The following is a 137,103-nucleotide window of genomic DNA, read 5'->3' as shown; positions in this document are numbered from 1 at the left end:
AACGAGGGAATTTGTTTTCCTTGATTATACGCATTTATTAGAAGGATTTTGATTATCTTTCTTTTCATAGTCAAGGGGAGGTGGGAGAAAGAGAAAGCAGATTTTCACTCATCACTCATCAAAAAGAATAAAATTTTATTTTGAAAAACTCATAGTTTATGCCATTTTGTAACAATTTGCAGCTACCGTGGAGATGTAAGGCCAATAACCCCAGCTTATGGGAGGGCTGCTAACACAGATTCTTTGATCTGCTTTTCTAAAGGAAAGCAACTTTAAGGGGTTAACAATCTTACTTTAATTAAGCATACATATATCATTCACTTAGTTCAGGGGGAAAAGTCAGCATCCTGAACTTTGGAACAAATACAAAAAGAAATTACAGAGAAAATAACACAAAGCAACAGACAGGCTTCTAACTGCCTGATCATAACAATACCTACATAATTACCTGAGAGAAAAGCACCAACATCTGGGCTTTCAAAGCTGAAGGGGCTCCTTAACAGCTACCCAGAATCTTGTTTGGCCAAATCACACAAACACTCTTCCAATGAGTGAGATCCAAAGCAAAATGCTAACCTTAGGGGGCAGCGAGGTGACACAGTGAGTAGAGCACTGGCCCTGGAGTCAGGAGGATCTGAGTTCAAATCCAGCTTCAGACACTTGACACACTTACTAGCTGTGTGAACTTGGGCAAGTCACTTAGTCCCAATTGCCTTGCCTTCCCCCTTCCAAAAAAAAAAAATGCTGACCTCAGAGTATACATACTGTTTCCAATGAATGACTCTTGATTCAATAAAAGACTCTTGATTCAAAGAAAGGCAAGACTCAGTCAAAGGCATTTGATTGCCTTAGTGCTGAGAAGCACTCCAAAAGAAAAAAACAGCTGCTGATGGTAAAGTGAGAGAGAAATTCTATTAAGCTCTTGAGAAGACTCCCCACATAAAGTCAATGTTCACTCTAATAGTGACCAATGTATGGGAAATTATGGTTTATAAAAAAACTGGAGAGGCCAAATCATAGATTATATAGAAGCTTTGTGCCTTTTCCTATCATCAACTCTTTTATCAAAAACCAAAATCCAAAAACCAAAACCAATTGGTTGGTGCTGGGCCTGGCAAATTCCCCCAGAAAGATGAGTAAGAGAAGATCATGCACTGTCAGACTTTATGCCTAGTTTCCTACCTCTACTATATCTTTAAGGGTCATCTATGTATAAATGGAGAGCATCTTTGAAGAGGGCATTATTAGTAGGGAACAAGCAGGTTTTCCATATGTGATATTCATCAGTTGATCACATCATTACCAGGACTTAGTACAGTATATGGCACATAGGCTCGTGCTTAATGTATGCTAGTTGGCTGATAGATTGACTTCTTACAATTAATTGAAAATATGGAGAATAAATGATTCCAATTTATATATGAACCAACTACTCTCTGTCTCCCGTTATTGTCAAGACTCCTTGGAAGAGGACACCAGATAAGTAAACCTGTTCAATGACTCTCTGATAATAGATAATAATAATAAATAATAAATAAATAATAATAAATAAATAATAAATAATAATAGGTGAATAAAAAGCAAGCTAAAATAAAAACATTCACTGCTCTCATAGGGGAGTTCCAGATCAGAGTCCAAGTGCTAGAGAGATTCCTTGGAAATGGTGAGGTCTTCCATAAAGCTCCTATTTGTGGATGACATTGTGGTGATGGCATCAGGCCCCAAGACATTGTTGGCTCTCCAGGAAGACATCTGTAATTCTCAAAGGCATTTGGTCTGTTCCTTTATACAGGGAAGACCCAGTGGATGATGAATATTTATTGCCCAGATTTCAAAATGCATGTGGATGGACAAGCTCTGTTTGGTATCTAGGACACAGAGTACAGATAAGCAATGGATTGGACCCAGAAAAAGAAAGTTTTTTTACTGACCCCAAGCATACAACAAAATCAAAGACTTGTCTTTTCATTACTCACTTTGCCAATGTTGCCAGATGCAGTTAGACATGGAATATCCTTAACTCTGAAGAACCAAAGATGAGCATCATTTTGTCTTCTAAGACAAAGCCAGCTACAGCTGTGCAGCCAATGGAAAGACAACAATGGGAAGAGCATGGTAGGGGCAGGACTGCAACATGTATGTACCCAATACTGAATACCTCTTAAGGAGAACAGGTATCAGTTAACATCTGATTTCTTAAAGTCTTTGATCTGATGAACCACAATTGAATTAACTCTGCCATCATGCCTGGTAGGGCTTGTCAATTTACTCATCTAAAGCTTTATCAAGAATTCAATCCAGTAACTTTTTGGACCAAAGTGTCCCTTCCTGGCCACCACTCCCCTGTGTTTCTAGTCTCTACCCATTAGAATATAAGCTTTCTGGGGGCAGGGAGTGTTAAGGCTTAACCCAGTGCTTAAATTCTTTTCACATACTGTCAACAGGGATTACATTAGAGGACCAGAAGGCTTATCACAGATCAAGAGTCTTTCTTTACCACCTTGGTCTTTTTGGGGGAGAAGAGAAATTAAATCTACACCTTAGCTTTGTTCCTACCAAGTACAGTTTGAGTCCTACCAAGTACAGTTATCCCTTTCACATAGACTTCCCCATATATATATATCTCAGGATCAGATTGGCATAAAAAATCAAATGGGAACTTTTGGGGAGTTTTGTGGAAGCTATAGATGACATGCGAAGGCCAGAAGACAACACAGAAAAAATCTACAAACTCAGAAATGCATAGAATATATGTATAGTATTGTATAATACCTATATATTTTCCCTTTTAATGCCATAAATGTACATGATTTCTTTTTTAAAGTTAAAATAAACAAAAAGTTAAAAAGAACACAAAAGCCAGCAGAGGACACAATTTTACATGGATTTTCCAGATCATAGGGGCACCACACCTCTAACCCCACCCCCGTATGAAAAAGATAACTGTACCATAATCAAGAACGTGGGACAGGCTTATGTTCTAGAACTGTGGCTTCTTGGCGTTTCTCTGCCAGGCTTGTGGAAGTTTCCAACCTGGAATCCTGGACTCCATGGTCTCCATGGCTCAGATTCCAGAGTCTGAGGCTCCTTTCTATGTACCTAGAAGCAGCAAGGCCATTTTGTTGAGGTGATGGGGCCTAAGGTGGTCCTTCCCCTCCCAGTTTACTGCATGATTCCCCTGCTGTGAATGAGAGAGTCTTTCACCCTGGGAAGCCACTGCTGGAGAGATTGGCCTCGCCTCAGTCAGATAGATTTAAAGACAAAGCCAGGTCCAGATACACAATCAATGGAAAGAGGCTGCACCCACTCACGCGGTAGATCAGTGTAGGATATCTTGTTCCAGAAACAGGTGGCCGGAATCTCCCACATGGCTACCTCCATCTTAGGTGATCCGGGTATGCTTCAAAACCCTCTTATATTGTGCTTATAGATCCAGAGCTGGAAGGGGCCTTTCAGGCCATCTGCTCCAACCTTTTCATTTATAACAGAAGAAATTTAAAATGAAAGAGGAAGAATTTGAACCCATGCTTCATGACTCCCAAGCTAGCACCAATCATACCACGCTGCCATCAACATCTTCCTAGAATTTCTCTACCTAGCCAGCCATCTTTTGAAACACTTGCTAGTGCATGAGAATCAATGATCTCCTAGGGAGTAAAGTTACTCTTAACAACAACATTGATAAGGACAAGTCAAGTCTAGGGCAGGCCACTTCAGGGGCTGGATATTATGGAACCACTCACCTGACTCAATGCAAACAACAACAAACACAACCACCACCACCACCACCACTACAACAACAACATCCACCACCTATATCCACCCAAATAAAAAACAACATAGTATGTAGTGTTTTTAAGAATCACCAAGGGCTTTACATCTTTTATTTCATCTGAGCTTCACAACAACCAGGGATGTGGGTGCCATGATTACACTCATTTTACAGCCGAGGAAACTAAGGCTGTAAAACCAAAGTGAGTGTCCAAAGTAGGATTTGAACTCAGACAGGAGGTCCCAGGTGCTAGCCACTGTGACAACCAGCAGTCTCATCAGTACTGCAGGATGAGAGGACTGAGTATTTCGTTGAAAAGGACATTTCGGAGAGGATTCTGGGAAGATGGTGGAGTAGGTAAGAAAATTCCAAGCTCTCAAGATTCTCCCCCACAAAAGAGTTAAAATAGCACCTTAAGGCAAACAAAGTGTGGGTGGAGACAAAGAAAAATAGCGGCACTACTGGGATCTTCCTCCGACAGTTTGAGAAGATCTGAAGAAAAGCCCCAGGACCAGGTTTGGTCCTTGGGAGGAGTAAACACCTCCAGGCTAGGTTCTGTTTCTACAACAAGTGACAAGCCGCTTAAATAACTATCGGCAAGCCCCAGGGGTAGTTGGTTTGAGAGGCTGCCTTGGCCCTAGTCACTGGAACTTTTCACACCGGGATAGTGAGGGGAATGGTGCGGTTTGAGCCCAGGAAGATTGTGGGAACCTCTGGCTGACCAGGAACTCTAGACCCAGCTGTGCTCCGAAGAGTAGTGGGGGCGAGAAGGAACCAGCACACACCCGGTGAGTGCAATAAGCAGTGGGGCAGAAAGCCCCTGGCTGTAGGCACTTACAGGAAGTTGGAGGTTTGGCTTTGGTTCCAGGCTAGAGGAGAGAACTGAAGATTTGGGGCAAGAAGCACCCAGGGCTAGAGGTATTACAAAAAATCAAGTCATTACCACACACACAAAAAAATGCAAGGAGAAAGAATCCAACCATAGAGACCTGTTACGGGAATAGAGATGACTGGGGTTCATCTTCAGAGGAAGATTTGGAAGTAAAGAAACCTCCAAAGAGCAATGTCAAATGGTCACTTGCTCAAAAGGAATTTATAGAAGATCTTAAAAAAGACTTTAAAAATCAAATGACAGAGATGGAGGAAAAACTAAAAAAATGAAAATAATAATCCAAGAAAAACAAGAAAGTTATGAAAGGAAGGTCAACCAATTAGAAAAGGAGATCCAGAATCTCAAGGAGGAAAATGACACCTTGAAAATTAGAATTGGGCAAAGTGAAGTCAGTGAAATTATAGAGATCAAGAAATAATTAAATAAAATATGAATAATGAAAAAATAGAAGTGAAAGTGAAACATCTTATAAGAAAAACAACAGATTTGGAGAGTAGATCAAGAAGAGAAAATATTAAAATAATCAGAATAACTGAAAGTTATGATCAAAAAAAGAATCTTGATACAATAATACAAGAAATAATTAAAGAAAATTGTCCTGAAGCATTAGAACGAGGCAGGGAAGTAGAAATAGAGAAAATCCATCGAATAACACTTAAAAGAAATCCTATGAAGAAAACTCATAGGAATATCATAGTCGAATTCTGAAACTGCCAGCTCAAGGATAAAATATTAAAAGCATAAAGATTAAGACAATTTAAACATGATGATGCCACAATTAGAATTATACAGGACCTAACAGCAGAGACATTAAAGGACCACAGGTCTTGGAACACAATATATCAAAGAGCAAAAGACCTGGGGCTCCAGCCGAAAATCTAATATCCTTCAAATTTCAGTATTATTTTGAGTGAAAAAAAAATGGACATTTGACAAACCCTCAGACTTTCAGGACTTTGTTGAAAAGAATCTCCAGCTTAATGGAAGATTCGACATACAAGAACCAAGAGAAACATAAGGTACGTACTAAAGACTGACTATAAGGAATTCATAAGAACAGACTGCTTACCTTTTATATAACATAAAATGTAAAATGTATGTTTAACATTCTTATTAATAATTATTGAGCTCATAAGAAAGAGGGGGATAAACCTGACTATGATATGAATTCAGAAAGTAAAACCATTTAGAAACACCTAAAAAGAGTAACTATTTTATGCAAAAGAGGTGCAAGAAGAAGAAAGGATACAGAGGATTTAGATGGGGGAGGAGGGCTGGTACTTCTGGTAACCTACTTTCATTGGGAATGGGTTTTAGAGGGAACAATACATATATATTTAGAAGAGTATAAAAGTATTCTAAATTTAAAAGAAATAAAATGGTAGGGATTTAGTGAGGGGAGAGAGGACAAGGGAGGGATTAGCACAAGGGAGAGATTTTTAGAGGGGTGAATGAGGGAATAGGTAAAGGGAGTTCAGATCAATGGGAATGGGAGGATAGGGATGGGATCCTTGGAGGGGGCAAGGCAAGTATTAGGAGGGCAGGGTAGTTGGTGGAGGATGGGAATGAAAGGATAGGGGAGGGATCCTTAGAGGGGGGAAGGCAAGTAATAAGAGGGCAGGGTGGTTGGTCAAGGATGGGGGGTTTGGCAAGTAATAGGAAGGGGATGTAGCAGGTAGAAATGGAGGAGGCAGGGGGGATAGGAAACAAAAGATATGTACAAATATAAAAAAAAAAACCCCAAAGAGCAGGAGTAGAGTATGTTTGGGAAAGTATATGTCTATATACATATGTATATATGTATAAGTGTATGTATATATCTGAATGTGGATGTATATATCAAGAAATATATCTAAATTATATTGTAGCCTTCTGGGGAGGGAAGGGGAAGGGGAGGGGAAAAAAGAACAAAGTTAAAAAGTGCACAACAGAACAAAAGGAAACACAAGGAAGCAAAGAAAAGATGGACAATTCTCAACACAAGGTATATCATTTATCATACAGGCTTTCTTGAAATGAAAATTTATTGTTACATATTTTGAATCCTCTTCTATGTTCTGCTATGCACATGACATGCTTTTTTTTTCTTTCTTACTTTATATTTAAGTTTCAATATTTAAGTTTATGATATGTTTTGTCTCTTTTTTCTATTTTGTATTTGTGTTCTGGTAAATAAAATAAAAAACTGTCAAAAAAAAAAAGACATTTCATGGTTCTGGAGTATCCTCACTGTGTCGATGTGATCCTGAACTTCTGATGTCAATCAAAGATGCTTGTATAAACAATTATCTAATGAGTATTCACACATGAAGAACAGAAGCAGGAATATTTGATGAGTTTTAGATGGTTCACAATGGAGTTACTTCATTTATTAGAGTGTGCAGTGGATAGAGTCCTGAGTTCAAATCCAGACACTGTGCAAGTCTTTTAACCCCTATCTGCCTTGATGTCCTGATTGGTAAAATCTGGATAATAGTAGCACGTATCTCCCAGAACTGTTGTGAAGATGAAATAAGGTATTACCTGTCAAGCCCTAGCACATAGTAAGCACTATATAAATGTTACCTATTCTCTGCCTTGCATAAATAGTAGGTGCTTAATAAATACTTATAGTTTGATTGACCTTGGGTGAGTCATTAAGGTTTGAAGTCTAAGGTTTGAAGGAGGTTGTATTAGATGACCTCTGAAGTTTCAACTAATCCTAAATCTGGGATCCTAGGTATGCCTAGGGTAAACCGATGAATTGGGGTTGACTTTGTCCTTATAGGCTACAGGAAGAGCATTAATTTTGCAGCTAGCTTTCTTTTGCCATTTTTGGTGTTTGGTTTTGGTTTTTGTTGTTGTTCTTTATTTGGGTGGATGGGTTGTTGTTGTGGTGGTGGTGGTGGTGGTGGTGGTGGTTGTTTGCATTGAGCCAGGTAGGTGGTTCCATAATATGCAGCCCCTGAAGTGGCCTGCCCTTGACTTGAGCCTGGATGCTGGTTTGGTCGGTACCATGAGAACAGAACTCCACCCTGATGTCATGAGCACCATGGTGGCACCTCCAATTTTGTTGGCCCAGTTTTCTCTGTAAAATGAGGGGAATGACCTTTAAGGTCCTTCCAGCTCTGGGTCCCATGGTCTTCTAACCATTAACTTCCCATTAACTTTACTCTAGATGTGAGTGCTACACCATGGGGGGTGGGGTGGGCATTCTTGAGATAAAGGATATTGGAAGATAAGAGACCAATCCTCAGAGCTGCTGTGATCACTAGCTGCTCCTGAGTCAGACTCTTTCATCTCTGGACATTTTCACTGACCAGCCCCCCAACCCCCCCTCCCCCTCAATGCTCCTCTTCCTCATCTCCCCTTCCTGGCTTCCCTAACTTCCCTCGAGGCCCAGCTAAAATCTCACTTTCTACAGGAATCTCACCCTCCTCTTCTTGACTCCATTGTCCATCTTCATGGTGGTGGGTACAGCCACTTTTCTGATCCCTCCTAATGCTAGCACCTTCTCTCTGTTCATTATTTCCTATTTGTCCTCTAGATAGCTTGTCTGTATCAAATTCGCCTCAAAAGAGATAATGTTTGTAAAGCACCTGGCATTGTCTAGTCCTTATAGGCATTGTATGAATGCTAGTTATTATTATTATGGTGATGAGCATGTTGTTTCTTGTTATTAACATTTTGTCTTCGCCCATAAGGCTGTGAGCTCCACAAGTTTACCTTTCTTTATTGAGACAGAGGTTAAGTGACTTGCTCAGGGTCACACAGCTAGCAAGTGTCTGAAGCCAGTTTGGACTCAGGTCTTCCTGATTATCCACTGGGCTGCCTAGCTGCCCTTAAGTATAGTAATAAGTAGTGGAGACATGAATGATCCTTCAACTCACAGAAAACTTTTTTTTATCTTCTAGTTCTATTTATATCAAGAATGCAAGATTTTTGGTGTGCTCCACCCTAGCATGATGGATCAGTCACATTTTAAGGTATCTATGCTGGGAGGTTTATGCTTGGAGGAGCAAGGCTTCCAGAGCTGGGAGGACCTGAGGAGTCATCTGGTCCAATCCCTGCTTCCCCCTTTACAGAGAAGTAAACTGGGGAAAGGACTTGATCCCAGGCACTCTGGTTCCAAGCCCAGGTCTATGTACTGGTCCATACAGGGGGATATTAGCACCCTGAGCCACTTTCTGAGCAGTCCTGAGGTGACTATTGTCACACTGGTGACTCTTGTTAACTGACTCTCATGAGTTAGCCATGAAGTCAAAGAAATCATCCAGGCCTTATTCTGTTGAGAGGTAGGCAGTATGGTATATGTATCAGCTCTCCATCACAGGCACCATCCTGGTGCAGACTCTGGTCACCCCACCTGGGCAATAGCCTGGTTAGGGGGGGTGTGTGGGGGGGTGTTCTGTGCCCTGCCCAGTGGTTCTAGTGGGACCAGAGATCATTGGTCTTCATGCTCATGAAGCAAATATAAATGATCCCTTGTTAAGTTAATATTAGGCGAATAAATAAAATTTGGATTCCTTTCTAAAATGATGCAAATTTGGTAGTAACAAGCCATGTACCAGATAAATAAGAAATAATCAACAGAGAGAAGGTATGGATATTTGAAGGGATCAGGAAAGGCTTCCTGTAGAAGGTCAGATTTTAGCTGGGACTTGGAGGAAGCCAGGAGGCAGAGTGGAAGAGGGAGAGTGTTCCAGGCAGGGGGCGACCTCCAAGGAAAATGCCAGGAGCCAAGAGAGAGAATTGTATGATTTGAGGAGCAGCAGAGATTAGAATTCAGGGTCTGGAGTCAGGAAGACTCATCTTTCTGAGTTCAAATCCAGCCTCAGACACTTACTAGCTGTGTGACCCTGGGCAAGTCACTTATCCCTGTTTGTCTCAGTTTCCTCATCTGTAAAAAATGAGCTGGAGAAGGAAATGGCAAACCATTTCAGTATCGTTGCCAAGAAAACCCCAAATGGGGTCACACCATGAGTCAGACATGACTAAAACAACTGAACAACAGAAAGGTAGAGCAAGCAGACAGGGTCTGCCTATCATAAACCCTCTTCCCACTCCAGTCCAGCCTCTATTCAGTTGTCAAAGTGATTTTCCTAGAGCACAGTTCTAACCATGTCAACCCCGCCCCTCCCCCCAACTCAGTAAAGTCCAGTGGCTATAACCTTCAGGATCAAATGAAGACTGCTCTATTTCATAACCTATCCTACCTTTTACCTTTTTAATCTTCTGATAACTTTTTTTGAAGTTCTTTTTTTAATTTTTAAAATATTTGTTTAATATTTTCCCAGTTACAGGTAAAAGCAACTTTTACTATTTGTTTTTTAAATTTTGAGTTCCAAATGCTCTCTCTCTTCCCCTCCCCCCTCATTGAGAAGGAAAGTGATTCAATATAGGTTATACATGTGCAGTCGTGAAAAACATATTTCCATATTAGTCGTGATGTGGAAGAAAACACAGATTAAAACCAACCAAATGAGAAAAATAAAGCAAGTTTTTAAAAAGTATGCTTTGATCTGCATTCAGACTCCATTAATTCTCTCTCTGGGGATGGATAGCATTTTTCATCATGAGTCTTTTGGAATTGTCTTGGATCGTTGTATTAATGAGAATAGCTAAGCCATTCACAGTTGATCATTGTACAATATTGCTGTTACTGTGTATAATGTTCTCCTGGTTCTGCTCACTTCACTTTGCATCAGTTCATGTAAGTCTTTCCAGGTTTTTCTGAAAGGGTCTTGCTCATTCATCATTTCTTATAGCACAATAGTATTTCAGCACAATCATATACCCCAACATGTTTAGCCATTGCCCAACTGATGGGCATGCCCTCGATTTCCAATTCTTAACCACCACTAAGAGAGCTACTATAAATATTTTTGTACATGTAGGTTCTTTTCCCTTTTTATGATCTCTTCGGGATACAGACCTAGTAATGATATTGTTTGGTCAAAAGGTATGCATGACTGTATAGCCTTTTGCGCATAGTTCCCAATTCCATAGCTCCAGAATGGTTGAATCAATTCACAGTTCCACCAACAGTATATTAGTGTCTCAATTTTCCCACATCCCTTCCAACATTGTCATTTTCTTTTCTGTTATATTAGGCAGTTTGGCTAGGTGTGCGGTGGTATCTCAGGGTTATTTTAATTTGTATTCCTCTATAGATAGTGTCAGTCATTTACCAAAGGTTTGGTCCAAAGAAACAAACATAATCAGTTTCCCCCTTAAATGAAGGTTTGTCCAAAGAACAAACAGAATGGGGTTCACCTTACCAAAGGTTTGACCAAGGAACAAATAGAATCAGGCTGTACATGTGCTATAGCCTGTTTATTTGTTCTCATTAAGCCAGAGAATCATGCCTTGCATGGGAGCCAGAAAATAATTCTGAACTCAGAGGTAAGCAAGCTGAAGGAGACCTTTTACACACTTAGAGCAATCCCAACTCAGGATGCCTGTGTCAACCCCAAATTATAGTCTCCATATGTGTTAACTATGATATGAGACAGGGATTTTCTTAATAGGATAGATGAGTAAATACAATAAGATAGGAGATATGTCAAAGTGTCAACTGAAATTGTAGTTCCAGGATGTCTGTGTTTCTTCTATCATTAACATAACATAATATAACATAACATAGCATAACACAAGAAAAGTCTCATTATTCAAGATAGCATCCAGTTCAAGGTGCCTTGTTCTTGGCAGTCACAAACAGAAGAATGCTCTTGGTCAGCTTCATCCAGCCTTGTTGTTACGGACACAGGAAGGGCATATTGGGTTCACTCAGAGAACAAAGCAAAGCATGCCTGTTATGCCAGAGCATCAAAGCATTATGGTAGGTTAAGCTCAGAATCTTTCTCCTGGTTGGCCAATTCAGGTTTTAGGCTTTTCTCGGGTGTTGGGGGGCTCAAAATGGTTCACAATAGGTAATAATGAGAAAATCTTTTTCATATGACTTTGATTACTTTGAAAACTGCCTGTTCCTATCCTTTGACCATTTATCAATTGAGGAATGGCTCTTATTCTTATAAATTTCACTCAATATATTTGAGAAATGAAGCCTATATCAAAGAAACTTGCTGTAAAAATTTTTTCACAGTTACAAATACTGTGTATTTCCCTCCATCCTACATCACCCTCCAGTTTAACCTACTCCCTCTCCTTTCACTCTGTCCATCCTCTACCTTACATACCCCTTCTCTCCACTTACTTTGCAATTCCTCAAACAAAACATCCCATCTCTCTGAAATTCTCCTGTTCCTTCCTCATTTCCACTTCCTGGCTTTCCTAGAGTCCTTTTACTCTCTCAGCTAAAGTCCCATTTTCTTCAAGAGTCATTTCCTAGTACTCCTCTGGCTCAGCTCCTTTCTTCAGTTGATTACCTCCCATTTACATCTTGTTTATACAGATGTTTGGGTTATCTTCCTCTCTGGATTGAGGGCTCCTTTAGGGCAGGTAATTGGTTTTTTTTTCATTTCTTTGTAATTCAAAGCACAGCACTTGACACTGAATGGGTACTTACTAAATTCTTGTTGACTTGACTTGACTAGCTCCAGGCTACCCTTTAAGACCTGAAAAGTTTGATGGAGGAAGTTTCTTCACCCAAGATTCCGCATCGCATTAAATCACAGGTCTAGTCTCTATCCTTTACATTCCACTACTGCTGTTTAATGGCATCCTTACTATTCTTGACTCCATCTTCCATCTTCGTGGTGGTGGGTATGGCCAAACTGGTCTTCTTTTATTTCCCATCTTCCTGCCTTTGCACTGACTGTCCCCCATTCCTGTACTGCACTTTATCTACACCTCAGGCTCTTAAAATTCAGACTAGCCCAAGGAAGACCTACTTGAAAGCTTTTTTGATTCCCCCTCATCCCCTTCAAGCTACTGGTGCATCTCCCACAAATAGCTTTGTGTTGGTTTTCTATATAGAACTGTTTCCTCTTTTTTTTTTTTTTGTCTTGGATCTCCTCCTTCTAGCACTGTACCTTGTAAAAAGTAGGCACTTAATTAATGCCTGTAGATTACTTGATTGATCATCTCAGGATATTCAGCCTAGCTGTGTTAAGGTTGTCAGTATCTTTATAAAATGGTTCTTAGACAGCAGAATAGAATGGAGCCTTGGTGGGTGAACCCAGGTTATGATCTCCATCCTAGCTTCATCTGATTCAGATTTAAGTTGTTAAGAATAATAATAGTTAAGCACTTTCTATGCATTATCTTAGTTATTATTAATATGCATTTGCTTGTTGTTGCCTTCATTAAGCTGTGAATTCCTTAGAGGGAGGAATTATGGGGTTTTTTGTGTCTCCACTTTTGTTGTTGTTATCACTGGTGAGTTAAGGCTATGTGTACTCCAACCATGTGAAGACTTCTCCGGGCAGAATGGGCAGATGAGAACAACTTGTTCCTATGACCATGAAGCAGGTGCTGTGGAATGCTTAGAGCTTGGTCAGACATCAAAGATGACAAGGCCATCCACTTTGTCCAAGACAATGCCAGTCATCTTGACCTTTGTCCTGCCACTGGACTTTGATGACTCTGGAAGAGAGAGTGAGGCCAACAACTTTGTGCAGCTTTGCCTAAAAAATCCAATTCACTTGAAAGTCAAGACAGCATCTTATAATGTTATTGCATGTTTTCAAAAACAAAGGATGAACAACAATATCTCCACTGGCTGGCACATAGTGGGTGTTTAATAAATGCTCAAAGACTTGACTATCTCCTTTGATTTTATACTCAGTATGTTACTTGTGTTGTCTCTTTGCTTGGTCTCTAGTTGATGTTTCATCTCTCAATTCCCCACTCCAGTTTACTCCCCTCACAAACCCATCCTAGCTCCCATGGTTTCAGGCCCTTAGCCTCCCTTTCTCCCAACTCCAGGTTGTGCCAGTCTCAGTCCTTATCTGCTTCAATATTATTTAATCCCTTCTGGGTTGGGGGAGGGAGTGGAATGCTAATTGACTCCCATTCCTTTGTACCAGTTCCTTTTTGTCATAAAAGTCTCTAAAATCAGGAAATTATCACCAGCCTAACTCCTGATCAGTTAATCAAACAAGTATTTTTTTCTTCTGTCTTTCTTTATATTTGTAGCCCTTTATATACTCAGTGTCTGGCTCCAGCAGCCTCTAGACCCTTAATAAATGTAATAAATGGTGTTGACTAACTGAAATACTTAAGTTCCAAGTACCGTTATACCTTCCACATTGCAGGGGTTAGGGGCATGGTGTCCCCCTGGTCTAGAAAATCTGTGTAAAATTTTTTGACTCTCCCTTTGTATCAGAGAAGAAGTCTGAATTATTATGGCATCAAAAGAGAAAATGCTGATATTATACAATACTACACATATATTTCATGGACTTCTGAGTTTCTAAGCTTTTTCTGTGTTGTCCACTGGCCTTCACATGGTGTGTTGGCTGTGGCTTCTGCAAAACTCCTCCCAAATTCCCATTTAGCGTCTTATGCCAACCTGCAATAATATCGAAACTGTGATGGGGAAAGTCGAGATGTGGAAGGGATAACTGTATATACCAAGCATACAAAGGTAAAAAAGCCAAAAGAAAAACAGAATCAGTCTCTGGCTTCAAGTTTTACCTGCCTCTAAAGGCACCATCCATGATGTTCTGTCCACTAGAGTGCAGAGAATGAAGCCAGGAAGACTTGAGTTCAAATTCAGCCCTGATACATCCTAGCTGTGTGATCTTGGGTAAGTCATTTTACCTTTGTTTGCCTTGGTTTCCTCAACTAAAATGAGAATAATAGCATCTACCTCTAGGGTTGTGAGGATGAAATGAGATATTATTTTTTAAGTACTTGGCACATAGTTTATTTATTTCCTTTCCCTCATTTTTTTTAGATTTATATTTAACAAGGTGCTACTGTAGAGTAGGAAAAAACATGCCCCACACAAAATTTGTGCTATGCTTTCCCACCAGAACACCTGATTAGAGAATGAGCTGCAAAAAGAGTGACTCATAGCAGCTACTAGTGGTTGGAAGTCTTTATAAGGTCTTTGAGACCATCCCTTTAGGCACTGAAGGAGCTTCTTCCCTTGGGGTGATAACCTGCCCTTATATGAGTCTGTGTTATCTATCCATATATAGCTATCTGTGTATACATATATATGTGTACATATTACTAAGCAGTTTCACTCATTTCACATACCAGAAAGTTTATGCTTAAGATTCTGCAAGCTAGGCATCAGCAATATGTGAGCCAAGAATTACCAGAAGAGCAGGCTGGTTTTCGAAGAGGCAGAGGAACTAGAGACCAAATTGGCAACATTCACTGGATTAGGGAGAAAGCAAAAGAGTTCCAGAAAAACATCCACTCCTGCTTCATTGACTACACTAAAGCCTTTGACTGATTGGATCACAACAAAATGTGGCAAGTCCTCAAAGAGATGGGAGTAGTAGATCATCTTACTTATCTCCTAAGGAACCTGTATGCAGGTTGAGATGGAACAGGTTGAATTAGAACCACACATGGAACATCTGATTGATTTAAGATTGGGAAGGAAGTATGACAAGGCTGTATATTGTTACCTTACTTATTTAACTTACATGCAGAGTACACCATGTGAAATGTCAGGCTGGACAAATCCAAAACTGGAATTAAGGTTGTCTGACTTATCTGCAATCTCGGTTATGCAGATGATACCTCTTTAATGGCAGAAAGTGAAGAATTAAGAAGCCTCTGGATGAAGGTGAAAGGGGAGAGTGTAATAGCTGGCTTGAAGCTTAACATAAAAAGAAAAAAAAACTAAGATCTTAACAACTGGTCCCATCACTCCCTGGCAATTAGAGGGAGAAGAAATGGAAGCAGTGTCAGATTGTATATTCTTGGGCTCAAAGATCAATGAAGATGGTGACTGCAGCCATGAAATTCAAAGATAGATGCTTGCTCCATGAAAGGAAAAACTATGGCAAATCTGGAGAGCACACTAAAAGCAGAGCTATTACCTTGTTGACAAACATCTGTATAGTCAGAACTATGATTTTTCCAGTAGCAATGTATGGCTGTGAGAGTTGGACCATAAGGAAAGCTGAGGTGCTGTAGAATGGATGCTTTTCCATTGTGGTACTGGAGAAGACTTTTTTTTAAAGTTTAAATTATGTATTTAGTATTTAATTTTCCCCCCAAATACATGTAAAAGCAATTTTGACATTTGTTTTTTTTTTTAAATTTTAAGTTCCAAATTCTCTCCCTCCCTTCCCTTTCCCCTTGCTGAGAAGGCAAGCAATCTGATATATGCTATACATGTGCAGACATGCAAAACATATTTGGAGAAGACTTATGAGAGTCCTTTGGACAGCAAGGAGATCAAATCAGTCAATACTTAAAGAAATTCATTCAGACTATTCATTGGAAGGTGAAATACTAAAACTGAAGCTGAAATACTTTAGTCACGTAATGAGAAGACAGGACTCATTGGAAAAGACCCTGATGCTGGGGAAGACTGAAGGCAAAAGGAGAAGGGGAGGGCAGAGAATCAGATGGATGGACAGTGTCGTGGAAACAATGAACATGAACTTGGACACACTTTGAGAGATAGTGGAGGATAAAAGGGCCTTCAGTGCTATGGTCTATGAGTTCAATAAAAGGAGGACATGACTGAACAACTGAACAACACATGCGTATGTTTATATGTGTGTGTATATACACGTGTGTGTATATACATATGTGTGTATATACACATGGACATATACATTTATGTATGTATATACATGTGTGAGCATGTGTTTATGTGTCTGCACAATATATTGTATATATGGATTTAAAGATAGAACACTTATGGATTTATGTTATAAACACAATTGGCTTGTATTTATTGCAAATGTTTGTATATAGTATATGTATATGTGGGTATGGATGTATCTATCTGAGGCTGCATGGTACATACATACATAAATATACCTATGCTTAGCTAAACACCAATTTATACAGAAGTTAATTTATAGGAGAGAAATACTAGCAACCAGGGAATCAGGAAAAGCTTCATGTGGAAAGAAGGTGGGGCACCTGAAGCTGGATCTTCAAGAAAGTTAGGGTCTCCAAAAGGAGCAAGGGAGGATCTCTAAGCACTTTAGAAACAAGTCTCTGGAGGATCTGGGGAATGAAGGAAGGGACTGACTACTCCCCTTGAACGGTAAGGACTAGAAGAGGTGAAAAGGGTTGGAAAGGTAAAAAGGGAAATGGAACTATGTGTGTCCCCTTCCTCAATGACTCAACATATGTAAACCCCAGAATTCTGGAAGGTTCTGTCTCTGATTTAGAGCTGGAAAGGACCTGAGAGGGAGTCTAGTTCAAGGCCTTCATTATACAAGTGAGGAAACTATGATCTACAGAGATGAGGCAAAGGCAAGTCAAATCAGCAAACATTTATTAATATTCAAAATTGGCAAAGCTGACCAAAAAAGAGGGGAAATGACAAATGCTAGTGGGGCTGTGTGTGTGGAGGCACAAATCCAACTCAAATTGGCTCACAAGAGCTGATGGTTAAATTTTCAGTGTGAGCATGTATACCTCAGAAATTGGCAAATGCCACAAATTAGGTCTTGGTTTTTTTTTTATTTTGCTGATTGTGTAGACTAAGAAAGTGATGGAGAAAATGCAGACTCAGCTGTCATGTTGAAATTGAACCATTAACAACTACTCTTGAAGTCCATTCATCCAATCAGCTCTCCATCCACATTGTAAGGTTACTGTCTAATTGACACCTTCCCATCCTTTCTCCAATAATACCATGAAATACATTGTTGAAAGCTCTTGTAAAGCTTTAAACTCTACCATAGCATCCCCTCTCATCTGGTTCAGTAATTCTGTCAAAAAAGAAACCAAGGTTGACCTGTTCTTGAGGAAGCTGTGCTGACTCTTTTTTGCCATGGCCTCCATGACATGGTTAGCTATTTGCTAACCAAACCTTTAAGAATGTATTTTGGAATTTTTTCAGGAATCAGAGTCAAGCTCCTTGGCCTTATTTAACTTACATGCAGACTCTGTTTTCTTCCTATTTCTGGGAAATGGTGGCAAAGTTTGCCCTTCTCCAACCTTGTAGGACCTGTCCCATCTTCCAGGATTTGTAAGTTATACTTGAAAGTGGTCTAGCAATCAATTCCAGTTGCCTGTTGTTTGTTTTCCCCAGCAAGGTATGATATAGTTATCTGGCCCAGGTGGCTTCATTTCATCAAGGACAGCTATCACCTTATTTATCTGGGCTGTCAACTCTGTTCCATCCTTTACAAAGCAAAGGTCATTCTCCTTTACAGAGAAACCAGAGACAAAATGAAAATTTAGTCCTGTTTCTTCTTGGATCATCCTTTCCCTCCCAATATCCTTCCCCCACCCCCACCCCATCCTTTTCTTGTGCCTAACTTTTCTGAACAGCCTCATTCCCACCTTCTGAGCTCCTGGCCTTAATTTTGCCTGGACAGTTCCACTGCTGAAACTAGTCCTTCACTACAACTGGGCAGTGCTTTTATTCATTCCAATTTTTTTCCCTCCAGAAACTATTCCAAACCTTTCCTTCTTGTGTCAAGCCTCCCACACTTCCCTATCCTCCCCACTTTCTCAGCTTAGCACCTGGGCTCTTGAGTGAGAAAATTGAGGTCATTTTACCCATCTTCCTCAGAACTCATTGACCATTCCCCACTGTCTCCTCCTCTTCCCTGGTCTTTGACAATCTGGTGACCCTTCTCCTTGCTGAGGCCAACCCCTATAAACCTCTCCTATCTCCTCCAGCAGATTGTTTTCCAGCTTGTCCACCCCCATCTTCAACCCTCTTCCCATGTACTGGTTCCATCCTTACTGGCTTCAAATCCTATCTTTAAAAACTTTCTTTAGACTCTGCTCTCTCAAGTTAACATTCTATAGTCCTTTCTTTAGCCAAACTCCAAGGGAAAAAAAAAACATCTATTCCTGATGTTTCCACTTCTCTTTTTAATTACTCTTCAGTTGATGCAATCTAGCTTTCCAACCTCCTCTCTGGACCTCAGTCTCTGTCTTTGTACAATGAGCGGGTTGCACTGCGTGATGATCTCAAAAGTCCCTTTCCAGCTCTCATACATATAATATAAATCCCCCTTCTTTTGTCTTGCCCCAGGTTGCCCTTTCAGAGCTGGGAGGGAAGCATGGTACAAAGGACTATATGTCAAGCTTTCCCTTAGAAAAGGCTAATAAGAGTGGGCCAATCTTGAAGCCAAAACACCGGATTTAATCACATGCCCCCTTTCACTACCCCCACCCCTACCCTAGAGGCATACAAGTGCAGAGAAAAGATTTGTTCTTAGAAGTTGTGAGCTTGAAGACCTCATAGGCAAGATGTGCAACCCCAGGCAAGTCACTTAACCCCACTTGCCTCAATTTTCTCATCTTGTAAAATGAGCAGGAGAAGGAAATGAGAAACCACTCCAGTCTCTCTGCCAAGAAAACCCCAAATAGGGTACCGGAGAATCAGTCACGACTGAACATGAACAACCGACTTCTTCCACTTTAAAATAAGGCAAGAGGTGTGGAGTGGGAGGGATTAAATTACCTTGAATCTGTCATGACTGAACATGAACAACTGATTTCTTCTACTTTTTTTTTTGCTGTTTTTCTGATTTATTAAGACATTTTTCACAAGATTTCTTCAATTAGAAGTTCTTTGAAACAATACCATCATTTTTCGCCAGTCGGAGAATAGTCATCAGATTCCCCCATTCTACGAATTGCTCCACAAATTGCATAGGTTTTAAACTGGCCATTGAATCTGCCGGTAACCTTGTCAGCCTCGGCCACGTTCATCTGGATGGACGCGTGGTCCTTGGCCCCGATGATCCTGTTGCTCACAGAGCATTTCCGCGGCACGTACAGATCCACGAACTCTCCGGCGTCGTTCTGCATGTCGGAGGCTGTGGTACCGAGTGCAAACGCAAAAGCGGCGGAAGAGAAAAAGCTGATTTCTTCTACTTTAAAATAAGGCAAGAAGTGTGGGGTGGGAGGGATTAAATTACCTTGAATGCAATTAAACACTGTAATTGCAATTCTAGGCAGTGCTTGGAGTTGGAACCAGAAAGTCCTTGCCCTCTGGGGGCTTCCATTCATTGTATCTGGAAGTCCAAGTTGACACAAATACGAAAATACAGTGTGCACACAGAACACAAACCAAGGAATTTCCTGGGACTACTGGAAAAATAAGGGGTGGGAAACTGGGGAGCCCGGCAGGAGGGGAGGAGAGCAAACATATCATCAGAAGATTCTTCCTGCAGAAGATGAGTGCTAAATTTTGAAGGAAGCACTGGATTCTAGGAGCCAGAGATTGATCTTTTCAGTCTTCTTACACCTTACTCCCCAACACCTACTCTTTGGTCCAGTGACACTTGGCTGTTCCAAGAGCAAGCTCCTTCATCTCTTGGCTCCTGGCATTCTCTCTGGCTGTCCTCCATGCCTGGAAGGCTCTTCTTCCTCCATTCCACCTACCCACATCCCTGGCATCCTTAAAGTTTCCACTAAAATCCCACCTTCTACAGGAAGTCTTCTGCAACCCCTCTGCATTTCCATGCCTCCTCTCTATTATTTCCTATTTATCCTGTATATAGCTTGTTTGTATATATTTGTTTGCATGCTATCTCCATTAGATCATAAGCTCCTTGAGGGCAGGCACTGGTTTTTTGCCAAGACTTGAAATGTAAATTGGAACCAGACTGTGAAGGACTCTAAGGACTTTCCCAATTCTAGACAAATTATTTGATGTTCTTCCTCATACCTTCAACACTCTCACCCCATCCTCCAGTCTCAAGTACCAATCGTTCAACATTTATTAAATACCTACTATGTGCCAGGCACTGGACTGACTGCTGGAGATACCAAAAAATAAAAACTAAAAACAAAAGACAGCCCTCCAGGTGATCCCGAAGGACTTAGTGGGGGGGGGGGGGGCTGGAGGTGGTGTTCCAAACTACATCATTACCACAACACCCCCTAAGGGCCTCTGAATGATAATGGTGGGGGGGGGGGGTTCCCTACTTCTTCCTACCTCCTATTTCTATCCCAGGCCCTAATCTCTCTTCTATTCCAAGAAAGGATTTTCCAATTAAGAAGCAACCCTTCCCTCTTCGGCTGGGCATGCTCTGTCCTAACGTATTCCCCTCCTCCCCCCAGTCTCCAGCTAATGAGGTCCCGGTTTCCCCCAGAGCTTGTGCTGTCTGCCCCTAATCCCCAGATGCACAGCCTATGTCTAGGCTAGGCTGGTGAAGTGGGAGGGAGACTGGAGAGACCCCAAAGTCTTGGCTGGTGTTTTAGAAAAGGAGTTGATAGTGACTGGTGTTTAGAGGACCCGTCTCAACCCTCAACTCTTACTTAGCAAAGCCTGGTAGGACTTCGGTCAAATGACTGCTCTGAGTATTTACATCAGTCAAATCCAGAGACTGGGTTAGATACGATCTTTAAAGATCCTTTCCTCACTCCTAAGATAAATCAATTAAGTCTCTGATATGGACGTGCCACGTGCTGGAGATGACAAAAGTGACAATCCCCATCCCCAAGGCCCTTAAGTGGTAGGGGCAGAGAGGCATGAGTACGTGACATAGAAAAAAATAAAGACCAAGGAATGGGGAGGAGTCACTAAAAAGGGGGCGGGGACTTGAAGGACGTCTTAAAAGAGGTGGCGGGTCAAGTGAAGCTACAAAAGGAGTCCCAAGAGGTGTAGGTAAGGATTGGGAAAAGAACTTGGGGGAAGGGAGCAATGGTAACATGTAAGAAGGTTAGAAAATGTGGAGTAATCGAACAGTCATTACATCACAGGTAGTAGGGAGGGTGAATGATCCTATTTGGGCAACTAGACGGCACAGCGTATGGTGACTGGATCTAAAGTCAGGATCACCTGAGTTTGAATCCTGCCCCAGCCACTGACTGAGGGGCCATGTGATCATGGTCAACTAACTTATTCTCAGCTTCCGTTTTCTCATCTGTAAAATGCCGATAATCAGAATGCCAGTCTCTCCAAGTTGTATTGAAGATCAAACGAGATTATGTGAAGCGCTTTGCAAACGTTTAACGGACTCTGTAATTGCTAGTTATTAATCAGCCTGGAGCTTCTAGGGAAGAGGAGGGCAGACCTTCAATTTAAGGTGTACCAATTTGGCAGCTGTGTTGATGCTGGACTAGAGGGGGTGTGGCTGGATGCAGAGAAGGGCAGAGGCCTCGATCAAGTCTCTAGAACCGAGAGCCTGAGACCTAAGCACAAATACCCAAAAAGAGACGTACAGTGACAAAGAGACAGAGGCGAGTTGACATGCATTTATTAAGCACCTGTTGTACTGGGTTCCATACAGGCTTTTTTCCCCAGAAGAATGAGACACCAAGGAGACCAGAGGTATGGTAGACAAGTGGGCTGGGTAGGGTTGGGGGGTGGAGGGGAAGGAGTGGAAGACCCAACAGAGAAAGTTAGCTTGAGACAAGGGGGTTTCCGGTCTGAACCTAGGCTGCCCTTCCAGGTGGAGACAGTGGGCTGCATACAATGGCCCCATCCCCCAGTCCTCTCCCTTCCCCCTTCAGCCCTGATTGCCAGGTCAATGTGGGGGGAAGGGAAGGGATTAGGGACCGGCTGGTTTCTCCACCCCCTCCCCCCTTCCCAATGTCACCTCCTGGTGCCAGGGAGAGGGAGAGGCAGCCTTCCCCAGGATTAGGGCCCAGGATCCAGGCCAGGCTGGGGTGACATCACTCAGAGACCAGGCTTAAAATCCCCAGGGCCTGGGTGGCCACAGCTTTCAGCAGTCCAAACGACTGACTGTCGGAGCTGGTCGCTTGCCCCTGCCTTAGGGGCCCTGGAACCTAGTCTGGCCAGTGAACAGGTGAGCAACCAGCTAATGGGTGAGAATAGAGACTGAGACAGGGAGACCCTGGAGAAGTTAAATAGAAGGAGAAAGAGAACAGTAGTGGTGGGCTGGGGATGGGGAGATATTGGGAGAGAAACAGTGAGACTTAAGAGACAGATCCAGGGAGAGGATGGGGAACAGACACGTAAAGGGAGCCATCAGAGATGGATGGACAGACTGAAAGGGAGAGACAAAGCAGAGATGGGTAGTCAGAAGAGTCCCAGAGACAGGAAAAAAACAGGGGAGAGACACAGACCCGTGAGACAGCAGAGTCAGAGATAAAAAGGTCACCCACCGACCAATGGGTCTTCAGAGATCGGCAGAGACAAAGGGAGACAATAGAAAGACAGAAGGGAGACAGAAGAGAAATGGGCACTGAGAAAGAGTCACAGATGACCTGAGAGAGCTAGAGTATGGGAAAGACCAAGAGGTAGAGAAATAATCCAATAGAAAGAGAGGAACACGGATGTATAAACACTAGTACAGAAGAAACAGTTGTTACGGGAGAGGCAAAGATGGAGAATTTAAGGTCAGCAGAATAAACTTTTTGAGGGCAGGTAGTATTTAATTGTGTTCATTCTATCCTTTGCCACCAATGTTATTTGTCTGCTAGATGGGTTTGGATGGAGACTGGACAGAATAGAAGAGAGACTGTCCGGGAAAGCAGAGAAAGAGAAGGGAGTAGATGTAGTTTGGGTTTCCCTCCTTGCCCTCAGGCCAAAACTGGGTGGAGGGGTTGGGAGGTCAGGCCCCTGGGGTCCTCAGTCCTCGGTCCTGCCCCAGCCCTCAGTGATTGTATTTAAATTTTCCATCACTCTGCAAACAAGTACTCTAGCCTTAGCGCCTAGAGAGGTCTTTTCTTTGAGGGAGTCTCTCCCCCCATGTCTCTGAATTTCTCTCCTTGGGTTCTTATCTCTTCCAGAGGCTTTTTCACTCTGACTCTGGCTCATCCCTTCCCAATTCCTCCTCATGTCTCTGACTCACCCTAGGACTCTGAATCTCTCTTCCTTTGTATGTAGCTTCCCAGGTGCCTCTCCTTCCTCTTCCTCCCTGGGTCTCTGGGTCTGTGTGAGTACTAGGTTCTTTACCACTCCCAGACCTTTTTCCTGAGGGAGGGACTCTACTGTCTTACCTCTCCTCTCCTGCTTTCTTCTCTGTCCTGATTGCTTGGAGTTGGGTGGTTGACAGCCGCCCTGACTGACCACTCCCACCATCCCTTCAGCCTGGACCCCTGGGTCCCTGGTCCTGGGAGCATGATGTCCTCTTACCTCAAGTCACCCCCACCCCATTACTCAGTCAATGCACTGGCCTTGGCGGCACCTGCCTTGGAGATTCTACATGGCGGCACCACTGCTGGTTATTCAGGTGAGTATCTGCATCGAGTATACCCTGGGAGAGGAGGAAATTGGTAACAGATGGGTTAAATTACAGTCCTTCCAAACTCTGAATGGGATGGGGGCTTCCACAGGCTCCCTCTGCCTTCCCAATGGGTAAGTTTTGCTGCCTCATTACACAGGGCTTAGCCTTAGGTCAGAGACACAAAAGCCTGGGCTGTGCCCAATTCTGAGGGAAGCAGAAGGAGAGAGGAGGCGTAGAGAAAGGGAGATTGTAGAAGGGGTCTGAGGGAGAAGAAAGGAAGAAGAGAATGAGGCAGAGAAAGAACAGAAGAAACAAGGGGGCATAGAGAGACGAGAGAGTGGGGAAGAGACAGAGGAGCAATTCCGGGATAGGTCCCATTGAGGGAGAGAAGGGACCGAAAACTACGTACAGAGAGAGGACATGGTGAAAAAGGAATCCCCGCTAATATGTACAGCCTAGCTATCTCCTTGAATCCTCATTATCACTCTGTGAAACAGGAGTTATTTGTATTTTTCAGATGGGAAACTAAACCTGCTGGTTAACTGATTTACCTATGGTCACACAGGGCTTAGGCCCCCATTATTATTCTCTTTTTATAGGTAGAGAAATGGGAAGCTGCCTCTGGATTTGAATTTGGGGCAGTCCTTTATCCATTATGGCATTTAAAGGGACCTCAAAAGACAAAAGGGAAAATGGAAGGGGGCAAAGAGGCACCATCTTTTCGTCGATTCCGATTTCTATTGTGAGGCAGATAGCCCAATCTTTTAACCTGGGCACACAGGAGAATGCCATAGATAGGGTTTGCCTGTATTTGAGCAAAACATTTGACAGATTCTATTGTTTGGGGGGATTTTTGTTGTGGGAAAAAATGGAGACATACAATAGAACTGGGTGAACAGACCTAAAGTGTAACCATTGACGAATTGATGTCATCATGGAAGGAAGTCTTTAGTGGAGTGTTAAAGTGATCTGCGCTGGGCCTTGCCCAGTGTTAATCAGCAAGCATTTATTAAGCACCTACTGTGTGCTAAACAAGCCTGGGATTGCAAAGAAAGTCAAAAGACAATTTGTTCTCATAGTGCTCCAAGTCTAATTGGGAGGGAAAATATGCAAACGACTATGTACAAAGAAGATTTAGACAGGGTAAATTCAAAATAATCCACAGAGGAAAGCACTAACACTAAGGGAAGTTGGGAAATTCTCATTGTAGAAGGTGGAATCTTAGCTAGCGCTTGAAGGGAGAACATTCTAGACAGGAGGGACAGCCAGTGAAAATTCCCAATGCCTAAAGATGGAATGCCTCTTTTGACCATCAGCAGAGTGTTACAGAATCAGAGTACTTGGGGGTGGGGAGTGTAAGGTGTAAGAAGGCTGGAAAGGGAGGGGGGAGACCAGGTTATGAAAGGCCTTGAACAGCAAACATAGGATTTTATATTTGATCCTGGGGAGGTAGGGAGCACAGCAGGCACAGTGGTCAGACTCAGCCTGTCAACGGACCTCGATGTACTTAAAATAAAGTCCTTTTAATTCTCTGTCCTGTGTTTTTGCCTTGTTGATCAGGTAGAAAAGCCCAAATGAAGAATATTCCTTTCAACAGAACAGAGTGGGGAGGAATTTGAAAGCACAAGTTGTTGTAATAGTCCAGGTGGGAGATGATGAGGGTCTACAACCAGAGCGGAAGCATCAGAAGGGGGATGTACACAAGGGATGTTGTTACAAAGACATCTAGACTTGGCAACAGATTGGATATGGGGTATGAGTGAATGAGGAGTGAAAGATTACTCCTAGGTTTTGAAGTTGCTAGCCTAAGTGACTGGGAAGATGATGGTACCTCAGATCTGAATTGGGAAGGTAGGAAGACTCTCACCACCAAAGAAAGACTGCTATAGATCAGGAGGACTGAGTAAAGGCAATCAGATTTGGCAAATGAGAGACCGTTAGTACCGTCGGGGGAGTGTGTGTTTGTTGAATGATTAGGTCCGGAAGCCCTGACTTTAACCATTAAGAGTTAAGGAGAACAATTGTTATGGAAGACTTTGGGTCTGCTTATCAGATTTGTAAGTGATTCTGATTTGCCTCAGAATGGTAGGTTAAGATGAGCAAATCTGGAATCCAAAATATCTCACCCTAGAAAATCTTCGGTGATTGTACAAGGCTTTGGAAAAATCATCTTCCTAAGTCCAAAGTGTGGGAGGCTTGGCCGGACCAAAGTTTGTTGAGCTGTTTTTCAGTCCTGTCTGACTCTGTGTGACTGACCCCTTTCGGGGTTTTCTTGGCAAAGATACTGGAGTGGTTTGCCATTTCCTTCTCCAGCTCGTTTGACAGATGAGGAAACTGAGGCAAACAGGATGAAGTGACTTGCCCAGGGTCACACAGATAATATCGGTCTGAGTTGGATTTGAACTCAGGAAGATGAGTCTTCCTGACTCCATCCAGGTCTGGCGCTCTGTGCACTGTGGCGCCACCTAGCTTCAGGGACTATGGGTTCTCTGAGTCCCCCGTGCTCTGGCTCTCCAGAAAGCCAACTTCGGTTAGTATTAGCTCCAGTAGGACGGTAGGGAAAGGTTTGGCTTCATGTCCACAACACCTGTCTCTTTTGAAGTATTGAATAGGCTACATTAAGAGAGATTTAGTGACTGATCACACTTTTAAGGAATAGAATGTGGAGTCAGGAAGACCCAAGTTCAAATATGGTCTTAGGCACTAGTTGTGTGACCCTGGGCAAGTCACTTAAACTCTGTATGCCTCAGTTTCCTCAACTGTAAAATGGAAATAACGGCACCTCCCTCACCACAGGGTTACTGTGAATTTCAAAGTCAGTATTTGTGAAGTGTTCAGCACTATCCCTGGCATATAATAGGCCTTATAGAACCCCAGCACCCTTCAAAGCATCCTGATTTCCCCCACCTGCTATTGATTCCTCCCTAAACCACTCTGTATTCATTTTGTATCTGTATGTATTTACTTAGCAGTGAGAAAGTTCTGTCTACTCTGAGGAATGTTAGCTCCTGGAATGCAGGGACTGTCAGCTTTGGGGTTTGCGTCCCCAGCACCTAGCATGGTGACTGGGACTAGCAGATGCTTAGGTGCATGTTGATTGTGCTGGGAGTTTGGATTAGGGATTGGGGAGATGTTCTTCCTGATATGTGGCCACATTTGGAACATTTTATACGGTTATTCACATTCTGAGAAGTGCTTTGATGAATTGGAGAACTTCCAGACCAATATGGTGAATGGAGGTCTAGATTATGCCATATAAGCAAAGCTGGGTGTTGAGCCTGGAGGCAGGGAAGGCTTAATTAGGACCGTCCTGGGGTGACCAGTTACACTAGCTCCGGGAAGACAGAAGGGGAGAGCATTAGGGAATGTTGGAGTTAAACATCTAAAACCTGGTGATAAGAGCTCTTCAAAAGTGGAGGTAATGGGTTTTCCATCACTGAGGATTCAGCTATGTTAAAGAGTGTATTCTGTTTGAGTTAAGAGTTGGACTAATTTGCTGCTTGCCTCCCTTCCAACTCCCAAGATTCTGCGGGTACCCATTTTGCGAAGAAAAGAAATTGAGGCCCAGAAAGGAGACTAAGACTTCCTGAAGGTTGTAGGAACTTTCTAACAGAGAAGGGTCTTCTGGCTCCTAAGACTAGACTTACCTCAGAGCACCTTCCTACATGCCCCTTCACTGTCTTCTTGGAGCCTTCTTTCAGAGTCTGGTGCTGTCCCCATTTTACAAATAAGGGAACTGAGACCCATTGCAGGAAACCTTCCCAAGGTTATGTCAAGTCAAGGGGACCAGAAACCAGGTCTTCAGATTCTCAGGACCAAACCTCTTTTCCCCCCATACCCCATGGCTTGTATGGGGAGGGAAAAAAGGTGGAGGAGAGATTGAGGAGAAAAAGATAAAAGTAGAAAAGGACAGGAGAAATAAGAAAGAAAGAAGACAGCTAGTAGTGTGAAGAACATTGAATTTGAAGTCAGAGATTGTGCGTTCAAATGCTGACTCTTCTGTTTAATACCTGTGTGACCTTAGACACTTGTGCCTCAGCTTCTTCATCTGTAAAATGATATGTTAACCTTTAGGAACTGGGTATAATTAGTCTGGAGAAGAGAAGAACTCTTCTCCATGATCCCCAGCTTTCAAGGATTGGAAGGGCCATTGTTTGGAAAAGAGATTAGCTTGGTTTGCTTGGCTCCCAGAGGGCAAACCCAGAAGCTACCAAGGGTGCCATCTAGGCTTGATGCCAGGGAAACCTCACAAGTCTAGCTGTCAAAATGTGGATGGGCTGCCTTGAGGTAGGTGGGTTTCTCCTCCTCAAGAAGTGCATAAGCTAAAGCAGGGCAACAGCTCTGAGCTATCAGCTCCATCAGGAGAGATTCCTTTCTTGTATGGGTTGGACCAGGAAGGCTATTGAGATGCCCCTTCCAGCTCCCAGGTCCTGTAGCTGGAGAGAGGGGAGCAAGGAAAAAAGGCAAAGAAGAGAGGAAAAGGGAAAAATGAGAAGAAGGAGAGATGGTAGGTGAGGGGGGCTGGGAGAAAAGAAGGGATGGGGAAAGGAGAAAGGTGAAAAGGAAAGGAGATGAAGAAAAAGAGGGGGGAAAGAGGAGAAATATTAGATAAGAGAGAGAGGGAGGAGAGGTCACAGAAGGGAAAAACAGAAAGATGGCACTGGAGAAGAGGGGGAGGGGCAGAAAAAGGATGAGGGAAGGTCAGAGCAAGGGTAACACAGAACTGGCCTGGCCCCCCAACCCTGGTTTCCCCAGCTGGCTTCTGACTGGGCCCATCTTCTCCTGAGCAGGCACACCGAGGAAACAGCGCAGAGAGCGGACCACATTCACTCGGGCCCAACTCGACATCCTGGAAGGCCTTTTTGCCAAGACCCGATACCCTGATATCTTCATGCGAGAGGACGTCGCCGGCAAAATCAACCTCCCAGAATCCCGAGTCCAGGTCTAGCTTTATGCCCCCCACCCTTTTTCCCCTCAGCGGCCCTGGCCCTTGAGCCTAAAGTCTGCCTTTCACACTAGTGTACCCACAGTCCCGTTGGAAATAGTCTTATAGCTGCTGTGAGTTACCTAACCACAGCTGGCATTATCCCTGTTAAATGGAGGCCCCAGAGGTGGGGATTTGAACCTAGGGCCATCCTTGACCCCTGGTCTACCACACCCAGTTGCCTTGGTCTTCCCATTCTGAATCCTATGCTTCATGTTCCCCTACCCCAGGTGTGGTTCAAGAACCGCCGTGCAAAGTGTCGACAACAGCAACAGCAGCAGCAGCAGCAGCCAGCAGGTGGGGGAACATCCAAGGCCCGACCAGCCAAGAAGAAGGGCATCTCCCCACCCCGAGGTGGAGCAGAGCCTGGGCCAGAACCACCAGGCCCTTACAGCCCAGCACCCGCTCCCTCGGCCACTCCTCCTCCAGCATCAGTATCCATCTGGAGCCCTGCCCTCTCTCCACTGCCCGACCCCCTGGCAGCAATGGGGGCTGCGGGGGGCTCATCCGTCTGCACCCAGCGTGGGCCTGGGGCTTCTGTTGCTGCTTCCTCTTCTTATGCGCTGACCTACGCTCCAGCCCCAGCAGCCTTCAGTGCCTCTTCCTCACCCTATGGGAGTTCCAGCTCCTTTTTTGGGGGTCTAGACTGCAGCCCCTACCTCTCACCCATGGGGTCCCAGCTGGGCGGACCTGGTTCTTCCCTCAGCCCCCTTCCTGCTCCTGGCATGGGGCCCCACTTGGGCCAGTCTCCAGCCTCCCTCTCAGGTCAGAGTTTTGGGGCTGGGGGCCTAGGATTCAGCCCTGTGGACTGTCTGGATTACAAAGACCCCAGCAACACCTGGAAACTCAATTTTAGCACGACAGCTGATTGCCTGGATTACAAAGATCAGGGCTCATGGAAATTCCAGGTGTTATAGATGAGGGAAGGGAGAACTAAGGTCCTTCCTTTCTCCCTGCTGAACCTTCTAAGATTCCTTCTCTCTGAGCCAGGAGATAGGTGGTTTGTGGAGAAAGAAAGCCTCTCAATTTGGATCCAGGACCCTGGTTGCCCATTTATCACCTTTGTAACCTTAAACAATTCTCTTCTCCTTTCTGGGTCTCAGATTCCTCCATAATTTTGGGGGTGCAGTTAGATGATCCCCTAAGGTTATTACTAGCAATTTATAATGGAAGGAAAAGGTCTGTCTGGTTTTGGCTGGAGACAAGGATCTGTTTTGAATCTTGGCTCATTGTGATCTTGGACATCCTACCATGCCATGATTTAGAAGAATGAAAATTAAAAAATAATGGGGTCTACCCCCAAAAGGACTTAGATGACCAACCAAACCCTCCCCCTGACCAAGTAGGAAAGGACTTGATTTTCATAGAATGTTGGGCAATTTGCCTCTCTCCTTGGTGCTGCAGTGGAAGGAATATTGGTTTTTGGAGCCAGGATATTGGAGCATGTGTTACCTTGGGCAGTCAGTCTCTGCTTTCTCAAAGACTCTGGTTTCCTCATGTGTAAAGCTAGAGGATTGGACTCGATGGTGTCCATGGCCCCCCTTCCACTTCTAAAATAGCAAAATTACATGAAATGATGCTCAGGAAAAAAAACAACCCAATCTGTAATGTCTGTAGGTAACATGGAATCCTTCAAAGAAATCCTCCCAACCTGCAAAAAAGCCCACAGAATCTATACTGCAAACTTCAAAGGAACGGCTCAGCTGTAGGCAGCCCCATCAAGACAATCACCTACCTTGACCCTCTAATGGGAACTGTAAGTAGTCCTAGAACTGTGAGGTATTTAAGGACAGTTCAGTCCAACAGGATCTCCACAGACCCTGGAGACAGACAGTCAGGAAACATTAAGGACGTCCAGCATTCATTGCTTTGCTATTTTTTTTTCGGAGGCAATCATATTTATTAAGCATCTACTATGTGCCAGTTAGGTAGCCTAGTGGATAGAGTGCCAGGCCTGTAGTCACAAAGACTCATCTTTCTGAGTTCAAATCCAGCCTCAGAGACATACTGGCTGTGTGACCCTGAGCAAGTCACTTAACCCTATTTGCCTCAGTTTCCTCATCTGTCAAATGAGCTGGAGAAGGAAATGGTAAACAGCTCCAGTATCTCTATCTGGAAAACCCAAATGGGGTCATGAAGAGTTGGACACAACTGAGAAATGACTTAACGTGTGCCAGGCCCTATGCTCTTAACAGCTAAAAATACAAAGAAAGGGAAAAAAAAAAGACCTGCCCTCACAGTCTAATGAGACAATGAGGAAACCACTAGGTACAAACATTAGAGAAGATAAAGTAGGGAAGATACTAGAAACAAGGACTAAGAAAGGGCTTCTTGTAGAAAGCAAGGTCTTGGCTAGGTCTTGAAGGAAGCCACAAAGTGGGGGCCAAGGGAGAGCTGGAAGTATGGAGGATCTTCAAGGACAAACTGAATAAGACTGGAAGGGGGTGGGAGGTTAGGTCATTGACCAGATGCGGGGGACCTTTGAGTCACTGTACCTCTGAAGCCTCAGTTTACTCATCTGCAGAATGGATTGCAACAGACCTCAAAAGGTCCCTTCCGGTTTATGCCCCCAGGAGGGTTTATGGTTCCCTTGTCTTTATGTTCGGGGTGGTGGTATGTTTCCAGTTACTTGTGAAAATCAACAGGGTCCCCCTCTTTCCAAGTTGACCCTTCTCATGGACCCTTTCTTCTCAGGGCATTTTTCATCGTTCAAGGATCTTGGGGAGTCCTGACCTGAGAGCATGCCCTATTCCTTCCCAGAGCCTCATTGTTCCCCACCCATACCCCAATCTCACCACCTAGATAATTTTTTGAGTCAACATAGAGTGAGAGAACCTTTCTTCCCCTGGATTTTATCCATTTTAATAAAAACCAAAAAAAACCCAAAAACCTGACCCTTGAGATTCTGGTTTCTTTGGAAGATGGGAAGGTAATGGGATTGGGTGTGGGGAGGCCAGGGACCTTCTCATCAGCTCTCTACATATCTCTGTCACAAATTTGCTCATCTGCCCAATTTCTCTGCCTTTTTGGCTTCTGTGGTCTCCTGTCATCCATTCCTATTTATCTCAATTTCTCCTTCCAGCTGTTTTACTCCCCACCACTCATCCCCTCTTTTTCTTTGGCACCCTGTTTCTGTTTCTATCTCAGACCGCTTTCTTGGTGGTGCTGTCTCCTTAATATGTGCAGCTAGGTCGTCCTGGGCCACAAACCAGCCCAGACTCCCTCCCTCCCCACCATGATCTAATTTTGCAAACACCAGCTCCAATCCTCTTAGCCTGGCCTGTCCCTGGGGCCTTCTCAGCAGGTTAGAGGGGATTTGGGGGAGGGAAGAGTGGCTGCGCCTGATGGGAAATGGGGACACCAAGTCCCCATCTTGTTGAAACAAGAACATTTGTAGCTGCCCCAGTGACAACTGGGAATGTGGCAGAAAAACCACACCAGCAAGGCTGTCTTAGAGAAATCCCCTCCATGGCCAGTGAGGTACCTGGGGCTCCAGGTCTAACCAGCTGACCGGGCTTTCCAAAGAAGCCTGGTCAGGGACTTGGCACATGTCAAAGGAACAGAGGCTAGTCTCTGGAAGCTTCTTAGCTGCATGACTTTGGGCATTTCTGTACCTGTGAAATGAGAGGTCTGGAGCAGAGGACATTCCCAGGGGGAGTGCTCAGATGCCTGGAGCCCCCTGCTCTCCATGGTATCTGGGCCATCGCTCCTGCTGCTGCTCTCCTGCTGGGTCCACTCCTCTTGGCATCCCTTTGGGAGGTCTCCACTGCAAGTGTGTGTCTGCTCCCCACTAAGCCTAGGAGCCTGGGGACTGAAGAGGTCCCTGGATCTCCCAGGTTAAGCCTCTGCTTTCTCTCTCATTCCACCAATAGATTTATCATTCTAGGACTTAAGCTGCCTTGTCTTTCTCCCTATCACTACTTCTACTGTGCCCTATAATGTACAAATGAAAGCCTGGTTGATTTGAGAATTAACCTCGGCCGCCCGTGGTGAAGACTTGGGGTTGAATTCTGGCCCACATATTTAAGAAGTGATTAAGTCACCTGGCCTTTCGGTAGGGTCCACCTAACTGGATCTGGGAGGGACACTAGAAGGAGCCTCAGAAGCCACCCAGGCCAACTTCATCATTTTACAGACGGGGGAACTGAAGTGAGAAGAGTTAAGATACTTGACCAAGGTCACAAAAGTATAGTAAGTGGCATGACTGATGCCCAAGACTAGCATTATTTCCGCTAAACTATGAAAACCTATTTTGTGCAGTGTTGTGGGCACGGGTTGAGTCCCAGAGACCAGTCTTGGGTCATAGAGGACGCTCCTCCCCCTCCCTTTATGAGAGGGAGGGGGTAGATTAATTGAGGCCTTAATCCACCTAATCCCTGGGACAGATGGAGGAGGGAGAGCAGGGAGGGAGTGCTGGCCAAGCTGAGGGCCTTCCCCCTCCCCTTGCTGGACCAGGCTCCCTCTGAAAACACTGGGCTCCCCAGGAGGTTTCTGGGTTATCGGGAAGATTTGGGAGTGTCCTCAATTCTGAGCCGTGCTCCTTCCCTTACGCCTTTCCCAAAGACTCCTAGCTCTTTTTTCTTGAACCAGAGATAGATAATCTTTACCTGGGAAGTCTTGGTTTCCCCCAGAACACATGACCATGGCCCAAGCCTGGGGAGGCTGAGAGACAGAGAGGCAGAGGCTGGGGCAGGGGCAGGGGCAAGCTGAGGGACAAATAGATTTGGAAACAGAAGGGAGAGACTAAGGGACATCTAGAGAGGAAGCTGGAGGACAGAAATAGGAGACAGACAAAGGAGGCTGAAGGCTAGAAAGGCATTCAGGCCCTCATCTCTCTTCCCCTGGATTATTTCAGTAGCCTTTAAATTTGTCTCCAAGCTTCGTATCTCCGTCACCCTGCTGCCACAGGTCAGTTCTGCCCATGTCACACACCCCACTCAAACTCTGGTAGTGCCCCATTGCCTGTAGGATCCCATATAAGGGTCTTCACAACAGCTTTCCATCCTCAATCCTCCTCCCCTCACTCTATGGTCCAGCCATGCTGATGCCTGCCTTCATTTCTCCTGCCAGGACTGCCCTCCCTCCTCCCCATGAATCTCAGGACCTCGCTTGGAATCTTGGCTCTGTCACTATCTGTTTATTGAACAGATCATGTGATCTTTCTGAGACTCAGTTTCTTCTTTCATGAAATGGGGAGGAGGATAGCTTCTAAAATTTTTTCTGGCTCTAAATCTATGACTCTATGGTCGTAGTACTGAGAGCCTGGGTGGTGGGGTGGGGCTTGTCAGAGACTAAGAGATAGCAGCAGAGAAAGGAGCCCGCATTTGGGGAGTAACCCGAGAAAGGGATGCTGAGTCTGTAGATGTTGAGGCAGGCACCTCCCGGGCTTTAAGGCATCTCTGCTGAGCTTGGGCTGTTTCTAAAGACGCTTGTCCAAGCCAGGGGCTGGTCAGAAGCCAACAGGGGGGACATTATAAGGCATTCCCAGGGGGAGTGCTCAGATGCCTGGAGACCCCTGCTCTCCATGGTATCTGGGCCATGGCTCCTGCTGCTGCTCTCCTGCTGGGTCCACTCCTCTTGGCATCCCTTTGGGGGGTCTCCACTGCAAGTGTGTGTCTCCTCCCCACTAAGCCTAGGAGCCCGGGGACTGAAGAGGTCCCTGGATCTCCCAGGTTAAGCCTCTGCTTTCTCTCTCATTCTTTTCCAGGGTCCCTCTTGAGCCAGCTTGGGGACCATGTCCAGGAGGTGCAGGCTAGGTTGGGCCAGAGGCTGGGGGAGCCGAGTCTGGCGACGGAGGGCTGGCTTCGGCAGCCCCTGGATCCTTTCAACAGCTCTGACCAGCGCTCCTTCCTCCAGGTCAGCCTCAGCCCTCTCTCCCAGGTCACCTCAGGGACCTTCCCTCAACTCTACCAGGACCCAATGTCTCAGAAAATCCCCCCCTAGAATCCAACTTCTCTCCCCAACAAGGCCCCTTAACCTCAGTCCAGGCCTGTAACCAAATACTCTTCTGGGGTACAAATCTTTTTCCCAGCAAAACAGCTCAGCCTCCCAGTTCTCTCCATACATATCCTGGTCCCTAAATCCTGATATATCTCCCTTCCAACTTTTCTTCCTGGACCCCATCTTTTTGACCTAAATAAACCTCCAAAGCCCAGAGTTTTCTCCCCCACAAATCTTGGACTTAGAGTTCCCCATCCCCTCTCCAAAGTTTTTCCCAACCTCACTCAGCCAGAGTCTGATTCTCTTCCCCTACCCCAGCCCCACTCAGGGCCTGTCCCCAATATTTTCCCCAATAAAATGTGTTAAGGGTCAAATTGTCTTAGCTGCTTGCCCTGCCCTAGGATGGATTTGTCTTCTGCTGACAATCCAAACACAATACCTGCTGTCTAGTCCCCTGGGCTTGCTAACCCCGTGGTGACAGACAGGAATCTGGGAGAGAAACCTGCTGGGGAATTCCCTGGCCCTCTAATCCTACCATCACCCTGGGGGAATAGAAGCATTGAAGGCCAGAACCAATTGGGAAGCAAGATGGTTGGGGTTAGGGTTAATGCTCAGAAAAGCCATGTAGTTTTACTAGGAGTGATGGACGTGTAGTCATCAGAAAGTTGGTGGGAGGGTGGTTGAGTTACTTCACCTCTCTCTATCCCAGTTCCTTGATCCATAAAAGAGATTTAAGACTGGGAACTTTCTTTCTCACTGGATGGTTGTGAAGAAAGTCATTTGTAAACCTTCAGGGGCCAGAGAAATGAGGGTGGTTGTTGTCTGTCCTTGGGTGCTGAACATGACTGCTTCTTCTTACCCTGCTCAGCGATACTGGGTGAATACCAGACACTGGAGGTCCCCAGATGGCCCTGTTTTCCTGCACATTGGGGGTGAAAGCAGCCTGGGGCCAAGCTCTGTGCTTAAAGGTATAAAAGGTTGCAGATAGGGACCCTTGGGCCCTAAGAGGAAGGGATCAGGCTTGGAGAGGGATGCTCTGAGGCTTTGGGAGGTAGTAAGCTCTCCATCACAGGACTTACTTAGGCCAAGGCTGGATGGTATGGAAGGGATGCCCATATTGTTTGGATGAGATGCCTGTGAATGGGTATTGGGCATGGGGGAGGGAGTGGTCAATGGGCCACTTCCATCATCTCCTTTCCTCAGGTCACCCCGGGACCCTGGCCCCACACTGGAGGGCTCTGGTGGTATCCCTGGAGCACCGATTTTATGGACACAGTATCCCCCCAGGAGGACTAGACATTGCTCAACTCCGCTTCTTGTCTAGCCGCCATGCGTGAGTAGGTGTTAGGGAGGGAGAACAAGGGAGACTGAGGTGTATCTCCACCCATTTCACCCAGCTCTGAAAGGACCAGTTGGGGTTCCCTCTAACACCCTGAAGGCCTTCAGGTCTAATCTGGCCCTCTTCCCACCAGAGTGAGATTCTCCACTTTCTTAGGATGTGAGCCCCTCATCCACCTGGGATTTTCTTCTGGCTGGGGACATGGGGATCTCTCCATGTGGAGGCCTGAGCTGCCTCTGCTGAGTTCTCAGGGTCTGTCTGGGCTTAGCTATCTCTCTGTTTTCCTCCTGATGTCTCTACATCACCACCTTCCTCTTCAACCTTCTCCTCTCTTTCTGTGTTTGTCCACTGCATCATGCTCTCTCTGTTTCTAGATCTCGTCCATCTCTCTTCTCATTCTGTCTTCCATTCTTAGCCTGGCGGACGTGGCCTCTGCCTGCATCCAGCTCTCTGAGATCTACAATATCTCAGCCTCCAGTCCCTGGATTGGCTTCGGAGGTTCCTACGCTGGCTCCCTGGCTGCCTGGGCCCGGCTGAAGGTTCAGGGTCCCTTCTCTCCAGTCCATGGTGGGGATGGGAGTGGGGGGTGGTTGAGGCCAAGCCAGAGAAATCAGCCAGGATTCAAGCAATGGCCTCCTCAGGAGGCCCAAGTCTGGGCTCCACGACCTAGACCTAGGTGGGTGGGGAGGGGACAGGGGCATTCCTAGGACTCATGAGCCATTCTTCACCCCCATCCCCCAGTTCCCCCACCTCATCTGGGCAGCTGTGGCCTCCTCAGCTCCTGTGCAAGCCCAGCTGGACTTCTCTAGTTACAATCAGGTAGCTAGAACAATCAATCTATAGAGCAGGGCTGGACTGGGAAGGGTGTATGGAGAGGGTTGAGGCTGGAATTGGGGAGGGGTTGCAGAGGGGACTGGGGAGAATGTGTGCTGGGGGCTGAGGCTGGGATTGTGAAGGAAGTCTAGAGGGAGCTGGGATTGGGAAAGGGCAGTGAAGGCCAGATCTGTGATCCACAGCTCTGCTTTCCATCCCCAGGTAGTATCCAGAAGCCTAGCAGACCCGGCAGTGGGTGGTTCCCCTAAGGTACTCTCCAGGGGCCATGGGGACCTGGGTAGGGACTAAGTCCAGAGACCTTTAGAATATAAATTCCTGGGGAGTAGGAATGGTTATCACTGTTATCACAGAACTGGCATTTGGCAGATATTTAGTATATGCTTGCTGGGTGGTCTGGGGAAGGAAAGGAATGAATTGAAAACATCTGCCTGTGATGCCTTGGGGACCCAAAGACAAAAGTGAGAGTCTCTGCCTGAAGGGAAACCATTTACATTCTAATAGGGTAAACTACATACTTGGCCAGAGAAGGGTGGTTTGTCTACAGAGTGCCTGGCATAGAAAGTGGACCATCTAGGTCCATGAGAACTGGAGAAGTGCAGGTCCTAGTCTATTCCTGTATGACCTTGAGAATTTCCCTTCTCTGGACCTGTCTCTGTGGAATTGGGGGGTGGTGAGACCAGGGAGTAGCTGCAGGCCCTTTCCAGTTCTAGACCCATGGTCCTGTGATGACTCTGGTGTCTGGTTCCTGGTAATGGAGGACAGGGAGGAGGACAGAGACAACCCGGGTATCCATAGCTACAGGCAGCTGGGGGGAAAGGGAGATAGACCCTGGTGTCTGGGGACAGGGAGGAGGGAGGAAGCAATTCTGACTGCGTTCCATCCTGGTAGTGCCAGAGGGCTGTGGCCCAGGCCTTCTCTGAGCTAGACCATGGCCTGTCTGAGGGCAAAGAGACTCAGGCTGCGTTGCAATCAGAGGTAAAGGCATGTGGGCCCCTGGAGACCCCTGAGGACCAGGCTGAGCTCCTAGAGCAGTTGGAAGGGCTGGTGGGGGCAGCCGTGCAGTATGACCAGCAGGCTGGAGCTCCCCTGGATGTGAGAGGTCTCTGCCACCTCATCTTGGCCAACCAGAGCAGAGGGCCCCTTTCAGGACTCCAGGATGCCATCCAGGTAAGGGTCCAGCCTTGTCACCAGGGACCCTGGATATCTGAGGACCTAGCTTCTTTCTTGATGTTCAGGTATCCTTCCCACAGCTTGTGCTGCAGACTCTGGGCCTCCCATGCCTGGCCAGCTCAAAGGCAGCCGCCGTGGCTGAACTGAAGGACACCAATCCACAGGCAGTGGGCCTGGGCTCCAGGCAGTGGTTCTATCAAACGTGTACAGAGTTTGGATACTGTGAGTGACCCTCTCTCCACCAGCCCAAAGAGCCCAGACGAGATATGGCATCTCATTCTTCCATCTTGTCTTGGGCCTGATATCCTGCCTATACATGTGTATCCAGGACCCTCCTTCATGAATCCAGGGAACTCATGCCACCCATATCTATGCTTGGAGTCCACAGACAATGCCCATCTGCATATGCCACTCATAGAGTTTCCCAGTTGGACAGGATCTCAGCCACCATGCAGTGCAATGCATATAAGAAAGGCTTCCCTCCTCTGCTTGGAGCCCTCCAGGGAAAGGGAAGTCCCCCCTGCCCCTCCCAAGGCAGCTCTAATCACTGGGAAGTCTTTCCTGACATTCAGTCTAAATCTTCCTTTTTGTAACGTCCATTCAGTCAGTGCACTTGGTTGTGCAAGTAGAACACACGTAACCCCTGATACTACTCCACACGTGTCCCAGCCCTCTACCAAAACCCCCGTACATCACATAACTAGGAACTTCCCACCTAACACATCCAAGTGCCTGAGTGTACCTCTAACTCTGACCTACCACCCACAGACATTTACTAGGTGGTCCTGGAGTTGTCTCCCCATAGCGTCCTTCCTCTGCCCCACCAGACATCACCTGCACGGACCCCAGCTGCCCCTTCTCCAAGCGCAAGACGCTGTCAGCCCAGCTTCAGCTGTGTGCGCAGGTGTTTGGGCTCTCACTGGCTTCTGTGGCCAAAGCTGTGACCCGGACCAACACCTATTATGGTGGTCAGAGCCCAGGGGCTACCCGGGTGTTCTTTGTCAATGGTAAGGGGTCAATTGGGGTATCCAGAGACTCTCTCTCTTAAAATCACCCTTACTTGTTCCCTCTCTCAGTATCTCCCTTCCTCTTCCTGCTCCCAGGTGATATCGATCCTTGGCATGTGCTGAGTGTGCTCCAGGCCCTTGGACCCTTGGAGCCAGCCATGCTCCTGAGGGGCACATCCCACTGCTCAGACATGACCCCACCCCAGCCCTCAGACCCACCCAGCTTACACCTAGGGCGCCAGGTTAGCAAGGGACTGATTTGGGGGTGGGCAAACTTATTTTCAAGACCATGCCTCTCACCCTTTCCTATCTCTAAGTCAGAAGGAAAATAGCAGTGGCAGCAGTGGTGAGGTGTCTGGGGACTCAATTCTAACTCTATTTTCCTCTTCCATAGAAGATTGCCCAGCAGCTCGAGATCTGGCTCCAGGAGGCAAAGGTAGATCTTGGCAGTCCCTGAGCCTTGGCAGGAATGCCCAAACCACCTGATGATCAGCTCACTATACCCTGATACTTTCCCTTCCCCAAGCCTGAACTGCCTCCTCTTTCCCTGAGCAGGGGGGGAGGGGGGGACACCACAAGCGAGCCTTAATCAATTCATCTTCTCACTCACATCTCACACCCAAACACACAGATCTGCAAAGTTCAACATCTTTTTGGCAAACCCTAGGATCTCAGCCACAAAGAGTTCAGAGTTTCTGTCAACATCTGCCCCCTTGAAATGAATAAGGCATCTCATCAAGACAAGGTCAGCGCCTTCTCTGCTGTTTCACCTGAAACACCTGCTTTACAATCCAGAGACTCTCACAGCTCGTGAGCACACATTTATCACTCATTTCTGGAGGGTCTCTAGGCTGGACAACAGGGTAGCCCAATGGGTACAGTACTGGATCCAGAGTCAAGTTTTCCCTAATAATCCCTGTTCTGCCCCCAGCTCTCAGGGTGCCCTTGACCAAGTTACTTTTCTTCTCAAGACTCAGTTTCTTTGTCTGTAAACTGAAGGGGTCAGGGTAAATCATATATAAAGTCTCTTTAAGCACCACAGCCTACGATCTGAATCTTTGAACATCCGGATCTCATTTATTAATATCTGCATATAATCAGCAAGCATCTGCCTCACCTGCAAACATCTAAACCAACAAAAAGCTGTTTTTCCCCAGAAAATTTCCATTCCATCATTATTATTAATTATAACATTCTCTCATCTGCAAACTCATTCATTCAAAAACAATGGTATCTCTGTCCCCTACAGGGCAAAGGCTTCCATGAGGATAAATATTTGCTTTCATGTGAAAATGTTTGCTCCTTCTTCTTGGATCTCATGAGGGTTTTGGCCACTCTGAGTAGGGCACAGGGAGGTCCTTTCCACTGGCTCCCCAGGTTCTCAGATGGTGATTTCAAAGTCTGGGACCAGCCAAGCTGGTGGAGAGGCCCCCAGTCCCTCTCCTTCCTCGTCCAGGTTGACCTCTGTCTCTTCCCGAAGTGCCTGGATCTCTAGGCCCAGGTTACACAGCTGGTTAAACAGCTCTATGTCCATCCTCCGGAGGCTCCACTGTTGGGGAGGGAGAACATTTGTGAGGGGAATGGGCAGTCGCAGACCTCGGATGGGAGCCAGTCCCTCTTCCCTGGCCCCCCTCCTCTTCACCCTGCCAGCTGTTTGCTCTGGCAGGTATAGCATGCCCCACCCCTGCTCCCTACTCTGGGAACCGGCTCCCTCCCCCACTCCCCACTGCTTGGCATGACTGTTACTGGCTCAGTCTCTGTCTCCCTCTCCCCCATCTCTGTGTGTCTCTCTCCTCCCTCTCTGTTCCTAGCATTGTTTTACTAGTCTGTGGATCTCTTAAAGACAATGTAAGGCAGAAAGATTATGGGGGAGGGGTAGTGTTAAGAGGCAATCCCCAAGCCAGGGGCGAGGCACCCCCTTTCCTTCTACCTCCATCTCACCACCCCCATCTGTTTCTGTCTTTTCCTTCCTCCATCTCCCTTCTGGCTGGCTCTGCTTCTGTCTCCTCCACTCTGTATCCAGATCCCCAGAGCTGTGTCCCCATGGGAGATGCATCAGGGGGTTTGCTCTGCTTCCTCCTCTGTTCTCCAAGAGTCTCCCTCTGCTGGTCTAACCCCCTTTCCTGCGATCACCAATCCATACCTCTTTCTCCATCTCTTTTTCTGCGTCAGTCTCTATCTCTGGGTCTCTTTGTCTGTCTCTGTGATTCTCTAGCTCTGCGCCTGTGTGCCTGCATCAGTCTGTGTAGTGATGCCCAGGATTCTCTAGCTGTCTCTCTACCTCAGCATCGCTGGGATCTGGGGTCTCTCTATGCTTCTGTTTCAGCATCTGTCTCTCTTTGTTTCAGTGTTTCTTTGTGCACCTCTGTCTCTCTCTATCTCTCCGTTTTAATGTCTCTCTGTGTTTGTCTCCATATCTCTCTCTGCCTCCCTTTCTCTCTCTCCCCATCTCTCTCTTCCCCTCTCACTGTCTCTGTCTCCCTATGTCTCACTCCGTCTCTTTCTCTCCCCATCTGTCTCTGCCTCCCTCCCCATCTATCTCTGCATTCCCGTCTCCCTGTCTGTTTCTCTCCCCCATCTCTGTCTCCTTGTTTCTCTCTCCCCATCTCTCTCTCCCCCATCTTCGTCTCTCTCTCCCCATCTGTCTCTCCCCCATCTCGGTCTCTCTCCCCTATCTTTGTCTCTCTCTCTGCGTGTCTCTCTCTCTGCATGTCTCTCTCTCCCTGTCTGTCTCTCCCCCATCTCTGTCTCTCTCTTCCTTTCTCTCTCCCCCGTCTTTGTTTCTCTCTTCTTGTCTGTCTCTCTCCCAATCTCTGTCTTCTTGTCTCTCTGCCCCATCTTTGTATCTCTCTCCCTGTCTGTCTCTCTCCCCATCTCTCACTCCCTGTCTTTCCCCATCTCTGCCTCCGTCCATCTCTCACCAGCTGCTCCCACACCCAGACCATGCCATCCTCAGCCCGGGGGGCCCCAGGGGCAGCCCCTGGATAGGTCCAGGCCCCGCTGGGGTCTCTCAGGGCGCGAGGAAGGGGGCCCACCTCTGGCGGGGCCAGCCCGGCCCTGGTCAGCCGTGCCCAGGCCTCCATCCTGCGCTATCCGGGCCACGCGGACACCCGGGACCAAAGTCCGCACTGCCCGGGTTCCTGCTGCCTACCCACAATCCCTCCTGCTGCTGAGGGCACTCGAGGGGCCGTGGCTGCCGCTGCCCCCCAGCAGCAGGAGGGATGAAGGGCAGACTCTTAGGAAGGCCTTAGGAAGGGTGTGGTGGTAAGAGAGCACCGGACTCCAGGAAGATGCTGAATTAGGAGGCACTGCGCCTTTAAGAAGGGGCCGGGCCTAAGAGGGGAAGGAACCAATGAATGACCTAAAGGTGGAGCTTTAAGAAGGGATTGCTAGTCTATTACCTAGAGGCGGGGCCTCAAGAGGGTAGCTAAGTGTAAGGTCGCAAGGGTTGACATTGGGGAGGGAGGATCCAATAAATGTCATCGGAGGGCGGGACCTCAGGAAGGAAGAGCCAATGATTGAGCAGTTGCGAAGGCGACCCCGGCAGACTCTGGTCAGAGGAGAGAAGCAAGATGGCGGCGCCCAGGGCGGTAGGTTACCAGACTGATCCAGAATTTCTGCTGAAGGGCGGCGACTCCTGGGACCGGGTTCTTCTTAGGCTCTCCTCGCAAATACCGAGGGCGAGGCACTGGATCTCAGAAAGACAATAAGTCTCCGAATGGGGGGGCGGGTGTTCCGAGCCCCGGGCAAATGGGGGACATGGGAAGGTCGGACTTTGGGGCCGGCCAGAGGCACCAGAAGGGATAGCCAATAAGAATAGGAAACAGCAAGCTGAATGACCAATGGGAGTATAAGGGGAGCAGGCCGAGCAGCCAATGGAGAATGAAATGTGCAGACGTGTAGAGGGAAACAGGGGCGGGCGAGTTGACAAGCCAATGGGAGGGGGGGACAGCGAGAGATGGCGACCCAATGAGAGCACGTGGGATAGAGTTTCTCCACCCGAGAGGTGGGGTTTAGGGGAAGGCGGGGAAGGGCAAAGCCAGGGACTGGGCCTTGGGGGAGGGGGAGGAGCAATCAGGGGGCGGAGCCTGTGTGGAGAGGGATGCCCTGGGGGCGGAGCTTGCTGGGGGAAGAGCAGCAAGCGGCCACAAGAGGATGCACTTAAGAGGATGTACCTAGGATGCGGAGCGGGACACACCCAGGGGCGGAGCCTCATTGAGAAAGTGGGGGCGGGGGGGCGACCCGGGGAGTTGGGCCATCTGATGGAAGTGGGTCGAAGGATTTGGGGATTCATTTCTGGTTTAGGGGGAGATTCAGGGGGAAATTGGGGTGTCAAAAATGGGTGTGGGAATCATTTTGAAATTTGAGAAAGAATCTGGGAATTCAAGTGGTTCAAGAAACATTGGAGAAAGAATCTGGGGGTCCTTTAGGGAATTCAGGGGGTGTGATCTCGGGGTCCCCAGATCCAGCCTGTCCATCACCAGACCTCTCTTTCTCTCCTTTTTCTCTCTCTGCCTCTCCCCTTCTCCCTTCCTCTCTTTCTCTGTTTCTCTCCTCTCCTTCCTCTCTCCTTTTTCTCTCTCCCCTTCTCCCTTCCTCTCTTTCTTTGTCTCTGTTTCTCTCTTCTCTTCTCTCTTTCTCTCCTCTTCTTCCTCTCTCTCCCTCTCTCTCCTTTTTCTCTCTGCCTCTCTCCTCCCCTTCTCCCTTCCTCTTTTTCTTTCTCTTTTTCTCTCTCTCCTCCCTCTCTCTCTCTCTCCTTTTTTCTCTCTCTGCCTCTCTCTCCTCCCTTCCTCTCTCTGTTTCTTTCTGTCTCTTTCTAGCTTCTCCAAGCCAGATACCCAGCGTGGTGGGGAGGAGGAACCCCCAGGACCCTGAGCAGCTGGAGTAACATTGGCCAAGGCCCTAACCCCAACTATGACCTGAATCCGAATCGTGGCCATGCCCCGCAGCAGGGGCTGATGGCCAGCATGGCTTCCCGATTCTATGATGTGGAACAATTTCGAGAGTGGATTTTCCGTTTCTGGAGCTGGAATCTATATAGGAAAAACAGGTGAGCACTCGGTGAAGGTCTTTGAGGGACAACTTGGGCAGTGAGTCACTTGATTCTAGAATGTCACAGCTAGAAAGGCCTTTAGGGGTCCTGAAGTACAACTCCATTATTGTTCAGAGACGGGTAGGAGCCCACCCAGGATCACATTGAATCACAGACCCTGGAGCCACAGGCTGTCATCTGGGGGAAGCTGAGCCCATTTCCCCTTTTTTGGTAATTGTCCTCCTACCTCCAAGGGTGGCCCATACTATCATGGAGCCCAGCTGCCCCTGGGGCCACCACCTCAAGGGTCTCATCCTTACGTGTTCCCCTTCCTAGGGCCCGCCTTTTCCCCAACACTTCTGCAATCAAGGGCTAGACTAGAAGTTGGCATGATACCCAGGCAGTCTTCTTACCAAATCTTACCCAAGTACAAAAGTTTATTTAGAGGGGGGAAACTGAGACCAGAGTTTTGGAGCCTGTTGTAGAACCAGGTTCTAACTAACTGTGGGAGGGACTCCCTTCTCCCCATTTCCTGGCCGCCCCTTCCCCACTCTGAATGAGCACCCCTCCCCTTCAACTCAGGGTCTTCAGCTACACATTGAGACACTATGGCCCTGATGTGGCGGCTGCTCACTTTGTCCTGACCCAGGGGGGAGCTGTCAGGTAAGGAAGCCCAAGGCTTTTGAAGGGAAGGATCTCAAGGGGACTGTGAAATGGAGATTTGGGATATCTAGGGAACCTGATATGGTTCCTTTGGAGAACTGGGGGGGATTTGGATTTGGAGACCCCAAGAGGGGTGCAGGGAGACTTGGGTTTGAAGAGAGGGAGGGAATAAGCATTTATGTGTAGCATGCTGTGTGCCAGGTGCTTTACAAATATTCTCTCAATGCAGGAAGCAGGACATCAGTGATTTGGGATCTAGGAAGCTGGATCTGGAGAGACTTAGGGGGTGGTCATAGTGCTGAAAGCAGGGATGGAACATGCCTGGGGGTTAGTCACCTGCTAACTCCGCTGCCTTGGCCCCTCAGGTTCCAGGACCACGAGTGGATCCTCCCCAGAGACAAGAACCGATTCCTTCGGAACAGTCTTCACTTCCAGAAGCTGGCCCTGGAGGAGGTGGACGCCAGTGGCTGTGTCATTAACTACTATGGGCTGGAGAACTTGGGTGAGGGGCTGGCTAGGCTGACTCGGGGCGGGGCCTCCTCTTTGGGGAAGCTGGAGGCTGGGAGTCACCCTGGCTGTCCCCTCTGACCAGTGTTCCTTGGAGGGCTGAGGTCCCTGAAGCTGTGTGGCTGTCCCAATGTGGATGACTGGTGCCTGAGCCGCCTGTACTCTCTGGGCAGCAGCCTGCAGGAGCTCTCTCTGGCTGGCTGTCCCCGGGTCACCGAGCGAGGCCTGGCCTGCCTCCACCACCTCTGGTGAGATCCCTCCCAGGGCCCTGCCCTTCTCCCCTCCCAACACCTCCCTTCCCCGGGGTGCCCCAGGCCTCCTCAGAGGTGTCCTTTGGTGGGCTGAGATGTGGCCCTCAGGTTAGGCTTCCCTAGCCCTGCCAGGTCTGCCCTTCTACCACCCAAAACTGTTGTTGCTCCAGGAACCTCCGGCGTCTGGACATCTCCAACCTTCCAGGCCTGTCCAATAAGGGCCTAACCCAGATTCTGGTGGAGGAGATGCTGCCCAATTGTGAGGTGGTCGGGGCAGACTATGCTGATGGGCTGGAGCCCCTCCCTGAAGAAGGGGGGTGTGTGGAAGAGAAGGTGGCAGCGGGGGTGGCAGCAGCCATCCCTGGTGCCCCGGCAGGTCCCATGCCTATGTAGATGCTCTGGGAGTCCCTCCGTGCCCCCCAGGCACCCCAAAAGACACTGCGGCCCCAGGCTTTGGAGGGTCCCCCTTCTACCTCCAGAGAGAGAAAACACTGTGGAACAGAGGGGCACCATCAGGCATGTTGCCCAGAAGCCCCTTGTCCTCCCCGCTCTGTACCCTGGGCTTAGAGATGTATCAGAAGTAAAGGATTACCCCAAGGATGCTGGGAGGGGAGACAGGACAGGGGAAGTTTGGCCTGCTTCCCCCACCCCCTCTCTTAGCTTCTCTGCACCCCCGACTAAATGGGGGGCCCCTACTAGCCCCCCTCATGTAGTTGTCCCCAGAATCTCCCCTCATTTCCTTCATGTCCTGGGATGGGGCAGGGCTGATAATTGGAGTGATGGACAGGAGGAACAAGAGGTGAGCCAGGGAATTCTGTACCAAGGGGATGATCAAAAGGGGGGCCTGGCAAATCCAGGCAGCACCCCCTTGGATGGTTGTCTCAGAAACCAGGGTGATAGATACCCCAGGAGATGCTGATGGCTCATCCCTCCTTCCTCCCAACCTCCACTGGGATGTGGTGTCTGAGTGCAGAGCCGAGTCCATTAATTCCAGGCTGCATTTCTCCCCCTTCCCCACGGGCTTCATTAGTCTGAGGAAGGGAGGGGGGCTGGGACTCAGTCACTCACCACAGGCCCCCCCCACCCCCTTCACACAGATAATAAACATCTTTGGAAACCAGTCTAGAGTCGGGAGGCTCGGGGGAGGGGGCGGGGGGGGGGGGGGTGGCTGGGAAGGGTGTTAGGGAATGATGACGCCGTGATGGTGATGGTGGAGCTTTGTAAAACACTTTACACATATTCATTTAGCCTCACGAGGGGGTGGGGGGTGGAGGAAACCAAAGGCCAGAGGTGAAGTGACTTCTAGTTTCTGCTTGTGGATGGTAGAGGATAGCACTGGGATCAGGGAATCCCAGAGCCAGCAGAGGCCATTGCTCACCCTTCCCGCTTGCGAAAGAAGACAGCTGATAGGGGATCCCTTGCCTTCTCCATGGGAGTGGGAAGAGCTGGAGGGAGGCAGACAATTGGAAGCTCAAAATTTAAAGAGGTGAATGTAAAATAAAGAAAATATAACCAATGAGAAGACCCCTGGTGGGGGTGGGGCCTCCCCACGGTCACACGGAGGGGGGAGGAGGGGATCACGGACAGCGGGGACAAGACTCCAGCACATCCCCACATCTGCCTGGAGGCAGCTAGAATTGGGCTGGGACTGGGACCCCTCGATTACCCCTAGACCTCTAGGAGAAATTTCTCCCTCAGCACCCACCAGGCAGTAGGGAAGTGTTTGTTGACGGTTAAGAGACCAGCCAGGGTACATACACCACAGAGGCCCCTATGGACATACTCTGATGCAAACACACAGTTACCCAAGGGGCCGGAAATTCGTTAGTCACCGAGGGGAGGTGAGCGGTGGGGTGTAGAATGATGGGTGGAGACCGGCCCAGGCCTGTCTAGTCTTCAGGGAGCTGATGAGGCTACCTGGGGGTGGGGGTGGGGGGGCAGGCAGACTGGGGAATCTGATGGGGGGGTGGGCAGGAAGCCCCAGTCCATTTCCAAATTGGGAGATTTTAGAAGATAGACCCAAGAATCAGGCTGCCTGTGCCTCCCACCCCCAGGGGGAAGAACTGGGAGGGGTAGAGCCTCTCTTGTCTGCCCCCTCTTCTGCCTTTATCACCTCCTCTGCTCTCTTTTCCCATTGACCAGATCTCCCTCCCTCCCTTGACTCTCCCCATCTGGCCCCTGTTCCCTGGAGCCCCATCTCCTTTCCCTGAGACTCCCCAACCAGACTTCCAGTGTCTATCTGTCTTGCTGTGACTCTTCCTTTCGACTCTTTCCAGTTCCCCAGTCCCAAGGCCTCTCCTGGGTTTTCCCATTTCTCTCTGTCTCTTTCTCTCTGTCTCTCTTCCCTTCTCTCCGGCCAGAGAACCAGCCCGTACACGCCCTCTCTCCTCCCGCCTCTCAGTCGGTATCTCTCTAGGTCTCCTCCCCAGCCCCGCCCCTGCCGCTCCCTGGCCCCTGGGGGCTCCCCCGCTCCCCTCCCCTCCAGACTGACTCAGTCTGGGAGGGAGGCAGCTGCCAGAGGAGCTTGACCTGACCAAAGCTGGCGGGCCTGGGCCACGGCCCTGGCCCTGAAGTGAGTGCCAGGGGACCTGCATGCCTGGGTTCCCAAGCCCAGTGTCTGGGAGGGAGGGGAGGAGGCACCAGCCACCAGGGCTCCAGGGTTCTGATGGAGGGGCTGGGAATTGGGGGCCTTTGGGTCCTGGAGGTGAGGGATAGAGCAGAGGGATTGCCCCTGAGGGACTTGACTAAGGACCTGGGGGTCTGGGCCCCCTGCCTACCGGGATGGACCTGGAATTCAATTCAGAGATTCCTGGGCCGGGGGGCGGGGGGTGGGGGGAGCGTCCTAGCCCCACCCTTCCTTGATTGTAGATTCCCCTAGCTAAGTGGTCCTCCATTTCCCTTGCAGCTCCCGGGGACCCCCCCTAACCCTGGGGGTCCCCTGCCATGCGCTGCTCCAAGTGTATGCTCTGTCTCTTGGCCCTCCTCACCCTGCTGGCTCTTAAGGTTTACATCGAGTGGAGCTCAGACCCTCTGCGGCCCAAGAGATACCAGGAGGGGCACGAGTCAGGGACCCTAACCAACCCCAGCGCCTTCACATTCGAGCCGTCCCTTCCTGCCAACCTTTCAGGGCGCCTGGGCCAGACAGGAGCCCTGGCTACAGCTTACTGGAACAAGCAACAGCAGCTGTTCCAGGCCCTGCCCGGGGTGGGTGGCTCTGCGGCAGGGGATTGCCAGGCTTGGGGGAAGGCAGCAGCAGCCACGATCCCAGACTTCACCTTCTATCCGGAGCCTCACCAGCGCTTCCTCCTCTCGGCTGCTTGCCGTGATTACCCCTGGTGGGTGTCGGGGTCCGTGGTTCCCAGCTGCCTAGGCTCGGATGCCCCCTACCTGCTGCTGGCCGTGAAGTCATCTGCAGGCAGATTTGGGGAGCGCCAGGCCATTCGAGAGACGTGGGGCGGGTCTGAGCATGGGGTCCGCCTTCTTTTCCTCCTGGGCTCCCCTCGGGGAGAGCCAGGCCCTGACCTGGGTCCCCTGGTGGAATGGGAGAGTCGTCGCTACAGGGACCTCCTGCTCTGGGACTTCTTGGATGTCCCCTTCAATCGAAGCCTCAAGGATGTGCTGTTCCTCCGGTGGCTGGCCCATCACTGCCCCCAGGTGACCTTTGTCCTCAGGGCAGAGGACAATAGCTTTGTCAACATCAAGGCCCTGCTGAAGCTGCTCCGGGGGCTGCCCCCGGCCACGGCCCGAGGCCTCTACCTGGGCCATGTCTTTGACCAGGCCTTACCCATCCGGACCCCCAAAGGGCCCTACTATGTGCCCGAGTCCTTCTATGCTGGCCCCTACCCAGCCTATGCCAGTGGGGGCGGCTATGTATTTGCCGGGGAGCTTGCCCCGTGGTTGCTCCGGGCTGCTGACAGGGTGGTTCCCTTCCCCATTGACGATGTCTATTCTGGCCTCTGCTTCCAAGCACTGGGCCTGGCCCCCCAGAATCATCCTGGATTCCTTACCAACTGGCCAACCAGAGGCAAGCAAGATAACCCCTGCATCCACCAGCGCCTGGTGCTAGTTCAGCCCCGGGACCCCCAGGAGACCATTCAGCTTTGGAAGCTTATGCAAAACCTCCAAGTCCATTGCTGAGGCCTTGGCAGCAGATGGGGGTGGGGTGGACCTTCTCTGCTGTGGGCCCCTCCCACAATCTACAGCTCTGCTCTGGAACCTCTCCCTCTGGGGTCCCAGCTTGTGAGGGAGGCTGGGGGCCTTTGTGCTGACAGCTGGCTGCAGGACCCAGACCGACTCTATCCCTGCAGTGATGCTCTCCTGCTCTGGACGCTGGAAGGACAAGGCTGTATGCGGCTTATATTTATTTAAAACACTCCCTTTCCTGAATATAGGCCTCCAGAGTAATTTGTTTCTCCCTGGGGTGGGGTGTGGAGTACAAAGCCAAGGGGTCAGAATCTTCCTCCACTCCACCCTTCGGAGCACAAAGCCATGGCTAGCATTATCCACTGTACCCCCTTCGGAAAGCTGTGCCCTTGGCACTTGGGCAAGACCCAGTCAGGGGATGACAGGTGAACAAAACACCCTTCGTCATTAAAGGGGGCCCGGCCCAGTCCACCTAGCATGAGGTAAGGCTTTACTAGGGAAGGCCCACTTGAACTGGGAGTGCAGAGTGGGGCTATTGCCCTCTACCCCTTGAAAGCTTCCTGGAAAGGACCCTGGAGCATGTTAGGCAATGGGGATTCCAGTCCCTGCCCTGCCTCTCTCCGGGGGGCTTGGCTTGGGCCTGTGCCCTATGGGCCGGAGTGTTCGGGTGCCCTTTAAGGGACCTCCCAGCTTCAACAGTCTAGGCAGCTATGAGCTGTAGTGTCCAAGTCCAGCTTGAAGCCCTGAGAGACAATTTTTCAACTGAAAGGTCTTCCTCCCCACTTTCCCCTTCCCTTCCACTCATCACCAGCAAACAAAAGTTGGGCCTGGCCTGGGTCAAATGCAAAGAAATCTTTATTTGACTCCCAGCCACCAAGTGCACCATTTCTGTCCTCCCAGCCCCATATACTTTAGTCCAACTCCATCTGTGTTCTGGCTCTCCCTGAGGAGCCCTGAATGCCCCTTGGCTGGGCCTTGAAGGACCAGCAGCCTGAGCTTTCCCAAAAGGCCTGGAGAGAAGGCACTGCCACAGACTGGAAGTGCTGGAGATCAACCGCCTGTCCCCCTCCTGCCCTGCCCTTCCCAGGCGCAGTGACCACCCAGGAAGAGGGAAGGTTTCTAAGTTGGGCTAATGGGTGGGGGAGGGGGGGTGGCATAGCTGTGTGTCTGGAGAGTTCAGACAAGAGATGGCTTCTACTCCACCCCCACACCTCCTCCCTCACCCAAGTCTCCGGGAGGGTTGGCCTCTCCAAACTTTACTTCTAGCAGGAGAGAGGAAAGGGGGGCCCAACCAGGGGCAGGTCCTGGTTGCATGGCTGGGTCTGGCCCCTGGCCCTCTCTCTGCTCACTCCCTCACTGCTCAAAATGGTCCAGTGGGTAGTGCTCCCCATACATCTGCAGGTGGCGGGTCAAGGCTTCCTGCTGCTTCTGGAGCTGGGCTGGCATCTCTTGGTACACATCTGAGAAGATGAGGCCGAGTGGGGGTTTCAACTTTCGTTCAGCCTCTTCGAAGGCCTCCATCACCTACTCAGTATGGTGGGGGAGGGAGAAGAGACAATTTATTAAACACCACCCTAGGGGTAAAGTATGCTCCATGCCCTGAGGGAGGCTGGCATTCCCAGCAGAGGGGCTCAAGCTAGGAGGGGGATCAAGGAAGAGGAGGTAGAGGTGAAGGGGCCGTTTCAGGAAGCTACCAGAGCCAAGGCATAGAACATGCAGAGGCCATGACCAATTGGCCCAAGCAGAGTGTGCAGAGGACAGTCATGTGAGGTAAGGGAGTATCTGGCAGGAAGGCCAGGATGCCAGGATCGGCAGTGAGGCCTTCAATTGTTAGGCACACGTGGGAGGATTGGCTTCCCTACAGAAAGGGCCATAGTATGTGCTCCATGGGCAGTGGTACAGGACACCCCTCAAAGGGATGTCAGTCCACTTTGCAGGGTGGGCGGGGGGAGACATGGGACATGGAGCCCTGAGCTCTAGGCTTGGCTCTGTGACCCGCAGAGTCTCTGGGCCTGTTTCCCCACATGTGCAATGAGGGCCAGGACACCAGGACGCTCTGAGGTGGCTAACCCCGCACCTGCACAACTGGCCTTGGCCACCCTTCCATCCCTGACTTTGGCAAAAATTATTGTTCTTAATTGAATCCACATTAATTTGACTGTGGTTGGAATGATGGAAGGGGGAAGCTGAGCTCAGTTTGGCGCAGCCTCCCCTCATCCAGCTTCCCTCCTGCAGCAGGATGATAACAGATCCATTAAAATGGGTTGGGAGGGGCAGACTTTCAGCAGTGTGCTGGGGATAGGGTCTGAATCCAGGGGGCCCCTAAGTCCACAAGGTTTCACCTACATTGCACTGCCCAAATCAGCTGTAAAAGGCAAGCTTAGAGCTGGCCAGGACCTTGGGGATCATGCAGTGTGGGGCTCAAAGATCACAGAAGTCAAGGACCGGCCAGGCAGAGCTGGGGCCTGGCCTCCCTGGGCCTTGTTTTCCTCTCTAAAATGGAGGCGGCAACACCTGTAGGTCTGCCTCCCCTCCCCCCCCCCACCTGGGGTTGCTGGAAGGCCCAAAAGAGACCAAGGGCTCTGCCAGGGTATGACTGGCAGCTACAGCTCTGCTCTGCCGTCCCTCCTGGCACCCACACTGGGTTCTTGGGGCCTCTGAACTCCAAGCGTTCTCCTCCACGGCTCCCTCCCCAAGTCTCTGGTATCCCTCAGGGGCCCTGGGCTCCCACCTTCTTCCTGGACTGCTTCCTCCAGGCCTTCTCCTGCTCCTCGTCCCACCAGCCTCGGCTCAGCATGTAGTGGCGCAGCCGGGAGATGGGGTGGTCTTGCTTGTCCCAGTAATTCACTTCGTCCACGGAACGATAAGCTGAGCTGTCGTCACTGGTGCTGTGGTGGCCGATCCTGTGGGAGGCACAGAGCTGGGGGTAGCGAGGCAGGGGAGGGCAGGGACTGGGGGAAGGGGGATGGGAGGGGGAACCCAGCCGCACCTGTAGGTCATGGCCTCAATGAGGAAGGGCTGGTTCTCAGCCACTGCCCGCCGCCGGGCCTCTCTGGTGGCATTGTACACTGCAAACACGTCATTGCCGTCCACTCGGATGGACATGATGCCGTAGCCAGGGCCTCGGGCAGCTGTGGAGAAGGGCCCAGTCAGCTGCAGGGGAGAACTTTCTTCCTACCTTCACACAGGAACCACCAAGAGCCCTGGTGTAATGGGGTAAGGTGACGGAAAATGCAGGGGTCCATCCTAACCCTTGGTGCCCACCTGGTGCTCAGGGCCAAAGCCAAGGGAGGATTAAAGGGATGTGGGGTGGTCAGGCAAGGCAACCAGGGTGAAGGGAAAGGGTGGCCCTGTCAGGGATCTGCTTCACACAGAAAGGAGAGGCCTGTCAGAGCTGAGGGAACACCGGAGACTCACCGCAGCACCGGCCACTCTGAGACCAAGAGGCTGAGGCCCGTGACCCAGGCCAAGACAGGCTCAGAATCAGGAGGCCTAAGCCATGCTCTGCAGCTTTTCAGGTGCATCTTGTGTGTGGGAGAGGCGCCTTAGGGCAGGGAGGAATGAAGAGAAAGGAGGGGGCCCCAGCCTGGCCATACCGATGCCATCACCCCGATACTGCTCCGAGGTGGGCGTGGAGATGGCGTAGCCATTGTTACGACAGAAGAAGATGATGGGGCACTCCAAGGTGGCAGCAAAGTTAAAGCCAGCATGGGCATCACCCTCACTGGCTGCCCCCTCCCCAAAGTAGCAGATCACAGCCTGGTTGGAATTGGCCCGCTTGGCTGCGTAGGCTGCTCCAACCGCTGCGGGAGAAAAGGGGGAGACGGTGAAAGGCCCATCATCTGATCTAAGCCACCCCAGCTTGGAGGAGGCCCTGAAAAGGGAGGGGACACATGCCAAGCCCCCCATCCCCCTGCCATGCCTCAGACAGAGTGAGGCTGGCCAAGAACTTTGGAGAAGTTTGGGGCCATGGCCCTGAGGCCCGCTCACTCCTGCTCTGGGGGTCCATCGTTTACGGGCCTCCCCCACCAGCAGGACTCACCCTGAGGGATCTGTGTGGCCAGGGGGGAGGAGATGGTGACAAAGTTCCTTTCCTTGCAGCCATAGTGGACGGGCATCTGGCGCCCCTTGCTGGGGTCACTCGAGTTGCCGTAGCACTGGGACATGAACAGATTCAGGGGGTAGCCTCGGTACAGCAGCACTCCTGGGGGGAAGGAGAATACAGATCTGGCCACATCTGGGAGGTGGAGGCAGATCTTAAATGCCACTACCATTCCCACTCATGAGACCTTCAATCCCAAGAGCATCTCTTTTCTGGCCTCCCTCCCTCCCTGTGAGGCCACTGTCTGGGGTCTACAGGGACCTCCCTAGAGCCCCCCCTCAGCCCTGTCCAGTCCACATCTCTATTATGCTCTTTACGCAGCCCCTGCATAGAGCTGGCACTCAATAACCTGTGCCCCCAGAGGGGATCTAAAACCCACATGACAGAGACTGACGATGCCCAGATCGCCTCTCTACTTGGTGGAAGGCAGTTTTGTGGCTTCACTGGAGCATGGCTCTGCCTGGCCCTCGGCATAGCAGGCTAGCTTAGAGGGCACTGCCTGGGACAGAAAGATGGACAGATCACTATGCTGGGAGTAAAGTCAGGGACTACTAAAGTTGGCAAACGCTGACCCTCATGATCAGAATGTTGGTGCTCCAAAATGGGAGCCCTGGAATTGCCCATGCTTCCTGAGCTACACGTGCTGTCTCCATACTTTCTCCTAGCTGTGCCCCGAGCCTGGAATGGCCCCCCTCTTCATCTCTGACTGTGAAATCCTTATTTTGCTTTGAGGCTCCACTGATGTGACACCTCTTCCACGAAGCCTTCTCAATACCCCCAGCGGGTGGTGCGTCCTCCCTCCTGCCTCTTTCCTGGTGGCAGAGTGGTCAGAAAACCAACCTTGGAAGTGGGAAGCCCTGGGTCTGACACATCGCTCCAGGAAGCTCTGAGACTGGAAGTGAGCGAGAAGGTGCCAGCCTATCTTGGTGGAGAAGGTGATCGTGGGCCACCCTGTCCCTCTTTTGAACATCTGGGTTATTTGTCAGGGTCCCCGGATAGAATAAAGGCTTCTTGGGGGACAAGGGGGGCACTGTTTCAGCATCAACAGACTTGGCATCCCCACTGTCCAGTACACGGCCTTGCTTAATGATCTTAGTGACCACCCTCTCTCCTCATTTACAGATGGGGAGACTGAGGCCCAGAGATTGTTCACAGTCACACTTGGGTTGGGGTCAAAGCCAACAACCCCTGGGCCCACTGGAAGCTCCCCCTTAGGGGGAGAATCAAGGTGCAGTTTTAAAAGGGGTGCCCCTGGGGCTGCCAAAGAAGTGGGGAGGGACAGGGCTGCCACCCCAGGAGAGTATTACTGTGGAGATTCAAGCAACAAAAGCAAGTTAGAGGGAGGGCTCAGTCGGACTCCAGGAGGGGTGGTGGCATCAGATTGTCTTTGTTACTTATGCTGATCAGAGGCAAATTCATAGTGAGTTTGCTTTCCCTGAGTGCACTGAAGGAGGAAAGATGGCCCCCCTGCATGGAGGGGGCTGGGGTCACTTGCCAGGGAGAGGCAAGCTGAGCTGGAGAGCTGGCCTCAGAGCTAGGGAGAGCCACATGGATGCCCTCTCCCCTCCTTTCCCAGGCTTCCTTCTCAGACTAATGGTGCCCACTGGGGGCTGATCTTGAGGAGTCCCCTGGCTCACAGAAATCCTCCCCCCCTACATCCTTCCTGCTGTGGCTGCACCCACTTCCTCTAGCTGCCTTTGCCCTGAGGGGCCTGGGTGGGCAGCATCTTGAGCACAGGGAAGGACCATGATGGATGGTCTTCATTCTTCTCTGCACAACTGCCCCTGACTCCAGCTTTAGGCCCCAGCTCGTGTGGGTAGAGGACGTACCTGCCTCTCGGTACTGCCCAAACACCAGGTCTGTGTCATCCAGGGCGGCTGCACTGCCCACATGAGTGCCCTCCTCTCCGTAGTTCGTCATGTAGAAGGAGATCCGGCCCTGCATGGAGGCAGGGGAAAAGAGAAAAAGGGGACCCCAAGTACCCAGATGGGTCATTGTCAGAGACAACAGAGAACCCTCCTGATCCCTCTACAGGCACCTCTCGTCTTTCCTTCTCTGGCGGCGCCAACCCAACAATCACTGATACTTTAAGCTCCGACTCTGAGCCAGGCACTGTGCTGGGCCCCATGGAGCCAGAGACAAAGAGCATCAGGGCCAAGCATGGCCCCAGCACTGGGCAGTCACCCTGCCATAACTGGGGTTGTCTTGGCTATCCATCAAAAGAGAAACTCCGGCAGCCCACCCAGGCCTCGGACTTTCCCCTTTACAACATTCTCTCCTCTTCTCCCACACCCTAAGGCAGGCTCCCAGAATTCAGCTTTCTGAGCACCTGCATCTTAAGGTTGCAGGCCCCAGCCCCCTCCCGCCCAGGGTTTCTTCCCTCCAGCTCTTAGGGCTCCCATGACTCCTTTGCTCCCCAGGAATGGCCTTGGGGAAGTGTGTGTGTGTCTAATTGGGACTGTTTTAGACAGCCAAGTTCTCCCTCCCAGAGGGCTGGACCCCACCTACCTGTCTCTGGGACTCATAAAGAATTCGGTCCATGGTGTTGAGAAGGGTCATACTTTTGTACAGCTTCAGGACCATCTTCGGAGGCAGCTGAGGACAGAGCCAGGGGAAGGGTGGGGTTGGCCTGAGCCTTCCGAGCCGGACAGAGGGCTTGGGGGAAAGGCTAAGGGGGGCGCCACAAGACCTGCAAGGTCCTCACCTGGGGGTCCTCGCTGGCATTGATGATCTGTCCCTGGCGATCCATCACCCGGTAGACAGGGATGCCAGAAATGACATTAGGTTTAATGAAGTCTAGTTTATCCACGAACTCAGCAGAGGCACCAGGGAACTGAGGTTTTTCATCCAGGGATGAGAAATCCTCCTGCTGCCAACAAGTGGCCTGAGACAGAGGGGAAGGCAAATGAGTCAGGAGGGTGGGGCCCTCCACTAGCACCTTCCTCAAATACCAGCAAAAACCCCCTGTGCTTCAGCAGGGAATGAGCTCTTTGTCAGGGATGCTGAAGGAGCATCCTTCCCTGGACACGCAGGCCCAGCCTCCTTCTGAGGTCCCTCCCAGGCTGTGGCCCAGCCCACATCTTGGCTCCAATAGGGGTGGTACCCACTGGACTTTATGGCCCAGTTAATTGGAGCACCATTCCTAGGGAGCTGGCAGCCACCCTGGCAATGCCCTTTTGTGTGCCCCGCAGAACCAGTCACACAGGTGTGGCTCTGTGGGGAAGAAGCCTGCCCTTAGGAAGCTTATTTGGGAGTTTGAGCTCCCGCTACCCAGGACAAGTGGAGACAAGTCCTAGAGACCGGCTGTGTTGACCCAACAGTTTATACAACAGGCAGATGGGTGCCTGGACAGGGGGCAGCTTGGTGGGAAGAATACTAGACTTAGAGAGAAGCAGTTTTTAATCCTGGCTCAGCCATCTAAGGGCTAGCAGCTAGTGAGGGGCTAGGGTCCCCATTTAACAGGTGAGGAAACTGAGGCAGCGGCAAAGTAACTTGTCTGGGATCACACAACCAGTGTTGAGGCTGAATCTGAACCCAGGTCTTCTCCAGGCCCAGTGCACTAACCACTGTACTAATACCCATGTGACCATAGTCAATCCTTACAGCTTCTCTGGACCTCAGTTTCCTTATCTATAAAGAGGCGGAGTCCCGAGCAGTGCAGTGGATAGCTAAGTACTGAGTCCAGATTCGGCAAGACCTGAGTTCAAATCTAGCCATGTATTTTTGCTAGCTGTATGACCCTAGGCAAGTCACTTGTATTGTCTGCCTCAGTTTCCTCAACTGTAAAGAGGGGATAATTATAGTACCTCCTTACCAGAGTTGATACAGGGAAGGCCAGATGGGATCTTTGCAGTGATCGGCACAGTGACTAGCATATAGTAGGTGCTTAATGAATGCTTGTTTGCTTCCTCATAGCTCTAAACCACCACCCTGGGAGGAAGATTGTATGACTGTCCTCATTGGCCAGGCTGACCTCCTCTGGCCTTCTCCTTCATGCTCCTAATGCCAGGGACCCTCCCCATTCCCTGCTGCTCAGCATCCTCGACTCTCATTAGACTGTAAGATCTCTGAAGGCAGAGCCTTTCTTTTATTATGTGTGTATCTGTAGGGCTTAGCACAGTGCGTGGCACATGGGAAGTGCTTCCCCAAATGCAAGGTGGTGAGGGCAAGCCCATCCCAGCCCAGACACTCCCTAGGAGACTCAGCTCTGGCCTGCCGGCCCTGCCCATGCTAGGCATTTTACAATGGCCTCCCAGTGCACAACCTGGGACCTTCTTCAGGCTTGTAAACGAAACAAAATCGGCTCAGCTGGGTTGGGTTCTGGTATCAACAACACCAGCACCAGCATGTGAGCTGGCCTGGTAGTCTCTGTCTCAAACAGGTTTCTCCAGAGCATGCTTCCATCCACCCCTTCACTACATCCTCACACCTTTCCAAGGCCAGGACAGAGCTCGCACCCGATTCAAGGGGACAAATGGTGTCTGTGTGTGTGGCTTTAAAGTTTGTAAAGCGCCTGACACATATCTGATCTCATCTTTACACCCTTGTGAGACAGAAGATCTCATCCCCATTTCATAGATGAGAAAACTGAGGCTCACAGAGTTAAGTGACTTGCTCACCACCAAGTAAAGGTCAAGATTTGATGTTCTGGTGCTAACAGAAGGAATTCAAAGGGTGAGAAGAAAGGTCTGAGCCTGTGCCAAGAGAAACAGCATGAGACAAATGGCCAGGATGAAGGGGGACTTGGGGTAGAGGGCAGATGTTGAGTGGCCCAGAGCAGCAAGGGGACTCTGTGTTGACCAAGCCCCTGGGGTGGGGGTGGGGGATGACAGACAGGAGCTCACCACGCAGTCAGCTCCTCCTACTCTGCCCTGACCAGGCCCATCGAGGGGGGCAGGGCCGGTGCCAGCCCCCATGCCAGGTGGAGCTCAGGTGAGGCCCCAGATTACGTCCTTGTTATAGTCACCTCAACGCACCACGGGGACAGTGTGTTTGCATGCATGCGTGCACCCCTGTGTGCATATGCGTGTGCACATGTGTGCGAGTAGGGATCAGGTAAAGTGAAAGTGCTGTGAGCATGGAGGGCAGGTCTCCTAAGGAGGCCTCTTTCCTCCCCAGGCCCATCGAATGTGACTTCTAGCCTCTGGTACAGGGCCACAGAGACTGGAGTGCACACACTCACACCTCTCTAGCCACCCTCTAGCTCACACACATTGGTCTCGGATCACTGGGAATGGGGTAGGGACTGAAGCACAGAGTCAGGGCCATGCCCAGCCCAGCCCCCTCCCCATCCAAGCTCTTGCCTGACCCAGGGGCTGAGGGGAGGGGCAAATTCCAGCTCACATTCCTATGCTGCTTTAAGGCTTACAAAGGACTGTCTTGTGTTTTAAAAATGCACTTTATTGATCTGTGGATCTTAAAAAGGCAAGGAGGTGATCACTCAAAGGTCTCAAGGGTAAAAGGACTAAGGAGAAAAGTCTTTCCATAAATGACTCAGTGGGATACACAGGTTCTTTCTTCCTTCTGAGTCCACCTTAGGTCAGGGGCTGGGTTTGGTGGCTTTGGAGCCCTTGGAGGCTGACCCAAACTCAATGGTCACGGTCAGCCCCACCCCCAGCCCTGGAGCATTTCAGACCCAGCCTAAAGACACCAAAGGAGCCCCTCCCGCCCCCCCCCCCCCGACAACCCGCCGGGGGTTTAACAGGGGAGGGGGCTGTGACCCAGCCCGCAAGAGGGGAAGGCAGCGCTGGAACTCAGGACCCCCCCCCCCCCCCCGTTCCCTGCCCCTCACAATCACGAGGGGCCACCGAGCCCTCCTGTTCCTTTGCAGGCCAGAAAGAGCCCAGCCACCAAGGAACCGGAAAGACCAGAACAGCGACTGGGCACAGAGGGTTGAGAAATCGGTTCAGAGCCACCCAGGGTTGACCTTCCCCGCCCCCTAGCCCGGCCAATGGGCAGCAGGCACCGAGTCCCAAACAAGCGGAGGAGAACTAGGGCCCCAGAGCTGGGATGTGGGTCTTCATCCCCAGCTGTCTTCCAGGCTGACCGGGCCCTGTCCCTCTGACAGCCCCCTGTGGGCTCTGCTACGCCCCGCCCCCAGGCTCCCTCAATCATGCTTCGCAGGAGAGCCAGCCCAAGAACTGGACCTCAAGCCCGAGCCCCTGCCCCACCCCCCGCGGCAAACAAAGTCCGTACCGAGCCCTGTGTTCTGCACCGGGGCCCAGAGACACCAGGCATCTTGCCCAAGACCACCCGGACGAAGCCCGTGGGACGGAGGAGTGCAGGGAGCTGGGGATTCCCCCTCCCCTTCTGGGGTCTCCCTGCTTCCTCCCTTCTCTGTCCTGGGGCTCTCCCTTTGACTTCTCTTGGGGGTGTGTGTGTGTGTGTGTGTGTGTGTGTGTGTGTGTCCCTGCTCCCTCCCCCCAGGGTCTTCCCTCTCTTGGGCACCCTCACCCCAGGGGATCTCAGCTATTTCTCTGCTCCATCCCTAGGTGGTCCCTTCTCTCTCCCAGGAGTGGACACTCTCCCTGGACCCGAGAGAACTCAGCTGCCTCCCTGCTCCCTCCCTCCCTGGGGGTCAGCATCCTCCCTCACCCCAGGGGGTCTCAGCGCCTTCCCTAGCTGTCTGTGTGTGTGTGTGGGGGGGGGGTGTCTCCTGATCCCTCTCCCAAGGGCTTCCAGGGGAGGGGTCTCTCTTCCCCCCACCCCCGGTGCTACCCCCAGGGTCCGGGGGCGGGAGCACTCACGGATCCCGCCAATCCGCGAGGCCCCCGCCGGGCCAATGCCAGCCCCCCTCGCAGGGCCCAGGCTCGTGCCGCCGCCGCCGCCATTTTAACTGGAGCCGTTAACCGTCTCGCTCCGAGACTGCCTCCCAGGTTCTCTCCGGGGCCCGCAAGTCCATCGCCTGAAAAGCTATCCACGCCCACGGCCCCACGTGAGCCAGCACCGCCTCCCAAGCCGCCAGGGACGTCCCCCTGGGGAGGCAGCCCCTGTCCGCCACACCCCCTCAGCTCTAACCCGCTGCTCTGAGGCCTCGGAGGCGGCTGCGCCGTCAGGCGGAATCGTAGCCGGCCCCTTGAACTCGGGTCCTCACGCGCGCCCCGCCCCCTTAACCTCCCCGTGGCTGGGATAGGACCTCGGACCATTTTGGTCCCGCCTTCCCTCTCCGACGACCTAATAGTTTCCTCTGGCCTAGGTCGGGGGCAGGGCTGAGGGAAAGCGTGGCATTTAGCCTTTATAAGCAAACTTCGCGCAAGCGTGTCGCGATCGTGGCTCATGCGCCCTCTACCGCTGCTCAGGCCCAACTGCACCTGTCCATAGGAAGTAGGGACGAAAGTTGAAATCCGACAAAACCACGTGCTTAAACAAAATGCGCGCGCATGCTCCCCAAAACCTTCAGGCATGCTTCCTAGCCACCCCCGGAAGTAGTTTTGTACTGGCCGGCCTTCACGTGGAGGGAGATGGAGACTGAGCTGGGCTCTAGCGCTGGGCCGGATGCGGATACAAGTTCGCGAGGCTCTGGCTGCAGCCTCAGGCATTTCGCCTGCGAACAGAACTTACTTTCCCGACCTGATGGCTCCGCCTCTTTTCTTCAGGGTAAGGTGCCATCCCTCCGAACCTTTGCTTCCGGGTAAATACACGTTTCCGGGTAAATGCCCGGGCCCTCTGTGAGGGATGGGGGCCACCATCCCCCGGTAAATCGATCCTCCTCCTGCGGAGAAAAGCACCCTCACCCCCTTCAGGAGGCAAATGCATCTACAACGCACCGGAGGGACAAGCACCCCATTTACTGCGTTACCCCATAAGCCGTGGCCGCCGGGGCTAGTAACCTCCCACCTTCCTGGGGGCGGGGGAGGATCAGGGCATTACGTGCTCCCCCTGAGGCCTCATTCTGTCCTAGAGCAAATCCTGGGGGCAGGAGTTACCCCTGAGCCCGGGCGTGCGGCCCAGTGCGGGAAGAGCCGCCTCTGGTACAAACGATGAACACCTGGGGCTGAGAGGTTCCCGTGAAGACAAATAAGGGCTAAACCTCATGTCCCGCCCCGAGGGGGAGGATCCGGGCTGAGAAGCCCGCACCCGCTTCCGCCAGCCTGCACCCCGGGGCTGACGTCCCTTGTCTGGCCAGTTGGGAGAGCCCAGAGGCCCCGGGCGGTTCCAGTGTGCACCGTGTGCCTTCCTCCTCTTCCAGCCTCCACTTCCTCTTCTTTCCTCTTCCTCCAACCTCCTCCCCCTCCACAACTTCCTCCTGCTCCTCTCTCCGTCCTCCTCTTCTTCCTCTTCCTCCTCCTCTCCCCCCCTCCTTTTCCAATCTCCTCCTCTATTCTTCCTCTCCCTCCCTCCTCCTCTTCTTACTCCTCCTCCCTCCTCCTCTCCCCCTTCAACCTTCTCCTCTTCCTCTTCATCCTCACCTTCTTTCTCCTATCTCCTCTTCCTTCTCCTCCCTCCCCCTCCCTCCTCTATCCCCCTCCTCCTCTTCTTCCTCCTCCTCCCCCTTCTCCTCCTCCTCCTCTTCCTTCTCCTCCCCCTCCAACCACCTCTTCTTCAGTCTCATCCTTCTCCAACCTCCTCTTCCTCCTTCAGCCTCTTACTCCAACCTCCATTCCCATCCCTAGGGGCCTCCCCTGCTGGCTTTAGGTGAAGAAATCATCTAGGAATAGGGAGCCATGATCTTCAGTCAGAAAGGTCTGAGTTCTATTCCTGCCTCCGAAGCTTACTGGCCTATGCAGCCCCTTGTGGTCTTAGTTTCTTCATCTGTCAAATTGGGGGTATTAATAGCATTTATAGAACAGGATTGTTGTCAGCATCGAATGAGGAAACTTATATAAAGGCTTCACACACTTTGAAAAGTGCTGTAGAAATATGTATTAGCTATTTTGTCATTTCCACCTCTTTTCATGACCCCATTTGGGGTTTTCTTGGCAAGGATAGTGGAGTGGTTTGCCATTTCCTTCTCCAGCTCATTTTACAGATGAGGAAACTGAGGCAAACAGGGTGAAGTGACTCGTCCAGGGTCACACAGCTAGGAAGGGTCTAAGGCCAAATTTGAACTCAGGAAAATGAGACTTCCTGACTCCAGGCTGTGTCACCCTGAAGCCTTAAGTATTATCAAATGCAGCTTATTTAGATGGAGGTGGGAGCTGGGAGTGGTTTATGTGTGGCAGTAAGAATTTAGTCCAGACCTGAGAGGGAGGACACCCTCTGCCTCTGGGTAGAGCTGACACTAGCCACTACCCGCTTCCTCCTCTGCCCCCATCTCTGCAGGTGACACGTCGGTCCTAGTTGGAGTCTACGGTCCAGCAGAAGTAAAAGTCAGCAAGGAGATCTTCAACAAGGCCACCCTGGAGGTGATTCTGAAGCCCAAGATCGGGCTGCCTGGTGAGCAGGGAGCCGGGGTGGGGGGGGAACGACCCTGTTTTCCTGGGAGTCTCAGTCTCTTTATCCTTCTCATCTCTGGAGGTGGGAGGCAGTCCATAAGACTCAGGCAACGGCTGGTGTTTTAGGAGTGTTGTCCAGGGCTGCTGTAGGAGGGTGCTTTTTGTGGTAGCCAAGAGCCAGCTGCAGAGTAGGTTCTGTTGTTTAGGGGATGGGTAAACAAACTGTGGAGCATGAATCCAGTGCAGTGAGATTGCTCTGTAAATGAGAAATACGAAGGATTCAGGAGAAGCCTGGGGAGACTTCTGGGAACCGATGCCAGGGTAAAGTAGGCAGAGCTGGGAGCACAATATACGACAACGTAATGGGAAAACCAAAAGGTGCCACATCGTCCTATTCCATAAGTAATCCAGAAACGCTACCTGACTGTAACGACCTAGAGAAGAGTTGGGAAAAGTACCTTCCTCCTATGTTTGGTGAATATCAGGCCACTGGACCCAGATGGCTCTGGAGGAGAAAGTGAGGCTAGTGACCTTGCACAGTCCTCCCTCACTCAAATCAAAGTCAACTTCAAGTTAAGTCATCATTTCACTGATGTCATGGTCCTCTTCGAGAAGGAAGGACAAACACAGCAAAGATGAAGGAATGGGAAAAAAAAAAGCTTTTAAAAAATTTTTTTTTTATTTTTTCCACTTCATAGTATTTTATTTTTTCCAATGTAAAGATAGTTTTCAGCATTCACTTTTATAAGATTTTGAGTTCCAAATTTTTTTCTCCCTCCCTCCCCTCCCCCTTCTGCAAGACAGCATGCAATCTGATATAGGCTATTCATGCCCAATCATGTTAAACATAAGTCCACATTAGTCATGTTATGAAAGAAGAATCAGAACAAAAAGGAAAAAGCATGAGAAAGAAAAAAGACAAAAAGATAAAATAGTTGGCTTCAATCTGCATTCAGACTCCATAATTCTTTCTCTGGATGTGTATAGTAGTTTCCATCTTGAGTCTTTTAGAGTTGTCTTAGATCCTTGCATTGCTGAAAAGAGCTAAGTCTGTCAAAGTTGATTATCACATAATGTGGCTGTTACTGGGCACAATGTTCTCCTGATTCTGCTCACTTCACTTCGCATCAATTCATGTAAATCTTTACAAGTTTTTCTGAAATCTCACCATTTCTTACTACATTATTACATTACATTCATATACCACTACATATACCATACATTCATATACTAATACATTACATTCGTATGCCACAGCTTGTTCAGCCATTTCCCAAGGTTTCCCCTCAACTTCCAATTTTTTGCCACCACAAAAAGAACTGCTATTACTAATTTTGTATATGTGGGTCCTTTTCCCTTTTTTATGATCTCTTTGGGATACAGACATAGCAGTGATATTCCTGGATCAAAGGGTCACAGTTTTATATTTATATCCAAAGGGATATCCCTTTGGGCATAGTTCCAAATTGCTTGCTTTCTAGAATGGAATGGTTAGATCAATTCACAAGTCCACCAACAATGCATTAGTGTTCCAATTTTCCTGCATCTTCTCCAACATTTATCATTTTCCTGTTTTGTCATATTAGCCAATCTGATAGGTGTGATGGTGGTACCTCAGAGTTGTTTTGATTTGCATCTCTCTAGTCAATAGTATTGATTTAGGACATTTTTTCATATGACTATAGATGGCTTTAATATCTTCATCTGAAAACTGCATGTTGATATCCTTTGACCATTTCTCAATTGGGGAATGACTTGTATTCTCGTAAATTTGACTCAGTTCTCTATGTATTTTAAACATGAGGCCTTTATCAGAGACACTGGCTTTAGAAATTGTTACCCAGCTTTCTGTCTTCCTAATGTAATCAAAATTATCCATTTTGCATTTCATAATGTTCTCTATCTCTTGTTTGGTCATAAATTCTTCTCTTCTCTGACAGGTAAGCTATTCCTTGCTCTCCTAATCTGCTTATGGTATCACCCTTTATGTATAAATCTTGTACTCATTTTGACCTTATCTTGGTATACGGTGTCAGATGTTGGTCTGTGCCCAGTTTCTGCCATACTATTTTCCACTTTTCCCAGCAGTTTTTGTCAAATAGTGAGTTCTTATCCCAGAAGCTGGAATCTTTGGGTTTATCAAACAGCAGATTAGTATAGTCGTTGACTACTGTGTCTTGTGTACCTAACCTATTCCACTGATCCCGTCACTCTGTTTCTTAGCGAGGAATAAGTAGTTTCAATAATTGCTGCTTTATAATACAGTTTTTAGATCTGGGATGGCAAGGCCACCTTCCCTTGCATTTCTTTTCATTAATTCTCTTGATATTCTTGACATTTTGTTCTTCCAGATGAATTTTTTTTTCTAGCTCTATCAAATAATTTTTTGGCAGTTTGATTGATATGGCACTGAATAATTAATTTAGGTAGAATTGTTATTTTTATTATATTAGCTCAGCTTACCCATGAGCAACTGATATTTTTCCAGTTATTTGGATCTTACATTTATTTCTGTGAAAAAAGTTTTGTAATTGTGTTCATGTGGTTCCTGGTTTTGTCTTGGCAGGTACTCGCCCAAATATTTTACATTGTCTACAATTCCTTTAAATGGAATTTCTTTTTGCTCTTGCTGCTGGGCTTTTATAATATATAGAAATGCTAGTGATTTATGTGGGTTTATTTTGTATCCTGCAACTTTGTTAAATTTGTCTATTACTTCAAGTAGTGTTTTGCTTGATTCTCTAGGATTCTGTAAGTAAAATATTATATCATCTGCAAAGAATGATAACTTAGTTTCCTCATTGCCTATTCTAATTCCTTCAATTTATTTTTCTTTTATTGCTAAAGCTAACATTTCTTATACAATATTGAATAACAGTGGAGATAATGGACATCTTTGTTTTACCCATTCTTACTGGAAATGGTTCTAGCTTATCTCCATTACATAGAATGCTTGCTGATGGTTTTAGATAGATGTTACTTATTTTAAGGAAAATTCCATTTATTCCTATGCTCTCTAATGTTTTTAATAGGAATAGGTGCTGTATTTTGTCAAAAGCTGAAAAAGCTTTTTTTAAAAAAATTAGCTTTAGTTTACAACATTCAGTTCCTCAAGTTTTTGAGTTTCAGATTTTCTCCCCCTCCCTCTCTTCCCCCCTCCCCACCCAGGATGGCATGTAATCTGATATAGGCTTTACATATACCTTTACAGTAAACATATTCTTTTCTTTTTTTTTTTAATACTTTTTTTTTTTTTTTGGCACGGTAATTGGGGTTAAGTGACTTGCCCAAGGTCACATAGCTAGTACATGTGTCGAGTGTCTGAGGCCAGATCTGAACTCAGGTCCTCCTGACTCCAGGGCCGGTGCCCTGCACCACCTAGCTGCCCCACTAAACATATTTTCACAATAGTCAAGTTGTAAAGAACTATAACCAATGGAATGAACTATGAGAAAGAAAAAACAAAAACAAACCAAAAAAAAAAGAGAACTTCAATCTGCATTCACACCCTGTAATTCTGTCTCTGGATGTGAATCGCTTTTTCCATCATGAGTTTTTTGGAGCTGTCTTAGAACCTTGCATTGCTGAAAAGAGCCAAGTCTATCAAAGTTAGTCATCACAGATACCGTGTCTGTAATCATGTATTAAGTTCTCCTGGTTCTACTCCCCTCACTCAGCATCAGATCATGTAAGTCTTTCTAGGTTATTATGAAGTCCGTCTGCTCCTCATTTTTTATAGCACAGTAGTATTCCATTACATTCATATACCACAACTTGTTTAGCCATTCCCCAATTGATGGGCATCCCCTTGATTTCCAATTCTTTGTCACCACAAAAAGAACTGCTATAACTGTTTTTGAACATATGGGTCCTTTTCCCATTTGTATGATTTATTTGCGATAGAGCCCTAGAAGTGGTATTGCTGGGTGAAAGGGTATGCACATTTTTATAGCCCTTTGGGCAGAGTTCCAAATTGCTCTCCAGAAAGGTTGGATTAGTTCACAACTCCACCAACAATGCATTAGTGCTCCAATTTCCCACTGCAGCATTTATCGTTTTCCTGTTTTCTCGTGTTAGCCAATCTGACAGGAGAGATGTGGTACCTAAGAGTTGTTTTGATTTGCATTTTCTAATGAATAGTGATTTAGAGCATTTTTTCATATGCCTATAGATATCTTTAATTTCTTCCTCTGAAAACTGCCTGTTCATATCCTTTGACCATTTATCTTTGACCTTTGACTTTTTCTTTGATCCTTTTTACCTTTGACCAATTGGGGAATGACTTGTATTCTTAATCAATTTGACTCAGTTCTCTGTATATTTTAGAAATGAGGCCTTTATCAAAGACACTGGTTGTAAAAATTCTTTCCTAATTTTCTACTTCATTCCTAATCTTGGTTGCATTGGCTTTGTGCAAAAACTTTTCAATTTAATATAATTAAAATTATCCATTTTGCATTTCGTAATGCTCTCTATCTCTTGTTTGGTCATAAATTCTTCTCTTCTCCTTAAGTCTGACAGGTAACTATTTCTAACTCTCCCAGATTGCTTATAGTATCAGCCTTTGTATCTAAGTTGTGAGCCTATTTTGACTTTATTTTGGTATGTGGTGTGAGGCATTGGTCTGTGCCCAGTTTCTGCCATGCTATTTTCCAGTGTTTCCAGCAGTTTTTGTCAAATAGTGAATTCTTATCCCAGAAGCTGGAATCTTTGGGTTTATCAAACAGTGGATTAGCGTAGTCATTGACTGCTGTGTCTTGTGTACCTAACCCATTCCACTGATCCATCTATTTCTTAGTGAGGAATAAGTAGTTAATTGCTGCTTTATAATACAGTTTTTAGATCTGGGATGGCAAGGCCACCTTCCCTTGCATTTCTTTTCATTAATTCTCTTGATATTCTTGACATTTTGTTCTTCCAGATGAATTTGGTTATTATTTTATGCGGTGCTGTAAAATAATCTTTGGGTAGTTTAATGGGTATGGCAGTAAACAAGTAAATTAATTTAGGTAAAATTGTCATTTTTATTATATTAGCTCAGCCTACCCATGAGCAACTGATGTTTTTCCAGTTATTTAGATCTATTTGTGTGAGAAGTGTTTTGTAATTGTGTTCATATAGTTCCTGAGTTTGTCTTGGCAGGCAGACTCCCAGGTATTTTATAGTGTCTACAGTAATTTTAAATGGAATTTCTCTTTCTATCTCTTGCTGTTGGGCTCGAAAAAGCTTTTATGTAGTAAGGTGTGTGCATGTGTCTGCGTGTGCGTGTGTGTGCGTGTGTGTGCGTGTGTGTGTGTGTGTGTGTGTGTGTGTGTGTGTGTGTGTGTGTGTGTGTGTGTGTTCCCATGAGGAGGACACTTGGGGAGCTGGGCCCAGGGAGGAGTGTTTTGATCTGGGAAGACACAAGGATGGCAGCAATGGTTAACGTTTATACAGCGTTTTATACGTTTATACAATACTTTATATTTATTTTTTTATTTATACAATACAAATATTCATACAATATTTTAAGGTTCACAAAACACTTTATAGATTATTCATCCGGTCCTCACAACAACCCTGGGAGATAGGTTCTCTTATTATCCCCATTTTCAGATGAGAAAACTGAGGCAAGTGTCTGAGGTGGATTGGAACTCGGGTCCTCTTGACTCCTGGCCCAGTGATCCAAGGACTGGAGTCATAGGGCAATTGATTGACATCCTTTCCACCCATAGTAGTGTTTGGTTTGATTACTGTTTCCAGAGCAAAAGGTGGAAAGCAAGGGGTTCAGTGGAGTTCAGAAAGATGGTAGGGGAGGCTCCCTTTGGCTCCCCATCCTCACAAGTGGGGGCCCAGGGGTACGGAACGCCGCAGACGCTGTCAGGCTTGCTTGGTATGTTGACTAGTTTCACCGACTTGCATTTTTTCTTTGTTTTTAAAATTTCTTATTACGAGGGATGGTTTGCCGAATGGGAGAGGGGAAGCATGTGTTCCCAAAGTGAGAATAATCAAAAGGGGAAAAAAAGAAAGAAGTCTGGAAAGGTGAGTTGGAATTAGAAGGTCCAGGCTGAGCTGGGTGTCATTTTTCTTTCAAAGAGCAGGGAACCTCTGAAGGCTTTTAAATATATGTATGTATGTATGTATGTATATATGTATGTGTATGTGTGTGTGTGTGTGTATACACTCTTATCGATATATTTATTTGTTTTGTTAAATATTTTCCAATTGCATGTAACAATGCCTAACATTCTTTTAAAATTCTCCCTGAGCAGGCCAGCACTTTGATGTGGTTATTCATGTGAAGTCCCATTCGCTGAGTGAAGGCTTCTAAGTAGACGGATGACCTGGTCATATCTGCCAGCTGGGGGGGTGGGGAGGGGGCGCCTCCCTCAGGCCTGTTCTATCTTTGGCCTTCACTCAGTCCCTCCCAATCTCAGTTTCCTCATCGGGGAAGTGGGGGTGATATTTGGAACATCTGTCTCTCCAACAAACAGGTTTTTCAGTCCTTAACACATGATATAAGTTTGAGTCATTATTAGGACAGATATAAGGAGCTTTATGGTGGCTGGGTAGTGCAGTGAATAGAGCACTGGGCTTGGAGTCAGGAGGATCTGAGATCAAATCTGGGCCCAAACATTCATTGGCTGTGTGATTCTGGCCAAGTCATTTACCCTGTTTGCCTCGGTTTCTTCATCTGTAAAATGACCTGGAAAAGTAAATGGTGAACGATTCCAGTATCTTTGCTAAGAAAAACCCAAATGGGGCCTTGAAGAGTCCGTTGGACTAATTGACTAAACAAGCAAACAGAAGGACACTAGATGATGCAGGGGGTAGAGAGCTGGGCCTCGAGTCAGGAAGACTCATCTTCCCGAGTTCAGATCCAGCCTCAGACTCTCACTAGCTATGTGACCCTGGGTAAGGCACTTAATCTGTACTTGCCTTCATCCGTTGGAGAAAGACATGGCAAATTATTCCAGTAAAATTTGCCAAGAAAACCCATGGCTGATATGGGTGTGGTTCATGGGCTCCCAAGAGCTGGACCTGACTGAACAGCATGGGATGTGGGTGTACAGATTTGGGGGTTATCTGCTTAGATGGGAGGGGGCCGGAGGAGGACCAGGAGGGGTGTGTGTGTGTGTGTGTGTGTGTGTGTATGTGTATGTATGTGTGTGTACGTATGTATGTGTGTACTCGGAGGAAGGCCAGAGTTCTGAGCGTGGCTCCAGGCAGCGGTGAAGGAGCAATCCTTGGGGGAGGGCAGGCAGAAGATGAGCCAAGACTGGAGGAGAGGGTGGCTGAAGACTGAAGTTGGATGCCTAAGGGGAACTCGGTCTTCTCAGTAGGTTGTTATTGAGGTCATCTGTGGAGGTGTCTTTTGCATCCCTGGGCCCTTCTCCCACCAACCCCCTAGGTGTACTCTAGCTCTCCCCTCCTAGGACCTGGGGCCCTCCCAGAAGGCAGCTGAGGGCACCCTGCCCCCCCACTACTTCATCCAAGTGGGAGGGATTTTCTGTCACACTCCTGCACCCTGACCGCACCAGGCATTTGCCAAAGTGGAGTAGATGAGGCCAGCTAGGGAGCTCCCTGGGCTGGCATCCAGTGGATTCAGCCACAGGCTTCATGTGATGGGTGGAGAGAAGACTAGATTTTGAGTTCTAAAAGCTGGGCTGAGGGCTTGGCTTGGCTTTTGCCAGTTGTGGGTATTTCCTCTTTTATAAACTGAGAGGCATGTCAGGGCCCTTGATGAGGCTGAGACCAAGTTCTGGTCATTTCTTCCTCCCTCCCAGGGGTGGCAGAGAAAAGCAGGGAGCGGCTGATTCGGAACACGTGTGAGGCTGTTGTGCTGGGGACCCTGCACCCCCGAACCTCCATCACCATCGTCCTGCAGATCGTCAGCGATGCCGGCTCCGTATCCTCTGCCCTGGCCACCCCCCTCTTCATCCTCTTCCTTCTTCCCCAGGCTGGGAGCTGGGACACTTGGGCTTTCTTTTCCCTGATTCCTGGCGTGGTTTGGGGCAGAGCCCTTTCAAACCCTTCTAGGGGGACAGATTTCCCAATTATAAAAAAGTGGTCGCCAAACTTCATAGTAGGCAGCAGTGGGACGGAGGAGCCCCTAAAACTGATAGAGTCTTGAACTTCATCCAGAGTCACGACTTCCGGGAATAAGGGGGTGGCAGCCTAATTACCCTTTGACCTGGTCAGGGCACACCTGGGGGGGACAGTGTTTGGTGCTGGGGGCCATGGTTTGGGAAGGATGAGGATAAGCTGAAAAGAGAGGGTCAGGGGTGGCTCAGGTCAGGCCTTGAGGAGGGCCAGAAGACACTGGGGGTGCTCAGCCTGGAGAAGCGTAGGCTGGGTGTGGGAGCCATACTTGGATGTCTGCAGGGCTGGCCTAGGTTGAAGGATTAGCTTCCTTCCGCTTGGCCCCAGAGGGTTGGCCAGGGAACCCTGGCTGGAAGCCTGGATATGTGGGAAAAGGAGCAGAGGTGGGAGGTGCCTCCATAGAGCCTCTCCACAGGGGTGGGAGGGTCTCCCATCAAGGACCGCTGTTGGGAAGGGTGTAGTGGGCTCCTTTGATCCAGGAGACGGGCCCTAGGTCACTGCTGAGCTGTCTCCTGGCTGTGACCCATGGTCCTTCACCTTAGATTCGTGTCCTGACTCTGCTTCTGACTTGATAAGTGACCTCAGCCCAGTCTCCTCTCCTCCCTAAAGGGTGGGAGAGAGATTCCATAGCTCTAAAGGCTTTCCCCAAACCACTGGTCTTGGATTCCCAGCCTGGACCAAAGTCTCTGCTGGGGCCTGGATCCCTCTTCACCCTGGCCCTGCCTCCTTGACCCTGACCTTCGCTCAGCTGCTGGCCTGCTGCCTGAATGCAGCCTGCCTGGCCCTAGTGGACGCTGGTGTGCCCATGCGGGCATTGTTCTGCGGGGTCACCTGTGCCCTTGACCCCGATGGCGGCCTTGTCCTTGACCCCACAGCCAAGCAGGAGAAGGTGAGCAGAGGCTTAGGAGTGAATGAATGAATCAGTGGTCCCATGGAAGAGCATCCTTCTGCAGGGAGAATGGAGAGACCCAGGGCCCTGGCCCTGGAGGTGGGGTCTAAGTCCAGGGGTCCTCCACCTGACCAGCAGGCCCCTGGTGCATGACCACTGGGAAATGGGGGACTGCCAGAAAAGTGCCCTTGCTTTGGGTTTCTTCTCACGATGTATGGATGGGTGTGGGTGTGATTGTGTGTGTATGGTATATTGTGTGTGTTGTATGTTTTATGTGTTGTGTGTGGGTGTGGGTGTGTGTATGTATGTATGTATATATGTGTGTGAATGGACAGACAGGCCTGCTTTTAGGGGTGGGAGGGTGGGCAGAAGCTTTATCCTGTCTGTCTTCCAGGAGGCTCGGGCCATCCTCACATTCGCCCTGGACAGCACTGAACAGAAGCTGCTGATGTCTACCACCAAAGGACTCTACTCTGTGGCTGAGGTAACCTGCCAAGCCCCAGAGGCCTCTGTGGCCCTGTGACTTTTTTGGGAGGGTCAGGGAGGTCACTCTGTGGGCGGTTGCCCCACTGGCCTCCAGAGCTTAGGTGTCTGGATGAGAAAGTGAGCTGTCCCCAGATAATAAGTGCCCCCAGAGCAGAGGCCCATTTGTCCTTGGGTTGGTTATGGCTTTGGCTCAGCCTGGGTATTGAATGAGGTCAGGGTTGTGGTTTTCCTTCCCTTTCTTAACCTAAACCAGCCTCTGCACCTTCTTCCCAGTCATCTTTGAGACTCATTTATTTTTCCCCAAGGCCTTTCTGGGGGTCCTTCTGGATGGTCCCCCAGCCCTACATTTGGCAGAGATTTGGAAAGAGGGGACCCCTCTAGAGCCTGTACCCCAGCCCTCCTAGAAGGCAGGTGTCTGTGGGCCTTGGAGGGAAGCCATAAGCTGGGGTGGGAGGGGTATAGGATCTGTAGTCCAAGGGGTGACCTGGCTGTAGATTGTGCTGCTGCACTTCCTGGCCCTGTAACCTTGAGCAAGACAAGGCCTGGACTGGGGGCACTCTGCTCAGCTGTAAACTGGGGGAGGGGGCGGGGGTGGGGGGTGGGGAGGGTGGAGGTGGAGCAGCACAGACTCGGAGGGCCTTTAGCAGCATCCAGACTCTGCTTGGAGAAGACTCTTAGTGGGATGAGGTTTTCCTAGGCTCAGTTGACCTTTTGGCAGCCCCCCACCCCTTACAGCTGCTGATCCCCGTTCCCCTCTTCTAGTTCCAGCAGTGTCTCGCCGCCGCGCAGCACGCTTCCCATCATATCTTCCGGTTCTACAGAGACTCTCTGCAGCGCCGGTATTCCAAGAGCTGACCTGTAGCAGGTCCAGGGAACGTGGCCAGGTGTGGGCTTCCCCCTCTGTCAGAGTAAGGGGTCTCTGAGGTTCCCCCACGTTCCCAGGAACAGTGGAGATGCCAACTCCTTGGACGCCTTGTGAATCTGTCTGGGATTTTGTTTGTCCCTGCTGGGAGTGCTGAGAGAGGGTTGGGCAAGATCCCCAAGCCCACTGCTATCTTAGCAGGGCCTGTGTGACCTCTGTGTGATCTCTGGACCTTAGTTTCCTCATCAGTCAAGTCAGGGTGTCGGACTCTGTGGCTTTCTAGGATTAGTCCAGTTCTAAACCTTATGAACCCATTGTTTCTGCCCAGAGCTCAGGTGCTGGGAAATGGGAGAGGAGCAAGCATTTATGTGGCACCTACTGTGCTAGGCACCGAGCTAAGAATTCTACAGACATGTCTCTTTAAGCCTCCCAGCAGACCTGGGAGGGAGGGGTTGTTATTATCCCCAGGCTGCATTTGAGGAAACTGAGGCAGATGAAGTGATTTGCCCAGGGTCACACTGTCAGTTCTGTCTGGAGGCTGGATCTGAGCCTCGTGGCACCACCCACCTGCTGGGCACTACCGAGACAAGATGGACCGTTGTTGATGGAAGGGAACCTCTCCTTTCTGGGAAGGATAATTAAGAGCAAGTTCATGGAGGAGGTGGAGAATGCTAACATCTGCAGGGCCCTGCAAAAGGTCCTCTAGGAGGAAGAAAATAAGACTGGTGTGGGCAGAGGCTGTTTGTGTACCCAGGGCCTGGCACACAGTAGGCCCTCAATAAATGTTTGTTGTGAACTGAAGCAGTGCCTGAGTGGAGCCTTGAAGAGTTAAGGCTGAGGAGGGGAGCCACAGTATGAGGGGCAGGACTTGGGAACAGCCTAGAGGCTAGCTGGGCCCCAGGGTCTATTCACTGCTCCTCCTAGGAAGGGAGAGATCATGAGCTGGGACCAGTCTCTCATCTTCTAAGTGCTCTGTGGGCTCTTCCCAAGACCTGGGCTCAGGGGCCCCCAACCCTCCCCCCTTCCCCCCCCCCCCACACACAGACACACAACAGTTTGACTTCAGATGAATCCCAGGTTTAATTTCTTGTTTCTTCCTGGGCTGAGGGTGGGATGGGGAGGGGGTATGGGGGTGAGACAGGTAGAGATGGGGAATGGGGATGGGCTAAGTGGGGATGGAGTAAGTTGGGGTGGGAATGGGGGATGGAGTAAGTTGGGGTGGGAATGGGGAATGGAGTAGGTGGGGGTGGGAATGGGGATGGGGTATGTGGGGGTGGGAATGGGGATGGGGTAGGTGGGGGTGGGAGTGGGGATGGGCTAAGTGGGGGTGGGGGAATGGGGTAGGTGGGGGTGGGGAGGGAGGTCCTTGTGGTCCTGGCTGCTGTCATGACTCAAGACCCCACTGGCCCCACAGGTGTCTGAGCCTCTAGAGGGAATCCCCAGAGGTCAGGTAGGTGGCCAGTGTGACCAGGGCTGCTGTGTAGATGCAGACCCCCAGGCCAATGGCGAGGACCGCCAGCAGGAAAGCCCGCCGGGCAGATGCCCCGGCTGCCCGAACATCCCCGGCTGCCCAGGCCTTGTTAGTCTGAGGGGACAAGAGGGGAAGAGGCTGTGAGCCCTGGGCCCCAGGGACCTCTCCTCCCTGCTTCCCACCCACCCTCTTTCCCACCACTTGCTGACCTTCTGGGCAAGAGAGAAGGCTGCTATGCCCAAAGGCCAAAAGCAGCAGAGGATAGAGAAGACAGCCAGGCCCACGTAATCCCGAGAGAGCAGTGGGGTGAACTGGCCGACCCCCATTCCCTCATAGTCACTGTCACTGGACCAGCAATCCTGTGGAAGAAGGAGACAGGGTGGGGGGAGGGGACAGCTTGAACCCCTGCAAAGACCTTCCCAGAGTGGCCTTCTGGCCTCACTATTTGCCCCATTGTCATCTCCCAAGCCTGGTCAGAGGAACAAGCAGAGAATGCTAAGGACCAAGAGATGTGCGATGAGAGTGTAACGTCTGACCCTCTGGACAAAGATGGAGAGAAACTGACAAGGTGCTCGTGAAACACTGTGCTAGGCACTGAGGATACAAAAACCAGTGAAATCCCTCTCCTTCTAGAGCTTATGTTCTTCTAGTGGAAGACAATGGATAGGGGCCAGAGAAGAGAGTTCTGATCTGGGGAGTCTTAGGGGTACCAAGTGGAACCCTAAGGAGGGAGACTGGCCAAGTTGGGGGTGGGGTGTAGGGGCAGGTAGAGAGGCGGCCCACCCTTGGCTGAAGAGGAGTTGATGTGCAGTCCCCTCTACCAGGCAATGCCCCCCCGACTCTTATTCCAGCACTGGCCTTACCAGGGAGAGAGAAGCCCCAAGAAAAAAGGGGGGAGGGGCAGAGAAGCCGAGCCAAGCGCGTAGCAGAGGCCTGAAGGAACAGCTGGAGACAAGCAAAAAGACGGCAGGGAGGGGGCTGAAAAGAGGGACAAAGCAAGGAGACTGCAGAGGGATGGAGCCAGCACAGACGCGGCAGAGAGAGAGGCAGGGGTGGCCCCAGAGGAGCAGACGGGAGGGATGGATGGATGGATGGATGGGCACCAGTAAGAGCTGCAGACACTGGGAGAGCAGTGAGATCAGAGACCAGGAGAGAGCCGCACATGATGAGCAGTGGGCAGACAGGAAGGCTGTCGGAAGCAGGGACAAAAGAGCTAGAGGGAGACTGAGCCGGCCAAGACTGGCTGCTTGAAGCTGCGTCTGAATAGGGGTACCCTCTACACATCCCAACAGGTGGCCATCCGGCCTCTGCTTGGAGCCCTGCATGGACAGGGAGCTCACTAGCTCTTGAGGCAGAGGGACAGTTCCTGAGAGACATCCCATAACAGAGAGATCCAGAGAAAACAGACCCAAAAAGGCCCTGGGCATAGAAGCTGAGGGGGTGCTCTGGTCCCTTCCATCCTGCCTGGGATTTGAAGTCAGATCTTGGAGAATGGCAGACCCCAGTGCCCAGAGCCCTCTACTGGCTCCTGCCAAATGCCTGATCCCAGCTCCTACCTCTAAATCAGGGTTCTTGGGCTCGAGCAGCCCCAAGCTGACAGTGGGCAGTGGAAGCATCTCCCTGACGACCTTCTCTTTGCGATGGGCCCGCTTTGGCCCCCCTGGGGCAGAGCTGGGGGGCTTGGAGCTGGGGGGCTTGGTGCTGGGGGGCTTGGAGCTGGGGGGCTCCATGACAGGGGATCCATCTGGTGGTGGCCCAAGCAAGGGCTGGTGCAGTTCCTGGGGACTGTCCATGTCCTGACTAGACCCCCTCAGGGAAGGGAACAAGAAGGAGGTTTGTTAGATCAGATAAATGCAATCCTACGAACCCAGATCCTCAATTACCCCAGGACTTGCAGGGCTCAAAGGATGCTTAAAGAACCTACCCCTCCCTGATTTTACAGGTTAGGAAATTGAAGCCCAGAAAGGGGTCCAGGGTCAGAACCTGTGTCCAGACTTCCAGCCCAGGTTTCTCTCCTGGCCACTCCCCGCCCCCCTCCATTACTCATCATCCCCTCACACTAAGCCCAGGGTTCTAGCATTCTAGGAAAGATCTTCTGCCCCTTCCTCCCTCTGTGCCCCCAGCCTCGCATATGCTCCAGAGACCCAATGCTGCCCACCCATCCCTAGCTGCCCTGGTGGTCATCATTCCCTACATGCCCAAGGTCCCCTTCCCCCAAATCTAGGAAGCTAGGGTTTCACTGTACCTTTGGGACAGGAGACAGAGCCCTGGGAAGCTTTCCCCCCCACACACACACTAGGTGAAGGGTTTTGGGAAAAGCTGAGCCCGCGTCCCCCAATTGTTCCCATCTCCCCCCCCCCCCCCCCCCCCCCCCCGCCGGTGGATGGTAAATGACAAGGACATGTCCTGGGCTCTGCGGGGTATCCCAGGGGCCCTCCCCCTCCCCGCTGCTGCCCCACTCACCCGGGCCCTCCGGGACTGGGCAGCCCAGCCGCCTGAGTCTGCGGGTTCAGGGTGCCCAGGGCTCGTGGGTGCAAGGCCAGGAAGGACAGGGCCGAGGCTGGTACTGCGGAGCTGAGATGGCTCGTCCGCTCGGGTTCTGGGCGCCTCGCTCTGCGCAGCTGCTCCCGCCGCCCCCGCCCGGAGCCCCAGGCGCCCAGGACCGCACTCCCCCTCCTCCCTCCACTCCCCCGCTCCCTCCCCTGGACCTGGAGAAGGCAGATGTTGGGAGGGGAAGGCAGGGTAGGGGGGCCCAGCCTGGATTCCCTACCTCAGAAGGCGGCAGGGAGGGTGGTCTCCTGTCACTAGGGTCCGCCCCTTACCATCCTGCACTATCTGCGCACACACCGCCCCCGCAGCACCCCCCCCCACCATTTTTTCCAGAAAAGCCTTTTATCTTCCTTGACCCCCAATACCCTCTCTTCCCCCTTTCAGCATGAGCCCTCCTCCTCTTCCTAAATGTCTGGACCCCCAGAATTCTACCCCCTCACAAGCACCTCCAGCCTGTCATCCCTGCCTGCTTTCTCCTGCAAGGCCTCTAGCCATGGCCAGGTCCCCAGGACCCTGGCCAGCACTTGAATTCCACCCTCCATCACTAGGGCTGAGTCAGCTTTTGAAGGATCTGGATGGCTGGGGTGCCTTCTTTTCCTGGGGATAGGGTCTGAAGCTTCCCCTCCTCTGTCATTGTGAATGGAATGACCTTGGTTCCAGACCCTTTAACCCCTCTGAGGCTGAGTACAATGAGGATGAGGGACTTCCTCCCACATCTCCCCAGCCCCACGTTCATGGAACATTCGTAGGATTGCAGGGTCTAAGGAAGCGAGGAGCTGGTCCAACTTAATCATTTTACAAATGTGGAAATTGAGTCCCCTGGAGGGGAAGTTCACAAGGCCATGGATGTAGAGCTGGCAAGGACCTCAGAGGTCACCTGAGGTCATCCAGTCTAACTCTATGGTTCTAGGAAGGGTCCAAGGCCACCCACACACGGAGGTAGCCTTCAAGCCCAGCCCCTCTGATCATGGTTCTTGGTGGACACCGGTCCTAGGCCAAATGCAGATTCTTAGCTTCCAGTCTGAGCGATGCTCAGGGCCCTAAGACGAGCACCCTCCAGGAGGTAACCCCTCAGAAAGCTACTAGAAAGGTCCCTGCACAGGGAGCCAGGGCCTGCAGTCCTATGGTGCACCCATCCAGGGGTAGGAGGTTGGCACTGGTGAGGACAATGTACCCAAAGGTGGATCTTGGGTGAATTGATGGCAATGGCTTGTGGGCAGGCAATCAGGGGTCAGAGAACACTGTTTGGCACATCTGCAATGGTTAATGTCCAGTTGGGTTTAATGTGAATGACATTTTGGTCTGCTAGTGGAGTCAGTGGGGAGTAGCTTGTTGGGTAGAAGAGGTGGGGGATGGCTGGCTGGTTGGCCTGCAATGATTGTGTGCCAGTTGTGAGCCAAAGATTCTTAGCAGAAATGCCAAATGGCTAAGTAGTGGGTCAACAGCCAGGATCTCTAGCCAATGTGCCCGATATAGGGAGCCCCTGGAAGCAGCAATCAGCAGAGAGAATCTCCTTCAGCCCTCTGTCCAGCCACAAAGCCCGGGAATAATATGTCACTGAGTACTTGGGGGATGCTGAGCCCTGTGATTTCATTGAAGCAGGGAACTCCCACTGTGCAAACTTTCAGTAGTGATGCAGATCTCCGGCTTACAGTCTTTCAAGAGTTGCCCACGCTACTATGGGATTGGCCCAGGCTCCCACAGCTAGTGTGCCAAAGGCAGGTCCTGGACTCAGACCTTTGTGACTGGGGGGTGAGTTCTCTATCTACCACCTTAGAAAAGTCCCCATGGCATGTGAAAGAGCACACAAAGGGCTAAGGGGGCATAGGGGCATGCTAATGACTGCTCAGCCTAGCCTCTCATTCACAAAAGTCATGAATGTTTCCTGGAGTCTCTGGGAATGAAAGATGGATGGGGTGAGATGAGCCTCGGCTCAGGGGGAGGTTATTTCTCTCCAGTAAGAAGGAGGGATGTTTTCCTGTGCCTCTCCCCGAATAGCCGCCCACCACTGGCATCCCTTCCAGAACTGCTGGCTGCAGGGTCTGGTTATCACCAGGCACAGATCAGGAGGTGCCAAACACACTCCATCTGCCGTCTCTCTGGGGAGAGAGGAGGCTGTGAAAACCTGGTGCTCTGCCTTGGGGAGGGGGGGGCTGGCCTGCCTCTGGAGTGGGGGAAGCCTCGAAGCTCCCAGCACCTTCTGAGTCTGGGGGTAGGGTGAGTGCCGGCAGGCCTTTGTTTCATTTATTCCTTTCAGGAACTAAGTGCCTGTTTGGAGGGAGATATTGGAGGTGTGCCTGGCTCTGCTTGGGGGCAGGGCTGATTTTAAGGGATAGAGAGGATGGAGTTGGCCTTCTAGTCAGGAAGAGGCCCTGTGGCTTCCAGACAGGCGGACGCCCAGGCCAAAACAAGCACCTTCCAGGAGGGGACCATTGGTACAAATGCTGGCCTTTATTAAACACTTCATGATGTGCACAGCACTGTGCTAGTCTCTGGGGCTACAAACAGACAAGAGGAGCCGACATTGCAGTGGGAGAGAAGGGCCCACGGCCCTTGGGGTGCAGGTGCAGAGCAGATGCTGATGCTTCTTCTTTAATGCCCTTCCCACCAACAAACTGCTGATGCTGAGCCGCTTGGCAGGGCCAAGGATGTTCCTTCTGGGTCCTTGGGAGCAGTGGCTGTACTCCACTGGGGCTGCTTTTAGGGTGACAGTGGTGGCCATCCCAAAGGCTCCTGGGCTCAGGATTTGGGGGGAGACGGTGGCCGAGGTGTGGGTGGGGGGTAGACCCCCCAATCTTTCCCTTAGGGGCCCTTTTCCTTCAGTTAGGCTGGCTTGCCTGCCCCATGAGTGACAGTTGGCTGGCATTTGGTGGGGAGAGCTGCCTCCCCAGATGATGGCCAGTGGTCTGGGGGCTGCTGCTGAAACCAGGGCTCTTGTGCTTATCTGCCTGTGGGTAATCTGGGAGAAGCTTCCCTTTTCAGGCTCTGTAAAATGAGAAGATTGTACTAGGTAGGGGGTGGGGAACCTGCGGCCTCCAGGCTACACGTGGCTTTCTAAGTCCTTGGATGCGGCCTTTTGACGGAGTCCAAGTTTTATAGAACAAATCCTTTTATTAAAGGGAAAAGGAATCCCAGCCCCAACATGTTCATCCCAGAAATGGATCTGCCGGACAGAAAGTGGAGCAAAACTCAGGAATCCTTACCCCTCTCCACGTGACCCTTGCATCTTCCGCAGCTGATTACAACCTCACCTTGTCCAATGGCTCATTCCTTACTGCTTTCAAATGTGCCCAAGTCTCAACCATCCTTAGAAACCTTCAGTGGAGCCGACTGTTCTCTCAAGATACCATCCTATGTCTTCTCTCTTTTTCAAACTCCGGGAAAAATCGCTCTATTCCTGCTGCTTCCAGTCCCCCTCCCCCCTCAGCTCCTTTCCATCTGGCTTCCCACTTCATCACTCAGCCGAAACTGCTCTTTCTGAAGTTACCCATGAACGCTGCATCTGATGGTCTTTTCTCCACCTTCATCCTCCCTGACCCCTTTGCAGCTTCTGACACGACAAACTGCCTTCTACTCTTGGTCACTCTCTCCTTTCTAGGTTTTTGTGACCTTTTGTGACCGGATCCGAGCATTTCTCAATTTTCTCTGTGGGCTCATCACCCTTAAGCAAAGGGGTGCTCCCTCTGTACCACCCTCTCTCTAATCCACTCCGGTGAGTTCAGTGATCGTCCCTATGCAGACGATTCCCTCAGCTCAACATCTAGCCCTTGTCCCCCTCCTGAGCCCCACTTCTGTATCACCTGAATGTGCCGTCATCATCACAAACTCAACACGTCCACAGCGGAACTCACCGCCTTTCCCCTGAAACCATGTTCTCCTACCCTCTCTGCGTGGAGGGCACTGTTGTCCTTTCTGGTTTCCCAGGGTTGCCCTTTCAAGTCTGCCTCTTTTCCACACCCCGTCTCGTCATCTGCCAAATCCTACCAATTCTACCTCCGTAACACCTTTCAACACCATCCTTGTTGTCTTCGATTTTTCTTCTCTTCTTTTGCTTGTACTATTGCAACACCTTCCTAGCTGGACCCCTGGCTTCTGGTTCAGTCTCCCTGATTCATCCTCGATGTAGCCTCCAAAGTCATCTTTCATGGTCTCTTTCACTCCTCTGCTTAAGAATCTTCAGGGGTTCCTTACTATGCCTTGGCAGTGGGTGTGGAAGCCCACTGGAGCAGGATCTGGGGAGCTGATTGTTAAATTTTTAGGCTGAACATTTACAGAAAACTCTAAATGCTTCAAACCTGGGTTTGGTGTTTTTATTGTTTGGTTGATTGTCTAGACTTAAGACAGTGATGGAGGAGATGCCGTTAAACTTAAAAGTGTGACCCGTTGTATATTTTCCAAGAGCCAGTTGTTAAATATTTACCAGAACATTCCTGTCCTTCAGTTAAAATACAAACTTAGAATAGAGAATTTAGAGTGGAACATCAGAAATCAGTGGACCGAACCCATACTAGAAAGGAAAACCCATTATGTTGTAGCTGACTCTCTATGACCCTATTTGGGGTTTTCTGGGCAGAGACACTAGAAGAATGGCCATTTCCTTCTCCAGCTCATTTGACAGATGAGGAAATTGAGACAAACATGGTGAAGTGACTTTCCCAGGGTCACACAGCTAGTAAGTATGTGAGGTCACATTTGAACTCAGGCCTTGTGCTCTATGTATTGTGGCGCCACCTAGCTGTCCTCCTGTGATAACATGGCTGTTGTCCTTTGAAGCAGGCACGCCATGCTGGGCGGTTCTGTGACAGCGTCTCCCATGCCTCACAATTGATTCCAAAGTTCTTCAGACAGACCTTGAGAGTGTCCTTGTGTCACTTCTGACCTCCATGCGAGCGCCTGCCCTGTGTGACTGCTCTGTAAACTAGTTTTTGTTGGCATTTGAACAACATGGCCAGCCCGTTGAAATCGCACTCTCTGTGGTACAGTCTGAATGCTTGGAAGTTCGGCTGGAGTAAAGACCTCAGCGTCTAGTACTTTATCTTGCCAGGCAATCTTCAGAATCTTCCTAAGACTACTCAAACAGAAGTGCTAGCTTAGACTGTCCGGGTTTTATAGACATATAACAGTGAGGTCAGCACCACGGCTCTGTAGACCTTCAGTTTGGTAGTCGGTCTAACAGCTCTTCTCTCCCACACTTTCCTTCAGAGCTTCCCAAGCACTGAGCTAGCTCCGGCAATGTGTGTATCAGCTTCATTACCCATGTGTACGTTCCTGGAGAGTATCCGCAGCATTTGAAATCTCTCCATTTGCTGTAACTGGTGGTTCCATGTATGGATGGGGTGGTGCTGGCTGGTGGAGCACCTGTGGTTTTTTTTTTTTTTTTTTTTTTTTTTTTGGTGTTAACTGTTGGGCCAAAATTAGCCCAAGCGGCAGGGAATCGATCCATACTTTGTTCTGTCTCCACATCAAAGGCTTCATTGAGTGCTGAATTGTGAACAAAAAACTCATGCGCCAACTCTCCCTCCACTTTAGTTTTGGCTTGTAGCCTTCTCAAGTTAAATAATTTCCCATCCGTGCAGTAGCTGACTTTGATGCCATGTTCATCTTTGTTGAAGGCATCTGATAACGTGGCTGAAAACATCATGATAAAAAGCATGGGAGTAAGCACACAGCCCAGCTTCACTCCACTGGTGACTGGGAAGGCGTGAGAGCCTCGTCCGTTATCCAGAGCCTGGGCAAGCATGCTGCCATGACACTGATGTACAGTGCTGATGACCTTCTCCGGGCAGCCCAATCTTGCCGCCATCTTTCATTATAACATCTGGGACCATCAGTCATCCATCCAGTGTCTGAGGTGGAATCCACCGCCTCTCAAGACAGCTCATTTTGCTTTTGGATAATTCTAATTATTAGGAAGCTTGTCCTGACAGCAAGCCTTGACTTACTCTGCCTTTCTGCGACTCCATTTATTACTCTGGGCCTCGAGCTGCAGCAGCTCAGTGGACAGAGGGCTGAGCCTAGAGGCAAGAGGACCTGAGTTCAGATCTGGGCTCAGATGCTTGCTGGCTGTGTGATCCTGAGCAAGTGCCTTAACCTCCACCTGCCTCAGTTTCTGTAATTATAGAATGGGGGTGATAACAGCCCCCACCTCACAGGGTTATTGTGAAGGTCAAATGAGACATGATTTCTAAAATGCTTGGCACACAGTAGGTGCTCTATAAATGCCTATTCCTTCCCTTCGTTTTACCCCAGATCAACACCTCTAATCCCCCTGTTACAGAACAGCCCCTGTGCCTTCTCTCCCAGCCTGGCATTCACAAACTGTCTCCAGTCTGCCTTTCCACACTGACTTCCCCTTACTCTTTTTCATTCTACTTTCTAGCCAAATTGGCTCATTCGCCCTCCCGGGAGGTGCCTTTCCATCTTCTTGAGGCATCCCTCCCTCACCTCTGCCTGCCTGATTCCTGCACAACCCAGGGCCCTTCCCTCTTAAAAGTTTAAAAAATTTTTTGTGTTTTTTTACATCATCAAAATTTCCCCCAGTATTTATCTCCTTCCCTCTTCCCAGAGAGCCATCCCATATATAATTTCCTTTTTATGTGTAAAGGGCATGTACCTACTACCATCGGGGCAACTAGCTATACTACTCAGAGGTAGCTTTAAGGGTGTTATATCTGAGCCAGCCACCAGGTGGCACCTGAAACCCTGAACTAAGAACTCGAGTAATTGTGCATGGGTGGGCCGCCATCAGTGGTGGAAGTGTGTGTGCGTGCTGTGGAACAGAGCAAGCTCCATCCCCGGCTGCTCGGCTCAGCTGGATTCTTTTCACGCATTGGGCACGTAGAGGGATGAGAGAGCCTTGCCTGGTCCCTGCATCCCTCCAGTGTCCATCTTCCAGCATTCCTCCAGGGGTGTCTGTCTAGCCAGAAACTGTGAGTGTTTCTATCCTAATGCACCCACATCCATAGGCTCTTAGTCTCTTCGTCACAGCAGCATCATCTTCAAGGGATTATTCAACTCATGTACAGACGAAAGGACTTTGCATAATCTAGATTGAAAAGTGAAAGGTATGGAATGAGAATTGTACAGCAGCAAGTGTGAAATCTCCATTCCGCCACCCTTCTCTTGTGTCACGTGAGGGAAAGGGAGAAGCAAATCCCCTTCGTCCCATTCTAGAGCCGGCTGATTCAGGGTCAAATGATCCCCACCTGTTGGCCGGCAAAGTCGCTGAATCACCTCCTCAGGAAGCTCATCAGGCTTCTTGGGTTATTCTTCCCCCATCGGCCAGCCCTTCTGCCTCTGACCGGTGTCATCTCTTCCTTCCTTGTTTGCTGGATTCTTGGGCCTCTTATTCTCCAGGCCAAGCATCATGACCTTGTTTTAAAAAGTCCCTACAGGGTGTGACCTTAGATAACCTCAGGCAACTCCCTTTCAATTAAATGCCCAGAGGCTATTCTAGCATTAAAAGGATGAAGATATTGTAGGAAAACAATAGGTGTAGGCTGAAACAAGCTGCTTCAGACAGAGGTGACATAGCTCACCTCATAGCTATCTATCAATTTCCAGTTTATTTATCCATCCACACCTACATATCTTTATCTATCGTCTATCTACTCAATCCATCCACATCTATATCTATGACCTATCTCCATCCATTCATCTATCTCACCCTCTATATGCCTATATTTATCCATCCATATTTATCTATCTAATCTATCATCTACATCTATTTATAAATACCATCCATCCATCCATCCTTCCATCCACCCATCCATCTCTAATTTATTCACCCATACCTACATATCTATCTTTCTATCGATATCACCTCTCTATTTATATCTGTCTAATCTATCTATCCATCCACATCCATATCTCTGATCTATCTCTATCCATCCATTCACATCTATCTATCTATCCATTCACCCACATTTATCTTTCTCACCCACTATATACCTATACCTATCCATCTATATCTATCTAATCTACTCCTCAATCCACTATCTATAGATATTACTCCTCCATATATCTATATTTATCCATCCATCCATTCATCCATATTTATCTATAGATATCCATCTATCCATCCACATCTATCTATAGATATCATCCATCCATCCATCCATCCATCCGTCTGTCTATCTACCATCCATCCATCCACCTATATCATCTGTCTGTGTACATGTAATCCCCAGCAGAACGTAACATCCTTGAAGGCCAGCGACCTATTAGAAATCTGTGATCCTGGTTTCATACTTGATTTTTGTCCTTTTAACACTAGAGCCTTTCTCACTGCCTGGAACACAGTAGACACTTAATAAATGCATGCTGATTGATATTTTTTTCCAACTTGCGACTGATCATTGTATTCTCCAGCCAATGTTGTTTCACGGATTGCTTTATTTTTGACCTCGTAGTCCCAAGCACTTAGTATTACAAGAGGCACATAGTAGGTGTGATAATGATAAAATCATTTAGCCCGAAAGGGATTGGATTTCTGGGGCTGCGGCAGGGGGATGGCTATGCTGGGAAGAATGCGGTTTCCCGTAGGACTGACAGGTGCTATGTGGGTAGAAAGTGGTTTTACTGAGAGTGGCAGGCTCGGGTTTTCTTCTTGTTTATTTGGAATAAGAAGGTGGAATTTTTAAAAGCGAGCTACACACTCAACATGGCCGCCCGCTAACGCCCACATGCCACACTCAATATGGCATCCGGGTACTATATTCCACACCCACCCACCCGCGGCTGAACTGTTCCACGAACTAGAGAATGTTAGACTTAGTCCCTCCCCACCTCCTGAGCCATGGACCAATCAGCGCCCAACAATGGGGTGGGCGCAAGGGATTTTGGAAAGGAGAAGACGTTAGTCCTGCCCCATCACCTTCCGCAAGGACCAATCAGCAGTCTGCTGGGCGGGCACACACGAAGGGAAAGGGAGATCTGTCATTATCGCCCCAGCCCACTCTATCCAAGGCCCTATCAGCGGCGTGCGCGGCGTGCGCGAGGGGAAGGCGGGAGATACATACTGGTCCCGCCCCATTTCCTCTCCGACCACCAATCAGCGAGGCAAGGGCGTGCACGAATGCTGCGGAGGGAAGACGGCGAGCTTCTGTTGCCAGAGCAACGGCCGGAGCAGGCCCCGCAAGCCGTCGAGTCTGCCGAGGGTCCCGAAGTCTTCAGGTTTCTTGGGTAAATTAGGGGCAGGGGAGGTGGGGGCCGGGCGCCGAGAGACGCGAGGACGAATCCCTGTACTGTTGTGCCTGCCAGAGAAACGGCGCCTGTGCGGGGGCTGGAGTCAAGCATTTTGCTTCGCTCTGGGGATACTGCGCATGTCTACTTGGAAGTCGGGGGCGGGGACTCCACCTCGGGGCGGGGCTAGAGGCGCTGAGGGGGAGGGACTACGGAGATGGGAGGAGTTATCGAGTTTGAAGATAATAGTGCAAAGTTCTTTATACGTTATTATCTAATTGACCCTCACAGCAACCCTGGAAGGTCTGTGCTATTATAATCCCCATTTTAAAGCTGAGGAAACTGAGGCGAACTGTGACTTGCCCAGGGTCACCCAGCTAGTAAGAGTCAGAGGCTGAATTTCGACTCAGGTCTTAAAGACTTTGGGCTGGGTGCTGTACCCGCCAAGCCACCGAGCTGAAATCATGATGTATTCATTTTACAGATGACAAAACTGAGGACCAGAGAGGGAAACAAAGACCCAGAGACATGTCCAAGGTCAGGCAGCCGTTTGGTGACTGCTGAACTCCGGGGGCTTCCTTCCTGGGCTCTTCTGACATTTCTTCTCTCCGTGGGGCCATGGCTGAGGTCCACGTGATTGGGCAGATTATTGGGGCAACGGGTTTTTCTGAGAGCAGCCTCTTCTGCAAGTGGGGTGTCCATACTGGTAAGTGTGTGTGGACAACCCAGCCTCATCTGCTCAGATCCCTGGGGAGCCCTCTGTACTCTCCCCACCTCAGTAGGGAACTTGACCCTCCTTCACCTTCCTTGTCTACACAGCTGGAGAGAGTGTGGCATAGAAGGGGGAAGTCCTGAGATCCTCCTCCTGATTCTTCAGGACTTGTCCCCATGCTGTGTCTCCATAGCTGAGTCCTTGCCCACCTACCGGGTGGCTGGGAGATCCTTCAACTCCAAAGAGGCCCAGATGCCATTCCTCTCCTCCTTTCTTCTGGGACTGTGAGAGCCCTTAGCCTGGGGGGGGGGTGCCTGGTGAAGGTCTTCATCCTACAAGGAACCCACTGACCTTCACTGGCCTCTTTTTAGCTAGACTTGATCTGGGATTGTAGAGGCAGAAGAGACCTAGAAATCTCAGCCAAAAAGCTCATTTTACAGTAGAAGATGATATAGATATCCATCCACCCACATCTATTTATAGATATCCTCCATCTGTCATCCATCCATCTATCTATCTACCTATCATCCATCCATCTGTCTTATCATCTATCTGTCTGTCATCCATCCATCCATCCATCCCATCCATGTATGTATCTGTCTATCTGTCATCCATCCGTCTATCCACCTTTTTATCTGTCTGTGCACATGTAATACCCAGCCTTATCTGCTCAGATCCCTGGGGAGTCCTTTGTACCCTCCCCTCCTCAGTAGGGAACTTGACCCTCCTTGACCTTCCTTGTCTACATAGCTGGAGAGAGTGTGGCATAGAAGGGGGAAGTCCTGAGGTCCTCCTCTTGATTCTTCAGGACTCACCCCCAAGCTGTGTCTCTGTAGCTGAGTCCCTGCCCACCTCCTAGGTGGCTGGAAGATCTGATGGGACCAGGACTTTAACCCAGGGCTCTTTCCAGTGCCATGGTGGCACCTCCCCCAACATACCAGAACCCCTTCCTTCTAGTCCCTTTCCTCCCCTCAGTGCCCCTTTCCTTCCCTGATTGGCAGGAGGAGCATGGAAACTGCTCTCAGGTGTTCGGGAGGGCCAGACGCAAGTGGATACTCCTCAGCTGGGCACCATGGCCTACTGGTCTCACCCAATTGACCTGCATTTTGCTACCAAAGGCCTACAGGGTAAGGTCAGGGGCCCCAGGCTTTCGAGTAAGTGAGCAGGGAAGGGACAGCTCCAAGAAATTTGGCTAGGGGAGGTGAGGCTCTGTCCAGCTGAGGTTGGGGAATCCCACCTGGGCCCCCAAACACTGGGAGGGCTTAAGAAAAAGACAAAATAGACCCAGAGACAGTCTATGTTGTTTATTAGGCCTGACACATTTGTCATTTCTGGGTCCTCCTGGTCCGAGTGTGAGATCTCTGGTTGGTGGGAGCAGCTTAGGGTGGAAGAAGGCCCTTGGGGACTGGGGCAGACCCATGGGGTGGCTACAGTAGCCTGAGCAAAAGCGTGGTGGAAAGCCAGGAGCCCAAGACTTGGGGAGGAGAGCAGACTCGGCTTGCAGAAAGCCAGAACATCCGGCTGATGCAGGCCTCAACTCTTCTCCCCAGGCTGGCCTCGGCTGCACCTGCAAGTATGGTCTCAGGATGTCTTTGGGCGCTGCCAGTTGTCTGGCTATGGCTTCTCCCATATCCCCAGCAGCCCTGGGGCCCACAGCCTCGACTGTGTGACATGGCGCCCCTTGGGTGGCTGGCGAGAGCAGCTGGCACGGGCCTTTGTTGGCGGTGGGCCTCAACTGCTACACAGTGATGTAGTCTACAGCGGGGCTGACCGATACCGGCTCCACACAGCAGCCGGGGGCACTGTGCACCTGGAGCTGGCCCTCATCCTGAGAAACTTTTCCCGCTATGGGGTTGAGTGCTGAGCACCTCGGCCAGCTCCCAGCCCCTTATACCCCACACCCAATTCCCCATCTCACTTCCTCCCCTCCCCTTTCCTCTCTGTCCCCAGGCTCCTGCCCTCAGCAGTCAATCAACAAACTCTTACTGAGCTTTTATTATGTGCCAGGCACTGCCCTAAGGAAGCCTTGGGGGCTATCAAGAAAAAGCAGCATGGCCCTGCTCTCCTGGGGCCTCCGTGCCAGTGGGGGCCATGTCATGGAATGAAATACATGAATTGGTATATACAAGATTCCTGCAGAGTACAGTCTCATCTCTATCCCTCCCCTACCATGAGACCCTGGAATCCCACTCCTTGGGTCTTCAGAGGGGGAAACTGAGCCCAGGTACCCCTGCTTGAGTGACTGAACCCCAGAATGTCTGAGTTAAAAGGCTTAGAGACCCTAGATACCACCTGGTTCATTTCATTCTGGAAAATGGGGACCCCGAGGTACCTAAAGGAAAAGGAATCTGTCTCCAGGGGCCCAGGGCCCCAGCCATTGCCCAGGACATCTTCCTTAGGCCCTGGTCTTCCTTGTAGGCCTCCAGTTTACATGCCTCTGGGCCCCATTGATTCTCTTCCCTTTGTGACCCCTCCCCCTGGCTCCTTCCCTTTTCCTCCCCTCCTGGGGCCATTCCCCTCGGGGGCCGAGCTGTCTTTTCTGCGGGCCCCCCTACCCCCATCTCTGCTATTTCCTCCTCCTTTTTCTCCCCTCCCACTCCGGTGCTTTCTTTAGTTTTTCAGCAGCGCCTTCCCCAGTGAAGCGCTGTACTCTAGGCTGAACCTCGTGCTGAGAGGAGACTCGCTCCCTGCCCTCAGAGTCCTTCCAGTGGCCGCAGTGGATGAGACCCCCAAGGCCTTCAATACCTTATCTGTCCTGGCCTATTTGTCTGTGCCTCCCGTGAAGCCTGCCATCCCACTCCCGTCATTTACACCCCTCCCCCCAGCTCTTCCTCCTGACCCCTTCCCATAAGTGGCCCTGGATCGGAGGCTGAGCCGGTCGCAGGGTCTGACTGGGAGTGGGGTGGGGAGAGCCGAACCCGGGCCAGTAAAGGGCAGCACCCACCGCGCTTGGGGAGGGGGGAACGTCTCATCCCGAGCCCAGGGAGGACTACAGTCCGTACGCCCGCTGCCCTGGAGCTGGGAGAGCCCGGGGTGAGCTCTCCCGGCGCTGGGCGGCCCCTCCCCATTGCGGCCAGGGCCTGGGCAGACGCCCGGGAGGGGGGAGCCCTTAGGCCAGCCCGTTATTCCCACCCCGCCCCCCCATTGCCGGCGTGGGGGGAGTGAGGATGTCGGGGTCCCGGAGGCGGGGCGCCATCCCCCGGCCTCCGGGCGGCTGGTGATGGGGGGGGAGCCGCGCTTCCCTCCCTCCCTCCTTCCCCTCCTTCCCCCCGCCTTTCTTCCCCGGCCCCCGCGCGCGCTTCCTGGGTGGGGCCGCAGCCGCTTCAAAAAGCTCCGAAGCCCGAACCCGGCTGCCCCGCCGGAGCCGCCGCCCGCCCCCTGCCCCTGCCCTCCGCCACCTCCGAGTCGAAGCTGCGTTCCCGGGGTCGCCCCCCGCCCCGTCTCGTCCCGAACCACCACCACCGCCTCGCAGCCCAGCCCCGCCCCGGCCCATGCAGGGCCCCCGGGGCCGGCCGGGACCCCCCCGGCTCTAGCGGGGCCCGGGTCGCCGGCCCCAGCGGGAGGAAGGAGGAAGGACGAGGAGGAGCCGGGGGCCCAGGAGCCGCTGTCTCCAGAGCAGCCGCAGGAGCCGCCGCCGCCGGGAGGAGGGGAGGAGGGGGGAGGAGGAGGAGGAGGAGGGACGGGACTTGTTGCCCAGAAGTTGAGACTTTCTCACCGGCCGAGCCGGAGCGCGCCCTGCCTGCCCCCGGGAGCCAGGGCCACCGCGCCCTGGACAGTCCGGACCCAGCCGCCTGCTCCCGCCCACCCCGCGGGACCTCTCGTTCCTCGCACCCCGCAGCCCCGAGGAAGCCTCCGCCTCCTGCCTCGCCCCCCTCCCCGAACCGAGGAAAGCCCGCGTAGACCCCCGGCCCTTTCACCCTCTAGGCTGTTAGGGCCGCCTGGCCCCCCAGGGCGCCCTCCTGCCAAGTTCTCACCCCTCCTCGCTCCAGTGGTCGCATCTCCTTCAGTCTCAGGCACCCTCCCCTTCTAGCAGACCTCCCCGAAGAGTCGTAGATTTTCCCATCGGGGATCCCGAGCCCTCTCGGGCTTAGGCACTTTCCCTTTCCCCGCCGCCGGCCCCAAGGCCAGCGTCGTCGCAGCGTGCGCCTCTTCCTCCATGCCGCCCTCGGGCCTGCGGGCGGCGGCGGCAGCTGCCCTGGTGCCGCTGCTGGCTCTCCTGCTGGCCCCGCCGCGCCCGGCTGTGGCCATGTCCACCTGCAAGACCTTGGACATGGAGCTGGTGAAGAGGCGGCGCATCGAGGCCATCCGAGGGCAGATCCTGTCCAAGTTGCGGCTGGACAGCCCGCCAGCCCAGGGCGACGTGCCTCCCGGCCCGCTGCCCGACGCCGTGCTCGCCCTCTACAACAGCACCCGGGACCGCGTGGCCGAGCCGGGGCCCGAGGCCGAGACCGACTACTACGCCAAGGAGGTCACCCGGGTCCTCATGCTGCCCCAGAATCCGGGTGAGTCCTCGGGGGGAAGCGGGCACCGCCGGGCTCGGGGGAGGGCCCGAGCACCTTAGGAAGGGCCGAGAGGGCAGCTCGCAGGAGAAGAGGGGGGCACCGGGCAGCAAGAGACAGACACGCTCGGGCGAACGGGGGAGCCCCGGCCAGACCCACGAGGGCGGCCACACGCCGTGGGCGGGGCGTCCCTCTGCCGGCCGGGAAACCCCGGAGTCCAGCCCCTGTCCCTCCCTCTTGCCAGTGGCCCCGGGGCACGGAATCGGCCGCTGGAGCCTGGGGCAGGAGGGCGAGCTGAGACAGGTTCCAGCCCGAGTCGCCTGCTTTTGGCCCTGCCCTCCCAGATGCCGGCCTGCACTCGGGGACCCGGGCCTGGGGCTAACCTTGTCCCCTGGCCCTGGGGAAGGCTTCCCACTTTCTCTCCTGGGCCCGGGGACTTTTGCTCGAGGGCTGCGGTGGGGATGGGGGGCGGGCTCCCCGCTCCCGGTCCCGGTCCCCTTCTCTGCAACCTGGCCTCTTTCTCCGTCTCCGTTCCAAGAACCCTGAGCTTGGAGTCGGAAGACTTGAGTTCGAATCCCAATTCTTCAGAGGGGTGGCAAGGCCGGATAATGCTTTCCAGCTCCTGAATTGTCTGACCTTTTTGTCTCTTCTCCTGCATCCTTGTTCCTCTGTAATTTTTCTCCCCCTCTCCATCCTTTTCCCTCTCGCTCCCTTTGCCAACCAGGTTCTTCTCTTTGCTCTCCCCACCACCCCCTGCCCAAGCACAGTAACCCTGCATTTGGAGTCAGAAGCAGCCCAGCTTTTCCCACTTTCTATCTACCCATGTTCCATTGGGCAAGTCACTTATTTTCGTGACCTCCTCAGTTTCCTCCATTGTAAAACGAGTTGACTAGATAATCTCTAACGTGTCATCAACTACCTCTAAATCTATGTTCCTATTGGGCCCCTAGTCCTCGACTCTCTCCTCCTACATTCTGGTCCCTTGGTCTCCCTGGCTCAGGCCACCCAGGGACTGGCTCTGTGGTTTCTGAATTGGCTCAGCCACAAAAAGAGTTGTTTGGAGAGCCTGGGGGGGGGGCACCCTATCAGGAAGCAGAGAGGGAGGGAAGGGACCTCGAATCCCAAGACATCTTTTCCAGCTCCCAGTGTGTTGAGGCCCCTCGACTCCAGCCTCCACCATCTTTCCTTAGGCTTCCCTTCCAGCTCTCTGATGAGGCAGGCAGGCCCCGACCCAGAGATGCCTTGGCTACGGCAGTGGGAGGCTGGCTTCCCCTGATTGCTGTCTCCCTGTCTGCCCCCCAGATGCTGAGAAGATCCCCCACAGTGTTTACTTCCACTTCAACACCTCAGAGCTCCAGGAAGCTGTACCTAATGCAGCTCTGCTGTCTCGAGCTGAGCTCCGGATGCTGAAGACCAAGTCAACGGTAGAGCAGCACGTAGAACTTTATCAGGTGAGCCCAGGCTGCTGGGGCCTGTGGGGATGGCAGTGCCTGTGGGGAAGGCCATCTCCAGGGCTGCCCCCTCACTGCCCTTCATCCTCCCCCAAAGAAATTTGGCAATGGTTCCTGGCGCTACCTGACCAGCCAGCGGGTCCGGCCCAGCCAGACCATGGAGTGGCTGTCCTTTGATGTTACCAGTGTGGTATACCAGTGGTTGAGTAGCAAAGGTGAGGTTGGGAAAGGCAGAGGGAGGTGGATGCTCTGGGGAGAAAGAAGAGGGGGGCTTCATGAGCCCTCCCCTTTCAGTGAACATTCCCATCCATGAAAGGAAATAAAGGACAGGGATTATCATGCATGCAAACATAGAAATCAAATTGGATTAGTTCATTTCAATAGGAGAATGTAGTTACAGATATTCCCTGTACCCCCTTGACAATCCTTCTTACCCAGTCGGGGATTTGGTTGCCTCAGGTTAGGAACCCGTGCTCTCTCCAGGTGGTGTCCCCTGGGACCCTAGACCTATCCCTTCACCTGCCCACCCCCCTGCCTCACCTCTCTCTCTTCTTGGGGCTCCCAGAAAAGACTGAGACCTTCCGCCTCAGTGCCCACTGCTCTTGTGACCAGAAAGATACCCAGCTACATATGGATATTAGTGGTGAGTGCCTGATCTGGGCATCTGGGGGGAGTGGAGCATCTCTGGGGTCAGAATCTAGCCCCCCCACCCCACCCCTGTGGCTTTGGTCTCTCCTCCCTGGATCAGGTTTGAGCAATCTCCGGGGGGACATGGGAATTATTCAGAACCAAAACCGTCCTTTCCTGCTGCTGATGGCCACCCCTCTGGAGCGGGCACAGACCCTTCAGAGCTCCAGGCGCCGAAGGGCCCTGGACACTGACTACTGCTTCAGGTGAGAATGACTGACCTTTGTTCCCTCTGATCCAGCTCTCCAGGGCTACTGTGAACCTACTTCTAGCTTCTCCCATCTCCCCTAACCCTTGGGACCCCTGCTTCCATCCTCTAACCCCTGACCCTCTGACCTCTCCCCAGTTCCTCTATTCTCTGCTGGATGCCCCTGCAGTGCCCAACTACTCTCCCCTGGCCCTCCATTTCCCCTCCCACCCTCTGTAACTCCTTGACCACAGCCCCCTTCCCTCTGAGCATCTGGGACTCTCCCCTTCCCTTTAGCTCCTCAGAGAAGAACTGCTGTGTACGTCAGCTCTACATTGATTTTCGTAAGGACTTGGGCTGGAAGTGGATCCATGAGCCCAAAGGCTATCATGCCAACTTCTGCCTGGGGCCCTGTCCCTACATTTGGAGCCTGGACAACCAGTACAGTAAGGTGAGCTCCAGCCTAAGGGGCAGGGCTGGGGGTGGAGGAAGCTGCCTGGGCCCCATGGTTCATCAGTCTTGTCATCTCCCTCCTTGCAGGTTCTGGCCCTCTATAACCAGCACAACCCTGGGGCCTCAGTGAACCCCTGCTGTGTGCCCCAGGCCCTGGAGCCTTTGCCCATCGTTTACTATGTAGGGCGCAAGCCCAAGGTGGAGCAGCTGTCCAACATGATTGTCCGCTCCTGCAAGTGCAGCTGAGACCCTTGCCCTGATCCCCGGGGACCCCCCGGCAGGCCCGGCCCCCTCCCCCCACTCCTCCCCAAGCTGGCCCCTTATGGGAGGGGGAGAGGGACCTGGCCTGGGGTGTGTGTGTGGTATTTAAAGGCCACCCGGACCCCAACCCCCTGGGGGCCGATTAAAGGTGGAAAGAGAAACTGGGATGTGTATGTTATTGAGGGCAGGGGTGGGGGTAGCTGTTTGGGATGGGGAACTGGGGGCACGTCTCCACTTGTCTGCCTTCCTTATTCCATGCCTCCCTCTGCCTAGTTGTCTCTCCATCCTTAACCCACCTCTCTCACCATAGCTCTCTCCTTTGTCATCAGTCTCCAGCTTTCTCTTTTGCCTCTCATCCATCTTTCCCTGAAGTCTATGTTCTGCCCATCTCTCTGTGCCCTACCCCCAGCCAGGACTCCTTCTAGTGCTTCCTCCCCAGTGTGGGGGCTGAGGGATCCCCCCAGCTGAGGGCTGCTGCAGGGGGCATGAGCCAGGGGCCACGCTGGGGGAGGTAGGGTCTCCCAAGGTCCAGGACCAAGATCTGGCAGTTTGCTCCACCTCCTTCTGGTCGGGGGAGTGGGTAGCAGTGCTGGTAACACAGTGGGGGAACTGTGTCAGGATGTGTTGGGATAGGGGCTGAGTGTGGAGGTTGGGCAGAAGGGTGCACAGGCAGACACTAACATATTAAGGACCCCCCCCCCCACCCCCGCCCACAGCTCTGTTCCCTGACATTCCCCTGCAAGCATAGACTACAGAATGGATGTCCAACTGGTCAAGAGATCCCCACAGAAAGAGCTGGACAGACTGAAATAACATGAAGGTTCAGATGTTATCTCGTTTTGTGTACATACACACACACATACGAGTGGAACGCCTCTGTCTTCCTCCTAGCCGCTCCCTCTGCCCCCAGGCTTGAGCTCTGGGGCCAGGGATGCCCAGTGAGCTGGCAAGAGGAGGGGGCTGGACTTCAGGGGTGCCCGCCCTGCCTAGCACAGCCGAGAAACTGTGTAGCTAAGCACCTTCCCCTTTCTGGAGAGGTGGTGGGTGGGGGAAGCTCCACCCCTTTGTGTGCCACCCTGGCATCTCCAGAGCCCCTCCTCCTTCCCCATTTCGCACCCGGGGCCCTGCCCCATGCCTGGCTCGTGCCTGCTAGGGGCCCCCGGCTGGGTGGTCAGGCTAAGTCAGGGCACGTCTGCCCCATGCCTAAAGCTGCTCGAGGCTGGGTGTGTGGGGGATGGGGGAGGGGAGGGCTACAAAGGTGGTTGCTCCCCCCAAAGACCCAAGTCCCTCCCCTGAGGCTGGGGCCGGAGGGAAGTGAAGGGGGGCATGCCTGGGTTCCGGCGTGGCTTCCTGTCCGGCCCCCACAGGGGCAGGAAGCTGAGGGCGGTAGGGACCCTTCCTGTCTCTCCTTCTGGTCTGAAACAAGGGCTTGTCACTGCCCCCCACCCCCAGTCTCCTTCTCTAGGAGCATGTGTGAGTTTTTAGGGGGGTCAGGGCGTCTCAGCTGAGTTTGTGCACATTCACATAAGAGTGGGTGTATTTGTGTCTTGGAGTTTGGGTGTTTTCCCTCCTGCTGGTGTTTTGTGTTGTCTGTGGCTTGGGGTGTGCGTTTGTGTGCCCACCCCTCCTTCCCCCTTCCCTGGGGCCTCTCTGCCTGCCACGGTGGCAGGCGGGCGCCCGCGGGCAGGGGCTGCGGTGGGCGTTGGCACAGAGCCCAGCCCACTGTATAAATATCCCCAGGCCTGGTGTGTTTACATGGTACATACCCTGGGGAGGGGACCCTGGGGAGGGGGGCCTGGGGAGGCACTAGCCAGCCCAAGACACTCATCTTCTCCCCAACATCTTTCTCCCTGGCTTGGGAGAGGAGAGACAGAGCCCCAGGGCTGGGATGCCTAGGTCCCTGAGGGGGCGGCAGGGGGCAGCCCAGAACACAAATATTTTCTCTGACTCCAGAGCCGTGGGCGAGACAGGGCCTGGCCCAGGACGCAGACGCAGACTCACTCCCCTTAACCCCCACAGGGAGAGACACAGACAGACTGACCGACCCACCGACCCCTCAGTCCCTTGTGGGGACATCAGCCATCCCCTGACCTGGAATCACCCAGCCTGTTCCACGAGAGAAACCGGCTGGGGTGGGGGGAAGAGGGGGACATCAAGACAATGGAAAAAGAAGCAGAAGCAGATAACAGGGAGAGACAGACTGAGACAGGGAGACCTGTCTGAGAAACAGCCTCAGAACTAGGGCAAGTCACAGGGAAGATGCAGGGAGGCCCATCCCTTGGCCCCCTCCCCTACCCCAGGGCTCGGACCCTCTTCTAGCCACACACAGGGGTGAGGCTGGAGGATTTAAGGACAGGGTCTGGGGGAGAGCCCTCCCCCTCTTAGTCCCTGCGTTTCTTCAGACATTCTCTCCCTGGGCTGGCAGCTGAGAGGCTTGGGTTCTCTGAGTTTTGTCCTCTGGGGCCTCAGTTTCCCTCTCTGGTCCCTAAAGTAGAGCTTCTCTCCTTGTGACTGTAGCTATTGGGACTTCACCTTGAACTGCTTCCAGTCCTGCAGGTTCCTACCTTCCGGGGAATCTCATCACTTTTGCCCCTGCCCCCTAGCAGGCATAAGGGGAGGGGTGGGGCAAGTCTCCCCGGTCCTTACTCACCCTACTTCCCCACTGTGACTCAGCAGGAAAGCCCCACTGTGAAGGGAGAAAGGGAGGGGGGAGGCAGCTAGGTGGTCTCCTTCCCATGGCTTCAGAGGTCTTAGGAACGCCAAAGCCTCGTCCCCCACGGGTTGGGGGGAGGAGGGAGGGGAATCCAAGCTTTTTTTTCCTCTGGGGGAGGGGGAACCAGGGGCCTGGGAAGGCAGGACGCCTGGGTTCCCACACAACTGGCTGAGTCACCAGGGTCATCTGGCTCCCATTAGGCACAGCTAGCCTGCCATCTGAGCCCCCCACCCAGGCAGGCCATGGGGCTGGACCTGAAGGGGGTGGGAAGGCCTTCATGGGGGAGGGGAGGGGGAAGGCAAAGGATGACTCAGGGCCCATGATAACAGGCTGCAAGTATTTGGGGAGTGTAAACAGGGCAGGAGGAAGTGAAGGAAGGGAAAGTTGTGGCTGTGGTTGGGGACTAGAGGGGAGCTGGGGGCAAACTCCATTCCTCGGAGGCCAGTTCTGTTGTGACGAGGGTGGCCTTGCCAAAGGTAGGGCCAGGGACAGAAGGATCCTGGGGCCCACACAAGCGCCACACGCAGCCGTTCCTCAGCATTCACGTTACAGGTGGGGATGGCTGTGCCCAGCAGAGGGCCAGGCTGGGGCCTCGGTCCTAGTCCTCGTCGGGCTCTGTGCTCAGCGCCTCCCCGGGCTCCTCGTCATCGAAATACCGCTCTTCCTCATCCTGAGCCACAATGTCCAAGTTGTCAAACTCTGGGTTGTCATCCACCTTACTGCAGTGGGGGGCAAGGGGGATGAGCAGGCTTAATTCTCACAAGCCGACCTCTCAGCCCAAGCCGGGTGTGGGGGGGGGGCAGGGCCGTGGATGGGGCGGGGCCAGGCCAATGTTTCTAGGGCCTGGTCTCTGAGTTTCAACGGAGGTTTTAATGCTTGTGTTCCCAACCTCCCCAGGAGCCCTAAAGCCTTATAAAGATGGAGGCCTGCTCATGCAGAGCCTTAGTTTCTGGGGGGCGGGGACAACAGAGCCACCTGTAATCAAAGTCTCCATCCTTGCCGTCTAAGAAGCGCTGGTGCATCCTGCTGGTGAATTCTTCCCTCAGGATAACCTTCTCCTCCGAGTCAGGCACCCAGGCTTCCTCCTCCTGTCCCGGCCCGGAATCTGTCAGACAGACCATTCAGGGGTTGGGTGGGGCTGCCCTGTGGATCTTGTGCAGCTCCCACGCCTGTGAGGCTCCCTCTTACTTTCTTCCTCCTCTTCATCCTCCTCCTCATCTTCGTTCTCCTCCAGGCAAGCATCCTCCTCCTCCTGCTGCTGGAGGAGCCGTCGCTGCAGCAGCCCCTCCTGGTAGGACTGGAGGAGCAGGTTGGCCAGAGGGCAGCCATCGGGGGCCAGGGTCCTTGGGGAGCGGGCAGCCAGCTCCTCCTCACTCAGGTACTGTCCGATGTACTGCTCATACAGCAGGGGGTCCCGGGCCCGCATCTGCTCATCGCTGAAATACTCCCCACCTGGGGCAGGACACAGGCCAAGTCCATGGGCTGCCCTCCTTCCCTCCCTCCCTCCTTCTCCTGCAGTCCTTCTCCTCATGGGCCCCCACTACTGCCAGTCTCCTCTGCAACACCCCGAGCCTTCCAGCTGGGGAGAGGAGGGGGGCATACAGCGCCCGTCTTGGAACATCTGGGAATGTGCATTCGTAGGGAGGCAACTGTTTGTGGGCAGGGGCCTGGACCTGGATATTTACGACCGTCACAACATATCTGCTGCTTGTCCTAGCCTATGTTCTTGGCTACATTTTCAGTCTCTGTCCCTGTCCCCATCCTAGTCTGCAGACATGGCATTAGCCTTGGTCCCATCTGTATGAATGACCTTGTGTCTGTCCCTGTCACAGTCTGTGTGTGTGCATGCATGTCCCTGGCTGTCCCCATCCCAGTCTACGTGCCTAGCCCTGTCCTCATCTCTGTGCGCATGTCCCTGGCCCTGTCCCCATCTCAGTCTATGTGCCTGGCCCTATCGCCATCTCTGTCTGTGTGCGTGTCCCTGGCCCTGTCCCCATCCCAATTTATGTCCCTGATCCTGTCTCCATCCCAGTCTATGTGCCTGGTCCTGTCCTCATTCTAATCTATTTCCCTGTCCCTAGCCCTGTCTGTGTCCCTGATCCTGTTTCCATTCCTGTCTGTGTTCCTGGTCATGTCCCCACCCGTGTGCAAGTCCCTGGCCCAGTCTATGAGCTTGGCCCTGTCCCCATCCCTGTCTGTGACCCTGGTCTTGTCCCCATCCCTGTCTGTGTGCATGTCCCTGGTCCTGTCCCCATCCCTGTGTCCCTGGCCCTCTCCCCATTCCTGTCTGTGTCCCTGGCCTTGTCCCCTTCCGTGTGCATGTCCCTGGCCCAGTCTATGAGCTTGGCCCTGTCCCCATCCCTGTCTGTGACCCTGGTCTTGTCCCCATCCCTGTCTGTGTTCATGTCCCTGGCCCTGTCCCCATCCCAGTCTGTGTCCCTGGTCCTGTCCCCATCCCTGTCTGTGTGCATGTCCCTGGCCCAGTCTATGAGCTTGGCCCTGTCCCCATCCCTGTGTTCCTGGTCGTGTCCCCATCCCTGTCTGTGTGCGTGTCCCTGGCCCAGTCTATGAGCTTAGCCCTGTCCCCATCCCTGTCTGTGTTCCTGGTCGTGTCCCCATCCCTGTGTCCCTGGTCCTGTCCCCATCCCTGTCTGTGTCCCTGGCCTTGTCCCCATCCCTGTCTGTGTGCATGTCCCTGGCCCAGTCTATGAGCTTGGCCCTGTCCCCATCCCTGTCTGTGACCCTGGTCTTGTTCCCATCGCTGTCTGTGTGCACGTCCCTGGCCCTGTTCCCATCCCAGTCTGTGTCCCTGGCCTTGTCCCCGTCCCTGTCTGTGTGCATGTCCCTGGCCCAGTCTATGAGCTTGACCCTGTCCCCATCCCTGTGTTCCTGGTCGTGTCCCCATCCCTGTCTGTGTGCATGTTCCTGGCCCAGTCTATGAGCTTGGCCCTGTCCCCATCCCTGTCTGTGTGCATGTGTCTGCCCTCATCGCAGTCTATGTCTGTGTGCTCGCCCTTGTCCCAGCCCTGCCTGCGGATCTCCGTACCCCGGATGAGCTCCTGCAGGGCTGCATAGCGCCTGTTCCTGAGCCGGGTGCGGGAGGCCCTGTCCCGGCCGGCGCCCCCCCGCAGCACCTCTGCGCAGTAGAAGTCGGCCCGGTAGTCCCCGCGCAGGTGCTGGAAGCAGGCCAGGTGCTCCTCCCGGAGGCTGCTCCGGAACCGCTCCAGGAAGACCAGGGGCTTTTCCCGGTAGAGGCGGCCGAGGATGGCCACCTTCTCCCGCTCGGTGAAGTCAGGCTCGTCCTTCTGCTGGCTCTGCACGGGGATGCGGCTGCCGGCCACGGCGCGCAGCATGGCCCGGACGCCGGGCTCCTCCTGGCCCTCCTCCTCCTCCTCGGTCTGGGGGGGGACCCGGCTCTGGGGGGCCTCGGGGGGCTGCGCCCCGCTCGGCTCCCCCCAGTGCACAGCGCCCCCTCCCAGCCCGGGCGCAAGCTCAGGGGCGGCTGCTGCGGCTGCGGCTGCAGGGATTGGGAGTGAGCATACCCCTACCTGGGCACCGCCCCCAACTGGGCGGGGCCGCTCACCTGGGCACCGCCCCCAACCCCCGCACGCTCACACGCTCCGGGCCTGTGGCGGCAGCAAAGGGGTCTAGTTTCACAGACGGGGGCGGGGCAGGGGGCTGCGGCTCAGCCCTGAGGCACCTCGCACAAAACCAAGAGCCTCGGATCCAGCTCCTCCTTACCCCCATCCGTGCTCTCTCGTCACTGCCCCCCGCCCTTCGTGGGAGCTCAAAGACCCGGGGCGGGAACAAGTCAGTTACCGGGAAGGAGCGGAACCTATCTGCTCAGGCGCCACCAGGCACCAGGACGGAGGGGAAACCATCTGCGCAGGTGCCACCAGAGCGGGGCAGGTGTGCCCGCGTGCGCAGGCGCCAGCGCGGGGGCGGGGCCCCGTACCGGGCTCCAAGGACTGCGGGGGAAGGGAAGCTCCTCGAGCACAGGTTTTGTCTCGCGTGGCTTCTCAAAAAACGCCTTCCGACGGAGGGGGAGGGGCTCCGAGGCCGGGGGAGATGCCGTTTCTGGTGATGCCGCTGCGGCCTGGTACCCTACCCCCACCTGCAGCGCCCGGCCCGGTTCTCACCTGCTTGGGGACCCTGAAGCGCTTCCGTCTCCATCCTGAGTCCGCTCGGTCGCGATCCGGGCTTTCGCAATCCTCTTCCGGCGCTCCTGCGTGCGGCGCTCAAACTGTTCCCGCCTCGGACTGCGCTTCCAGCCCTTGGTTCCGCCCCCGGGCAGTGTCCTCAGCGCAATGGAGAAGGGCTGAGGAGAGACAGCCTCCGCCCGTAAGGAGCTTGCACTCGACCGAAGGATTTAACAAGCCGAGCCTTCAAGGATGCTGCCCGCGGCGGCCGCTAGGCGGCGCAGTGGCCACAGTGCAGACCTGCGGCCCGCGGCTCAGATACATCTCAGAAACTGACTAGCCTGGGCACGTCTGCCCGTTTCCTGATCGGCAAAATGGGCAGATAAGAGCCCCGACTTGCCAGGGCTGTTGTGAGCACCGAATGAGCTACCTGAAAAGCGCTGCTGCGGCCCGTGGAGCACGGTGGAAATAATTATCATTAATTATCCCAGGCCGGGGAGACACACGCCGATAAAGGGGTGGGGGCAGGAAATAGTGACTTCACGCAAGATGAACGAAGCAGAGTGCGCGTCGAGGGGCATGTGCATCAGGTGTGGGCAGAGAAGCTGCATCCTGAGAAACGGGCATTTTAAGACCTTAGAAGCAACTGGGGAAGCGCTGGGTGGGAAACACGGCCAGAGCTGCGCCTAGGAGGGAGGGCGCAGGGTGGATCGGGACAGGGGTCACGGATAGCCAGGGGCATAGGGGTCTGCTCTGCGTCAGGGGCCCTGGGACCAGGCGGGACGGGAAATGCTGGGGAGGGGGCGGGGGATTGACCAGGCTCCTTGAGCGCATATGGGAGAGTGGGAGGGAGGGAGAAGTCGAGGCTGGCAAGTTAGGTCTAAGGGACATCAGGAGTGTTCAGCAGGCAGGTGGTGGAGAGACATCACATCTGTATTATTATAGTTGGGAAGGTTTAAAAAAATTTTTAGAATGTTGAAAACTAAAATTAAATAAATCGTATTTTAACAAAACTTTAAAAAATTTTTTAAACGTTGTCAAAATTTCCCCCTATACTCTACCCTTCTTCATTCCTATTAACAGAATCTTTTATGAAGTTATAGAAAAAAATCAATAATCAATACACACCAAAAAAATTGACATTCTATGCAGTGTTCCACACCCATAGACTTCCCCTCCCGCTCTGCAAAGAAGTGGGCATCTCATATAAAAGATACGACCATTTAACCCATGAGATATGATGGTGTCGCCAAAGAGTTCAATATAAATGGATCAAAGGAGCTATCTGTAACAGTGCCTGGCACTGGCATAAACTCTAGCTATGATTAGGGTACAGGGGCATGGATGATGCAATGGAGACCAAGGACTGGTCATCCTAGAGAATGTGGGACTGGTATCACAAAAGCAAAGGAAGGAGAGAGTATCTGGGAGGAGGGGGTGTTTGTGCCACAATTGGAGGAGAAATTAAGAATTCACTGAATTTTGTGTTAGGTGCTGGAGATAGAGACAAGCAAGATGTGGACTGGAAAAAAAAAAGCCACCACATTTAGAAATTGTGAAATCAATCTAAACTTGGAGAGGTTTCAGACCAGCAATGGGGTCAGAAGCTGGATTGCTAGGAGATAAGAAGTGTGTGGAGGATGGGGCTGTGGAGGTGATGAGTAACAGAAGGCTTTCCCCAAGGGTTTAGCTGTGAAGTAGATTAGAGATAAAGGAGGGATGAATGGCGACCTGAGAATGTTTGTAGCTGGTCTGCAGATGAGGAGACAAGAGGCAAACACCATGAACATGAGAAGATGGCATCAAGGCTTGGCTTTGGCAGGGAGACAGACCACCCCTTTCCCAGAGCCTGAAGCAGAGGAGAATGAGGCAGTTCTGAAGTGGAAAGTGGAGAGGACAGAAAGGAGGGATTGGACAGTTGAGGAGTGGAATTCTACACCACCAGGGAAGAACGTTATTACGGAGTAGCAACGAGGGCCCTGCTGAGATCACTTGAGAGCAGACCCAGACTAGTGCTCCTAGTGAGGATCAGCAGTGCTGTTTGTTTTTTGGGCAAGTGCTCCCCCATCTCTGGGCCCCTTTCCTCAGCTACAAAACAAGAGGCGTTAAAGTTTGTGACTTCTAAGGCTCCTCTGAACCTCATTTTCGTATGGGGGTAGAGATCCAGTGATCTGTCCTAATTCCAATAGGAAAGGAAGGCCCAATTTTTATCACCCAGTTATATAATCCTTGGGAAGCATTGAGGAAAGAACATTCCCTTTGGATTCAGATGACCGTGGAGGAAATCCTGTTACTCTGGGCAGGTCTCAGTTCCTCGTCTGGTCCCGAGGAGCTCTTTGCCTTAATTCGCTGGAGAAGGAAATGGCAAACCATTCCAAGATCCTTGCCAAGAAAACCCCATGGACGTGGTCCAGGGGGTCATAAAAAGTTGGACACGACTGAACAACTGGGGACTCGAAGGCTAGTGAGTCAGCAGTGAAATGGTAGTAAAAAGGTGGCTTACCCTGAGGCTGCCATGAGAAACCTAGTGTTCACCTGCCCTTTGGGCTGATTGGCCCCCATTTGGAGCTTGGAACGGTTGGTATTTCTGAGCCTCTGGGCTTTGGCACTGATTCAATAGCCCCACTCTGGAATGGGCCCAGTTCTTGGCATTTTTACTTAAGCCATTGACAAGCAGGAGGGGATGTGGTGAGGGGCCTGGGGGAATCACACTCTCTGAGGACAATGGAAGGAACTGAGGACTTGTAGCCTGGAGACTTAGGGGAGCCCTTGGAGCTGTCATGAGTGAGAAGTGGGATGACCAACCAAGAACAACTGCAGTCAGATGAACCAGAGCAGAGTTGTCAAATACACAGCCCGAACACTTCCAAGTGTGGCTCGGAACCAGATCAGAGTGGGAAACATGTAGCAAAGTAATGAAAAAGAAATCCACAGAAGTGTTTTTCTAAGCCAGTGTGCGGCCCACATGGATCCTTTTCTGTTTGGTTTGGAAAGCACTGAACCAGCCATGCAGATCGCTGCAGGCTCCCATCCCCACACTGCCCTCCCACCCATTCATGTCTCAGGGAGTCCTGCTTTCACAGGTCTAAACTTGCCTAAGTGGATCTTCTGCTTTCCTCAGGACAATCATTACAAGGCCGTGCTCCTAAAACGACTGGTAGAGGCAGCTTAGTCTACTGAGAGGCAAGCTGGAGGGCCAATAGCTACTCGTCAAGGAGGCTCAAGCATTGGGAGGCTACAGGAGGGAGGGTGAGGAGGGGCTCTTGTGTGGTCCTGGCGATGAGAGTCCTTCCTATCTACTCCCTGTTGGGGTCGTTGCAGAGGGGTATAGTCCACGCAGGACAAGCACAATGAAGGGAGGGAGGTGGCGGCCACCCATTCTTCTGGCCTCGTTTTGTAATCCAATTACTTGGTTCCTGCACGTCTTCACACCACATGGCCAGGTCACTTTCCTTGAGCCAGTTTCTCCCTCTGCAAAGTGGGTATGCAATTTGTACTGCCTTCCTCCTCAGGAGGCACCATCTTTGTTAGGATGTTCAAAGGGAAGAGGGCAAAGGAGAAGAGAGCCAGCAGGTGGAGCTAGAGGTCAGTGGGCGGCCAGGTGCTGCTCTCTTTGTGGTGAGCATCCCAACAGCTTAGCTTCAGATACACCCTTGATCCAACTCCATTCCTCCTCAGTCTGGCATCACCCCTGGCTATCTCCATCTGACCCTCACACCTCAAGCTAGGCACATTTCAAAACAAAGCTCATCCACTCCCGTCTCCAAATCTGTCCCCTTCTTGCTGGGGGCACTACCATTCTTCAGGGGCACCCGAGTCAATCCTCCCTTTCCTTTTCTGGCATCCAATGGCTCCCCATTGACATCACTACCACCCTCGTCCTGGCCCTCTCACTGGCACTGTTATTGGGTCGGCCACCCCTTCTTTCCATTCTAATCCACCCTTCTTCCATCCCTGGCTACCACACCAAAGCTCCATTTCCTTCAGCCTGTGACCCAAACCTCAGCGGCACCCTGCCCTGTCGCCTCTCCTCGGCTTGGTCCTGAGAGCTCCCCACACACCAAGCTGCCAGGTCAGGCCCATCTGGCCATTCTCTGTGCCCTGGGCCCACCTTCTCCTCACAGGGCCTGTCCCCTCAGCAAGGGGCTGGCTCTGGGTCCTTAGTCTAACACAGTGCTCAGCTTATAGTTGTTGCCAATGGTGCCTACACACAGAAGGCACCTGGCAGGATTTGGGGGCTGCACAAAGGCTTTCCAGGGTGAGCTGTGTGGGATGTGGGCTTGGATGTTACCTCTGACCCTTGCCAAGTTGTGACCCTGGGGGGCAGTCACTTTGCCCGAGTCTGTTTCTTCCCCTGACAAATGGGAGTGAATCTGTATAGCTCTTACTCCCCCAGGTCCTCTTGGGGGGGGTGGTCAGGGCCCTGAGGGCTCCTGCGTCTCGATCTTACCCCCAGCCCTTGTCCTATACACACCATCTTCTCCTTCCCTTGCTCATTCCACCCCTCCCCAAAGGGCAGGTCCCACTCCTTCTGAGGCCTCTCCCCAGTGTAGTCTCCTTGGAGCTTGGGCAGCTGGGATGTGGTCTCTGGACCACTGTGGTCTTCCGCGTTTGTACCAGAGGACTGGACTTGACCTGGGGTCTGCTGCTGTCTGCACAGCCTAGGGCCAGTCACAGACCCTTCCTAGATCTGCTTCTCTCCTCTCTCTGAGAGCTCGGTCTTCCTCACAAGCCTTGGTACATAAGAGGGGCTTGAAGACTTGGCTGATTTGGGGTGTTGGTAAAGAAAACAAGGAAGGTGCGCCAAGAGAAACAGTTTGGGGGAACCACACAGAGGTGGCAGCCACATGGTTTCCTGAGAACTGATGCCCAGCCTGTGGAGTGGGACCCTGGCTCTGGGCCTTCTCCAAGGGCCTCCCCCTTCCCATCCTTTGCTGCTCGCTCTCCCTCCCTTCCCAAGAGACCACCAGCACGTCTAGAATAAAAGTTTTAAAGTTCAATAGTCACTCTCTCCAAATACAAAAAGCAGTTACAATTCAACTCAACACAGAAGCGTGTGTGCAAAGTTACGGGAACTTAGACATTGTATAAAAAGTTAGGTTAAAGATGATTTTGTGGTTTCACTTCCCAAGTGGATGCGTGCTCTTCCTCAGTCACCTGAACTCAGCAAAGAAATTGTTACCTTGATGAAATATTAACAGCCGTCCCACAGTAAAAACTGACATAAATTCTAAAAATTAAAAAACAGCATAATTACCATAAAACATCTGGCTTGCCTCTTCCTCCCTCCATCTTTTTTCTTTTTTTTTTTTTGTTTTTTGTTTTTTTCTGCAAAGTCTCAGACAATAAAACATCTCCAGCAGGGGTTGGTTTCAAGAAGGCCTGGAAAGCTGAGGGGGAGGAGGAGAAATCAAGGGCAGCGGCTGCGGCTACTCTAGGCTCTCCTCTGGCCCCTGGAGCTACTGAGTGCTTTCCACTGGAGGCCCCTGAGGGGGAGAAGCAGGGGCGGCAGCACAGGGTTGGTGTTCCAAAAAGAAAAAAAAAGAATAAAAAGCAAAGAGGGTTCTTTCTTTTTTTGCTGCATTGTGGAACTGGAAAAAGAGTGGGAGAGGACGGAGGAATCACGCGCCTTCTCAATGGGAGGATGGGCAAGAAAGGCAGGAGCTGAGGATGGATGGACGGACAGACGGACGGACAGACGGACACAGCCAGGCAAGGCAGCAGCTGCCCTTGGGCCCAGGCCGGAGGGCATGGTCTCTGCCTCTGGGGCAGCCCCTGCTACTGCGTACTCGAGCCCCCCTGTGTGTTCCCCGAATAGCTTCCGTAGTCATAGTTGCCATAGTATGGTGGCCACTGGCCCTGGTAGTACTGGTTCCACTGCTGGGCATACTGGAAGGGGGGATGGGGGGGAGGAAAGAGAGAACACAAGGCTTCAGTATCTGCGGCAGGGCAGCCCACCCAACTCCAGGTGCCTGGGCATGATCAGAGCACACCTGGCCAGAACCCTCCCTGGATCCTTTTATTCATTCATTCATTCACACAAGCACAGTCAACATTTAAAAGGCCTATGTTTTGTTGGGCTACTGCCTCCAGCCCCTCTGTGTCAGGAAAGGACAGGGACAGCAGTGGAGGGAGGGATGTTAAAGAGAGAAGGAGCAGACTGAGCGAACTTCACCAACTCTTTCTCACTGGCCAAGGTGTCTGAGGCACAGACCACACACACACACACACACACACAGACGCTCCCCCCTCTCCCAGGGCCTACCTGTTGATACTGGTTGTAGTTCTGTTGATTGTAGGTCTGCCCGGTAGGGGGTGGCGGGGGGGTAGTGTAGGGAGGGGTGTAGGCGGTGTAGCTCCCATAGTTGTAGGTGGGAGGGGGTGGTGGTGGTGGAGGTGGAGGCGCGGTGTAAGCTGGTTGGGTGTACCCTCCCTGATTATAGGTTGGGGTATAGGTTTGCTGCAAAGGAAAACAGTCATTTGTAGATGGGCACAGGACAGACCCAGGGCTGGACCTGTTCTCACTCCTGCACCCCCCAAGTGCTTCCACTAAATGCTCTTGCCTCTTCCTGAGACATCATTAGACCTGGGTGTGAGGCCTGGCTAGGCCCTGGGCAGGTCACACCCCTCTTGGCTGCAGAGCACAGAGGTCCTTCTGGCCCCAGTCTAGGCAGCCAGTTTAGAATCCCTCAGTCACCAGTGAAGGCTCTTCCAAGTAATCACAATGCCCGGAGGCAGTGGGCACAAGGAAGCCCATCCTTCTGGACTGTGGGTACCGGTCATCCCCCATCCTCACCGAGAGGTCAGGAGCCTGAGGTTTGAGTCCAAGTTTCACCCCTTGGGGACCTTGGCCAAGTGACCCAACCCTAGGTCTCAGTTGCCCCATCTGTGAAATGGAACACTGGATGAAAAGCCCGCTAAGGCCCCCTCCCATGTTAGTTCTAGGATGGGATGCTGCTGCTGCCCGTCCAGAAGGGGGTTTGAGATCAGTTTCCTCAACGCCAACTAGGGAGCAAGGGATGTGGGTACCCCAAAGACAGGCCACACCACGGGTCTCCTGCCCATAGTGAGAGGAGCAAGGTTTGAGTCTTTACCTAGGGGCTATAGGCTACAAACTTGCCTTTTTTGGGGGGGGGAGCGGGGCAAGGCAATTGGAGTTGACTTGTCCAGGGTTACACAGCTAGTAAGTGTCAAGTGTCTGAGGTCACATTTGAACTCAGGTCCTCCTAGCTCTAGGTCCGGTGCTCTACTCACTGTATTTCAAGAGAACTGGCTTTCTTTGCCATCCTATGTACTTCATTTTACGCACTTGAGACGTTTCTCTGAAAAGGGTCCATTGGCTTCACCAGATTAGCTGCCCAGGGAACCTGAGACACCCCACCTCACTGGAGAGCACTGGCTGGTTTGTGCTCATACGAGGGGGCCATGGCTGACCCAGTGCCCAAACTGCCCAAGGGCCTCTGGGCCGCCTAGGATGCTGACCCAAAAGCTTTGACCTCTCTAGAGGCTCAGCTCTTCTTACCCATCATTACTAACACTTGATCAGACAACAAGGCCCCACCCACTCCCTGGCCTCATGGCGGGCCTTACCTGGGGGGGGCTGTAGCTGCTGACGGGAGGGTTGCTGCTGCCGCTGCTGGCCACCGAGGTGGGGATGTTGCTGCTTTTGTAGCTGGTGACACTGGTGCTGCTGGTGCCGCCGCTGCTGGGGGGCTGGCTCCTGGCGGGGGGGTAATTCTGGGGCTGAGGGGGCCGTGTGTAGCCACCTCGGCTGTTGGAGCTGTTGTCCCGATTATTGCTGCCCCAGCGGTTCTGAGTGTAGCCCCCGCCGCTGTTATTGCTTCCACCCCCACCTCGGTTGAAACCTGAAACCAGCAAAAGGTCACTTGGTCAGGTAGCCATTCACTTCACTCAGGGCCTACTCAGTACGGAGAATTTTAGGCGACGGGATGAAACTAGGTTTAGGGCAACCACAGGGCTGTGGGAAAAGCCCCGAGCAGAGCTGGGAGCATTGGGCACCAATCCTGGCCCCTGATGAGCCCAGGGCCTCATCTGTAATGTGGGTGATCAAGGCTTGTCACTACCCTCATTCATTCACCAGACAAGCATCGTAAGTGCCTCAAATGTGCCTGAGTATTGGGCATTATAATTGTTGTTCAGTCATGTCTGACTCTCTATGACCCCATTTGGGGTTTTCTTGGTGCAGACATTGGAGTGGTTTGCCATTTCCTTCTCCAGCTCACTTGACAAAAGAGAACGGGGGTGGGGTGGGATAGTGACTTGTCCAGGGTCACACAGTTAGTACATGACTGAGGTGGGATTTGAACTCAGGTCTTCCTGGAGATCCCCATGAGCCCTAAGCTCCCAGCATAACCACCTCATTCTATGGACGAAGATTCTTGAGGGACTGTCCTAAAAGTAATGAAGCCTCAAGAGCAGTAATGAGGATCAGATGGCGCTTTGCAAACACTTGCTCCTTTGCTCTTCACAGCTCTGCCTCTGCCCCTACATGCTATTCTCTCCATTCTACAGCTCAGCAAACAGAGGCAGGAGTTTAAGTGACTGGCCTAGGGTGATAGAAGTAGGACATGTCTGAGGTTGCATTTGAACTCAGGTCTTTCTGCTGCCATTCTAGGCCCAGCACCTCTCCCACTGCCTCATGCCAGCTCCTCGTGTGCACAGGAAGACCTGAATTCCAATCTGGCTTCAGACACTTGCCAGCTGGGCGATCCTGGGCATGCTATTTAACCTGCCTGCCTCAGTTTCCTCCTCTGTAAACTAAGGATAACAGCGCCTCTCTCACATGGTTTTGGTGAGGCTCCAATGAAATACAAAAGTGTGAGCCATTATTAGTGCCAGGCCCACTGAGGCTAGGGATTAACATGAAAGACACCAAACTTCAAAAATGTGGCGTTGGAGATCAGATCAAGGAAATGGCTGGGCTGCTCTCTGGTGTGGACTCAACTTCCCTTTTTCCTATCCAGGACAGAAACGGTTCATAGGGAGGAGACGAGGAGCCGTTGGAACCAGCTGCTGTCTGCCTGCCTGCCATGAAGTCTGAGCCACTTTCAGGGACGCCTGAATGACTGTGGAGCCTGGGAGATCTAGAACCAGCCCCAGGGCTGGATGACCCCATGGCTGAGGAGAAGAGTGAAGGCCCTGTAAACCAGAGGCCAGGGAGCTGGACTTTAGGTGGCACAAAAGAATCCTCAGTTCAAATCCAGCCTCAGACACTGACTTCATCTCTATGGGCCTCGGTTCCCTCAACTGTAAACGGAGGTAGTAACAGTGCCTGCCTCCCTAGGTGGCTGTGACTGTGGGAGATCACATTTGTAAAGTTTCTGCGTTCAGAGCCCTCTGTGCTGGTTGCCATCACTCACACTTGGTTCAGACCCAACACCCCATCAAAGAAATGGGCCTTTTCTTGTCTTTGTGTAACTGGTAAGCTGGTGTAGGTGCGGCATACTCCACCTTAGATCATAGCTAAGGAGGCAGGTAGCCCTCCCTGCTGTCCTGATCCAGGCCCTGGCTGGGGCTGGTCTTTCCCTGGATATGTGGTCATCTCTCCAAGGACCGTTACTCAGGTGGAGGAGAATGGGGCACATGTCTTGTGTACTCTCTGCCCAGAAGAATGGTTTATGAATCCTTAATAAACCACGGTAGTTTGGCAAAGTCTCTCAGGTTTAGGCCTATTCTTGTGGAGAATGTGGAAGAGATCTAGCTGGATGTTAATATAGTTAGGGGGTTAAGAAGCGGCTGGGTGAGCAAAGCCAGAATCATCCTTAATGGCGAGATGGCATTGTTTCTAGTCTCTAGCAGTCCCGAGGATCTCCTGTTGGCCCGCTAGCATTGAATGTTCTTGTCACCTTCTTGGATGACAGCTAGGAGCATGGACCTTGCTAATGACCAGCAAACATGTAGGTAACAATCTCTAATGCAGAGTGAGATATATCAATGTGCTTGAAGGATGGACTGAATGGCCAAAACTGAAATCGAATAGGTAAAGTTTGATGCTCCTGTCATGTCCTTCATTGATGTTCATTAGACCAGCTTCCCAGAGGGAGGCCAGGGTCCAGCTGGACTGTCCATCTAGGGGGCAACTCGATGAGACATCTCAGGGTCAGTTGAAGGGAAAGAAGAGCCTGGAGTTGGATTTGCTCTGCTTAGGCCCACAGACAAGGCAGCCTTGGCTCTGAGCTGACAGTCTGTGACTAGAGCAGCCCAAGGTTTACCAATGTGCTTTTCCTATAGTTCGCACTGATTAATAATTCCATTTTACAAATGAAAAAACTGAGGGGAAGGACTCGCCTAGAGTAGCACAGCAACACTATAAGCCAGGGCTCCTGACTCTAAGGCCCAGTGTTCCTCTGACCAGACTCTGAGGCTCTTCCACTTCTGCCAGGGGGGACTGGACCTGGGCCCTCAACAACAAAGGAAACTCCTAGCTAAGGAAACCCTCCCAAGGGAGAACAGCCCCTTCTCAGCCACCAAGTATCTGATGGGAGCGACCTGGAACATGGACAAGTGACTCACCTGGGTCTTCCTGGCCCTGAGCTGCCTCATCTCCACAATTACGTTACAAGTGTCACATGTGGTTTTGTCTTCCCAACTAGACTAATTTCTCTCACTTTTGGCCCCCACGGAAGAGATCATAGATGATGATCTTGGAAGCTAGATCAGGGATGGGGACACATGCTACAGATACCTTTCAAAAGGGACCTCCTGTTGGCTGGCTTGTGGAAAAGGGCAACCCCGTTACTGTCACAGTAAAAGACAAAATGACCCCATAAAGTCCTAGGGAATCACCTGAGAATAGAGGGTAGGAAGGGAAGGGAGGACTGTTACCTCCACGGTAGCTGCCGCCGCCAACGCTACCGCCACCACCGCCGCTGTTGCTGCCCCCTCGGTTCTGGAAGCCCCCTCGATTGCCCCCAGGTGGTCCTCGGTTGTCATATCGCTGGAAGCCCCCAGTGCCCCCCCGGCCCCGGAAGCCTCCTGAGTTGCTGCCCCCACGACTGTCAAAGCGTTTCTCTGGAGGAGGTCCGGCCTTCCTGCCTTCTTCATTGTACTGTCTCACCAGCTTGTCGGCCTCCTCCCGCTGGAGTTCGATGAAAAGTACTTCATCCAGAAAGTCCCCGACATTGGGCAGCGTGAAGTTAGCTTCGAGGTGTGCCCAGGAGGAGAGAGGAAGAAAGGAGGCATAGTCAACTACTTCCAGGGCTCACTTTAGAGGCAGAGGGCTAGCCCCCTGCCCCCAGGGAGAACTGGGAGGTAAATCTATTTGGAGGCAGTGAGAAAATGACCTATGGATGGACCGTAACCCCTCTATTTCCATGTCCCCTTTGTGCTAACAGTAGTCCCTGATGCCCCCAGCAGGACTGTCCTGGGCTGGCCCTTCAGTGATGCTTTGCTAGGAGCACCCTGGATGGGGTGGGGTGGGGAGACTGGACACAGACAACAGGGACAGGGATGGGAGATGGGCTGAGTCTTCAGTCTTTCCAAAACACTTCCTAGCTGTTCACATTTCAATTTCACAAGAGCTCCTGGGGGATAGATAAGATAGTGTCCCCAGTTTGTAGATAATGGAAAGGGGGAAGGAGATTTCCCAAGACATGCTGGGTCTCAAGTACAGTCAAGTCAGCCAGTCCATTAGGTGAAAGGCCAGGGTTAACACTTGTCCCCTGATTCTTAGGCTGCTGCTCTTTCTACCATTTGACACAGACCATCAACTGCCAGTAGAGTCAGGCTTTTTTTTTTTTGTAACAGGGGGTGGGGGAAGGGATGACAAGATGGCCAGAGGAAAGACATTTCTTCTTCCTCTTGGCTGTTAACACACTAAAGGCTGGAGGCAACCATGGGGTAAAAGAGGGGCAGAAAGAAATGCCAAGAGAAAACTAACAAGGGAGAGGAAGACCCCCCTGCCCCCAGCATTCTGTAACATCTCACCCCTTCTAAACACGGTGGGGCCAGGACTGGCTTGGCTGCTTTCCTCCCTCATTTCCTACCTTTCATTTCTAACACAGCATGATCAGGCACGTCCTTCCCCTCTTCATCCGTGCGTCTTATCGTTCGATCTTTCAGGTCCTCATCCGTGGGACAAATGACAATAGCCTTGCGTTGGAAACCTTCAAAAGGACGCATTTTTCGTCTCTGGGCTGATCCATAAACATTTGTCTAGCAATAAGTGACAAAGAGGCAAATGACTGATGGTTACATGTTCTTCAGTTTGGGGGGTGCCTGTAGCAAATGGTCTGTTAAGACACTCCATGAGAAGCCCTCAATTACAGCATCATGGAGCCAAAGCTGGAAGGGCCCTGAGGCTATCTAGTTAAGACATTTTACATGTGAAGAAACTGAGATCCACGGTGGCTGAGTGAATTGCCCAAAGTCCCAGAGGTAGCAGCATCAAGCATGGATTTTGAAGCCAGAGCCCTGCTTCACGAAGCCTTAGCCTCCTTTTCAGGATGGTTACTCTAGATGACTGCAGAGCCTGACCTACCTCTACAAAGGGAGTGCTTCACAAGGGTTCCCCTTGCTCTTGGACACTGAGATCTTTGAGGGATCCAGCCAGCCCACTGGATCCATCCAATGATGAGCCAGTCCATCATTCTGGGCTGAGGGTCAGCTGAGCGTTTGATGCTGCCCGAGAATACACCAAAGCAGCAACTACAAAGTCAGGCCAAGGGAAAGCTACTTGGTGAGCTGATGAGGGGTGAAAGGGGATTTACTTCTGGGAAAAGTGGGTCACGTGGTCCTATCAAGCAAGCTGCAAACAAGAAGTGTTTCTTAAGTACCTACTATATGTGAGGGTCCAGGCTAGGTGCTGGGGATACAAGAGCCCAAATGCCACAAGCCCTCCTTTCCAAGAGCTTCCATTCTATCTGCAGTAGTCTAGGTTAAAGGGAGAGGAGATTTGAGAAACCCATCTCCTTCCCGTCAGCTGACAGAAAAACGTATCACCAAGCCTGACCTCAAACTGGACAAGGGGCCTCTGATGACGGCCACCTTTTGGAGCACTAAAGACAACCAGAGTTGCCCGGAAGTAGGATGTCCTTTTCTGTAGGTTTAAATGTATCTCTCAAGGTTATTTATTCTCCACAGGAAGCTCTTCCTTTAGGGACTAGGAACAATTTAATGGAGTAGAATGAGCATGGGACAAGAGTTCCTTCTATAAGACACTCAGGGGGTCAGGTAGCCTGTGCTAGAACTCCCCAGATGCCTCATCTAGCCATGTAACTAGAGTCTCCACTTCTTTGAGAGATGAAGATTTGGCACTACTTACTCCACATTGTGTTTTGGGAGGAAAGCCCTTGGTAAATGACAAGGTGCTAAAGGTGCCTGAGCTTTTAGGTCATGGGCCTGTCAATACTCTGCTTATCTGGAGGTCAACTGAACAGGTAGCCATGGAAGGAATCTGGCTTCAGGAGCCTGCCTCCAACACAGCACATTTGGTGCTCACCTATAGGCTCTGGCACCAAGCCACTGTGCTAGGAGGCCATGGCCAATGGGTAAAGCCAAGAAGGGAACTTGGGTCCTGGTCTTGGCTTCTTGGGCAAGGCCCTTCTTTTTGGGCCTATTTCCTCCTCTGAAAAGTAGGGAGTTTGCTTCTAGCTAAGCCATCTTGGGGTGTGTCTTCTGTGAGGAAAGTGAGAAGGGGCAGGGTGTTTCATGAAGCACCAAGGATTCCATTTCCTGATGGCCATGGCCTACGAGGGGGTAGAGATGGGACAGGAAAGGTGGTAAAGTAGCCTCGGTTCTCAGGTTGACTCAGACATTGTTCAGGATCAGCAGGAGGGTAAGCTCTCAAAAAGTACACCATCCCCCAAATTAAAGGCACTTCTCTTTTGGTTCAACAAGGAAGCAGTCTTTTTGGCAGGGCAGGTCACAGACCATCTCTGCTTGTCACCCTCTAGGGCAGTCCGACAATCTTTAAAAACCATCACTGTGGCACAGTCTCCTGGTCACAAGTCAGCTTTTTTGTACTGCTGACTACAAAGTTATATTATTCTCTTTAGCCCTCTGAGGTAGAGGTCTTTGGCAACAGGAAGGAGAAAAATTTAGGGCTGTGATACAATGTCATGCACCAGCGGGCACAGGAGGCAACCAGTAAATAGTTCCTGCCTTCACCATCTGGAAGATGGGGTCCGAGTCTTCCCCATCTTCTTGCTATCTCACTTCGGGGATCAAGGAATTCTTTCTAAAGGAATTCTCCTTACATCTTCAAAAGGCACTAGGGGCAGATCTGGATAAATTTGGGGTCCTGATTCCACAACTGAGATGTCTCAGAATACCTTGGATATTGCCCTCTAGGAAGGGGCATGCACTAGCCTAGGGCCCCTGTGGTCTTTGTGGAAAAGTTGGGATGGGGGAAGAGTGGTTCTCAAGGTTGTCCTATTAGGCAGCTGTCTTTCTGCATTTTGACCAATGGAGTCAGGGCAGAAGACCACACGCTCCCCAATGTGTGGCTAGAATCCCCTACCGAGTAAAGCAGGCCACTTCCTGATGAAGAGACAGGCCAAACTTTGTGGTTTGAAAATTGTGCTTCCTAGCGACAATGGTGGCAAATATTAGAAAATTAACCCAATGGCTAAAACCCAGCTGCAAGTGTGGGGCCAAGGTTGTTTTTCTGGCAGTTCCCCACTTTAAGAAGGGGAGGAAACGGTTCCACTTCAGAGGCTGTTGCTACAGCAAATACAGCCTGAGCTTGGGGCCTCTGGGCCAGATGTGGCACCATGGCAGTCACCAAGGGACCACCAGGGCTGGTTGCTAGGATATACTACAGCTGCATTGTGGGGGGTTGTTGCCTACAATGCTGGCTCTTCCATTCACATAGGAAGCCAGTTCCTCTGGCCTTTACACTTTTTCCTGTTGCACTAATTTGTACTAATCTTAGGTAGGTCTCTGCATAAACAAGATACACATGACATATGCTCCCTCCTTGGTTGGTCAGAAGAGTATTTCAGAGAACACTGCCCCATTAGGTTCTACTGTGGGCAGCTACAAAATATGGTTATTGAGAAGGCAGAGTAAGGGACGCTGGTGACTTATGCCTTTGGCCTGTTTGATTCCACAGAGGCTGAATGAGGAGGAAACTCTGCTACTGAGTGAAGCAGGCTTGGCTTGCGCTCACCTCCTGGTGGAACCACATGTGTGGGATGGAAAGCTGGCCTATGTGTGAATGACACTGTCCTCTGGCAAGTCTGCCAACAACTGTCGGAGTTTCCTCCAGGCCAGGCCCTTTCCCAACCTAGAGTTTCTGATTCAGCTGAAGACAGCAGACAGCTGGAGCAAACCCCACAACTGGGCCCCTTTCTTCAAAGTGCATGGCCTACAGGCATCAGTCAGTCTTCTGCCTCCTGAGCCAGACAAGAGGCTTTTGGGTCTCAATAAAGGCTCCAAATTCATTTCCCCAGCCTCACTATCAAAGGCAAATTCCTGTTACTACAAATGCCTGTATCAGAGCCTTGAGAGAGGTGGGAGAGAGAAATTAGTCATTCTTATGGGTCCTTGGGCTAATGGTGGTCAAATTCCCAATCGCCACCTTTCCCCCCTGCCACACAAAATGCAACAGGGATGAGAAGTCTAGGCTACTAAATATGGGAGGTGACTAATAATGGAGGGAATAGGGGTGGGGAGCACTATCACATTATTTATCTAAAGGACAGTTGGGAGGGGGTTGGAGGCAGAGGGATTAGGCTTTTCTGCTCAAGTCAGAAGGTAGAATGAGCTTGATCTAAGGAAATGCTTCTGCTTTGGGAGAGCAGAAGTTAGAAACAATCTACTTCGTAGATGCCTGATCTGGCATCAAATCCCTTCAGCAGCAGGCGGAGGACTCCTCGATGGGTCAGAACTAGACACTCTCCAGAGGATCGGAGGACTGGCCAGCACTCTTTTTTGTTTGCTTGGGGTTTTTCTGGATGGGGGAAGGCAGGGCAATTGGGGTTGAGTGATTTGCCCAAGGTCACACCGTTAGTGTGTCAAGTGTCTTGAGGCAGGATTTGAACTCAGGTCCTCCTGACTCCAGGGCTGCAGCTTTACTCACTGTGCCAGCTAGCTTCCCCGGCCAGGTCTTTCAACATCCTGCTGACTCCTGCCAATCTCAGAGGTGCCCTGCAGGGCCCCCAGCCTAGCTTCTGGGAAGAATACACACTCCAACAATCGAGAAAGAAGGGGAGACATACAGCTGGGACCCTGAAGCAGAGAGCGCGCTCACAGCGATCGAAAGCAGCAGCCATTCTGTTCCTCCTGGCTGCTCTGCTCAAGGCCCAAGTCCTAAGATAGGGAAGCTATCCCTTGACAGTATCTGCTGGCACCGCTAACACTTGCTGATGGGGCCCTGGGGATGGAGGGAGAATCAGACTTGAATATTCTCCATCTTGGCTGGCCTGAAAGTTAGTCCACAACTTGAGGTTCATGTTCATCTATAAAATGAGGCAATGCAGACAGAAGCTGGGGAGGGTCAGCAGCCCAGGGTTCAAATCCTGCCTCTACTACCCAAGAGATCTTGGCCAAGTCATTTTTCTCTTTTTGGGCGTCCAATTCTTTACTTGTGAATGAAGGTGGTGGGATTAGATTACCTTCCCTTCTAGCTTCTACAGGTGTTTTATTAACATTTAATATTGCATTTAAATATTTACAAAGCATTTTCTTCACAACACTGGGAGGTAAGCAGTTAGATAAGAATATTATCCCCATTTTACAGATCAGGAAGCTGAGGTATGGAGAGGCTAGTTCAGGGCACAAGAGTTCACCTTCGAGTGCCCAGACTCAACTGTGGGCCTCTCAGAGCCTCCTCTCCTCACTAACCTCTTAAGACCCTCACCAGACCTAACTCTATTACTGTAACAAAATCAAAAGCCTACAGCTGGCCAGCTGAGGAGAAGCTGCCTGGCCTGGGGTGAAACAGCTCACAGCCCCAGACACCCGAGCAGCCAACAGATCCTGACCCTTACAAAAGTCTGTGGAACTGTCTCTTCTAAGCAGCCGGAAGTAAGCAGGAGCCCCAAGGAAGGGGCTGCTAGGCTGTGGCCTCTACCTGTAAGCTCAGGGAGCACGGGCAGCTCCCCATCCTGGTCTGGAGGCCCATTAACTCCTTACACCACACCCAAAGCCAAAAGAGAACTGGGAAAAGCCCCAAAGGTGGTCCTGAGCCGATAATTGCATACCCAGAAATCTAAGCTTTAGACTCCCGAAACACAGAGGCCAAAGACCACTGGGATGGGGTGGGGGTCATCTGTGAACTAGGAGGCAAAAAAATTACATCTTTATTTCAGTAAAATTGGTTTCCTTTGCAAACCTATGCATTTTATTGCATGCATCTGAAGACATTAATTTGAGGGGTCTACTGGCATCCTGGTGATGCCTAAGGGGGCTACGGCAGAAAAAAGGTTAAGAATTCCTGACTTAATTCAGTTCAAACAGTTTCATGGAGGAAGACAGGAAGGGCCATGGATGGCTAAGTTGTTCAAGGTTGCAGCAAAGCTGAGATTGGAACCCACACATCTATGGGATCTCAGGTCAATGAATCCAACCCTTTGATTTTACAGATGAGAAAATGGAGGTCCAGAAAAGTGAAGGGACTTGTTCAAGGTCACACAGCTAGGGAGGGTCTGAGTGGAAATCTGAACCCAGGTTTTCAGACCTCAAGTCCCGTCCTCTTTTCACCCCAACACATGTACTCCAAAGGGCTCTGGCTTGTGAGAGCCAAGCAACCCCTCCAACCGCCCCCATGACATCAGGGCTTCTTTCTTTCTTGCTATTGTTGAAGCCAGACAGTGGCTGCACATACATACACACACAGCCCCACCTGACCTGCTGGACTCCCCTGACCCCCCTCTGCCCTAGGGCCCTCCAACAGCCTGTCTGCACATGGGTCAGAGGCGGGTCCTCATGGCTGATTTAGCCAGCTCCAGAAAGAACCCTCCCACCAAGCTGGTTTACAGATGGAGAAAAAGGAAGCCGAAGGTGAGCTCACTGGTACGAGGGTGCTGTGGTGCTGTCTTTTCTGATGGGGCTGGTCCTCCCTCACTGACCTGAGCAGTCATGGTCACAAGGGGCCAAGGTGGCAGGTCGTGGGGGGTGTGTGTGTGTGTGTGTGTGTGTGTGTGTGTGTGTGTGTGTGTGTGTGTGTGAGAGAGAGAGAGAGAGAGAGAGAGAGAGAGAGAGAGAGAGAGAGAGAGAGAGAGAGAGAGAGAATTCGTGCATGTGTGCACTCGGTGCTGTAAGGGTGACTGCACTGATAGCATCCATGGCTGAGGTATCCCAGCCAAAGCAAAATGCGAGTGGACACAAACCAGCTGCTGACCTGCCAAGGCACACACTGGTGCTTCTGAGCCCCTCCACACTCTCGTCATAACACATCAAACTGAGAATAACTGGCCAATAATTTCTGAGCTGTGGGACCTGGGCTCATCTGACAAGTTGGATTCTAACTGGGTTGAGGGAATTCTGCTAGAGCCAATTCCCAAGGTCTGTCCTTGACATGACACTTGTCTCGATTGACAAGACAGCTCCTCACCTGGAGGAAGGCACTTACAGTTAGTTACTCCCAGGCTCTTGGGCAGAATGCCCACGTGACCTATGCTAACCTAACCCTATCTATCTTGAAGGCCTGAGAAGCTGAGAGCAGTGACCCCTCCACTCACCTGGGCTTGGATGTACTACATGCCCTGTGACCCATTTTCTACCAGTGAGCCCCTAGAACAACTGCTTCCAACATCCCCCCTGCCCTATCTCTTATAGCCGGTTTCCTCCCTGGCTTGACGAAGGCACATTCTAAATCCTTTGCAGGCTGGGCAGTTTTAATGGCACTCGTTCTAGGACACCCCAAGTGATACTGCTGGGAAATGACCATGGATTCTGAGGATGTGGACATCCACGATGCCTCTCAGGAGGGAGGGACCCTGGACATCATGGAGTTGTGACAGAGCACCTTACACTCAAAGTACCCAATTGCTCTTTTGTGAGCTGAATTGTGGAGACAGCTCCAGAGGAGAGTTGTGATGGGGCCCCAATCTGAGCTCCACTACTTACTACCTGGTAACCTTGGAGAAGTCCCTTGCTCTCTATGGGCCTCAGCTTCCTCACCTATAAAACGAGGAAGCTGGAGACTGGATGATGGACCCCTTCTAGCCTTCATCTTAAATACAAATGCGTCCTTTGAGAGATGAAGCCCAAAGAGAGGCTGGCCCTTGGGGCCAGAGAGGAGATGACCCTGAGCTCACAGCCCTGTCAACAATCTTGGATGTGGAGGTCTGGGGGTACCAACACCTTTCCACAGCATGTGGCAGCTGACAAGGTCTTTGATAAGGCAGGCCCAGGGCCTCAGTTCAGCTCCTATGTTCTTACAAAGACAAGGCCTTGGAAATACTTTTTTAAGCCATGAAGATGGCAATGTATTTACGCTCAAGGCCATAAGATGTTGTCGGGCTTGGAGCCACATGTTTAAAGACCAAAGAGGTGTGGCTAAGACAAACTCCCTACTGTGGGCACAGAGGCTGATAGGGACTAGTAGGCAGTACCTGATCCAAGATGTAGTTGCGTTTCTTGCGGGCAGCAATCTGAATGAGGCGGTTCAGACACTGAGTGGCTTGCTGGATGAGGACATCCCATCGGCCAGCATAGTTGCGCTGTCGGCGGAGGCCCATCACCTGGAGAGAGAGGAAATATGTTGGCGGTTGTTGAGGCCCAGAGCGAGCAAGGGGAATGTGGCCACAGCACACTCACCCGCATTTTGTCCATGATCGCGTTGGTACCTAGGATGTTGTACTTCTTGGTGGGGTTGGCAGCGGCGTGTTTGACAGCCCACGTGGTTTTGCCAGCTGCTGGCAAGCCAACCATCATGAGAATCTAAAGAAAATCCAGTGGAGAATACTGTGAATTCACAAAGCCTGGTCAAAGAGTGAGATGTGCATCCTAACAGCAGAATCACAGAACAGCAGAGCCGGAGACCTTCATCTAACAGAGATGGGGAGGCGGAACCCCAATGACAGTAGAGGATGTAAATCCATGATGGTGGGGCGGGGCAGAGAGGAGGCCTTGGGCACAAGATCAGAGAACTGAAGCTCAAGGTTATCCATGTAACACAAATGAAGCCCAGACCGAATGGAGAGGAGTCCAGCTCCCAGTCTCCTGGCCTCTCTTCCACCTTCCCAGGCAGAAATGAGGGCAACAATGGCAAACCCTTCTGGAATTCGAGAAGAGCCAGAGAGGCCCAGAGGTGAGGGTCCTCTGCCAAACTGCTCAAACAAAGGAAATGGAAAGGGGCTGCTTGTCCTGTGGAGGGTTAAGCCAAAGACCAGGGTGCTGGGCAATCTGAGAGGACGAGCCTTGTAGAGGCTGCTCTTTGTAAACAGGGCCCCTTCTGCCTCATTTTCTGGTCTCAAAGACAGAGCCTTTACATCTTCCTAGAGCACCTCCTTCAAACCATCAGGAAGGAAGGAAGTCCTTGTTCCTATTTCTGGCCAAACCCTTGCCCCCAGCCCCTTTCTGGCCTAAGCAGGAGACAGTGAGGCTATTGATGATATTAACTCTTTGCTGCCCCCATCAACCTGTAATGCAGCATATTCAGACAAAGAGGAGCCATCTTCAAATTCTGATTCTTCCATTTACTTCCTATGTGACTTTGGACAAGTGAAACAAAATGCTTGCTCTACAGATAAACCACACCCTCTTTGGGACCCAGTCAGGTTGGCTCTCGTGATGCCCACTCCCTGACTTCTCCTCGCCAGTCGCACCAGCCCACAGCTGCCCTCACCTCGCAGTCTGCTTTGCTCTTTGGTCCAATAGTCCCCCGAATACGTTCCCCCACAGGCACGTGCTGAATGAATGTAAACCCTGGGATGATGGAGCAGTACGGCTCTCTCCTCTGGCCAAAGTTGAACTCCACAGCACAGTTCTTCACGAGGACATGGGGATAGAGTGCCTGGCCCCCCAGGGCATCTTTCTGGATGCGGTAGGCTATGCCTAGCCACTTTCCATTCTTGGTGAAAGAAAGCTCTATTTCATGGCCACATTCAAAATCCTGGAAAAGGAGGGGAGAAGAGATAACAAAACTGAAATGCTGAGCTGCCAGCAAAGAAAGGAGAGGAATACAAACCAGGTGAGCGCCTGTGGGCTATTGGGACAGCCACTGTTCAGCCTTGGGGGGTGGGGGTGGTGTGTGTCCTCTCCACACTCTGGGCAAACCAGAGTCCTAAATGGCCAGCAGCAGAGAGGCCCTCAACCCAGCCTGCTAACAGAAACGAAGAGCCCCACAGACTGCCCACCAGCAACAGAGTCTGAGGCCAGCGGCACCTTGGGCACTTGTGAAGGATCTCAAGGAACCCGAAGACTATCAGGCACAGCAGGCAGAGGCAGGTATGCTCTCCAGGACCAGAGGGCTCTGAAGGAAGGCCAAAGCAACAAGCTCCTGCCTCCTTCTCATCTGACTGCTTTAATGCAGGTGAGGGCAGAGCGCCATTAGGAACGACTCATCAGCAAATGATAAACCAGCTCATACCAAGGACCGGAAGCTTCTTCCCAGAGACATCAACTCTAAGGAGAGGCCAGCCAGGTGCTTGTCTTGGTCCTGTTCAGCTCTGCTGTCCCAAATTCCCCTTCTGCTACTGAGGGCTCTGCAGATCAATGTCTGAGCCAGCCATGCCCCACGCCCCCCAACCCCCTTCTCCCTCTGCCAGTCACGCACTCAAACCCAAGACGCTGCTTCCCTTTGACATTCCATGCAAGTTGGATATTGTTTCCTGAACAGGACTTCTCACCTCTAGGCCTTTGCTCAAGCTGTGCCCCATGCCTGGCATGCATCACCCTGTCTCACTTCTATAGAGCAGAATCCTAAGCTCTTGAAAGGCTCGGCTCACATACACTCCCTTTCTGTATGAGGCTCTTCTTGTTCTGCCCACTGCCATCCCTATAAGTTCTACACTGGGATCTACCCAGTACAATGCAGCTGCTTGTGGGAAGGTGGTGCTTTCTCTTGACATCCCTGGCAACCAGGGCATCTAGTAGCTGTCTCTTTTAAAAGAAATGTGCCCAGTTCCCAGATGCACAGCACTCTGTTTTATCATCATGGCCCCACCCATATATGGGACGTCTGCTCATACTCACCGCAAAACAGCCAATTACATCATTTTCAGCAAATGTGTCCCCATAGTTTTCAAATCGGCTGTTGGTAGATTTTTTTCCAGTGCCCCCGTAACCATAAGAAAAAGCCTCCTCACCTAAAAAGGAAAGGACATGAAGCCTGGGGGTTGTCACTTTACAACATGGTGCCTACCCCGTGGGTCTTCAAGCTAGTGTGGAGAATCTAGGGGCAAGAGTCACAACCTGGGGATCAGGAGACTGTGGCTTTGAGAGCCTGGGCAGCCCTTATCTCTTCCACAGGGCTGTTATGAAGGTAAAAAGGTCATTTATTTACACAGTAGACCTAAAAATGTATTGTTCAGACAAGACATAATAATTATCAGCAGTTCACATCGCGTAGCAGAGTGTGTTGAACGTGGGGATGTGACCTTCACATCTCAGCACCTCAGTTCCCTCGCTACAAAAGGAGTTGAAGTAGGTGATATTGAAACCTTGATATTTAAAGGTCCTTCCAGCTCTAGATTTCTGGTGTGAGCTATTAGGGAAGAGGGAGAAACCTGTCCTGAGATCACTTTCCCCTGCCTGCCCTTTAGAGCATGCTGAATGGTCACTGAGTGTACAAGTCCTCACTGTTCCCCTAATAATCTGGATCTGGCTTCAGTCAGGGGACTGCAAAGACCCACACGCCTCAGCGTGCCACCCCCCCAAGTCTGGGTAGATGAATGTCCCACAAAATAAGTATTTTTGTTTGTTTTCAAGAGACAAGGAAGAAGACTTTGTGACTAAACAAGGAACAGAAAAGACCATGGCAAGTAAAATGGACAATTATAGTTATGTAAATTTAAAAGGTTTGGCACAAACAAAACCAGTAATAGCTAAAATCGGACAAGATAAACCGGGGTGGGGGCGGGGAGAGGGGGGGAAGAAGGAGAATCTACCCAAGTTAAAATGTTCTCATTTTTGAGACAATTTAGGGTACTTGCAGTTTTCGGAGGAAGAAATCTAAGCTGTCAACAACCACATGGAAGAAATGCTCTAAATCACTCTAGTAATTAGAAATTCAAGCTGGAATTAACTCAGAGGTCCCATCTCATGGCCACCAGAAAAGGAAAATGACAAATGCTGGAGAAATAATGTTCCCAAATGATTCAACAGTGCATACCCTTTGACCCAGAGATACCACTACTGGGCCCAGACCCTCAAGAGATCAAAGGAAGAGGAAAAGGACCCATATGGACAAGAATATTTATAGCCACTTTTTTTCATGATGATGAAGACCTGGAAACTGAAGGGACACCCATCAACAGGACAATGGCTGAATAAGTAAGTGCATGTGAATGTGAAAGGATAATCTTGTGCTGAAACAAGTGACAAAGGGGGTGGTTTCAGAAGAACCTGAAAGACCTGTTTGAACTGATGCACAGTGATGTAAGCAGAACCAGGAGAACAGTGCAAACACAAACAACAAAAATTGTAAAGATAAACAACTTTAAAAGACTTAAAAAACATGATGAAACATGCTAGTCTCTTTCTGACAGAGAGGATGGACATGGTCAATGTAGGAATTAATTCTGATTAACTATGTGTATTTGTTAAAAGGATTTTGTTTTTCTTTTTTAATGGGACAAGGGGGGAGGTGAGAGAAGGGAGATTTTTGCCAACTGAAAAAAATGAAGATGAGATATTAATATTGATAAACCAATTAATTTCTGTTTTTAAATGGCAGCTGTACAGCTAGCTAAGAGCTTTCTATCTTTCTGTTTTAGAGTTAAATTTTATTTTATTTTCAGGACCAAATTTCCTTTCAACAACTGCCATGGAAAACAAACATGTATAGTCACTGAATATGTCCAAAAACTGTCTCTGCTGGCCGATTCTGTCAGGAGGTAGGCAGCAAGTTTCATCATGAGTCTGATAGAACTGGGTGTGGCCATGGTGAAAATGGTCCTCCTGCTTCTGCTCCCTTCCCTTGGCATCAGGTCACACAGCTCCTTCCAGGTTCCTCTGGAACCGCCCCTTTCATCACTCCATATAGCACAATAGCATTCTATCACGTTCATACATAATGATGTGTTCAGCCATTAGCCAACCGGTGGGCTTTCCCTCACTTCCCAACTCTTTGACACCACAAAAAGAGCTGCTACAAATACTTCTGTATATATGGATCTGTTTCCTCTTTCTGTGATCCAGACCTAGTATTAATACTGCTGGGTCAAAGGGTCTATGTACAGCTTAGTAGCTTTTGGGGTATAGGATGACTGGACTGGCGGACAATTCCACCAAGAGGGCACTGACTTGTCCCTGCAGCCTCACCAGCATGTGTCAATTTCTTTTTTGGTCAACTCAGCCAATCCGATGGGTGTGGGGTGATACCTCAGAATTGTTTTACTTTGCCTTTCTCCAATTACTCGTGATTTTGGGAGCAATTTTTTTCATATGGTTATCAACAATTTGCATTTTTTTTCCTTTGTAAATTGCCTATTCATGTCCTTTAACCACCTAGCCAATGGGGGGAAAGGCTACTAAGGGATATCTATTCCCACCTCCAACCCCTAGAACCATGGCTAGAGATCTATAGTTTACCAAATATTATCTTCTAAAACAACCCTGTGACAGAGGAGATAAAAAAAGGAGCATGTAACAAACTGTGCTTGAAGGATGAGGATGCAAAGACCCAGGGAGGAAGGGAATCCAGACTTTCCACACTATTTCTAGGAATCCACGCCCTCACCGGTACCTCCCAACAATGCCCTGGAGGGAGAGGGTGACCAGCCCCATCCCAGCCAAACCTGGCTCCTGAGGGAACCTGGTTTTTACCCCTCCACTCCTCTGGGTGGGGGGAGGACCTTATCCTTACCTAGCTGGGTGCTGCAAGAATCCAACGACCAGCCGATTCGCACAACATGGGGATCAGGCTCTGTGGAAGGGAGGTGCTTCACAGAGATTTCTTCATTGATCTGAAGAAGCAGAAAGCATGGGGCCCCAAATTAAAAAATACCCATGGACTAGAACCCATGCAATTGCTCCATCTCAGAGAAAACCAGCTGTGGTATGGTCAATGTCAGGTGCCTCTTATTAAAGCCAGCTGTCACTCAACAGGTATGTAAGCTTGGGCAAGTGCCTGTCCTCTGGGCTTTGGTTCCCAACTCTTAAGAGATGTAAACAGCACATACTGTACAAATCATAAATCCAAGGGGGAGGATTTGTTCCCTCTAAGGAGGGAGTCATGAGGACACAGGTAAGGTCACTGGTGCCAACATCACTCTCTACATGCAGGGGAGGGTGGGGGCTGATGGGGTGCTGTGGAGGGACCACTTCCATGTCCACAGACATCCAAGGCTAGTCCCTGGCCCAGGCCCTCTCTGGGTCCAAGAAGTGGGTTTCTTTAGGAAAAGGATAATAGATATGAAGTGAGAAGATTCAAGTATTTTGGGTCCATGGCCTTAATTGCAAAATCACCACGTCACAGAGTTCTTGAAAGAGGCAAATGCTAAGGGACGAAAGGCATCCAGTTGCCAAACGTTTAAAGAACAGGAAGGACTCTCATGGGGCCGTTTAATCCAGCGTGGGTCTGACAAGAATCCCTGACGAAGGCTCTCCTAATGTCTGAAGACCTCCAAGGAAGAGGAGACCTTCCAGCAGTTCGGCAATTTCTCCCCAAAGCTCCTGGTTCTGTCCTCTGGTCCAAGGAAAAGAATGTGATCCCTCTCCCACAGGAGGGGTGACCCTCCCAATACTCAGGCTGCACATCCTGAGGCTTTAACCAATCCTTGTCTAATGTGGCCCCCAGGCCTCTGGTCATCACAATCACCCTCCCTTGTGTATTCCCCTGGTCTGTCACTTGGATGGAACCTTCTAAAACATTGGGTTGGGAGTCACAGACAATACTCCAAATAAAATCTGCCCAGTCAGCCTGGAAGACAGCAAGCACGTGTTCTGCCTCACCCTCAACACTTTACCCCATTGAGATTTCCTTTCTCTTGGGTGCCAAGCACCACGGAATAATACAAGAACAGGGTCTCAAGAAATACACAAGACACAGAAAGGCCACGTAAGTATTTGACTAAAACACACTAACTGCCCCTACCCCCATACTCCCCAAGAACCTCCAAATTAAGCAGTGAATGCTCAAGCTGTTACACCCTTGTTTTCCTGGCATTTGAGGGTACACCGCTCCTTCTGACTTCCATCTCCTCTATGGGCAGTGCATCATAGGGAGGGCATGCACACACAAAAAAATGGGGGCAGTGGGGGAGTCCCACACCATATAGGGACAGTGGGAGCCTTGGCAGGTCCACATTCCGAGACAAGCTTTGGTGAAATGGAGTCTCAAGCAGCAATGGCAGGATGTCACATAGAAAAGCTTCATTCCTCCTTCCTCTGCCAAAGCTGCCTTCAAAAACAGGGGGCATGGTGACCCCAGACTCACAGAGCAAGAGTAGAAGCAAAGGCCTGGCCACACTGGGAGCACAACCTTTCATGTACCCATCTCCCTTCTCCGTAAGGATATAACTAAGCATGCTGTCTAAGAAGAGCAGAATGAGGACCAGTGAGTGGATTATCATAGGAGGCCAATGAAGTAGAAACCTCATATAATGAAATATTCAGGCACAGAAGATGTTCCCACTCTCACTGGAGGTCTTCAAACAGGCTGTGACCTATTGGGGTCACAAAAATCATAGCATTTAGATCTATGAGAAAACCTTAGATGTTTGGACCAATTCCTTCATTTTACACATGAGGAAACCATGTCTGATAAGATTAAGTGACTTGCCCAAGATCACACAAGTAGCAAACAGCGGACCCTGACTCGACTCAAGGCCTGATCTCTAATCCTGGGCTCTCTTCTCTCTCTTCTTCGTTGATTCCTATCCTTCCAGCTCTAAAGCTCCACACAACATTTTCCCCAAGTGGCCATTCTTATTGTCCAATTTCATGGCAAAGAAATGTCCAAACCAATGTTGTCAACACACAGGGCAAATTCTCCAACAAACATCTGTGTTCAACAAAAAGATGCCCTCCCAGGGGGCTGCCCATCTAATATAACAGGGTCCTGATGGGACAGAAGATACTCCCCCCGGCCACCTCCCATCCTCTTTCCAGATTTCAGAAACAAAGTAATTCCATGTCTGTCATTTGAATGCCTAACCAAGTGTCATCAGGTGAGTGGCTGGGCCAGACAGACCCACCTCCTCCAGTCTCCTCATCCCCTCCCTATCAGTTAGACACTGTGGCGGCCACCGCCAAGGTTTACCTTCATCTCAAAGCACACTCGGCCCCTCCTGACCCCATAACTGGCTCTGGCACCAGACCACAGATATGCAAATCCCTCAATGGTGAGTGGGTAGCCACTACTTCGGTCCCGGGCTACTTTGAAGTGAAGATCGCAATTATCTGGAAAAAGGAATAGGTGACCCAAGTAAGGAACGTGGAAGTGAAAACCCTCCTATGTATAGCAATGACATCCAGCCCCATTCATCTCTAAACAGATGAGTCCCAGATCTTGAAAGGACTCTCTTGACCTCGTTTCCCATCAGCCTCTGCCCTTTGGACACCTCGAGCTAAACAGTTCCAAAGGAGATCCCCCCTCACCTCTTCCCTGCAGCTGCCCCCTCTTCAGGGCACCCCCAGCTCCCAACTCCTCATTTCCTGATCCCCGAGATCCAACCTGTCCCTGAATCACACTTGTTTACTTCCCTCCCCTGACTCTCACCCTGGGGTGATCCTCATCACTTCATGTCCAGATGGTTCAGCACTTTTCTGGAATCCATCCTCCATTCAGACCAAAGTTTCCCCAAATCCAAGCTCCAATGACACCCCTCCCTGATCACTGCGGTGCCTCTCCTTTCTGATGCTGCTACAGTGGCCATCTTGCTCTTCGTACAAGTCACTCCACCTTCCTCCTCCCTGTCTTTGCAGGGCTTTCTTCTCCAAGTGCTTCTAGGGCCTCCCCCTCTCAGCGCCTTCCCTCTGAGGCTCCCTTCCACTCCCTATATCTGGCATATAGTTATGTGCATGCTGTCTTTACTCGTTAGACTGAGAGTTCCTTGAGGGCAGGGCCCAGATTTTATTTTTTTAAACTAAACTCTCTTTGTATTCCTGGCACTTGGCACAAGGTCCCCGAAACTGGCAAGTAAGTAATAATAATCATTATAACAATAAGGAGGAAGTGCCTGTACTTCCACATGATCAAGGGCCCCCAACGCCCATCGGCCATCACATGATCAACCCAGTGGGCTGGGGTCATCCTCAGATATGGCCAAAGACCCCAGACCACACATTTCTGAATACAGGTATGGGCCACCGAAGGTCACTAACAGAGTGAGGGGGCACCATCCACATCAGTCTGCCTGTACCACCTCCCACCACCCTCCAGGGACAGTTCACGGCTTCCTCCTAGGCACACTCTCTCTAATCACAGTGAGTGAGCATTTTTATGGTGCTTTAAGGCTTCAAAGCACTTTACATGTTTTCTCTCTTCTTTATAACAACCCTGGGAGGTAAATACAATTATTAACATCAAGTGTCTTGCTCAGGGTCACCCAACTCCCAAGTGTGGAGACAAGATTTGAACTCAGGTCTTCCTGACTCTAGCCAGGCATGCTATTATTTCCTGTGCCACCCAGTTTTGTCCTGTCTCCATAGGAGCTAGGGCGGCTCAGTGGCAAAGACCTGAGAGGGCCCTGGGCAGGACACTTCCCCCTTCTCAGAGCCTGTTTGTCTCTCTCTGACATGACCTCACAGACCTGCACCAGAAGTACTTGGTCAAGGTGTGAAGTGATAGCTATAGAAACGTGTGCTGGGATCCACATTTCTTTCCCCAAAGGTGCCGTCCAGACCCAAAGCTCTTATCCTGAGGCTGACACCCCCCTACCCTGACGCTCTTTCAGGTATAGCAATGCCTCCTGGGGCCTGCCCTGATGCTGCAGCGTAAAGGGGCCCTGGGGCCTGGTAAGCCCCCGAAGCTTCAGCCTGGGGGTCAATGGGCAGGGGGACCCACGACAAGAGGTCACACTCACCAATAAGGTGAAGGCTTCATCCACTGAAGCAACAACTGGGGAAGCCCTGTGCTAGCGCCCTCTGGTGAGTCCTGTCTGCTCAGACACATTCTAAAGTGCTTGTCTACCTCCCACCTTGATGGCACTCCTCCCACAGCATTTAGGGTAGTGTGTATAGGAGCCTTTCCACAAAGGTGTCTGTTACATTGATTTTTAAAAATACCCTTCTCTACTGAATTAAGACTAAACGGCAAGAACCCCGGACAAGAAACAGATAGGCCAACACCCGACGGCCTCTGAGCGTTCCAGTGGCTTGGATTTCAGGAGAAACGTGACCGGCCAGTACAAACTGCTAGGGCCCGTTGGGCAGAGTAAATTCCTTCGTCCAGCCTGCCAACCAGGGCTCAAATTCTTTCCCTGCTGGTCACAAGGGCCCAGGCTAGCACCTAGCAGAGATGAGAGACAGTGTGCACCAACTCAGTCAAACAAACATCAAGTTTCTGTCATGAGCAAAACCAGGACCAATTCCACTACAATGTCAGACTCCTGCCAATCATGCCAAGCCCTCTCACCCTGACCAGACTAACCTTCAAATACACCCTACACAATTCCACTAGAACATTTCTTTTCTTGCTGTTTTTGCAACTCAGAATGTCACCTCTCTTACAGAAATCACACCCACTCAACAAGGTCTAGCTTTGCCTGCCCCAAATGTGGCTACAGGCTTGAGACATGAGGACCCCTGTGTGAGGGAATTAATCTTTCTTGGTGGATGAATCCAAATCTCAGGATGGCCTAGGAGGACAGGAAGCAGCCAGACTGGATGGTGCATGGTGTGACAGGGGCCCCACTGAGGGTGAAGGAAATACTATTCATCAAAAACTCACATGTGTCAATGGCAACAAGAGTGTCATCAAATTCTTCCTCATCCTCTTCAGCGGGCGGCTGAGGTGATCGACCCCTGTGACAGAGAGACACCGTCAAAAAGAATGGCTAGGTCATGAATGACACCGGGGGAAGGAAGAAAGAGGAGACTTAGGAAAGCCTCTCATGAGACCAATCACCACTACCCTCCACCTCCTCCCCAAAGCAGCCATGGAGCAGGACCATCGGCCTGGACTCTGGGATCAGCCTCTGCCTGCCCTCTGCTGGAAGTGGTAATCAGGCAATGGCCTAGTCAGAAAGGTGGCCAGTAGAAATGGAGAAAGAGGAGAAGTCAAGAGAAGACTCTGGGCTCTTAGCCAACAGAGAAGCCATTCCCAAGCATCAGAGATCTGGCTGGTAGGGACAGGGCTTTTCCAAAGGATGCACAAGTGAGCAGCAAAAATCAGGATTCCAAATGATTTAGTTCTCAGTTTTAAAAGTGTCCTAACTTGTGAACTGTGTTCTATTAGCCTTAACCCCCCCACGTTTTGCACTTTCACAAGGGATATGAGAGGGAACAGCAAGGACTAAACACCTGGAGGCCTCGAGGCTGCAGGTTCTCTACTGCTGACCTGGACTGTCTCTGCCAAGGGGCATGAATTGTTGGGAATGGCAGGTACAATGGCTGCCAGCCTTTCCTCCAACAGGCATCTGCTTGCACCCTGGGGTCTTGTGGCTCCTTTGGTGTGATCAATGCCAATCCTTCTTAATTTAAGTCCTTGCTTTCTCTGGGTAACCTTGGGGTGACCCTTTCCTCCTTCCAGTCAGTGCTTCTACACCTCCTTTGGTGTGCCAAGCACCACAACTTGGTATGGGGCCCGGGGAAGAAGGATACAAAGAAGGTGAGTCCTGGGAGAACAGGTATGGTGCCTACAGGATCCTACCCAGTCCTATTCAGGGCAAGGGAATGGTAGAGAAACACCACCACCAGAGGGACAGCTGATACTTCAAGGGAAGGTGAAGGTAGAGCTTGGACATTTGCAGCTGAGAGAAGAGGTTAGACTTAAGCTAGGCCCTAAACAGGGCAGTGACAATGGGGAAGCAAAAGGCATGGAACCTGAAATGTCCAAAGCTTATTTATAGGACAGTGAAGTCATGGATTCCCTAATGACTGCATATCCCCCCCGCCCCCACAAGGTGCTGTGGTGGGAGAGGATTGTCACTCATCCAGATGGGTTTTAGCCCATAGGTAATGGGGAATCATTCAAGGTTCTATGGCAGGGGGTGACATGAGCAAAGCTTAGGTCAGTCTTACCTGAACTAGTGGAGGGACAAAAACTTGACAGCACTTGCCCTTGTCTGGGACACCTGCCTCCAGGACTGAATTGTATCTCACATCCCTGGGCATGCTTGGGCCACTACCTGCAATTCCCCCCTGGCACTGGGCACAAGGGGACTTCGGATGGCACCTTCAGGACTGTGGGGCACTTCAAGGGACCAGGTCTCCCACACATCAGCCTACCTTTTATCCTCTCGGTGTTCATAGTAACCACGTCCCCGGTTGTCTTCAAAAGGCCTTTTCCGACTCTGGTAATGATGTCTATTTGACAGGTGAGGCTGTGAGGGATTAGAAGGGGGGAAACCGGCAAAGGAGTCTTCCTTCTTTATCCCAGGCTTTACTTCAACTGGAGAGACAAACAAGGAGGGTCAGGACAGACAAAAATTTTGGCCATCATTTCCCAAGACCAGGTATTCTTAACCTGGGGTCCATCAACTTGTTCTTTAAAAAGTGCTTGATAACTATTTCAACATAGCTGGCTGTTTTTGTAATCCTATGTAGTTTATATATATGCATTTAAAAACATTATCCTGGGGCAGCTAGGTGGCGCAGGGCAGTGGCCTTGGAGTCAGGAGAACCTGTGTTCAAATCTGACCTCAGACACTTGACACACTAGCTGTGTGACCTTGGGCAAGTCTCTTAACCCCAATTGCCCTGCTCCCCCCTGCAAAAAAAAACAAAAACACTATTCTGAGAAGGTACTATACCAGACTGCCAAAGGAAAAACAGGTTAAAGACCCCTGAAGAAGAGATTCTTTTCAGTGGGAGAAATAGCTCTAAAAGAAAAAAAGTTAGAACTATCTGCTAGGTATCCAGACTTAAATCTGCTTCTCTTAGGAAGCCAGGGCTTCCACACTCACTTGGGCTCTTTATCTCTGTGGTCCAAGAAACATTTTGGGGGCTGGGTATTGCTTCAAAGAGGTAAAAGCGATACCCCCGTCCTCATTTCTTTGTCACTCTCCGCCCCCCTTCCCAAATAAGCAGGAAAGATAACCTTTCTACAGCAGAGGAAACTAAATATGCTGCACAAGAATCTAAATATGGCAGAAACAAAACTACAAATGTGTTATTAGTCTAAGACCAAGCTGTCTAGAGCAGAGTCTCAAACTAGAAACAGAGACCACTAAGGAACTGTGAAATCATGTATTAATATTATCTATTTTTGATAGCTAGTCAGTCATTTTCAGTTATGTACGACTCTTTTTGACCCCATTTTAGTGTTTTCTTGGCCAAGACAGTGATCTGCCATCTTCTTCTCCCACTCGTTTTACAGATGAGGAAATGGAGGCCAACAGGCTTAAGTGCCCAGGGTCACACAGCTAATAAGTGTCTGAAACCAGATTGGAACTTAGCAAGATGAATCTTCTTGACTCCAGGCCAGGTACTCTATTCATCAAGTCACCTAGCTGCCCTGTTTTTATAATATTTTTAATTAATTTTGTTAAATATTTTCCAATTACATTTTAATGTGGTTTGGCCACACACTCAGGAGTGTTGTGGGCCTTGAGTCTGATACTTCTGGCATAGAAGACTTTCTTGGCAGCCCCATCCTGGAGAACTCCCTTTAATCAAAACAAAGTGCAATCTAGAAAGGTGCTATGGATGGATAAGCCCCATCCAGAACTGAAGAGAAGACAGTAGGCTGGTTCAACATTTAGGAATGTGTAGCCTTTTGAAGGATTCCAAACTGCTCACTGTCACCAAAGCCCATCACCTCCATAACACCAATTCTCCCGGTGATACCCCAGGGCTGAGGACTACACAACAGAACCATCTGAGAAAAATAAAAATTGCTGATGGCCCAAAAAGCAGTAGTCAGGCACACCCTGTAGGATCGGGCTGCAATGTACTTACTACCACAGAGGACCTGGGTGTGCTAAGTAGCACAAGATACTTTCAAGGACACATATGACTGGAAAAGGAGGCCTAGATCAGTCATGTCAAGCGAGAGAAAGCAGATGGAGCCCTGAACTGTTGTACGGGCATACCCAAGATCACTGAGAGACCTCATACCTGGGCTGCTACCCCTGCTCTGCTCCCTCGTACCTCTGAGGCTGGGAGTAAGTTGCTTGACTTTTCTCTCCAGTAAGAGGCTGAGGCTGGCCCTGATGATCTCTAAGGGAACTTCCAGCTCCTACAGCCCCTGATTCATTAACATATTAGCCTCACCAAGAGAAGGTACCCAGCATGAGGCAGGCTCTGGAATGCCTGCACTGATCCAATCACAGTGCCTCCCTTCCTTTAAGACTGTTGTGTTGCTCACTTATTTCTGACTCTTTGTGACCCTGGATGGGGTTTTCTTGGCAAAGACCCTGGTGTGGTTTGTCATTTCCTTTTCCAGTGGATTAAGGCAAACAGAGTTAAGTGACCTGCCCAGGGTCACACAGCTAGTGACTGAGGCCAAATTTGAACTCAGGTCTTCCTGACTCCAGGCCTGGTGCTCTGTTCACTATGGCACCCCTTCGAGACCTTCTTTAAGACACAGGTCAATTACCATGGTCTTAATCTGCAGAAGCACTAGGTGCCTCCCTCCCAAACCACCTTGTATGTATTTGTTCCCTTTATGTCTATGTAGTACATGTTGCTATATGTCCTTGCTTCCCTCATTACAACTCGGGGTCCTTGTGTGTAGGGATGGTTACGTCCTCCCCCCAATGCCTAACACAACAGGGATAGGTTTTGTTCACCTGAGATCTTGTTATTGAGCGCCTCCTACTTATACAGAAGAGAAAATAGAAAGCTGCATGTGTCCATAAGTCACTTCCAGTCTGCTGATTCCCACACCACAGACCAGAAGCTGGGGAGGTCTTCTTTTCTAAATATCCCTGTTGGTCACCCCTCACCCCTGTGCCTGGCCACTGATCATTTGGATTCTGCTGAGATGGTTCTGTTCCCTCGTTTCCACCCCTGGAGAACTGCCTAGAGAAGTGGTGTTGAGATGGATGATGTGTTTTGGTAGCGGGGAACAACTTGGCATCATCCAAAGGGCTGCACAGTTTCCCAAGGCACTTTGGGGATGGTTTTAAATGTTAAGAAATTTAACTAGATACCAAGCTGAAACCTGCCTGTCTGTGACTTTCCACCCACAGCAACTAGTTCAGCCTAAACAGAACAAGTCTAACTTGAACTTGAGGGTCTCTAAAACACTCAAAGATGGCAAGCTGAAGCTCCCCTAGATTTCTTCTCCAAACAGTCCCTTGAACTGGTCTGCAAACAGCATGGTCTCCTCAGTCATCTCCCTATCCTTGCTGACCTCTGGGACGTTCTTCGGCCTGTCAAAGGTGTTCCTAAAACGTGGCACCCAGATGCCAAACCATAAAGAGATAACCAGCACTGCCTGGCAAGTCTATAATAACTGTTCGATGACTAAAAACCAACAACTGTTACATATAGGGATTCAAACTGTGCTTCCGGTGGATGGTGACAAGATGCCCAACTTCTCACCTGGGTAGGAAGTTAGCTGCTGCTCCAGCTCCAGCTCTGGAGGTTTACTCTCATAACCAGTTTTCTTCTCCTGATGAACATTTGTGGTCTCATAAAATTGATTCTGTTCTGCAGTGTTGCCAGTGACATCTAAAATCAGAAGTGGGAGTGGTGGGAAGGTTAAGGGGATAGGTTCCAGAGACCATGAACAAACAGATTTTGCTGACATCTGACCCAGCCCCCCAAGCTATTCCTGGGCAAAATTAATAGAAAAATAAAATAACCACGGCCACAACAGTATTAGTGAAGAGTGCTAGTCACGATTCTGCCACTAATTCCTCAGCTTTGGGTCCGTCTCACTACATGTACAAACAAGAGGGTTGGCCTCTGAAAGTTCCTTGGGGCTCTGACAATCCGTAATTAGAGAAGAGCCTAAGGAGACACCCCAACAAAGTATTGCAGCAATTTCCTAAGGAGAGAAGCAGGAAGCAATGATTTCTCTAACTCCGTTGTGTTACTCTCATCGTCCCTAAACAGACCCATTCAAAGCCGTCAGCCACCTGCA

The 137,103-nt window shown here is 50.8% G+C and overlaps 11 protein-coding genes and 1 pseudogene across 14 annotated transcripts; 7 read left to right on the top strand and 5 right to left on the bottom strand.

Annotated features, from left to right (window-relative positions):
- Window positions 1–19,226: 19,226 nt before the first annotated feature.
- Window positions 19,227–19,561, bottom strand: LOC118839530 (annotated as a pseudogene).
- Window positions 19,562–23,760: 4,199 nt separating this feature from the next.
- On the top strand, window positions 23,761–29,764 carry CRX (cone-rod homeobox). Its single transcript, XM_036747724.1, has 3 exons — window positions 23,761–23,860; window positions 28,651–28,805; window positions 29,078–29,764. Exons 1-3 carry the CDS (start codon window positions 23,761–23,763, stop codon window positions 29,762–29,764), a joined length of 942 nt encoding a protein of 313 aa, XP_036603619.1.
- A 4,621-nt stretch (window positions 29,765–34,385) lies between these two features.
- PRSS16 (serine protease 16) lies at window positions 34,386–39,594 on the top strand. Its single transcript, XM_036742633.1, has 12 exons — window positions 34,386–34,455; window positions 34,555–34,703; window positions 35,656–35,755; window positions 35,991–36,120; window positions 36,542–36,665; window positions 36,868–36,945; window positions 37,162–37,209; window positions 37,849–38,127; window positions 38,211–38,352; window positions 38,958–39,137; window positions 39,234–39,379; window positions 39,532–39,594. Exons 1-12 carry the CDS (start codon window positions 34,386–34,388, stop codon window positions 39,592–39,594), a joined length of 1,509 nt encoding a protein of 502 aa, XP_036598528.1.
- Window positions 39,595–40,188: 594 nt separating this feature from the next.
- ERICH4 (glutamate rich 4) lies at window positions 40,189–42,450 on the bottom strand. Of its 2 annotated transcripts, none has more exons than XR_005009636.1 (2): window positions 42,173–42,450; window positions 40,189–40,686 (listed from the first exon to the last, which is right to left on the bottom strand). XR_005009636.1 is itself a non-coding variant. In XM_036747280.1 (2 exons), the coding sequence occupies exons 1-2, from the start codon at window positions 42,218–42,220 to the stop codon at window positions 40,519–40,521; spliced, it is 330 nt and encodes a 109-aa protein (XP_036603175.1). In that variant the 5' UTR covers window positions 42,221–42,356; the 3' UTR covers window positions 40,189–40,518. The 2 variants fall into 2 exon arrangements, 1 of the variants encoding a protein (XP_036603175.1); XM_036747280.1 differs by having other exon boundaries at window positions 42,059–42,356.
- Window positions 42,287–46,710, top strand: DMAC2 (distal membrane arm assembly complex 2). Its single transcript, XM_036747279.1, has 6 exons — window positions 42,287–42,727; window positions 43,958–44,187; window positions 44,752–44,832; window positions 45,198–45,334; window positions 45,425–45,587; window positions 45,761–46,710. Exons 1-6 carry the CDS (start codon window positions 42,710–42,712, stop codon window positions 45,981–45,983), a joined length of 852 nt encoding a protein of 283 aa, XP_036603174.1. The 5' UTR covers window positions 42,287–42,709; the 3' UTR covers window positions 45,984–46,710.
- Window positions 46,711–47,576: 866 nt separating this feature from the next.
- On the top strand, window positions 47,577–49,976 carry B3GNT8 (UDP-GlcNAc:betaGal beta-1,3-N-acetylglucosaminyltransferase 8). Its single transcript, XM_036746363.1, has 2 exons — window positions 47,577–48,162; window positions 48,496–49,976. Exon 2 carries the CDS (start codon window positions 48,534–48,536, stop codon window positions 49,725–49,727), a length of 1,194 nt encoding a protein of 397 aa, XP_036602258.1. The 5' UTR covers window positions 47,577–48,162; window positions 48,496–48,533; the 3' UTR covers window positions 49,728–49,976.
- Window positions 49,977–50,566: 590 nt separating this feature from the next.
- Window positions 50,567–61,238, bottom strand: BCKDHA (branched chain keto acid dehydrogenase E1 subunit alpha). The gene is given in 13 exon segments (XM_036743661.1): window positions 50,567–51,257; window positions 52,465–52,636; window positions 52,723–52,864; window positions 53,330–53,536; window positions 53,776–53,937; window positions 55,665–55,773; window positions 56,344–56,430; window positions 56,540–56,719; window positions 60,582–60,950; window positions 60,952–61,004; window positions 61,007–61,080; window positions 61,082–61,119; window positions 61,215–61,238. Coding segments are annotated over 13 exon segments (1,788 nt in total). The 3' UTR covers window positions 50,567–51,086.
- EXOSC5 (exosome component 5) lies at window positions 60,673–74,329 on the top strand. Of its 2 annotated transcripts, none has more exons than XM_036744951.1 (6): window positions 60,673–61,431; window positions 63,097–63,210; window positions 70,976–71,097; window positions 72,040–72,180; window positions 72,575–72,664; window positions 73,429–74,329. In XM_036744951.1, the coding sequence occupies exons 1-6, from the start codon at window positions 61,296–61,298 to the stop codon at window positions 73,519–73,521; spliced, it is 696 nt and encodes a 231-aa protein (XP_036600846.1). In that variant the 5' UTR covers window positions 60,673–61,295; the 3' UTR covers window positions 73,522–74,329. The 2 variants fall into 2 exon arrangements, with proteins under 2 accessions (XP_036600846.1, XP_036600847.1); XM_036744952.1 differs by lacking the exon at window positions 60,673–61,431 and adding an exon at window positions 62,412–62,517.
- Window positions 74,330–86,642: 12,313 nt separating this feature from the next.
- B9D2 (B9 domain containing 2) lies at window positions 86,643–89,567 on the top strand. The gene is made up of 4 exons (XM_036746223.1): window positions 86,643–86,732; window positions 87,217–87,438; window positions 88,446–88,571; window positions 88,995–89,567. The coding sequence occupies exons 2-4, from the start codon at window positions 87,351–87,353 to the stop codon at window positions 89,306–89,308; spliced, it is 528 nt and encodes a 175-aa protein (XP_036602118.1). The 5' UTR covers window positions 86,643–86,732; window positions 87,217–87,350; the 3' UTR covers window positions 89,309–89,567.
- Window positions 89,568–91,143: 1,576 nt separating this feature from the next.
- On the top strand, window positions 91,144–95,143 carry TGFB1 (transforming growth factor beta 1). Its single transcript, XM_036745397.1, has 7 exons — window positions 91,144–91,946; window positions 93,246–93,394; window positions 93,492–93,609; window positions 93,960–94,037; window positions 94,143–94,287; window positions 94,566–94,719; window positions 94,809–95,143. The coding sequence occupies exons 1-7, from the start codon at window positions 91,601–91,603 to the stop codon at window positions 94,965–94,967; spliced, it is 1,149 nt and encodes a 382-aa protein (XP_036601292.1). The 5' UTR covers window positions 91,144–91,600; the 3' UTR covers window positions 94,968–95,143.
- A 2,872-nt stretch (window positions 95,144–98,015) lies between these two features.
- Window positions 98,016–102,128, bottom strand: CCDC97 (coiled-coil domain containing 97). Of its 2 annotated transcripts, none has more exons than XM_036743027.1 (5): window positions 101,835–102,128; window positions 100,742–101,212; window positions 98,884–99,147; window positions 98,671–98,800; window positions 98,016–98,365 (listed from the first exon to the last, which is right to left on the bottom strand). In XM_036743027.1, exons 1-5 carry the CDS (start codon window positions 101,866–101,868, stop codon window positions 98,317–98,319), a joined length of 948 nt encoding a protein of 315 aa, XP_036598922.1. In that variant the 5' UTR covers window positions 101,869–102,128; the 3' UTR covers window positions 98,016–98,316. The 2 variants fall into 2 exon arrangements, with proteins under 2 accessions (XP_036598922.1, XP_036598921.1); XM_036743026.1 differs by having other exon boundaries at window positions 98,016–98,414; window positions 101,835–102,121.
- A 4,682-nt stretch (window positions 102,129–106,810) lies between these two features.
- Window positions 106,811–136,688, bottom strand: HNRNPUL1 (heterogeneous nuclear ribonucleoprotein U like 1; the record flags this gene model as incomplete). Its single annotated transcript, XM_036746122.1, is given in 14 exon segments — window positions 106,811–107,723; window positions 108,100–108,294; window positions 109,425–109,699; window positions 112,680–112,994; window positions 113,840–114,008; window positions 121,355–121,483; window positions 121,560–121,682; window positions 122,590–122,856; window positions 123,939–124,051; window positions 126,772–126,871; window positions 129,169–129,308; window positions 131,800–131,873; window positions 133,299–133,461; window positions 136,560–136,688. Coding segments are annotated over 14 exon segments (2,303 nt in total), but the record flags the coding sequence as incomplete, so codon positions are not given.
- Window positions 136,689–137,103: the final 415 nt, after the last annotated feature.

This window comes from Trichosurus vulpecula, chromosome 2 (assembly GCF_011100635.1).
Source record: "Trichosurus vulpecula isolate mTriVul1 chromosome 2, mTriVul1.pri, whole genome shotgun sequence".
In the NCBI taxonomy this organism is placed as follows: Eukaryota; Metazoa; Chordata; class Mammalia; order Diprotodontia; family Phalangeridae; genus Trichosurus; species Trichosurus vulpecula.
Note: the sequence above shows the minus strand (reverse complement) of the source record. Positions and strands in the feature narration are given on the sequence as shown.

Bases quoted from the DNA above. Each gene is read 5' to 3' on its own strand.
- CRX (XM_036747724.1), top strand. From the start codon at position 23,761: ATGTCCTCTTACCTCAAGTCACCCCCACCCCATTACTCAGTCAATGCA. The intron at 23,861-28,650 runs GTTATTCAGGTG...TCTTCTCCTGAG, and splicing joins ACATGGCGGCACCACTGCTG to CAGGCACACCGAGGAAACAG. The intron at 28,806-29,077 runs GTCTAGCTTTAT...CCCCTACCCCAG, and splicing joins TCCCAGAATCCCGAGTCCAG to GTGTGGTTCAAGAACCGCCG.
- PRSS16 (XM_036742633.1), top strand. From the start codon at position 34,386: ATGGCTCCTGCTGCTGCTCTCCTGCTGGGTCCACTCCTCTTGGCATCC. The intron at 38,353-38,957 runs GTGAGTGACCCT...CTGCCCCACCAG, and splicing joins GTGTACAGAGTTTGGATACT to ACATCACCTGCACGGACCCC. The intron at 39,138-39,233 runs GTAAGGGGTCAA...TCCTGCTCCCAG, and splicing joins CCGGGTGTTCTTTGTCAATG to GTGATATCGATCCTTGGCAT.
- ERICH4 (XM_036747280.1), bottom strand. From the start codon at position 42,220: ATGGAGGCCTGGGCACGGCTGACCAGGGCCGGGCTGGCCCCGCCAGAG. The intron at 40,687-42,058 runs GTGAGAGATGGA...CCTCCCCAACAG, and splicing joins TCTGGGTGTGGGAGCAGCTG to TGGAGCCTCCGGAGGATGGA.
- DMAC2 (XM_036747279.1), top strand. The intron at 44,833-45,197 runs GTAAGGAAGCCC...TTGGCCCCTCAG, and splicing joins ACCCAGGGGGGAGCTGTCAG to GTTCCAGGACCACGAGTGGA. The intron at 45,335-45,424 runs GTGAGGGGCTGG...CCCTCTGACCAG, and splicing joins CTATGGGCTGGAGAACTTGG to TGTTCCTTGGAGGGCTGAGG.
- B3GNT8 (XM_036746363.1), top strand. From the start codon at position 48,534: ATGCGCTGCTCCAAGTGTATGCTCTGTCTCTTGGCCCTCCTCACCCTG.
- EXOSC5 (XM_036744951.1), top strand. From the start codon at position 61,296: ATGGAGACTGAGCTGGGCTCTAGCGCTGGGCCGGATGCGGATACAAGT. The intron at 63,211-70,975 runs GTGAGCAGGGAG...CCTCCCTCCCAG, and splicing joins GCCCAAGATCGGGCTGCCTG to GGGTGGCAGAGAAAAGCAGG. The intron at 72,181-72,574 runs GTGAGCAGAGGC...TCTGTCTTCCAG, and splicing joins CCACAGCCAAGCAGGAGAAG to GAGGCTCGGGCCATCCTCAC.
- B9D2 (XM_036746223.1), top strand. From the start codon at position 87,351: ATGGCTGAGGTCCACGTGATTGGGCAGATTATTGGGGCAACGGGTTTT. The intron at 87,439-88,445 runs GTAAGTGTGTGT...CCTGATTGGCAG, and splicing joins CAAGTGGGGTGTCCATACTG to GAGGAGCATGGAAACTGCTC. The intron at 88,572-88,994 runs GTAAGGTCAGGG...TCTTCTCCCCAG, and splicing joins TGCTACCAAAGGCCTACAGG to GCTGGCCTCGGCTGCACCTG.
- TGFB1 (XM_036745397.1), top strand. From the start codon at position 91,601: ATGCCGCCCTCGGGCCTGCGGGCGGCGGCGGCAGCTGCCCTGGTGCCG. The intron at 93,610-93,959 runs GTGAGGTTGGGA...TGGGGCTCCCAG, and splicing joins CCAGTGGTTGAGTAGCAAAG to AAAAGACTGAGACCTTCCGC. The intron at 94,038-94,142 runs GTGAGTGCCTGA...TCCCTGGATCAG, and splicing joins GCTACATATGGATATTAGTG to GTTTGAGCAATCTCCGGGGG.
- CCDC97 (XM_036743026.1), bottom strand. From the start codon at position 101,868: ATGGAGACGGAAGCGCTTCAGGGTCCCCAAGCAG. The intron at 98,801-98,883 runs GTAAGAGGGAGC...TCTGTCTGACAG, and splicing joins GGATGAAGAGGAGGAAGAAA to ATTCCGGGCCGGGACAGGAG. The intron at 98,415-98,670 runs GTGGCTCTGTTG...CCCCCACTGCAG, and splicing joins GATGGAGACTTTGATTACAG to TAAGGTGGATGACAACCCAG.